At 47.3% G+C, this 143,656-nt stretch overlaps 3 protein-coding genes across 56 annotated transcripts in view; all 3 read left to right on the forward strand.

Moving 5' to 3' along the window:
- The first annotated feature begins 4,175 nt into the window (after positions 1-4,175).
- LOC147097969 (DNA nucleotidylexotransferase-like) lies at positions 4,176-26,163 on the forward strand. Of its 5 annotated transcripts, none has more exons than XM_085971078.1 (12): positions 4,176-4,257; positions 5,059-5,297; positions 10,130-10,310; positions 12,050-12,145; positions 13,101-13,271; positions 13,544-13,615; positions 14,635-14,755; positions 17,720-17,852; positions 18,902-19,004; positions 21,926-22,258; positions 23,752-23,835; positions 24,737-26,163. In XM_085971078.1, the coding sequence occupies exons 2-12, from the start codon at positions 5,086-5,088 to the stop codon at positions 24,842-24,844; spliced, it is 1,614 nt and encodes a 537-aa protein (XP_085827204.1). In that variant the 5' UTR covers positions 4,176-4,257; positions 5,059-5,085; the 3' UTR covers positions 24,845-26,163. The 5 variants fall into 5 exon arrangements, with proteins under 5 accessions (XP_085827204.1, XP_085827205.1, XP_085827207.1 ...); XM_085971079.1 differs by lacking the exon at positions 4,176-4,257 and adding an exon at positions 4,608-4,719 and having other exon boundaries at positions 13,101-13,262; XM_085971077.1 differs by lacking the exon at positions 4,176-4,257 and adding an exon at positions 4,611-4,719.
- A 6,643-nt stretch (positions 26,164-32,806) lies between these two features.
- On the forward strand, positions 32,807-72,315 carry nudcd3 (NudC domain containing 3). Its single transcript, XM_085971082.1, has 6 exons — positions 32,807-33,116; positions 41,286-41,608; positions 45,450-45,573; positions 49,208-49,351; positions 63,948-64,136; positions 71,778-72,315. The coding sequence occupies exons 1-6, from the start codon at positions 32,919-32,921 to the stop codon at positions 71,886-71,888; spliced, it is 1,089 nt and encodes a 362-aa protein (XP_085827208.1). The 5' UTR covers positions 32,807-32,918; the 3' UTR covers positions 71,889-72,315.
- Positions 72,316-137,847: 65,532 nt separating this feature from the next.
- LOC147097971 (calcium/calmodulin-dependent protein kinase type II subunit beta-like) overlaps positions 137,848-143,656 on the forward strand; it is a 298,097-nt gene continuing 292,288 nt past the window's right edge. For 35 of the 50 annotated variants that reach the window (XM_085971083.1, XM_085971090.1, XM_085971108.1 and 32 more), the window contains exons 1-2: positions 137,851-137,990; positions 138,213-138,307. In XM_085971083.1, the coding sequence (XP_085827209.1) occupies positions 137,926-137,990; positions 138,213-138,307 (160 nt within the window). In that variant the 5' untranslated portion in view covers positions 137,851-137,925. Of the gene's footprint in view, positions 137,991-138,212; positions 138,308-143,656 lie in introns of all 50 variants that reach the window. The other 15 variants (XM_085971128.1, XM_085971130.1, XM_085971132.1 and 12 more) reach the window with 4 other exon arrangements.

The following is a 143,656-nucleotide window of genomic DNA, read 5'->3' on the forward strand; positions in this document are numbered from 1 at the left end:
CTGCTGCGTTTCCTACATTACAACAGTGACCACACTTCAAAAAAAGTACTTCATTGGGTGTAAAGCGCTTTGGAACGCCCTGAGGTCGTGAAAGGCACTATAGAAATGTAAGTCTGTCTTTCTTTTACTTCACGTGTATATTTACTTAACAAACTTGTGCCACCACTAAGTAAGTTCAGATCTTCCCTTCCTAGCCACCAGCCCCCAACAACCCTCCAAAAACTCTGCGTTCCTCCAATTCTGGCCTCTTGGGCATCCCCGAATTCCTTTGCCCCACCATTGGTGACCGTGCCTTCAGCTGCCTAGGCCCTAAGCTCTGGAATTCCCTCCCTAAACCTCTCCGCCTCTCTCCTCCTTTAACATGCTCCTTAAAACCTACCTCTTTGGCCAAGCTTTTGGTCACTTGTCCTGGTGTCTCCTTTGGCTCAGTGTCAGTTTTTCTCTGATTACACTCCTGTAAAGTGCTTTGGGATGTTTTAGTACATTAAAGGCACGATATCAGTGAGTTGTTGTTGTTAACGTAAAGCACTCAACAATCAAAAAACATTCGTAAACTTTTATTTTTATTTTAGCAACAAATGCACAAAAAGGTTAAAGTACACATGCATACAACCTGCAAATATGAGTACTTTTTGAAGTGTAGTCACTGTTGTAATGCAGGAAATCTTGCTTGACTTTGATGCTGCCCATGGCAAGTAGGCTGCCAATATTGTTTGGGCTCATGCTTGAAAAATGGCCACTTGGGAAAGGCACAATGAGTGGCCAATGATCTATGCGACCCATGGAACTGTACCCCACAACAAGAATCAGTGCCTTTAGAAGAAGAAAATTGGACAAGGACAATTATAAAACAAAATGGTATTTTATTAGGAATTGTAAAACTTATCTTCATCTGCACCAAATCCAAAGTTCTTCCTTGCTTGAAAGTATTGCTTTGACCAATATTATATTGTGTGCTCCATTCATATTTCTCACATGCCAATCTATGAGTTGAAATGCAGGTTTTGTGGGTAGCACAATGCGGAAGTGCAATGGAACACCAACACATCACACCTGTCACTGCCTACACTATTGAGTCACCAATTTCAGTTGCATTTCTGTGGGAGGCATTGAGGACAGCCCCAGTTTACTTCTCCACAGAGGAGATGGAAAGTTGTAGCAGCAGTCACTCTCTGGCTTCTCCATTGCAGCCAGCTCAGGGTGAGACATGTCAAGCTCTGGGAGCTGTTTACCCACCCCTCCGGGTGGTCATTGCAAGGCCTGGAAAGACCAGGTTAAAAAAAGGGGAGGAAGGAAATACCATCACAATAAGAAAAATATTCTGAGTGTCTACTATTAATTAGAAATATCATAGAAGGAAATGGGCTCGACGGGCCGAATGGCCTTCTTCTGTGCTGTAACCATTCTATAATACATTGGAAATAGCAGCAAGAACCAGGTCAGAGCTAACCTGACTTCAAAATAAACGTTTTAAAGAAACATCCTGCCTGAACCTGAATAATTTATCTTTTAAGTAACTTGGACGTGAACATTTTTTTTTTTAAAGCTTCCCAATGGTTAATCAGGTCTCAGGATCAATTTCTGGTCTGTGCTGAGGAGTGTCCAGTGTAAGTCCATAATGCAATCTTGGACATTGAATGTTACTTTGTGAAACTGTTATATTTTAATTATTAAGCAAACCCCAACTAAAGGCGTGTGATTCTTACAATTAAGTTTACCGCTGTGCTTTTGCGGATTTCGGTTTTGTTGATTTGCATGTAAAAGTAGCAGTTTACTTTTACCATGATCATTATATTGAACTTCATGATGGTATATGATGCACCTCAATAACTTCAAGGCTCAAAGTTAACTGGATAAAACTAGGCTTTTATTAGCAAAGAAAGATGCCTGTGTCTTCACCTAGCATTCTGCTGTTCTGCTGCAAGACAAGCCTGGGCTTGTCTTAAGTAGGGCCAGGTATGGGCGGAGCCGACACACCCAATGGGGAGAAAGGGGGCGGTGCACTATATACAATACAAGGTAAAAACACAGGAGCAGGCAATACAACATATGTAGTTAAATACAGAGCCTGATGAATGACATATTTCATCACATTCACCCCTTCTACAGATTTAGTCTGTCCGGGGGTGTGATAGTCCTCTGTGACCGACGTAACGGTTGCGGTGCCGCGGGTGCCAGCTGGGTGTCCCAGGTGACCTCCTGGGTCTCTGCCGGGGGCGCCACCGGGGTTGTTGAAGGAGTAGGTGGTGGGGGTACCGTTGGCTGGTGTTCTTCTGGGGGTGATGAAAGAATAGTGGGTGGAGTGGGTGGGTAATAGTTGTTGTCGTTGTTGCTGTTGTTGTTGTAGTCATTGTTGCTGTTGTTCCCGGCTGGGGCGAGGTCTTTTATGGACACAGTGTCCTCCCGTCCGTCGGCGTGCCAGACATACGCATATTGTGGGTTGGCGTGGAGCAGGTGCACTGGCTCCACGAGAGGGTCCGTCTTGTGGCCCCTCACATGCTTCCGCAAAAGTACCGGACCTGGGGTGGAGAGCCATGACGGTATGGATACGCCCGAGGTGGATTTCCGGGGAAACACAAACATTAGCTCATGAGGCGTGGCATTAGTGGCGGTACACAATAGTGACCGTATTGAGTGGAGCACATCTGGGAGGACATCCTGCCAGCGGGAGATAGGGAGGCCCTTGGTCCTTAGAGTTAGAGTGACTGCCCTCCATACTGTCCCGTTCTCTCGCTCCACCTGACCGTTACCCCAGGGGTTGTAGCTGGTGGTACGGCTCGTGGCAATCCCCTTGGACAGCATGTACTGGTGTAGCTCTTCACTCATGAAGGACGCCCCCCTATCCGTGTGGATATAGCTTGGCATACCAAACAGGCAGAACAGGCTGTTGAGGCATTTAATGACCGTGGCGCTGGTCATGTCTTGGCAGGGGAAGGCGAATGGGAAACGGGAGTATTCGTCCACAATGTTCAGGAAGTAAACATTGCGGTCGACGGACGGGAGGGGGCCCTTGAAATCTAAGCTAAGCCGCTCAAAGGGCCGTGTAGCTTTGATTAGGTGGGCTCTATCAGGGCGGTAGAACCGAGGCTTGCACTCAGCGCAAGTGCGGCAGTTCCTGGTCAGAGACCGAACTTCCTCAATCGAGTAGGGTAAGTTGCTGGACTTTATGAAGTGGAACAGCCGTGTGACCCCTGGGTGGCAGAGGTCGTTGTGGAGGGTCTGTAGCCGATCCCCCGTGGCGTTGGCACACATCCAGCGATCGCGCTGTGTCCACAGCCTGTGTCAGATCTAGGCCCGTTTTCTCTAGCAGTCTCTGCCGGATGTAATTAGAGCTAAGGCCTGCGATAAAGGCATCCCGGATAAGCTCGTCTGTGTATACCGTGGCTTTCACGTCTTTGCATTTGCAGTCTTTGCCAAGCACTTTTAGGGTGACTAGAAAGTCCTCTAGCGACTCTCCGGGTCGCTGTGTGCAGGTAGCAAGCAGATGCCTGGCGTATACCTCGTTGGTAGGCCGCTGATAGTGGGCCTTTAGAATGTTGCAGGCATCCAGGTAGGTGGCGGCGTCTTGGATGAGTGGAAAAACCCGGTGGCTTACCCGATTCTGCAGGATCCCGAGTTTCACATCTCCGGTGGCTCTAGAGGCTGTGACGGCTTCGGAGTTGGCCATAAAAAATTCCAAGCACTGGAACCAGTGTCCAAACCGTGCCGATGCATCCGAAGCATGCGGGTCCAAATCCAAGCGTTACGGTTTCAAAAGTTGATCCATCGTTGAAAGTTTGCTAATAAAATTGATGCGCCTCAATAACTTCAAGGCTCAAAATTAACTGGATAAAACTAGGCTTTTATTAGCAAAGAAAGATGCCTGTGTCTTCACCTAGCGTTCTGCTGCAAGACAAGCCTGGGCTTGTCTTAAGTAGGGCCAGGTATGGGCGGAGCCGACACACCCAATGGGGAGAAAGGGGGCGGTGCACTATATACAATATACAAGGTAAAAACACAGGAGCAGGCAATACAATATATGTAGTTAAATACAGAGTCTGATGAATGACATATTTCATCACAGTATAAATTGTAGTGTAGTTGTTGTTCATTAAGAGTAGTGCCAGTTAAATGCAGCTTAGTGTCTGACTCAGTCTTTGGTGCCACTTGCAAGAAGGAAAAACTTGCACCTTTCAGGACACCCAGACGTCCCAAAGCGCATTACAGCCAACGAAGTACTTTTTGACGTGCAGTCTCGGTGTTGCAATGTAGGAAAAGGTGAGTTGTACTGGATGCAATACTGTCGCGGTCAAACTGTTTTGACAGACCTGGCCAAGCACCGTCTTTCGGACTGGGTTCTGTCGGATCTTTGCAGCAAGCAAATTTAAGCATCCTTGCAGCAAAACCGTGTGCTGCGCTGCGCTAGTGCACTGAGTCCCCACCACCCCGGGGGTGATTGACAGGCGCTGCCGCTTGGCCCGGGGGTGATTGACAGGCGCTGCCACCTGGCCCGGGGGTGATTGACAGGCGCTGCCGCCTGGCCCGGGGGTGATTGACAGGCGCTGCCGCCTGGCCCCTGATACCCGGCCAGGCGCGTGCCGGAAGGTTGGTGCTGCGTGTGTACGTGCGCGTGCACCGCCGCGCGTTCAGGCCGTGGAGAGCGCGCGTGGCGGGCCCGCGCCGAACTCCGCATTATTGCGCTGTCACGCTGCGGCCTAGCAGAATTTGAGCCTGTTTATCGTGAGTCCTCCCCCCGGTTCTCAGTTTTAAGCTCTCAGGCTGGGTATAAAATGTCTGAAGAAGGGTTTCGACCTGAAACGTTGACTCTGTTTCTCTCTCCACGGATGTTGCCTGGCCTGCTGAGTTTTTCCAGCGTTTTCTGTAGTTATTTATTAAATGTCCCCATACTGGCTGGGTATATATCAGTCCCATGGACCAGTAACTTTCAGCTCAGTGCCTTTAAGTGGATTTGTGTTGGAATTTCACTCTTGACATTGACTTCATGTTGGCAGCCCTGCTTCTCTGGGATTTGACCTTATGTCTCTTTTCTCTCCACCCACCCACCGCCCCCCCCTTCAGGTTGACTGAGCTCTCTCTCATCCCACCATGCCCTTGCTGCCTCGTAAGAAGAGGCGGAAAGATCCTGCTCCTTCTCCCTCGTCCCGAGACCGTTTGGGTGGAAGTAGCCCAGGCGGCACTGCGGTGAGGTTCGGTGAAGTTGGCATATTTTTGGTGGAGAGGAGGATGGGGTCGAGCAGGAGAGGCTTCCTCGCAGAGCTTGCTCGGAAAAAGGGGTTTCGAGTGGAAGAGCAGATGAGGTGAGTGAGCTGGAGATGTGCGTCCCGCCAGAGTCTGACCACTTCATCTCCTTTTAAAGCAGGCTAACAGCAAATTCAACACAACTTGGACTAAGATAGTGAAACGTTGTCAAGTGCTTCATGGGGTGGGAAATGCACAACAAGCAAGAACAGGGAAAATTCTTCAGTTACAGGAGGTCAGACATATGTTTTAAGGATTTTGAAATTGGGGAGAGAAGAAGCAAAACAGAAGGATTTAGAATGAGAATCGCAGAATAATAGTGCAAAGCTGTGCCACTGATCTGGGTCAGGAGGTGGGTTAAGTGGCGCCAATCCTCGGGATAAGAGCAGAGCTGAAGGAAGTTTCAGAGTTAAAATGGAGCAAAGCCCAGGAGAGATTTTGAAATCGGTGCACTGAGGAAATGGAGCACTATTGGAGGTTGGTGAGGACATAGGATAGTGAAGTGTGAGTTAGTACGGGATAGATTGCAGGCAGCAGAACACATTACCTAAGGACAACAGAGTGAGTTTTTATGGTACAAAACTGGTTCTGTACATTCACATTCTCTTGTTAAAATCATCCTGTTTATAGTACAATAATGGAGGAAAGGGCACCCTATCCGGGCACTGACAAGATTTTGGCATCATTCACTGAACTTCCTCAGTAATTAGGGAAGGTGTTGGGTGCAACAAAAATAGTTTGAACTGTTGTGAAATCAGAAGCAGTCTACATACTGCAGTAAGTTATTCAATTTGTCACAACATGTGGTGCAACGTGCATTCTTGCGACTTGTTCAATGCATGTGATGCAACGTGACTTGTTCAATGAAATAAAGTTGAAAAATGCCTCCCTACGATATACTTTTGCTGTATTGCTCTCAAAGGTAGATGGGGTGGATACGCTGTGTACTGTACTTCAGTGGGTCTCATTGCATGAATTACCAATTGATTGGACCGCGACTTATAGTTGTAATACTGATGTTATAGGATTGAGTATCCTGTATTGGTATGTGACAGAATATTGGTGGCGTAACTTGAGTGAGAAGGAGGCATTTCCCTGTTATATTTGTGTGAAATAAAACTAAAGCACCTACACAGGTTATTGTATTCCCTTTCTTCTGTTAAAACTATTGTAATTCATTAGCTCCCTCAATAACTGCACAAGTTAAACTAGTGAGTAGCTGAGCCACACAGAACAGGAAGACCTCTGGCGAACCCTTGGTTTGTGTTCAGTTGGTTGATCGCAGCGGCAGTAGGAATTTTACAGACGTGCGCAAAGCATGCCTGATTGAGATAGGGAAAAATTGGACAGATTACTGCTTCTGATCGACATCCAGTGACCTTGCTGGAAATGCGTTTGTGTAGACATTGGGTGAGGATAGGATTGGGGTCAGATGCAATGGAGTTGAATAGTTTGCCCGCACTTGTTAATAATAGTCACTTGGGCAAGCTACCAGAGGTATCACAGCAGTGAGTCATTACCTTTTTAGGAGGGGAGCGAAATAAAGAAATGAAATGGATAATCTAATCTTTATTTTTTGAGATTTTAAGCAGTATTATGTTTTATGCGCGTGCTGACTTCAGTAATGCAGCAGAACTGCCGCTACGCCTAGTTTGCATGGTGTTCCCAGTTACATAGTTACTGCCGCAGCAAGAGGAATGAAATAGCACAAACATTTCGGCAATTTTAAAACTATTTATGCCATCTTCAACTCTTCATTAGCAAATTAGACAAACTACTTTTCATGTGTTCGGGCTGTTGACCTTTAGTTGTATCTGTTAATAATCATTGGAATCAGTGGTGGTTGGAGGTCAATCATCACCGCCCCAGGACATCGCTGCAGGAGTTCCTCAGGGCAGTGTCCTAGGCCCAACCATCTTCAGCTGCTTCATCAATGACCTTCCCTCCAACATAAGGTCAGAAATGGGGATGTTCGCTGATGACTGCACAGTGTTCAGCGCCATTCACAACTCCACAGATAATGAAGCAGTCCATGCCCGCATGCAACAAGACCTGGACGACATTCAGGCTTGGGCTGATAAGTGGCAGGTAACGTTCACGCCACAGAAGTGCCAGGCAATGACTATCTTCAACAAGCGAGAGTCTAACCATCTCCCCTTGACATTCAATGGCATTACCATCGCCAGATCCCCCACTATCAACATCCTGGGGGTCACCTTTAACCAGAAACTTAACTGGACCAGCCACATAAATACTGTGGCAACAAGAGCAGGTCAGAGGCTAGGTATTCTGCGGCGAGTGTCTCACCTCCTGACTCCCCAAAGCCTTTCCACCATCTACAAGACACAAGTAAGGAGTGTGATGGAATACTCTCCATTTGCCTGGATGAGTGCAGCTCCAACAACACTCAAGAAACTCGACACTATCCAGGACAAATCAGCCCGCTTGATTGACACCCAATCCACCACCTTTTAAAAATCCACTCCCTCCACCACCGGCGTACCGTGGCTGCAGTGTGTACCATCTACAAGCTGCACTGCAGCAACTTGCCAAGGCTTCTTTGGCAGCACCTCCCAAACCCGCGACCTCTTCCACCTAGAAGGACAAGGGCAGCAGGCGCATGGGAACACCACCACCTCCAAGTTCCCCTCCAAGTCGCACACCATCCTGACTTAATGGTATATCGCCGATCCTTCATCGTCGCTGGGTCAAAATCCTGGAACTCCCTACCTAACAGCACTGTGGAAGTACCATCACCACACGGACTGCAGCGGTTCAAGAAAGTGGCTCACCATCGCCTTCTCAAGGGCAACTAGGGATGGGCAATAAATGCTGGCATTGCCAGCGACGCCCTGATCCCATAAACGAATTTTTAAAAATTCAGGATTAATCACTGGCACAAATAAGTGCTTTACTTCACAGCTTTTGCAAATGGAAGTTTGAGACTATGTGAAAGAAATAACTGATGGTCATGAATTACCGCTGCACGTTCTACTGTTGTCCCTTTAACACACCCAATAGGAGATTACAGTTAGCCTTGGCACACCTGGCTTAGGAAGGTAAAACTCAGCCAAGGTTCCAGCTCCCAATAGCTCTCCAGAACTCTGCTACTGGAAAGTGGATGTCGGGGTGGGGATGTGATTGGCCTTGGTTGTGATTCGTCCATTGCCCCTGTCCCCGCGGACTTGCATTGACTCCCAGTCCCCGAACGCCTCAAACTTAAAATTCTCATTCTTGTGTATAAACCTTCATGGTCTCATCTTTCCCCGTCTCTGTAACCTTTTTCAGCCCCGTCCCTCCAATTCTCCATTCCTATGGTTCTGGTCTCTTGTGTTTCCTTTACCCCACCATTACCAGCTGTGCCTTTAGCTCCCTGGGCATCATGCTCTGGAATTCCCTCCCTAAACATATCTGCCTCTCTACAGGAAACTTTGTGCTATCCGGCACCGACGGGACCGAGCTGCTGCCGTTCCCTCAAAACTGCCGGACACTCCAGAGTTAATGTTGAAAGATACGGAGATTCTTATCTCCGTATCTGACAACAAACACTGTTGCTTAGCAACAGCTTCTAAACACTCGGGTGTGGCTGCAAGCCTGTAGCTAAAGCTGTTGCTATAGCTACAGACCTTGCACTGCTTGACTGTGGGGGGGAAAAAAAAGCAAAGAAAACAAACAAAAAGAATAAAAAATGGCTCCTGATTTTTGCCGGTGGCTCCAGCTTGCCGGATGGTTCACCTCCGGATAGCACAAAGTTTCCTGTACCTTCCTTTAAAACTCTGCTTAAAACCTAGCTCTTGGGCCAAGTTTTTTGTCACCATTCCTACGATCTCCTCCTTTGTCTGTTCAGTCCGTAAGGGGGACCCCGAGCTCCCGATGTTCTGTCACTTTAATTCTCCACTCCATTCCCACTCAGACCTCATCGTCCTCGGCCTCTCGATCTGAAATGTTAACTCTGTTTCTCTCTCCATGGATGTTGCCTGGCCTGCTGAGTTTTTCCAGCGTTTTCTGTTGTTATTTCGGATTTCCAGCATCCGCAGTATTTTGCTATCGTAAGTTCCGTTTACCTCTGATGCTAACTCCTGATCCTCCTAAGTCCTGTTTCCCACCTTCGACTTTGGTGTGTTTAATCAGTAACGTTGCTTGTTTAATGTTTTACTCTCTAACTTAAAAAAAAATTCATTCATAAACATAAACATGCTTGATCTCCATATGTATAAATCTGTTGAAACATAAACTGAGAAACCCCGCAGATAATCCTCTTTTTACAAGTACTCCTCTCTGTCCTTTTGTGCCAATACACTCTCCTACCCTGACCATTCCACCGGCCCAGTGTCCCCGAACTCCCCATTCTTCCACTATCGCTCTCCCTGACCTGCCGACTGCAGAAGCAAAAACAATGGATACACAGACCAAAGCAGCAAAGGACAGAGAAAAACCCAACCACAAAAAAACACATTTGTGTATATTTGTACTCCTCTTCCAACTTATTGTGAGCAATGCCATGGGAGATCTAATTAGGGGGCGCAGATCAAAGAACAAAATATGGAATTGGGTATCACAATGATTTTAGAAAACTCCTAATTTCACCCACGGAAACTGCATCTGGTTCCTGCCCAGACTAGTGAGCCAATTTGTTTTATTGACTGTCTTTAGTGAAGAGAGTTTAAGCAGTTCATCTTTTTCCTTAAAAGTAAAGCAGAAAAAAACTGTAAATTTGCCAATATTTATAAAGAAAAAAATTAGTTAATGTTTCAGACGTAGACACTTGAATTCAGTTCTTGCTTCATGTTCTGAATTATACATGGGGCAATTTTTGTACTATGCCCAATCTTCAGGAACTAATAGTTATTTGAAATAAAATTTGTGACGTTTACTGTTTCTCTTTTTTCAGTGAATCCGTTACTCATGTTGTGTCTGAGAGTAACACCGGTGATGAGGTGTTGGAATTGCTGGAAAAACAGAATGGAATTTGCGGAACTGGATTCACAGCGGCCTTGGTAGATATCACGTGGTTCACGGAGTGTATGGGAGCAGGCAGACCCTTGGAGCTGGAAACTCGCCATCGGCTTCAGGTATTTTGATGCCAGTCTTGTTAGAGAACACTGTTGATAAATGAGTGCAGTTTTTGCACTTTTTGAAAAAATATATTAGAATTCCTCTGACGTTTCATTGATTTGTGCACCGTGTGGTACTGTGTCAAACAGACCAGGAAGGCACTAGGTTTGATTCCTGGTCTATGGTGTACGTTGACTAACAGCTGGGGCAGTAGTTGATGCTGCAATTGCTTTCTGTCCCTGGGCAAAATCAACTAGGGTTCCTGCTCCTGATTGCTTTTCAGTGACTCCTGCTGGAAAGTGCCTATGAATGAATGGCAGGATTTCCCCCCTTCCGTGTTAAAATAGTCTGCTGACACTCACTGTGGATCCAAAGCCAGCACCTTTTTAGGAGAGGAGGAAAGTGGAGAAAAAATTGTGTGGCTGAAGGAAGAGTCACATGTATTCAAGAGTAGGATACATCCAATTGGTCAGAATAAGGAAAGTCATAGGTCTTCGAATAGTGAAAAACGTACAAGCATTTGAAATGCTAAACACACATTCTGAAGAGTCCCAGGAAATAGCTGCTGATGTGAAGTTAGTCTCCATCAATGACGGTACACTACATGGAATTTTCTGAAATTCTAATTTTATCCCTTTTCCTTTTAGTTTTGGGCAGGTATGTGTTGATATGAGGAAACCCATTGCAATATTTGGAGTCTCCAAATCAAGTGACTGAGAAATGCAGATAGGTAGTTTCTGTTTGTCTTGCATGGAGCGCACACTCTCCTTACAAGGGACATGCTCCACTCGTCTAAATCCAGAAAGCTTAGATGCAGATTGACAAGTGTTGGGACGCTGAAAACCACCCTATTCATAGGGGCATTGGGCTTGCAGTTCTCTGGAGTAGAGTGGGACGAATTCCATGTTCCTCAGTGACCGGTCTGCCCTTCCTGGTTCTAATTTGATCCAGGCTGGCTGGCCAGGCATCAACAATGCCCTGAAGTATTGTGGATGTGCCTTGCTTAAGAATAGGATTACTGAGTTTGCAACAAAGTGTTCCAATCTGTCATCGCAGGTGTGTCATCTTAAAGCTACCTCCATCACTGAGAGACTCCACTTAATTGCTCTCACACCCTTAGTTAATGGTTGGTCTGATTTTCATTTCTCGGAGAGGGTAGGGTCCTTTACCTAAGAAAGGATATACTTGCCATAGAGGGAGTGCAGCGAAGGTTCACCAGACTGATTCCTGGGATGGCAGGACTGTCGTATGAGGAGAGATTGGGTCGACTAGGCCTGTATTCACTAGAGTTTAGAAGAATGAGAGGGGATCTCATTGAAACGTATAAAATTCTGACCGGGCTAGACAGACTGGATGCAGGGAGGATGTTTCCACTGGCTGAGGGGTTTAGAACGAGGGGTCACAGTCTCCGGATACGGGGTAGGACATTTAGGACTGAGATGAGGAAAAATTTCTTCACTGAGGGTGGTGAACCTGTGGAAATCTCTAGCACAGAAGGCTGTGGAGGCCAAGTCACTGAATATATTTAAGAAGGAGATAGATAGATTTCTAGACACAAAAAGGCATTAAGGGGTATGGGGAGAGAGCGGGAATATGGTATTGAGATAGAGGATCAGCCATGATATCGAATGGCAGAGCAGGCTCGAAGGGCCGAATGGCCGACTCCTGCTCCTATTTTTATATGTTTCTATGTTCTATGTTCTTGTGTGTGTGGTCGGAGTTAGTAAAATACTAATCAATTTTGTTTGATTTTTAGGTGAAGAGAGTTGCAGCTGCTGTCGTTGGAGCTCCTATTTCACCGTACGCCTGTCAAAGAAGGACCACACTGAACAATAAAAACAGATTATTTACAGTAATAATCAATAGACAAACCCCCCGCCCCCAATCCCTGTCCCCAAACCTCTAGAATAAATTGCAGTGATTATAATGAAAGATGTCGGGTTACTTGGGACCCTTAGTCACGCCCAGACTGATGGCGCCCGTGCCTCTGGCCTAGGGAGAAGAAATATCAGCTGAGGTTTGCTACTCATGTTCACTACCCGGTGACGCAGTCAGAAAATGCACGTGTATCAAAGTCAGTTGAGAACAGGGTGACATAAGAAAACTACTAGGCACTTGGTCTGAGTATTAAACAAGGCTTTAATCAACTGTTTCACAACATGGAGGTCTAGTTGTCCTTCACAAGTTCCTGTTTACAAAATGTCCTGAGCAAGCTGGGCCCTTGTCCGAGTATTTATACTCTCCCTGGACAGCGCCACCAGCAGGCTGCCCAGTATTATTTCATAAGTCATTTCCACATGAATGACAAGATTCATGTCACGGGGTTAGGGCTTGACTGTGAGGACTCACACCATGCCATACTCTGTTGACACTCACTGTCTGGGTTCACGTGTGAGGCTACTTTGGAAGGGGTGAAGAACATAAAAGAAATAGGAGCGGGAGTAGGCCATTTGGCCCCTCGAGCCTGCTCCGCCATTCAATAAGATCATGGCTGATCTTCGACCTCAACTCCACCTTCCCACCCAATCCCCATATCCCTTAATTCCCTTCGTTCCCAAAAATTTATCGACCTCTGTCTTGAATATACTCAATGACTGAGCATCCACAGCTCTCTGGGGTAGAGAATTAATAGAAAGATGAAAATTCCTGGCTCAAAATGTATGTAATGTAAAATATGAATAATTATTTTTAAAATCCAGGGATGCATTTGGAGTCCTGAGAGAGTTCATGGAAATTGGCTATGTTGAAATGTGTACACTTTCACAAATGGATTTAGATGAGATGACTTTTGTCTTGATTCTGCCTAGGATGCATTGAAGATACTGGCTGAAAATGCAGAGTTACGTGAAAGTGAGGGACGGTACCTGGCATTCACTAGAGCATCTTCTATTCTAAAGTCTTTGCCATATAATGTGACCAGAATGGATGACCTCCAAGGGATTCCCAGTCTTGGGGAGCACTCCAGAAAGGTGATTAAGGTAATGGCATGGCACATTGTTTCTGTAGTCTGAGGCTTTCTTTGGGTAACCAGGAGAGCAGCTGTTTATTACGTGGTGCTGCATTTGTATTCTAATGCTGCCGCCTTGATGCAGCACTGTTAGATGGTGCAGATGCCACAAACTGGTTGAGAAAGGTTCAAGTTTGGTCTCTGCTGTTGTAACAATTTACAACTTAGTGGATGTTTATGAACAGTAAAGCAGTTAGTTGTGCAAGAAATGAAAATAACGGGTCTCCTTACTCTTTGCTGCAGGAAATCCTTGAAGATGGAATCTGCAGAGAAGTTGAGAATGTAATGCAGAACGAGAGATATCAAACCCTAAAGGTAGGTCTTGGTCTTAAGAGATGTTTTGCTACATGTGTGAAATGGACTGAAAAGTTCACGTGATAGATTTCAAACACTTGAATGAGGGACTTGTCAGAAAATGAATGCTGAGGAAATCTGCTAAACCGTGATTGGCTAATGGCAGCTGCAAAATGATGGCAACAAACCATTTCCAGTTTATGTAATCTCAACAGTTATCTGGACGAGCAAGAGACGTTAGCATTTCAAGTTCCGACGAAGGTTTCCAGCCAAAACAGTAATCTTTGTTTCTCATTCAGATCCTGATCAGTCTACTGTGTGTCTTTGCAGTCTCTTTTTAAAAAAAAAAAAAAAAATTGGTTGCAAATTGTTTTGGTAGACAGTTAAAGGTATATATTTGTTCTTTTAAAGTACAAGAAAGACTGAAACTAAGTTCTGGAATACTAGTGTGGTTTTAGTATATGAGTTAGAGAGGTACCAGCAACAGATGCAAGTGCAGGCCAAAGTTACTGCAGCCTGACCAAGAATTTGTAATTCACTCTTACTTCGACTTGAGCACAAATATCTAGGCTGACACCCCAGTGCAGTACTCGGGGATCGCTGCACTGTCGGAGGTGCCGTCTTTCGGATGAGATGTTAAACCAAGGCCCCGTCTGCTCTCTCAGGAGGATGTAAAAGATCCCGTGGCACTATTCGAAGAAGCGCAGGGGAGTTATCCCCGGTGTCCTGGCCAATATTTATCCCTCAATCAACATTAAAAAAAACAGATTATCCGATCATTATCACATTGCTGTTTGTGGGAGCATGCTGTGTGCAAATTGGCTGCCGCGTTTCCCACATTACAACAGAGACTACACTTCAAAAAAAAAAAGTACTTCCTTGTCCTGAGGTCATGAATGGTGCTGTGTAAATGCAAGTCTTTTTATTTGAAAATAACGATAGGTTGCACTGGCGCTGTCTCTCTGCTCGTGACTCTGAATGTAAAGAGCAGGTCAGTAACTGGTTGTGGTCGTTAGTAAGCCTTGTTTTTGGTCCTGTAGCTGTTCACCAGTATATTTGGCGTTGGTGTGAAGACAGCTGAGAAGTGGTACAGAGAGGGGCTGCGCACGCTGGATGAACTGAGAGCATCAAAAATAAAACTTACAAAAGAACAGGAAGCAGGTAATAAAGTGTAGACAAAATATTAAAGTATTTTAACATGCTGCTTTTTAAATGGCTCACTTTTCTCAAGGTCATTTATTCAATGATTCTGGTCGATGTTGGGAACCGGCATTATTTTCCTGTGTTTATATAGTGGACTGCAATCTTCACAGATGTGCAAACAAAGGAAGATTTCCACTTTACTGCAGGGGCAATTGTACTTGATGGGTATTCAGTGTAAAAAAAAAACTCTGTCTGTTTCATATCTCTCAGCTGGCGAATCATCAGAAATTCCAGTAGAGATGTAGATGATATTTAATACTGTTACCGATTGTTTTTTGGGGGGTGGTGTGGCGGGGGGGAGTTGGGAAGTGGTAGTTGGTCGGGATAGGATGATGGAAGATACTACAGCTTGGTCAGATTGCCAGCCAACAGTTTATCCATTCGGTTGCACAATGGTACCACATTGAGCTTGTTTGTCCCTTTCTACTCGTAGACATAAATGTCTCTGCTTTGCATCATTTTAAAGACAGAAAAAGCCTGCAGTCCCTGTTGTAGTTGGTGTGAGATTTTTCTCCAGAGGGAGTGGGAACAGGGATGGGGATCTGCACATTTCCTCTGGTGTGGCTCCTGAAGCAGCAGCAACTTTCAAGTGTTTAAGTGGTGTTGGGCCGTGACCTCGTGCCTCAATAACACCATCTATGTTACCTGTCATTGAAATAGTACATAGAAACATTACAAATCCTTTCCAATGGTTAAATGTACTGCTCGGCGTAGTATTGAGACAAATGGACTAGGAAGGTTCCAGGTTCTGTATGTGGAGAATTGGCTGATTTCCACTGGGGCGTCTGGGGTCTAGGGAAGGGGAAAATCAGCTAATGTTCCCGTCCCTGATCACTGTGTAGTAATTCCTGCTGAAAGGTGTGCGGGTGTTATTTGGATGTTAGGTGATGACAGGATCAGTCTCGGCCGTGATGTGCCCCATGATTATATAGCCTGCTGACACACTGCGGGGTGCTCCCACTTGTCGGCAGAAGAGCTGCGGAAAATCCCAGGTAAACGGCATTTACGTAATTCTTCCAGGATTTCCATAGTTCTTCCGCCGAAGGTACAATGGACGAGCAGGTGAACCCCTGTAGTGAATCCCAGAGTCAGGTTGAAACCTCTGTCACCAAAGGTGGAATGGAGGAGTGGGGAGGGATGCGTGCCAAGGCCCTAAGCTCTGGAATTCCCTCCCTAAACCTCTCTGCCTCTCTACCTCCTTCTTTAAGACCTTCCTTTAAAAGCTTGGTCAAAGAAGTAGTTTTTGTCAGCTGCCCTAATATCTCCTTATGTGGCTCGGTGTCAAATTTTCTTTGATAACGCTCCTGTGATGCACCTTGGGACATTTTACAACGTTAAAGGCGCCATATAAATGCAAGTTGATGTTGTTGATGCACAATAGTCCAGATTCAGAGGATTGGCGGGGGAAAATATGAAGTGAGCTAAGGAGGGATTTGTAGTCAAATTTTGAAATGAAAGCATTGGGAAATGGGGAGCTATTGAAGGTCATCAAGGACAGTGGTGATAGTTGAGGGGCACTTGTTGTAGTGCCCCAACAGTTGCCACAATTGAGATTGGCTAGCTGAGCACATTTGGTAATTGAAATGTGCAATCTTTTGGTCTAGTATGGCTTTTAGAACATAAGAAACAGGAGCAGGAGTAGGCCAATCGGCCCCTCGAGTCTGCTCCGCCATTCAGTAAGATCATGGCTGATCCAATCTTGGCCTCAATTCCACTTTCCCGCTCTCTCCCCATACCCCTCGACTCCCTTGTAGTTCAAATATCTGTCTATCTCCGCCTTGAATATATTCACTGACTCCGCCTCCACAGCTCCCTGGGGTAAAGAATTCCAAAGATTCACGACCCTCTGAGAGAAGAAATTCCTCCTCATCTCCGTCTTAAATGGACGACCCCTTATTCTGAAACTATGCCCCCGAGTTCTAGATACCCCCACGAGGGGAAACATCCTCTCAGGATCCACCCTGCCGATCCCCCTCAGAATCTTATGTTTCAATAAGATCACCTCTCATTCTTCTAAACTTTTGTGCTGCACCAGCTGGACCCTTTACTCTCTGAACTACTAGGAGCCTAACTACATTTCCCAGAGTCACAGCATAGAGAGGTCTGAATGTCACGTACCCATTCTGCATTCCGAGGCTGTCTAGAAGAAGCAGCAGCAACAACTTGTATTTATACAGAGCTTTTAACATGGAAAACGTCCCAAGCCAGGAATCCTGACCAGGATCTGATTCACGTGGATCACTTAACGTTCTGGAACAGAGAGTTTTTCATCAGTTGTCAAGATTTCCCAATATTTCTAGTGGGGCTTCACAGACGCATCATCAGGGGAAAAATTGACACCGAGCTAAAGAAGGAGACATTAGGAGGGGTACCTAAAATCTTGGTCAAGGATTTGGGTTTTAAGAAGGGTCTAAAGAGGACGGGGAGGTGGAGAGGCAGAGAGGTTTCCAAACCATAGGGCCCAGACGGCTGAAGTCACAGCTGCCAGTGGGGGAATGCATAAGAGCCCAGAATTGAAGGAACACAGAGTTCTCAGAAGGTTGTAGGGCTGGATGCAGATAGAGAGGGACGAGGCTATGAGAGATTTAAACACAAATTTTAAATTTGAGGTGGTGGGGGAATGTGTAATATGTAAGTAGAGGTGGAAAAAAGCAGATGAAAAAATTCCCAGTAAAAAGGGTCGTCTTCTGCAGTCTTAACCCAGAGTCTTGCTCCGCTGCAATAATGAGGATGCCCTGCAGTGGAGCTGTATTTTTGGTGCTGACAAACACCAATGTAGGTCAGCAGAAGCTGGAAAAAGACCTTGTAGCAAAAAGTCCTTCAGGCATTGTTTAAACTTGAACTGGATAACATTTCAAAATACTTTGAGCAGCTGCCAAGCCTGTCCCTGTTTTAAAACTGATAATCTCTTTTGTTTTACAGGCCTGCTGTATTATGAAGACCTCATTGTCCCAGTTACAAGGGCAGAGGCAGATTTGATCGGGCAAATTGTGGAAGGAGTTGTACACAGATTTCTGCCGACTGCAATTATAACATTAACTGGTGGCTTTCGAAGGTTAGAACACTGTAGCTTCCCCCTTACACAATGTAGTTCCGTGAACTTCTGCTAATATTTGTAAAAGCCTGAAACTTTTCTAGAGAAGAAAAGAGGAACCATGGCCACTTTGTTTTTTATTATTGTGAAACCTAAGCAAGAGGCCAAGGCCCTTCAACTAAGATTGTAAAGAGTAGAAAGGACTACGTAAATTAAGAATTGTTATCAGCCGTGGCTCAGTGGGCAGCACTCTCTCGCCTCTGACTCAGAAGGTTGTGGGTTCAAGTCCCACTCCAGAGATTTGAGCACAAAAATCCAGGCTGACACTTCACTTCAAGTACCTACTTCTGCGCCATCCTCCACCTCACAAATGCAGACTGGCTGTTGCACAATGATCAGCTGGTACTCTGAGTATTGTGGCGTAGAGAAGGATTGACAGACTAGTTGAGAACTGGGGTGAGTCATAAAATACACAAAACATTTCCTTGCATCGTTTTAGATACATCTAGTTAACCTGGGTTGGCATGAATTGGAAACTAAAGTAAAACTGAGCCGTGTAGAAAATGAGGTTCGGAAAATTGGAGCGTTTGGAATCATCGCGAGGAGTGCTCTTTGTCACCAGCTCTTCAACAGCCTTTGGAGTGGGAACCAAGCACTCCACTGCATTGACCCAATCCTAAAGAAATGCATTTGAAAACACTGACGTAAGAAATCTACTTGGCACTTGGTCTAAGCGTTAAACAAAGCTTTAATCAACTGTTTTACAACATGGCGGTCTAGTTGTGTCCTTCACTAGTTCCTGTTAAGAATGTCCTGCGCAAGCTGGGCCCGTGCACGAATATTTATACTCTCCCTGGACAGCGCCACCCGCAGGCCGCTCAGTATTATTTCATAAGTCTTTCTTTCATGAATGACTGATTCATGTCAAACACCACCATTTTTGGTTATTTTTTTCACTGTAATGATGTATTCCTCCAGTACCTCCATAGAAAGGGATTTGCCCATTGCTTTTGAAGTATCTTTTTTTTTAAGTGGTTTGTGTTCACTCATCAGAATGTTCTGTTCTTCAGAGAGAAGGAGTCTGGCCATGATGTTGACTTTCTTATAACTCACCCAGAGGAAGGCAAAGAAGAGGGTCTTATTTACCAAGTGATTACTTGGATGGCCACCCAGGTATGCCTCAGACATTTTATTAACTTTGGCAATGCCCAAGAGATAATTTAGACCCTTAACCCTCTTCAACTTGGAAGTAGATCAAACTGATGAGATGCGTTAGCCACACTTACAGGGAGTGAGTTTCAGAACTTTGCTGCTTATAGGCTAGTAGTCCCAAAACATTTAATATCTCTAGTATCTAGAACTTTTTTGATTTTAAGAGTAAAAGAAAACCAAGGGCAGTCCCACACTGATGGACAACGAAGGAGTGACGTTGGAAGAGGATGGTTTGGTTAACCGTGACACAGGCTGCAGAGGTCGAGAAGGTTGAGGCGTGTACTGAGTTATCGCAGTCACACGATGTCATTGTGACTTTCATTAGAACCGTTTCAGTGCTGTGGCAGAGGCGGAAACCTGACTGGGAACCATTTACAATACCAGCTAGAATGCGGGCCAGAAAGGGAAGTTGGATGATCAGCAGTTTAATGGGAATGGGGGTCAGCGCAGCAGGAGCTGGGTCTCTTGGACAAGATGAGCTCGGAGAAGGCACGAGGGATGATGGGAGAAAAGCCAGAGACTGACGCGGTTCAAGGTTAAGCCTGGGGAAGTTATACTGGGGAAATTCTGTCTTAGGTTACTGTCCCTCTGACTTTCCCTGAAGTAAGAGATTTCTATTTGTCATCTCCCCATGGCAGCATGTTTTAGATTGGGAAACTAATCTAAATTTTGGGGAAATTAGGTGAACCCACACCCTTTTAAGATTTGCCATGGACTACTGACCCTCTTTTTTTCCCCTATTCCTGCCCATGCTATGAGGCTGTGCTGCATAATATTGCTGTGCTTTTATTATCTAGAGTTCTAGATGGGTGGGAGTGTAGTTAGCTTTCTCTCTACATCTTGATTATTGATTCTATTTTGTCTCTTTCTATTCCACTGGCCTATAATGAGTTACTCAACAAACCGCAAAAGAACTGACTGGCGCTGGGGAACTCATCAGGGACCATCATTTTTGGCCTCCTGCATAAACTCTGTTCCCTTCACACTGTCTCCACCCACTCCCGAGCCCCCTGCTCAAGTTGAACCAGCGTATGTGAAACCTTGGCATCCTGTTCAACCTCGAGCTCAGCTTCAAATCTGCCATCCTAAATGTCGCTTATTTCCACTTCCATAACATTGCCGGCCACCACACCTGTCTCGCTGCCGCTGGAACCCTTACCCATACTTCTGTTAGCTCCAGACTTGATTTTTTCAGTGTCGCCCTTACTGGCCTAGCACCCTCCATAAACTCCAACCTGTTCAAAACTCAGCTGTCAGAATCCCGACCCTCTTGCACGTCACTCCTCTCCTTGCTGTCCTACAATTTCTCCCTGTTCCCCCAAAACGTTAAGATTAAATCCTATCTTCTATTAACCTCCATCGCCTCACCCTTCCCTACCCTATCTCTGCAACCTCCTCCAGCTTTACATTCCCTCCGGCACCTTTTGGTCTTCCGACTCCTACACATCTCCCCTCCCTGTGTCCCACCATTGGAGGCAGAGTGAGATAAGCTAACTCAGCACAAACTGGGGATAGGCCCTGAGATCTAGACCATATGGGGGAAAAATTCAGTTGCTTGCGCCTCCCATTAGCGCCTTAAGAGGGCGCCAATTGGGGCGCAAAGCAACTAGCGCCCGGGCGCGGCGATGTTTGCGCCGCTCACAAAATTAACTAGACATTTTGCGGCGGCGCTAAACACTACCGCCACAATCTCCTGCGGCAGCAGATTGTGACGTCAGTCGAGTGCGCAACGCCCCGTTAGCGCCCCGGACCGGATATTGAGTGACGCCTCCTGCCTTACCGCCTGCCGCTAGCAACGACAGGTTGAGGGAAGCGTTATGCTGTCAGAAAGGGACCGCTTCCTGCCGTTTTTTGTCGGTGACATTTTTGCACCACGCATTCTGAGAGAGAGATTCAACGCTGTGTGAAGGAGTTTTGGGTACTGAGTAGCACTTTGCGGGTTTATTTTGATTTGCCCTTCCTTGCTTCGCCAGCGCTCTGAGGTCGCGCCTCGCTCCTCGGCCTTTGCACCTTAAGACAGGTGTGAAGCGCCTGATTTAGCGCTCCAATCACCTCCAGGGGCGATAAAAGACAAGTTTGCTGTCGGAGGCGATAATTAGCGCCAGGCGCTAAACTCTGCGCACGGCCGATAATGGCGCCCCAAATGGGGCGATACTGAATTTTTCCCCCTATATCTTCGCACCACACTGGAAGTAGACCTTGGTTTTAGTCGAGAAGCTGCATTCCGATGGAGTCAGGCATGGAGATACCCACAGAACACAATAGTCTTGTTATCATTTTAATGTTTTTCATTTGCTTTGTCCATAGCTATTTTTATATTAAAAATTGTTTTAAAAGATTTTGAGAAGGAACTGTTTGCAAAACAAGTTAATAGGAAAAGTGTTCTTTTAATATTGTTGACACAGGTTTTGTAATTAATGTTGTAATTAATCTAGTTCTCTGTAACTACAACAACTTGCATTTATATAGAGACTTTAACGTAGTAAAACGTCCCAAGGAGCGTTATCAGACAAAATTTGACACCGAGCCACATAAAGAGATATTAGGGCAGATGACTAAAAGCTTGGTCAAAGAGGCAGGTTTTAAGGAGCGTCTTGAAGGAGGAAAAAGAGGTAGCGAGGCGGAGAGGTTTAGGGAGGGAATTCCAGAGCTTAGGGCCTTGGCAGCTGAAGGCACGGCCACCAATGGTGGAGCGATTAAATTCGGGGATGCTCAAGAGGGCAGAATTAGAGGAGCGCAGAGATCTCGGATAACCGCAAGATCCTTGCATAATGAATGTTTTCAACAACCTAGACATTTTTCATGCAGCCAGCCTTTGAGAGGAGAGTAGAACTGTGGAAAAGTAAATGTTAAGTTACAAGTCTGTTTTACAATTATTTCAGGGACTGATATTGTACGATGACATCATAGACAACAGTTACCAAAAGCAGAAAAACAAGGAGCCTGAGATATTTGATCACTTTACAAAATGTTTTTCTATCTTCAAACTGAAGAAGGAGGCGGTAAATAATCTGGAACCTAACAGCCCAGGCAATCGTGACTCTTTGGCTGTGAATGAGACTCAGGGAATTGGACTTGCTGGTCATGCAGGGACTACTCGGCCGGTAACTGCTGCTGCAGCAAGGGGTAAGGACTGGAAGGCTGTGAGAGTGGACCTGGTCATTGCCCCCTTTGGCCAGTATGCCTATGCCTTATTGGGATGGACAGGTTCACGGGTAAGTATAATTGAATATAGTAAGACACAACTATTGTGTAATAGAGAAATAAAAAGCAAAACTCTGCTGAGAATCTGAATTACACAGCTGATTGGTTAGCAACTGAGAAAGACATTTGTATCAATCTCCTTTGTCAGAATTGACAGGCTCTTGATTCAAAACAGTCTGTCTTCTTTTCAGACACTGATAGACATGCTCTATATTTCCAGTATTTTCAGTTCTATTGTCTGTGGAAGGTGTCGTGTTAAGTGACCAAGTATGTATGATTGTGTTTGTACAGTGACTTATGGATATTATTAATATTGAACCTGTTTAAATATTGTCAGCTTGGATCAGATGAGAGTACTCTTGCTTCTGACTCGCAAGCTTGTTGGAGCTTTAGAGATGGACTGAGGCATAGCTTAAAAATAAAATACATCATACAGGAAACTTTCTTTTATCCGGCACGGACGGGACCGACGTGGTGCCGGTTCATCAAAAATTCCGGATAACCGAACGCTATAGTAAAAGATACGGAGCTGAGAGCTCCGTATAAAGCAACAAACCCTGTTGCAACAGCTTCAGAACAATCGGCACAAGTTGCAAGCGTCTCTGTAGCTTAGCAACAGCTGCAGCCACACCCTTGCACAGCAACAAATGAAGTAAAAAAGGTAATAAAAGTTACCTGAACCTACTCCTGAATTTTGCCGGTTAACCGACATTTCCGGTTATTTAGGGGCCGGTTAATCGAAAGTTTCCTGTACTTCATTTTCATAAGAATCTGAGTTTAGTTTGAAAGCTAGTTAACAAACTAGGTTTAATATTACATAGTATTTACAGCACAGAAACAGGCCTTCAGCCCAACAGGTCCATGCCGGTGTTTATGCTCCACACGAGCCTCCACCCACCTTACTTCAGCTCACCATATCCACATATCCTTCTATTCCTTTCTCCCTCATGCACTTATCTAGCTTTCCCTTAAATGCAGCTATGCTATTTCCCTCAACCACACCACGTAGCGAGTTCCATAGCGTTTTGCATCTAAAAATTTCTGCACACCATTAGGGTCCCAACTTGTAATGCGTTACCTGATCGCAGCTGGGATAACAGGACATTACAGTTGGTGTCAGCACCCCTGGAGTAGGGAACAGCAAAACAGCCAGGGGTTTCCACTCCTGAATAATATGCACGACTCCTGTAAGAAGCATGTCCATATGAATGTGCGGGCTTTGCTGTTCTGTCCCTGCAGTTGACACACTCAGTCTAGGCTCACAATTGAATGAAGTATGGGAAAGCAACTGACACCCAAGGAACCTTACACCAGCAAGAGTCAAAGGCTTTAGATGAGGAAGAGGAGAAAACTGGTTGGGAGTGGGGGGAAAGAGGGTAACACATCATCTGGAAATGCAGAAAATCAGAGATAGAAATCCATTCACTTCAGAAGAGGAAAGCTCTCTTCATTTTGACTTGGTTTCAATGACGGTTTCTTGTTTCCTCCTCTTTGCGTCCTGTAGCTCTTTGAACGAGACCTACGCAGATATGCTAAGCACTTCAAGCACATGAGTCTGAACAGCCATTCTTTGTTTGATAATGAACAGGTAAGAAGAAATCCAAATCTTTGGCTCTCAACCTACCAAACAATTTTGAAGAAGTGGAATCCACTCAGCTATCCATGAAATGTGGTATGTGACTGTTGTATCAGCACAGGCATGGCGGGCTGAATGGCCTCCTCCTGTGCTAAGTCATGTTGTATCATGGCTTTCCCTGTGGCGTCCTCACTTTCATCGCAGCACGGGGTGATGTGATCCACAGCAGTTGAAAGGTGGGCCGTCTGCTCCCTCGTGCTTCCCACGCTGCTCTTGGAGAGGAGTTCAGAATGATTCAATCTCCAATTCAGGAAAAACAATTCGCTCCATCCCTACGTAAAGCATTAACCCACAAAATAATCCAAGTAAGATAGAACTCCAGATGTGGGAAACTGTAAGCATTGGTCCATGCCTTAGCATTCCACTATAGTGCAGTAATCTGCCAACCCACTGCACTTCTAATGCACTGAATTCTGAATGGATTCCCCTTACCTTAAGAGTACAGCATCTTAAAACCAAAGTACAGGAAACTTTCTGGTATCCGGCACTGACGGGACCGAGCTGGTGCCGTTAGATCAAAACTGCCGTATAAACCAGCGCTAATGTTAAAACATAGAGAGCTTTTCAGCTCCGTGTGAATCAACAAACCCTGTTGCTTAGCAACAGCTTCAAAACAGTCGGCTGCAGCTGCAAGTGTCTCTAGCTGAAGCTGTTGCTTAGCTACAGACCTTGCAGAGCCTGACTGGGAAAAAAAAAGCAACGAGAAGTAAAAAAACTTATAGGAAACGGCTCCTGAATTTTGCCGGTAGATCGAGCTTTCCGGACTTTTAACCTCTGGTTAAATGAAAGTTTCCTGTAACATTATTTGTGCTAATTGTATGATGGTTTAATAAATTTATTTATAAATAAATAGTTATTTTCTTCCGCATTTCAGAATACATTTTTGCCAGCTGCTACAGAAGAGGAAATCTTTGCGCATCTCGGATTGGACTACATACCACCTCAGGAAAGGAATGCTTGATCTGCTGAATTCAAGCTGCAGGAGTACAGAGACTAAATCGTGAGGACGCCTCCGGGGATACCCTCTCGCAAAATGCACGTTGCACATTTGTCACTTGATCCAGTACACCTGGGTAAAAGCTGGCTGTTCACCCGTGTCTGGTTCTGTATGGCTTACACATGTCTCCTGTACGGTGTGCTGTAGAATTGGTAAGTTGTATGTTGATGAAACAGCTATTCATCTGCTAAGCATCTTGGGAAGTCGTCTCTATATGATGCATGCATGTGGACATGTGTATCATATTGGCTCAGTGGCCACACTCTCACCTCTGAGTCAGAAAGTTGTGGGTTCAAGTCCCACTCCAGAGACTTGAGCACAAAAATCTAGGCTGATACTGAGGGAGTGCTTCACTGTTGGCGGTGCCGTCTTTCAGATGAGACGTTAAGCCGAGGCCCCGTCTTGTCCTTTTTTCTCTGCACTTTCTCTCCTCCCCTCGATGTCATCTGGGAACCTAGACAGTGAGTGGTGGCAGGCTATTCATCCAAAGGGGCATTACTTTGGAGCCTTATAATTACCCACAGCCTACACAAGTGCATGTCCAGCAGGGTTTGCAGGATAGTGATAGAAACCCTGACTGAATTTTTCTTCCCTCTCCCCCAACTATCCCAAGGGCGCTGACCCCAATTGTTGTATCTCAACTGAAATCAAATAAATCCACTGAGGTTCAAACGTGGATCCTTCCTCATCTTTATGGCTAAGTTACTCTGTGCCTGAACTAGCTAAGCTATTGGGAAAGCTGGTAAAGGTTTTAATAAAACACACACCATTTTAAAATACTGCTTTGGTTAAAGATTTAGCGGAGTGCGCAAGATTTAAAAGATCACACTTCAAATCTGCTCTGCAGTAAAACGGTAAAGATACTGGCTCCGGAAGCATAGGAGTAAAAAGTGATGATGCAAGGATTACTTGGGTTCGGTCATGCTGATGTTTTAAGCTTGTATGCAGTTGTAATTTTGATGCATCAGTGGATTATCGAAAACCATTAAGGCTACATAATGTTTGGCCAAAGGTCCGGTACTTATGACACTGAACCCAGTAAGTGACTCGTGCTGAATTCAAGCTGCTTATTCCGAGATTCAGTGAATTGACTTTGTTTTAATTTTATATATATAAACTATTTATCAAACACCATAGTGTGAACAAAAATTGCTGGCAATCATGTTTCGATGTTAACATAGAAAAGATTCCATCAGTCCAGATTTTTTAAAGAAAAAATTATCCAAGATGATTTAATTTTGGAATCAGCTGAACAAATTAAAGTATTTATATACCTTCAATAATCTGTCGATTCGGTTTTTTGATGCTGTAAACTTTAGCGGTTTACTTTTCATCACTGTGCTAAGAGGATGAAAGTTACAGAACATACAAATGCAACGGTATGTAGATGAATAATGTAAATCCTACTTGGTTTTAAGTGGTTAATGGATTATTGCGCACTGATTATCAGTGTGTTGCTGGGTTTATTTTTAGACTGTGAAAGTTGTATCCAGTAACTCTCACCCCAGGTTCAATCCCCGTACTCTTCCGAGTTGATGGATCTCAGCAGGAGCAGTACAATTAGTGTCGGTGCTACTGGGGTAAGAAGGGGAAAAATCAGCCCGACTTCACTGGACAGCGATCACTGTCCAGTGACCCTTGCTGCAAAGTGTAAGCGTGTAAATGTGCTGTGCAAGGACAGGATCAGACCTGGCTGTGATGCCCTCCAAAGCCAGAGAGACTAACTGTTGCTTTTCGGCTCTCGTGTGAAGAATCAACAGTGGTTTACTGAGGCCTTTGGAACTGTTCCCCAGCAAGAGTCTGCCTTCAGGAGGAGAGGGAAGAAATTGCGAATGAAGAACAAAAACGACGCTCATGAAACATGGTCTTTCTCGCAAGTGGCATAAGTTCAATAACACCACTGTTGTAAATATTCTGAATTATTGCACAGATTTTAATATTTTTATTGTTTGGAGGAAAGGCAACTTTCCACTTTAATTTTTAAAGCTACTTTGACAATATTTGGATGTATGTAAAAGTCAGCATGAAATGATGATGGGGCTGGATGTTTGTGTCAGGAAACATTTGATGCTCGCTGTCAGTCACCTTGGGGTCTGCCTGGCTGGCGCAGAAGATGTTGCTCCTTGTAGATACTGTCACAAAATTTGTGTTTACGGAATGTGTTATATACAGTATCAGAGTACAGCTGTCTTAACTGTACACCATTATATCTGACTGACAGCCATCTTGGCGACCCCCTTTTATGACTTCACTGAGTGTCTGCAAATATTTCAACCCCTCAATTTTGAACACTATTAAATCTTCCCTTAATTTTCTCTGCTCTAAGGAGAACAATCCCAGCTTCTCTAGTCTTTCCACAGAACGAAGGTTCCTTGTCCCTGGTATCATTCTCATAAATCTTTGCACCCTCTCTAAGGCCTTCATGTCCTTCCTAAAGAGTGAAGCCCAGAATTGGACACAGTACTCCAGCAGAGGTCTAACCAGTGCTTTATAAAGGTGTAGCATAAATATTCCCCTTCTTCCTTAAACATGAGGTCTCCCTACAATAAATGTAAAATAAACTATTGTGATCTAGACTCTGGAGTGCTTTTCCCCAGGACCTCAGTACAATTGAGTGCTGACTTCCTTTCTTCCCGACAATCTTTAGACCTTTAGAAGTGGCGACTGGTGTTACGCACTTCCTCTATCCCAGTTTCTCACCTTTTTCTCCTCGGCTGTTTTGAAGGCTAGGCTTTTGTGCTGAAACTTAATTGAAGTTTAGTACTGAGTATTGGATTGGGCATTCAACCAGGGGGAGGGCAGCTCAGTTGAGCCCAATCCAGTATCACGCGGCACTCTCCGTCACAAGCACAGCATAGCAGTCGGGAGCAGGCTTCCCCATTCTCCGTTCCCCTCATGGTCACAGGCCAACTGTGGTCAACTCAAAGACCAGGCATCTTGTGTACAGTTCAGGGCCACACCATGGATTAAAGACCCGGCATCTTGTGTACAGTTCAGGGCCACACCATGGATTAAAGACCAGGGACCTTGTGTACAGTTCAGGGCCACACCATGGATTAAAGACCAGGGACCTTGTGTACAGTTCAGGGCCACACCATGGATTAAAGACCCGGCATCTTGTGTACAGTTAAGGGCCACACCATGGATTAAAGACCAGGGACCTTGTGTACAGTTCAGGGCCACACCATGGATTAAAGACCAGGGACCTTGTGTACAGTTCAGGGCCACACCATGGATTAAAGACCAGGCATCTTGTGTACAGTTCAGGGCCACACCATGGATTAAAGACCAGGGACCTTGTGTACAGTTCAGGGCCACACCATGGATTAAAGACCCGGCATCTTGTGTACAGTTCAGGGCCACACCATGGATTAAAGACCAGGGACCTTGTGTACAGTTCAGGGCCACACCATGGATTAAAGACCAGGGACCTTGTGTACAGTTCAGGGCCACACCATGGATTAAAGACCAGGGACCTTGTGTACAGTTCAGGGCCACACCATGGATTAAAGACCAGGCATCTTGTGTACAGTTCAGGGCCACACCATGGATTAAAGACCAGGGACCTTGTGTACAGTTCAGGGCCACACCATGGATTAAAGACCAGGGACCTTGTGTACAGTTCAGGGCCACACCATGGATTAAAGACCCGGCATCTTGTGTACAGTTCAGGGCCACACCATGGATTAAAGACCAGGCATCTTGTGTACAGTTCAGGGCCACACCATGGATTAACAATGTGGAGGTTAGTAAATCCACAGTATGGTACTGAAAGCACTGACTTGGTCTCCGCAAACATTTGTAATTGTGAAATTACATTCCACTCCCCTTACTGGAGTTCACAATACTATTTTATAAATGTGTTTGTGATTTTATTAACACTTCTGTCCATTGCTGAATGATCATTTAGAACATTCCACTCATTATTTCTTGTCTCCTCTCGATACAGCTTGTCCCCCTCCCCTTGTTCTGTTTGTATTAATATGACCATCTACCTCTTCAGCTTTGGATTGGTCTGATCTGTTCTCACCACAGATGCTGACTGACCTCCTTTCAGCATTTTCTGTCCCTTTTGTAGACTTCCAGCATCTGCAGTATTTACCTTTTTAACATGATCCGGATTGGCTGTTTTGGGAAATTGACGGTAAGTGGTTTTAAAATGGTTAAGTAGAACATCAGCTTTATGTGAATCACACTGCTGTACCATGATTGCCCACTTGAGGGCAGCTGTGAGCACAGACCGCAGTAGCAGCTGATAACAAGGTCCAGATGAATGGAGTCATCCTTGTGGAAGACAAATTAAATCGGATTAGAAACTTCATTACATTGAAATTAGCAACAACATAAACTCTGTGCCAATCTGAGTAATTATATAAATGTAGTCGAAATAAGTAGAGACGAGGGAATTAATTTGACACATCAGGCTCATCTCTCTAAATGTAAACCTTTTGTATTTAATGCAACCTCCTATTTACTTGGATCCACCTTTGTCGCAGAGTCCTGCAGATCTATTGTAACTTGATAGTGCTCAGGATTAAGCGTTTCCATTTCCCTTTCTATCCTGTATCAACCTTTTGGCATACATTGAGAGTGCAAGGGTAGAGTCAGTGTGAAATGCTTTCGCTTCACTAAGTCTCCAATTGTAGTAAATATGAACACAGTACCAGGGCTTGAAGGAAGCAGAGGCAGACGCCTTCGGGCAGGGCTGCGGTCTAACTGCAAATTCCTTCTTTGCCGGTTCTAAAGTGATTTCCCCGCTGAGTTTCAGGCTGTGTACAAGCTCTTTGACTTTTCTGATCGGACAAATGGGGCCACTCATTATTGAGTTAAGATCAGCAGGGCCACCACATCCCCAACCGTGCCAGATTTTCCACGCCCTAACACCCCCCGGCACCCTCCCCATTAAAAAGGGGAAGCCATTATCTCCCTCTCCTGTGACCTCTGCTATGGAAAAAGAGAAGAGCAGCAATCTCATGGGAACACCATCAACAACAACTTTGATGTAGGAAAACGTTCCAAGACGCTTCACAGGACCGCAATTAGACACAAATTAACACCGAGCCAAAGAAGGAGATATTCGGATGGGTGACTGAAAGCTTGGTTAAAGAGGTAGGTTTTAAGAGAGGGTCTGAAAGGAAGAGTGGGAGTAAGAACAGAGTTTTTACCAAACCTTGAGACCTACGAAATTTAAACGGGCCAAACTAGTGAGTAAAGTAATAAGCGGCCAATAGAATCTAGTTGCCTGGGGGTTTGTAGGCTGGATTGCTTGGGCCCACGGGCAGCAATTTGGACAGCAATGCCCTAGAATAATGTGATGCACCAAATGTTCTGGAACAGAAATCGTACAAAAAATATCAGTAAGGTGTAGGAGAAAAGTACAGAAAGTAGCAGGGGTGTAAATTGATCATAATTATCACCTTAGCCCAGTGGTAGTGCTCTTGCCTTGTAGTCAGGTGATTGGGGGGTTCTCAGTCACTGTCCATCACTGGAGCAGATAATCTAAGCTGGCACTTCAGTGTGGTACTGAGGGAGTGCTGGATTGTTCAGGTTGCGGTCTTTCAGATGACCTCTGTTTAGGCAGATGTAAAAGACCCCATCGTATGATCTGAAGACGAGCAGGGTACGCCCTCTGGTGTCCTGGCCAAACAACAGCAGATTATTTGGTCATTAATCTCATTGCTGTTTGTGGAACCTTGTGCGCAATTTAGCTGCTTCAATTGCCTGGAAAACAACAGTGACTGCTTCATAAGAGTCATATGGCACAGAAGGAGACCATTAGGCCCATCGAGTCCGTGCCAGCTCTCTGTAGAGCAATCCAGTCAGTCCCATTCCCCCGCTCCATCCCCGTAGCCCTGCAAGTCTATTTCCCTCAAGTGCCTATCCAGTCTCCCCTTGAAAACATTGAGGGAGTGCAACGGAGGTTCGCGAGATTGATTCCTGGGATGGCGGGTGTCATAAATCGCAACTTCTACAAGAAGTACTACTGAACGGCCAGCTGAGGGCGCCACCCGGGGAGTATAAATACTCGGGCGTGGGCCCACCTTGGCCAGAGGCAGTCTGGAAACAGGAAGCTAGTGACTACTAACTAGACCTCCATGTTTTGTTACAAGTCGATTAAAGCCTTGCTTTATGTACAACCAAGTGCGTAGTGAGTCTTTATTATGTCAACGGGACTGCCATATAAGAGATTGAGTAAACTAGGTCTGTATTCTCTTGAATTCAGAAGAATGAGAGGGGATCTCATTGAAGCATACAAAATTATTACAGGACTTGATAGGGTGGATGCTGGGAGTATGTTTCCCTTGGCTGGGGAGTCCAGAACCAGGGGCCACAGCCTCAGGATAAAGGGTAGGCCATTCAGGACTGAGATGAGAAGAAATTTCTTCACACAGAGGGTGGTGAATCTTTGAAATTCTCTACCCCAGAGGGCTGTGGAGGCTCAGTCATTGGGTATATTCAAAACAGAAGTCAATAGATTTCTGACTAGTAAGAGCATCAAGGGATATGGCGATAAGGCCGGTGAATGGAGTTGAGGCAGAAGATCAGCCATTATCTCATTGAATGGCAGAGCAGGCTTGAATGGCCTACTCCTGCTCCTATTTCTTACGTCTCCACTTCCGTCGGCAGCGAATTCCAGCTCCTCGCCACTTGCTGTGTAAAAAAGTTTTTCCTCACATTCCCCTATATCTCTTGCTCAAAATCTTAAATCTGTGTCCCCTAGTCCTTGTAACATCAACTAGTGGGAACAGCCTTTCCCCGTCTAGCCTATCCAAACCTGTCATAATCTTGTACACCACTATCAAATCATCCCTCAACCTCCTTTGCTCTAATGAAAACAAATCCAGCTTCTCCAACCTGTCCTTGTAGCTAAGATCCCCCATCCCCGGAACCATTCTGGTAAATCTCCTCTGCACCCTCTCAAGGTCCTTCACATCCTTCCTAAAGTGTGGTGACCAGAACTGGACACAATACTCCAGTTGTGGCCTAACCACCGCTTTATAAAGGTTCAGCATAACTTCTCTACTTTTGTACTCAATAAGTAATTCATTCATTATGAAGTGTCTTGGGACATCTTAAGGATGTGATATGTGCTATGTAAGTGCAAGCTCTTTCTAATTGTCGCTGGCTTTAAGTAGCACTGAAAATAACCATTTTTGTTACAAGCGAGGAGCTCAAGTGGAACACACTTAATCTTGCAGAGGGGATTCCCCAAATAATTGGGGGCTTTGCATTTTAAAATTTAGGCTGATATTATTTGTACTTCCAACCTCCAGGCTTTTGATACATAGTACTAAATTGACAAAGGGAAAAATAAACCAGATACAATTATAACTAGACTGCAATACAAAGATAAATGAGGCACTCTTATAATGACTGTTTTGCAATAAAAATATAAATAGGTATATAATTATAACTGGACTGTTTTGCAATAAAAATATAAATAGGTATAATTATAACTGGACTGTTTCGCAATAAAAAAAAATAAAACTAGGTATAATTATAACTGGACTGTTTGCAATATAGTGGTGAACCTGTGGAACTCTCTACCACAGAAGGCAGTGGAGGCCAATTCATTAAATATATTCAAGGAGGAGTTTTATATTTCTTAAGGCTAAAGGGATCAAGGGATATGGGGAGAAGGCAGGGACAGGGTACTGAATTTGGATGATCAGCCATGATCTCATTAAATGGTGGAGCAGGCTCGAGGGGCCGAATGGCCTACTCCTGCTTCTATGTTTCTATGTAACTGGACTATTTGCAATATAAAAAAATTAGGTACAATTATAACTGGATTGTTAGCAACATAAAAAAAGTCCAAATTTGAAATGCGTTGTGCTGCAAGATTGCCAACATCTTCCCAGCAGCAGGCGTGGGTCTGTTGTCCAGGAACGTTTATTTCGGGGCGAAGCCGGGAGGGAGTAAGAGGGAAGGTCGTTGTGGTGGACTTCTTCCGGCGGAAGTGGTTGTGGGGGAAGAGAGAGAGCGGAGAGCTGGTGAAGGAAGAGGTGAGAGTGGAGCAGGACGGACTCCGGCGGCAATGGACGGTCCTCCCGAGAGCAGCGAGCTGTACGACCAGGCGCTGCTCGGCATTCTGCAGCACGCCGGCCAGATCGAGAACTTCCTGCAAGTCTTCTTCGGCTTCTTGTACAGGAAGACCGACTTCTTCCGCCTGATGGTGCTCAAGGAGGATAGGCTGGGCTTCCCGCCCGGGGTGGCCGAGAAACTGATGCTGAGGGTGAGTGCGGGCCCCCCGGGGAGAGGGAGGGGGCTTCTCTCTCTCTCTCTCTCTCTGTCTGTCTGTCTGTGTCAGATGTGGCTCAGTGGGCAGCACCCTGCCTCTGAGTCAGTAGGTTGTGGGTTCAAGCCCCACTCCAGAGACTCGAGCACATAAAGCTAGGCTGACACTCCCAGTGCAGTGCTGAGGGAGTGCTGCACTGTTGGAGGTGCCGTCTTTCGGATGAGACGTTAAATGGAGCCCCCGTCTGCTCTCTTGGGTGGATGTGAAAGATCCTGCGGCCGCTATTTCGAAGAAGAGCAGGGGAGTTATCCCCGGTGTCCTGGGGCCAATATTTATCCCTCAACCAACATAACAAAAACAGATTATCTGGTCATTTATCACGTTGCTGTTTTGTGGGAGCTTGCTGTGCGCAAATTGGCTGCCGTGTGTTCCACATTACAACAGTGACTCTACTATTTAAAAAGTACCTCATTGGCTGTAAAGCGCTTTGAGACGTCCAGTGTTTGTGAAAGGCGCTATAGAAATCCAAGTCTTTTCTCCCTATAAACCCCTCACCCCCCTCCCACCAAAAAAACCCAAAGACTCTCATTTATACAGCGTCTTTCACCACCTCAGGACGTCCCAAAGCACTTCGCAGCCAAAGAAGTATTTTTTGGAGTGTAGTCACTGTTGTGATGTAGGTGGTGGTGGGGCAAGGCTTGGGTTGATGGTACACTTAGGCTGCACCATATCTGCTGGGACAGGCTTGATGGAGCAGATGGCCCTTTTCGTGATCATATTACAACAAATATTTCATGAAAAAGTCACCAATAAAACAGCTCTCGCAAAGGCAGCGATTCTAAAACTGACCTAGCATCGATATTATGGCATTACATTGAACCAATGGGGCTACAATGTAACAGAAGCCTCCAATCCTGACTTGTTGCCTGACGTTTAAAAATAAAGACTTTCAATTATACAGCGCCTTTCACAACCAAAGGTTGTCCCAAAGCGCTTTACAGCCAATGAAGTACTTTTTGAAGTGTAGTCACTGTTGTAATGTAGGAAACACGGCAGCCAATTTGCGCACAGCAAGCTCCCACAAACAGCGATGTGATAATGAGCAGCTCATCTGTTTTTTAGTGATGTTGATTGAGGGATAAATATTGGCCAGGACACCGGGGATAACAGTTTGAAATAGTGCCGTGGGATCTTTTACGTCGACGTGAGAGCAGACGGGGTCTTGGTTTAACATCTCGTCTGAAAGACGGCACCTCCGACAGTGTAGCGCTCCCTCGGAGTGTCAGCCTAGATTTTCGTGCTCAAGGCTCTGCAGTGGGACTTGAACCCACAACCTTTTGACTCGGAGGAGAATTTTTTTTTTATTTATACGTTCACAGTGGGAGTCGCTGGCAAGGCTAGCATTTATTGCCCATCCCTAATTCCCCTTGAGAAGGTGGTGGTGAGCCGCCTTCTTGAACTGCTGCAGTCCGTGTGGTGAAGGTACTCCCACAGTGCTGACTAGGTCGTAGTGGCTTGCTAGAGGGCAATTAAGAGTCAACCACATTGTTGTTGGTCTGGAGTCACATATAGGCCAGACCAGGTAAGGACGGTAGATTACGTTCCCTAAAGGGGCATTCGTGAACCAGATGGGTTTTTACAACAATCTGGTAGTTTCATGTCATCATTACTGACACTAGCTTTTTATTCCAGATTTTTAATTTAATTAATTGAATTTAAATTCCCCAGCTGCCGTGGTGGGATTTGAACTGGCATCTCCAGATTATTTGTCTAGGCCTCTGGATTACTAGTCCAGTAACGTAACCACTATGCTACCCACTGAGCCACGGTTGGCACTCCTGTTGAAATCAGATCACGGTCTCGCCCCCAACACCCCATCTCCAAATCCGTCCTCCGTCCCCTCGCCCGCCCTACAATCCGGCAGTCCGCGCCCCTGCTCGCCCTATAAACAGCCCCTCGCCCGGCCTTATCTCCACCGTGTCTGAATCCCTCCACTCAGGTTTCCGCCCGGCACAGCACTGAAACGGCCAATATCAAGTCACAAATGACATCCTATGTGGCTGTGCTAAACTATCCTCCATCCTTCTTGAACTGTCTGCAGCTTTTAACACAGTTGACCACATCACCTTCTTCCAGCGCCTCTCCGCTGTCGTCAGGCTGGGTGGGACTACACTCGCCTGGTTCTAATCCGATTCAATTTTTATTTGCCATATGTAACCAGTACAAGTACAATGGAATGCTTACTCCCCGTCGGGACGCGTCAGCTATTCATACAGCGCCGTGTTCAGAAAGTCAATACAATGGCATCCAGTGGCAGTAGGAGCACGATGTCCCTCAGCCGCTCCATCCTCCTCGTCACAGCGGCCTCCTCCGCACTGTTGCCAGCTCCACGTGTGGTGGCCTGCTTCTCCCGCTCACGATCCGACCTCTGGCCGCCATGCCCGGCTCCCCCCCCCTCCCAGTCAGACTGCGAGCTTCCTGCCATGGAGCTGCCGGCCGACGTGCTGCAGCGGGTCGTCGTGGCTGCTGCTGCTGCTCGTTGCGCTGCGCTGCCTCCGCCCGACTCGCCGAACACATCGTCGGGATGTGAATGCTCCGGTCGCCGCGGCCTCCTACAGTTGTATTCAGTGAATCACCTGCAAGGGTTTCTCTTCCCGCTCCCACATCTGGGGTCCCCCCAAGGAACTATACTTGGCCCCCCAAGGAACTATACTTGGCCCCCCAAGGAACTATACTTGGCCCCCCAAGGAACTATACTTGGCCCCCCAAGGAACTATACTTGGCCCCCTCCTATTTCTTATCTACACGATGACCCTCAGCGACATCGTCCAAAAACACTCATCAGGTTCCACAAATACGCTGACGAAGACCTCACCACCACCACCTCTCTCGACCAATCCACTGTCTCTCATTTTTCAGACTGCTTGCCCGACATCCAGTACGAGATGAGCAGAAATTTCCTCCAACTAAATATTGGGACGACTGAATCCATTATCTTCAGTCCTCGCCACAAACTCCGCTCCCTAGCCACCCACTCCATCCGTCTCCCTGGTAACTGTCTGAGACTGAACCAGACCGCTAGCAATCTTGGTGTCCTACTTGACCCTGAGATGAACCACACATCCGCTCCGTCGCCAAGGCTGCCTATTTCCACCTCCGTAACATCGTCTGACTCCGATCCTGTCTCAGCTCATCTGCTGCTGTCGCCCTCATCCATGCCTTTGTTACCTCTAGACTTGACTATTCCAACACACTCCTGGCCGGCCTCCCAAATTCCACCCTCCGTAAGCTTGAGCTCATCCAAAGCTCTGCTGCCCGTATCCTAACTCGCACCAAGTCCCGATCATCCATCACCCCTGTGCTCGCTGACCTATATTGGCTCCCAGTCCAACAATGCCTCGATTTTAAAACTCTCATTCGTATTCTCAAATCCCTCCATTACCTCGCCCCTCCCTATCGCTGTAACCGCCTCCAGCTCTACAACCCTCCGAGATCTTTTCACTCCTCCAATTCTGGCCTCTAGCGCATCCCCGATTTTAATCGTTCCACCATAGAAACATAGAAGATAGGAGCAGGAGTAGGCCATTCAGCCCCTCGAGCCTGTTCCGCCATTTAATGAGATCATGGCTGATCATCCAAACTCAGTACCCTGTCCCTGCCTTCGCCCCATATCCCTTGATCCCTTTAGCCTTAAGAAATATATCTAACTCCTTCTTGAATATATTTAATGAATTGGCCTCAACTGCCTTCCGTGGTAGAGAATTCCACAGGTTCACCACTCTGGGTGAAGAAATTCCTCCTCATCTCAGTCCTAAATGGCTTACCCCTTATCCTTAGACTGTCACCCCTGGTTCTGGACTCCCCCGCCATCGAAAACATCCTTCCTGCATCTAGTCTGTCTAGTCCTGTTAGAATTTTATAAGTTTCAATGAGATCCCGTCATTCTTCTAAGCTCTAGCAAATATAAGCCTAATCGACCCAATCTCTCCTCATACGTCATTCCTGCCATCCCAGGTATCAGTCTGGTGAATCTTCGCTGCACTCCCTCCATGGCAAGAACATCCTTCCTCAGATAAGGCGACCAAAACTGCACACAATACTCAAGGTGTGGTCTCACCAAGACCCTGTACGACTGCAGCAAGACATCCTTGCTCCTGTACTCAAACCCTCTCGCTATGAAGGCCAACATGCCATTTGCCGCCTTAACCGCCTGCTGCACCTGCATGCTTACCTTCAGCGACTGGTGCACAAGGACACCCAGGTCTCATTGCACTTCCCCTTTTCCCAATCTAGTGCCGTTCAGATAATAATCTGTCTTCCTGTTTTTGCCACCGAGGTGGATAACCTCACATTTATCCACATTGGGCAGATGCAGTATAATCACCCAACCTGTCCAAATCATACTGGAGTTTCTCTGCATCCTCCTCACAGCACACACATTGGCGGCCATTCAGCTGCCTAGTCCCTAAGCTCTGGAATTCCCTCCCGAAACCTCTCTGTCTCTCTACCAATGTTCTGTCTCATTTTTCTTTCATGCGCAGTCCCTTTAAATTTGCTGCCCGCATGCATGGTCTCTTCCAGTGGCAACTGCTTGTGAGCAACCTGCGCGGGACCTCCATCTTGATGCACGCCTTAGGGGAGACATTGCTCTCGAACTCTCTCCTTCTATAAGATGTGCCTTAAAACCGACCGCACCTGTCCTAATATCTGCATAAATGCAAAATCTCTCCAGTGCAGTGCTGAGGGAGCGCTGCACCGTTAGAGGTGCCGTCTTTCGGATGAGACGTTAAACCGAGGCTCCGTCTGCTCTATTAGGGTGAACATAAAAGATCCCATGGCGCTATTTTGAAGAAGCGCTGGGGAGTTATCCCTGGTGTCCTGGCCAATATTTATCCCTCAATCACCATAACTAAAAACAGATTATCTGGTCATTATCACATTGCTGTTTGTGGGAGCTTGCTGTGTGCAAATTGGCTGCCACGTTTCCAACATTACAACAGCGACTACACTTCAAAAAAAAAAGGTACTTCATTGGCTGTAAAGCGCTTTGGGATGTCCGGTGGTGGTGAAAGGCGCTATATAAATGCAAGTCTTTTTGTGTGATCAGGTAAAAAAAAATCATTTCAGCATAAATACATGGAGAATCGAAGCAGTCGTATTATGCAGGCTTCCTAGGTGAGGAGCACGGAAATGCGCGCACACACGCACTACAATTGGAGTAGATTTAACAGCATGGTCAAGAGCAGCAGCGTTCACTTATACAGCTGTCAAGCATCTCATTGTAAAGAGAGACCAGAAAAAAAATGACTGCTAGGGCAATGGGAATAACACTGACCTCAAACTGCAAGCTATGTAAATGGTTTATGGTCAGAATTGTGTATCATTGGGGTCAAAGGTGCAGGTCTCTTGGATCTGTTCCGTGCAACTTTCTTTCACGTTTGCTCCAGTGAGTGCCCAACGGAGCTATTCAAGCTGAGAGGCTGGAGCCTTGCACCCATTTACTGAACCATGACGGGGATACAACACACTCGAGTATTTCCCTTCAACTAAGAGTCGTCATATACTCCGAGTCAACACCTCCTGAATCCAGAAGATTTGGACTCGAGGAATTAAGGGATATGGGGATAGTGCAGGAAAGTGGAGTTGAGGTCGAAGATCAGCCATGATCTTATTGGATGGCGGAGCAGGCTCGAGGGGCCGAATGGCCGACTTCTGCTCCGAATTCTCATGTTCTTAAGATTGTGTTGACTGCCTTGGCTTGTACTTGCCCAGGGTACACTCTCGGGCCTGAGCTGCTTCTCACCATGGGCCCTGAAAGCTAGAGAAGTGGATTTAATCCGTCGTAATTGACGTCCTTGAGCCATTTCAGAACTCGTCATCAACCTAAGGAGCAGGTCACTAAAAACTTCACTTTTGAAAACCAGTTCCCGCAAATCACGTCACTTTTATCATCTTTGAGGGTTTAGAAACGAGAGGTAACCAGTTTGCTTAATTTGCGAGGACTGTGTTGTCAAAAAAAAATCTTCAGAATAGTCATTATTCCGCGACATCACATTATTTTAGATCCTGTGCTAATCTCACTGTGGCACTTTGTGATTTCATTCAAGCACTTTGCTAAATTCTGCTCGCTGATGATTGTTCTTTTGCTCTCCAGCCCCTGACACAGTCACCAGTTTTTTGCAAATTTCATTTTGGATATTAGCTACTGGTAGAAAGCCATTATGTTGAGCACAATTGAGGTCAAGCATATCTAACATTTCAGATGCAGATGTTCCCACCTGCAGCTTCACAGAAGAGCACTAACTCGATAATATGACCTCGGTTACAGATAAGTGGTTTCAAACACAGAAGTAGGTGGTAATTTTATCGAGAGAAACGCTGGCACAGTTTAAACGAATGCTTCAACGTGCTTTACTAAAATTAAAGTGTATTGCTGATTCACCATGCACTTCAGGCAGCCGGTAAGCGGTGGGGGAAATCGGAGGGCCAGTCCTGGGGTGCTCGAGCGCCTTCAGGAAGTGGGCTGAAGCCATAAGACCAGAAGAACATCCATCCCCCCTGTTGCTCCAGTATGGCGGTTTCAATTCCCACAGCAATTGTCTTTGTGGAATAAGTACTGAACGACATTGGCTCCCGGTCCGGCAACGACTCAATTTTAAAAGACTGGTCCTTGTTTCCAAATCCCTCCTCGCCCCCCCGCCCTATCTCTGTAACCTCCTCCAGCTCCACAACCCTCTCGGATCTCTGCGCTCCTCTAATTCTGGCCCCTTGCCCGTCTTCGATTTTAATTGCTCCACCTTTGGCGGCCGTGCCTTCAGCTGACTTGGCCCGAAGCTCCGGAATTCCCTCCCTATACCATGCCGTCTCTCTACCTCTCTCTTCCCCCCTTTATAAACCTACCTCTTCAACCAAGCTTTTGGTCACCTGTCCTAATATCTCCTTATGTGGCTCGGTGTCAAATTTTGTCTGATAATCGCTCCTGTGAAGCGCGTTGGGACGTTTTACTACGTTAAAGGCGCTATATAAATACAAGTTGTTGTTGATATCTGGGCAGTCCGATATTGTAAACTGACACCCATGGATTTAGGTTCCCTGAACTCATTCTGTATTGGGCTCTAACAACTAGTAGAGGCTTTCATCTCCTCAGTCTTGGCAGTAGCTTACACAAGGGAAAGGGCAGTGTTCTTGCTAACTGCTTGAGCCAGACCCGCTGCATCAAAGTGATTTGATGCCCTGTTAACGGGATGCCCACTGTTTTAGGAATATAGGAACAGGAGTAGCCATTCAGCCCCTCCAGCCTTCTCCCCCATTCAATTAAAAAAGAAAGACTTGCATTTCTATAGCACCTTTCATGATCACCGGACGTCCCAAAGCGTTTTACAGCCAATGAAATACTTTTGGAGTGTAGTCACTGTTGTAATGTAGGAATCATGGCAGCCAAATTGCGCACAGCAAGTTCCCACAAACAGCAATGTGATAATGACCAGATAATCTATTTTTGTGATGTTTATTGAGGGATAAATATTGGCACCAGGATAACTCCCCTGCTCTTCTTCGAAATAGTGGCCGCGGGATCTTTTATGTCCACCTGAGAGAGCAGACGGGCCCTTGGTTTAATATCTCATCCGAAAGATGGCACCTCTGACAGTGCAGCACTCCCTCAGCACTGCACTGGAGTGTCAGCCTAGATTTTTGTGCTCAAGTCTCTGGAGTGGGACTTGAACCCACGACCTTCTGACTCAGAGGCGAGGGTGCCGCCCACTGAGCCACAGCTGACAATTGATCATGGCTGAGCTGTACTTCAACTCCATTTTCCCACTTTGGCTCCGTATTCCTTGACACCCTGACCTAACAAAAAAATCTATCGATCACAGTCTTGAATGCAAATGGGCCGAGTGCAGCCGATGTTACAACTCTTTGACGTAAGAAAACTACGAGGTACTTGGTCTGAGTATTAAACAAGACTTTAATCGACTGTTTCACAACATGGAGGTCTAGTTGTGTCCTTCACTAGTTCCTGTTAAAGAATGTCCTGAGCCAGCTGGGCCCACGCCTGAGTATTTATACTCTCCCTGTACAGCGCCACCAGCAGGCCGCCCAGTATTATTTCCTAAGTCGTTTCCCATGAATGACAAGATTCATGTCACTCTTCATTTTGTTTTCAAGGCTTTCAAGAAGTTTGAACATTATTCCGTTCAAGACAACGAGAGACGGTTGAAAGAGCTGGAGGAGAAACTGAAGAAGAGGAAAATGGAGGAAGACAAGTCTTGTATCCCACCTCCTGGTCAGGAGGTGGAGGTTGCTTCAGAGGAGCAAGCTGAAGCAGTAGCAGCAGAGGCGGCCGAACAGAACGGCGCGAGCGCAGGGAATGCCGACCGAAAGACACCAGCCGATCCGCAGCAGCCAGCCAGTGTTGGTGCTGCCTCTGAACCGCTAGAGGGCGCCGCTGCTGCACCGGACGCGAAACGGGAGGACTTTGAGCCTGCCAAGTATGTGTGTGCGTTTGTTCTTCGATTAAAATGGGGAATAAGAATCAATATCCAGCTCTGTGATGGTTCTGAGGAGCTGGGTTAACAGCGGTATTCCGTTTCCGGGGTTGGTGTCTCTGCTTCACTCTGTCTGCACTCAGGTTCCATCTCGCTGCACTTGGCAAATGTAGCAGATTCTCTGCTGCATTGCAGATATGTACATGTCACGGGGATTGCCTCGCTGTCTTGACTGCTCCCTCTTTAGTGTTTATACCTGACGGAATCTGTGTCCCTGGCCTCGCAGCTTGAGTAACTCTGAAAGGGATAGGAGAATAGAGGTTTAAAATAAAGAGTTAACCGGATGCATTTTGGAAGGAAGAAAGGGGAGAGGCAATATAAACTCACTGGCGCAATTTTAAAGGGGGTGCAGGAACAGGGAGACCCGGAGATCCATCTTTTGAAGGTGGCTGAACAAGTTGTTAAGACTGTTTTTATATTTAAAAAAAAAAAAAATGGGATCCTGGGCTTTATAACTGGGGGAATAAAAGCAATGAAGTTATGCAAAATCTTTATAAATCACTGGTTAGCCCTCAGCTGGAGTATTGTGTCCAATTCTGGGCACTGCATTTTAGGAAGGATGTCAAGGCCCTGGAGAGGGTGCAGAGGAGATTTACTAGAATGGAACCAGGAATGAGGGACCAGTGAAGGGGGGATTGTTCTTCGAGCAGAGAAGGTTAAGGGGAGATCTAATAGAGGTGTTCGAAATTATAAAAGGTGTTGATCGAGTAAATAAGGAGACACTGTTTGCAGTGGCAGGAGTGTCGGTAACCAGAGGACACAGATTTAAGGTCATTGGCAAAATAACCAGAAGAGAGATGAGCAATGATCCCTCTCATTTTCTTTTGGGCTGCGCGGCCCGTTCAAATTTCCGGCCATGCGCGGTTTTTCCATTTAAAAGCCGGTGAGTCGGCTGCACGGGACCTCCAGACCGCTGTGCGGCCCCGCAGCTTAACGGAAACGTTGGAGATGAGAATTTCCTTTACGCAGCGAGTTGTTTTGATTTGGAATGCACGGCCTGAACGGGTTGTGGAAGTAGATTCAATAGTAACTTTCAGTGGGTAATTGGATATATACTTGGAAAAGTTTTTAAAAAACTGCAGGTCTATAGGAAAAGAGCAGGGGAGTGGGACTAATTGGACAGCTCTTATAAAGAGCCAGCATAGGCACGGCGCGCTGAATAGCCACCTTCTGTGATGTATGATTCTATGGAGAGTGGGAAAGTAGTAACGGTACGTTGGTGCAGCAGTCTGCTGCTCCAGGAAGTGGCGGCACTTGTGCACCTGGTACGTTTCTGCTCTTGGTTGTGCAATCAGGTCTGGTACGGCACTAGGTAGATGCAGGGGTGAGGGGGGGCTTCCCCACACGGGGAAGGTGAAGAAACTAGACAGCAAGTCAACCCATGCTGCTCTTGCGCGCCTCTGATCAGCCAACTCCAGAGTGGCTTGTCGGAGGCCACTCGGCCCCCTTCTTGGACGGGAAATGGTGTGCTGTTGTCCGAACAGGTGTTGCAGAATGGACGATGCAACGGCGATCCTTTTCTCATCCCAAGAGAACTGGAGCTCCATTATCCATACTCGGATTACATGGCAGATTTTCCGCAGAAGAAAGTCATCTTGCAGGCAACCCACCAGCACCAGCACTCTCTCCGACGCAAATCAACCTCACAGCCCCAAGACAAGTCAAACTCAATTTGTTATTTGTAATGCAGATGTCTGCGTTCCTGTATCAAGCATGTTGCTCTACTGGAACGTTATGACTAAAAATTGCTTGACAATCCACCGGTTTACATTGTTCATTTTGATGGCGCTTCTAACGTAGTAGATTTTACGTGGAATGACTTTATAATTGCTTCGAAGTGTAATGAATTGGCATGTACTTGAAAAAGAAAAATTGCAGGGCTGTGGGGAAAGAGTGGGGTGAGTGGGACTAATTGGGTAGCTCTTTCAAAGAGCCAGTACAGGCATGATGGGCTGAATGGCCTCCCGTGCTGTAAGATACTACGATCAGTCTGTGCCTGGTTTGTCCACCTCTGTTCCTTAACAACAACTTGCATTTAAATAGCACCTTTTTAACGTAGTAAAACGTCCCAAGGTGCTTCACAGGAGCGTTATCAGACAAAGTATGCCACCAAGCCACATTAGGAGCTATTAGGACAAGCTTGGTCAAAGAGGTAGGTTTTAAGGAGGATCTTAAAGGAGGAGAGAGGGGCGAAGAGGTTTAGGGAGGGAATTCCAGAGCTTAAGGCCCTAGGCTGCTGAAGGCACGGCCGCCAATGGTGGAGCGTGGGTGGCTGCGAGGTGCTGATGGAGAGAATGTTGAGCAACAAGGCATCTTGTGGCTTCTGAGTGGGTATAGGGGGCTGGGAGCAAATCGGCTCCATATTCTGTCCATTGGGAATGATGGGGAGGGTCTCGGAGGAGGAAAAATGGATATGAAAGGAGGAAGCAAGAATTAGAAAATGGTTCGTATTTAAAGGACAAACGGAAACTTCTCGAAGTTGTTTCCATTTCTAAAATGAAAACCCAACAAAATAGAACATTGCTGCCGGGTTTAAATAATTGGGTACTTAGTGACTTATAGTGTGTTGGATGTCTGACTATTTGGCTGGTAAAGCCATTAAAAATACAGTATTGGAACAGACAAAACAATTAAGATGGTATAAATGTTTTATTTTGTATCGCACTCTGCTAAATGCCCACGGTAACCTGCATTATTCATGAATTGTAGGGGAGCATATTCTGAGTGTCTGAATTTTCTGGCCAGAAAAATACAAGTAAATGACTTAAGCTTTTTTGAGGAACATTCTTGTTATATCCTGAATAAACAAAAACAGACTCTGTCCCATTCGTAGAAATAACTGATGTAAGGAAACTACTAGGCACTTGGTCTAAGCGTTAAACAAAGCTTTAATCAACTGTTTTACAACATGGCGGTCTAGTTGTGTCCTTCACTAGTTCCTGTTAAGAATGTCCTGCGCAAGCTGGGCCCGTGCCCAAATATTTATACTCTCCCTGGACAGCGCCACCCGTAGGCCACTCAGTATTATTTCATAAGTCTTTCTTTCATGAATGACTGATTTATGTCAATAAGTATACATCATATCACAACGAATAAGCTTGCCTGTGCAACGGTTGAAATATCCATTGCCCTCCTCTTCACCACCACACACCCCGCCCAATTCCAAAGATTCACAATCCTCAGTGAAGAAATTCCTTCTCATCTCAGTCTTAAATGGCCAACTCGTTATCCTGAGACTATGCCCCCTAGTTCTAGACTCTCCAGCCAGGGGAACAACCTCTCGGCATCCACCCTGTCAATCCCCCTCAGAATCTTACATGTTTCAATGAGATCACTCTCCTTCTAAACTCCAGAGAGTATGGGCTCAATCTACTCAATCTCTCCTCATAGGACAACCCTCACATTCCAGGTTGACGAGTTGAAGCTTTCCTTTCTTTGCCAGGGTGATCTGTGAAAGGAGTTTGAGCAGCGCCAATATAGCTCTTGGTTGGTGTGTGTCCACAGCATAAAATTAGCTCTAATTTGGCACCATCTTGGGAATCACACTTTAAGGAGCCCCAAGGTAAGAAATGGAAACGTCACACTGGTGCAGCAGGGTTCCCCTTCAATGATTGGATTCCAATGGCCTTGCTCCTCAGCTGGTGGTATCCTGTGTAGAATGCTTGTTGCCACTCAGCACCTGAAGTGGGAAAATCAGAGTCTGCAGTGCTATTATCACCTTGCTAGACTTTTAGCAATGGTGTGTGTGTTACATGTGATCATTTCTCCATTGGTTTGTTTGCAGGAAATGTGAGGAAAATTCTGACAGCTACAATGGGGCCGTGAGGGAGAACTACACTTGGTCCCAGGATTACACCGACCTGGAAGTGAAAGTGCCAGTGCCCAAGGTGATCGTTAAAGGAAGACAGGTAATCACCAGTCCCGTGCAGTCCGCACCAGAATCTGACTTGTTCGAATGAGTGACCTATTCGTGCTACAGATGTTACTTTTGACTAGTTTAAAATTCAGTGCTGTGAGAATCCAAGGTTGACCGTGCCAAGCTCCCTGATGGCTGACTGGGTCAAGGCCCTGTCCAGTGTAGCACTCGGCCATCCCGCTGAAGGTCCCAGGTTTTTGGTACTGATCTCGGCTGCGGCAACAGTCGGGGGTTGCAACAGATGGCCTCTGCACTCCTGGGCCAAGAAGGAGGAAGGGGCAGCTAGGGGTTCCTGCTCCAGAACACTATCCAGTAATGTCGGTTGGAAATGGGCGCGAGGATGTTGGGTGTAATTGGAATCAAGCTCGGCTGTGCTATCCTCGGGTAGATTAGCCTGCTGTTACTCACTATCTGCGCCTGACGCAAGAATGGTCTCTTGGGCTGGGGTACTGATGGTCTACCAGCGCCTGAGCAACTATACCCACGAGAAGCTGATGGCTTCAGGAGGAGAGGGCAGAAAGTTGGGATGGCAGGAATGACGTATGAGGAGAGATTGGGTTGATTGGGCTTATATTTGCTGGAGTTTAGAAGAATGAGAGGGGATCTCACTGAAACTTATAAAATTCTGACAGGACTAGACAGACTAGATGCAGGAAGGCTGTTCCCGATGGCGGGGGAGTCCAGAACCAGGGGTCACAGTCTAAGGATCAGGGGTAAGCCATTTAGGACAGAAATGAGGAATTTCTTTACCCAGAGAGTGGTGAACCTGTGGAATTCTCTACCACAGAAGGCAGTTGAGGCCAATTCATTAAATATATTCAAGAAGGAGTTAGATATATTTCTTAAGGCTAAAGGGATCAAGGGATATGGGGAGAAGGCAGGGACAGGGTACTGAGTTTGTATGATCAGCCATGATCTCATTGAATGGCGGAGCAGGCTCGAGGGGCCGAATGGCCTACTCCTGCTCCTATCTTCTATGTTTGTGGTGGGAAAGTGAGACTGGAGCCGGTCGGTGCCAAAATCTAAAACCCGATTAGATCAGAGCTGTCCGAAGCCATTCCCCAAATACCTCCAGAGTAAGAACTTGATTGTGACGAGGCAAAGCAAGGTAAGATGGCGCAACAGGTTGCTGCTCGCAGACCCTGAGCTTCAGAGTGCGGGGAGCATCAGTGCACGAGGCTACCGTTCCACCTTAGCCAATGTCCTGTCAGCTCTAGTGTTCATTTTAACTGTTGAGTGACTGAAACCCTGATCTGGGCAATATCTGCTGAAAACATGCTGGTTTTTGGCAACCGGCTCATCGGGATTGTATTGTATTTGTGACCTCAGTAAACTTCTTTCAAATGGATATTTATGGTTTCACGGTTCAACATTCTCTGGATCACAGTGAAATTGGGCCACAAGCAAACGGGCCACAAGCAAACAGCCCACAGATTGTTGCAGTGCCGGAAGCTAAATGTTCACAGGTTGGTAAATGGTGGCCTAAGTTAATCCTGTCACAAAGGGCCTTTTGCTTTTATAAATTTCTTGCTACTATTTTGTTGGTTGGAGGGGACAGTGTCCATTGTGTACTTAACATAAAATGTGTAATCCCCAAATCCTTGTGCTTCCAGTGTTCCTGCGGACAGGACATGTGAAGACGGTGGGATGTTTTTTGGTTCTGCTCATTCAATAAGTATTTATGTTTGAGAGCCTGACGTATCAGAATTTCATCAACTACCAGCTCTGGTGTGTCGGCTTGGCTCAGTTGGTGCCACTCTTGCCTCTAGGTCATAGGTTTGAGCCTGAGTTTGCGCTCCTAATCTAAGCTGATGCAGTGCAGTCCTAGGGCGTGCTGCACTGTTGAAGGTGCTGCCCTTTGGATGAGACTCAGTCTGATGGTTCAGGCGGGTGTTCCTGACCCCTCGGGATGTTTTGAAGAAGAGCAGGCAGTTCTCTCTGTTCTGGCCAAATGCCAGCTCTGAATGCTATCATCAAAATGATGCAGTTCTCCCAGTCCCAAATGCCATGCTACATACCAGTCCCCAATACAGGGTGGGCGAAAGGCTGGTTCTCAGGCCTCTAGTAACATTTATAGAATCATAGACTCCTCCTCTTCTTAAGCAGTCCCTTGGAACCGAGGATGACTTGCTTCCACATTAAAAATGAGTTCGCAGGTGACTGATGAGTCCAATGTGGGACCTACAGTCTCTGTCACAGGTGGGGCAGACGGTGGTTGAAGGGGCGGGTGGATGGGGTGCTTGGGTTGACTTGCGCTGCCTGCGCTTGGCTTCCGCTTGCTCCCGACGAAGAGACTCGAGGTGTTCGGCGCCTTCCCGGATGCTTCTCCTCCACTTTGTGCGGTCTTGGGCCAGGGATTCCCAGGTGTCGGTGGGCATGTAACACTTTTTCAAGGAGGCTTTGAGGGTGTCCTTGAAGTGTTTCCTCTGCCCACCTGGGGCTCTCTTGCCGTGCCGGAGCTCCGAGTAGAGCGCTTGTTTTGGGAGTCTCGTATCGGGCATGCGGACAATGTGACCCGTCCATCGGAGCTGATCGAGCGTGGTCAAAGCTTCGATGCTGGGGATGTTGGCCTGAGCGAGAACACTGACGTTGGTGCGCCTATCCTGCCAATGGATTTGCAGGATCTTGCGGAGGCAGCGTTGGTGGTACCTCTCCAGTGCTTTGAGGTGCCTGCTGTACATGGTCCATGTCTCTGAGGCATACAGCAGGGCGGGTATCACTGCTGCTCTGTAGACCATGAGCTTAGTGCCGGGTTTGAGGTCCTGGTCTTCGAACACTCTCTTCCTCAGGCGACCGAAGGCTGCACTGGCACACTGAAGGTGGTGTAGGTCTTCGTCGTCGATGTCTGCCCTTGTTGATAACAGCACAGAAGGATCATAGAATCATAGAAAGTTACAACACGGAAGGAGGCCATTTCGGCCCATCGTGTCTGCGCCGACCAACAAAGAGCTATACAGCCTAATCCCACTTCCCAGCTCTTGGTCCGTAGCCCTGCAGGTTACAGCATCCCAAGTGCACATCCAAGTACTTTTTAAATGTGGTTCGGGTTTCTGTCTCTACCACCCTTTCAGGCAGTGAGTTCCAGACCCCCACCACCCATTCGGCCCACCGAGTCTGCACCGGTCTTTCGAAGAGCAATCTAGTTGGTCCTGCTCTTTCCCTACAGTTTTTTCTCCTTCAAGTATTTATCCAACTCCTTTTTGAAGGCTACTATTGAATCTGTACCCTATCAGGCAGTGCATTCCAAATCCTAACCATTTGTTGCGTAACATTGAGTGACGTTCTTCTGCCACTTGGCTGATTTTGTAAAGTAAAAATTAGACTTTCTTCCATTCCACTTGTCGGAGAAAGAGTTTCACTTCAGATTGCTGCCTTACTCTCATCCCCTTGGATCCCGAATAGAATGCGAATAACAGATTAAAAACATGGCATGGGTTGGGAATTATCAGAGCTCTGAAAACTGACGATTAATACGAACTTGCAGTACCGCATGTCAAGACAATCTAAGTCTTTTTTGACTCGTGTGAAATGTAATCGGGATGTGTCACTGCTGTGTAAAAATGGCAACTGGAGAGAAACTGGGAAAGGCTGCGGTTTTGTTTGATTTTGTTTGTGTTTGTACACAGGTGTCTGTAGACCTACAGAACAACCGGCTGCGTGTGGCTGTGCTTGAAGGAAGGAGCGAGCGAGTCATTGTAGATGGAAAGCTGACACACAAGATCAACACCGAAAACTCCATGTGGAGCTTAGAGCCGGGGTGCTGTATCTTGGTAAGACCGCTAAGACATGACATAGAATGTACAACATCGAAACAGGCCATTCGGCCCAACTGGTCAGTGCCGGTGTTTATGCTCCACACGAACCTCCTTCCACCCCTCTTCATCGCACCCTATCAGCATAATCTTCCATTCCTTTCTCCCTCATATGTTTACCTAGTTTCCGCTTAAATGCATCCATGAAATCAAGTGTGGGAAGTAATCGGCGTGTGACTTAAACTCAATGTAAATCCCCAGCCTAAATGCCTAACAGCAGAAGTTGTTTTAAATTTAGGATTTTGTACCCTGGTGTTTCTCCTGATGTCCCTGATTCTCACTGGTAGAGTTCCGCATCTGCAACCCTCCAGTACCTTGCCTAAGTGGTTACATTCATCTCAAAGCACTGAGTGTCCACAGAGTATTAGACAGTGGAGGAGTAGCACAACTGAACCAAGTACGTCCTCGACTGATCTCCACGCACGTACAGTTTCCACCAGGGTCACTGGCTAGCCATTGGGAGTGGCAGCCTGGGTTGGCGATGTTCCCGTTACTATCTCGGGTGGGCTGAAGCGAGCTGTAGCCCCTCTGTTTCAGCTAACTGAACACAAACTGGGACTGGAACACAAGCCAATGACTCTCTCTTTGTATGGCCCACTGCTACTGACTGGTGCATGTACCCACTGAAGCAGCAAGGCAGCTTTGATTTTATTAAGGCGTGCAGTAAATTTCTTACTTAAACAACACCATTCAGGGTTTTGAAACCTTACAAACATGGCTTTTGTTTGTATCAGTTAACATAGTGCTCCCTTTGTTCACAGCGGGGTGCTGGGCAGATGAGATGAATTGGATATAACAACAGAAAATGCTGGAAAAACTCAGCAGGCCAGGCAACATCCGTGAAGAGTGTGGTAAACCACTGTTATACCTGTCTGTATGTGTATGTGTATTCCACTAGGTACAGGTCTGGACGTGCCTCGGCTGACTCCTCCCACTATTCCAGGTATATAAGTGACTACCTCCCAGTCCCTTAGTATTCTGGATGGGTCGACCACTCGAGACAAGACCTTCATTCTTTAGTTAATAAAAGTCTGGTTGTTACTCGCTTAACCTCAGTCTTTTGAGTAATTGATGGCGCATCAATTTTATTAACTAAATTTTTTATAATGGAGAAGATCCTCACACCAGCATGCCTGGACCTGGACAGTCGGGAAGCGGACGCTTCCACCAAGTTTGCTCACGTGCTTCGAGACTTCCCTGACTGCCTCCACTGCGGTCGTAACGGATGCGGACAAACTGTCTGTCCTGATCTCCAAGGTGAACCACCGAGTGTACTCAGTCATCCGGGACGCGACCTTGTACACAGCCGCCCTCCAGCTCCTCAAGACCCAGTACACGCGCCCTGTGAACGAAGTATACGCCAGGCACCTTCTGGGGAGTCGCAAACAACAACCTGGGGAATCGACTGAGGAATACCTCCAAGCACTGTCCGTGCTTGGCCGGGCCTGTGGGTGTAAGGCGGTAACGCCCGCTAAGTACACAGAGGAACTGATCCGGGATGCCTTCGTAGCGGGCCACAGGTCCAACTACACCCGACAGCGACTGCTGGAGCAGAGTGACCTCACCCTCGACAAAGCCTCCGAAATCGCACTAACGCTGGATGCAGCCTACCGGGGCATGGAAGCCTACTCCTCTGCACCGTGGACGCCGCGGGGAACGACAACCTGGGACACGGTAGGACAGCCCCATAGCACCGTGCCACAGCCCAACAACGGCCCAACTACCGCAGCAGTGTCCCAAAGCCAGACAGCAGTATCCCAAGGCCAGAAATGCTACTTCTGTGGCCAGGCCAAACACCCCAGAGCGCGCTGCCCGGCGAAGAATGCGACCTGCTCGGGCTGTGGGAAAAAGGGACACTACGCCAGCGTCTGCAAGGCCAAAGCCACCCCGAACGCCAGCAGCGCCGCGTGTGGGCCGTGCGAGCCGCCATCTTGGGCCCCCAACAGTGCTGCGTGTGGGCCGTGCGGGCCGCCATCTTGGGCCTCCCCAGCCATGTGCGAACCACCGCAGCAGCAGCCATCTTGGACGACTCCAGCCACATGGGAATCATGGACGCCGCCATCTTGGACACCAGCCGGGACGCAGCAGACCGCTAACCTCCCCCCTTCTGATACCCGCAGCGACACACCGACCCCTACGCTGGCCTCTGTTACGCTGGACCAAACGAGACCGCACCAACTAGCTCGGTCCAAAATGGACGTTAAGGTAAACGGCCATGCAATAAACTGCCTTTTTGACTCCGGGAGCACAGAGAGCTTCATCCACCCCGACACGGTGCGGCGTTGCTCTCTCCCAGTCCTGCCTGCGCACCAGCGGATTTCTATGGCCTCCGAGTCCCAGTCAGCAGACATTGGCGGCTACTGCGTGGTGACACTAGTAGTAGACGGGACTGTGTTCAATAATTTTAAACTCCTGGTCCTGCCCGACCTCTGCGCTGCCGTCCTACTGGGGTTGGATTTCCAGTGCCACCTCAAAAGCGTTACACTGGCGTACGGTGGCCCCCTCCCCCCACTCACAGTCCGCAGCCAGCAGCCTCCAAATTGCCCGCCGCGCACCAGATGCAACCTCTCCACACTCAGAGTCACCCCCCCCCCCCCCCCACTGTTTGCTAACCTCACCCCCAACTGTAAGCCCATCGCCACAAAGAGCAGGCGATACAGTGCCGAGGACAGGGTTTTCATCAAAACGGAAGTGGAGCGGCTCCTGAAGGAGGGGATTATTGAGGGCAGCTCCAGCCCCTGGCGAGCCCAGGTTGTGGTCGTTAAGACCGGCGAGAAACAACGCCTGGTCATCGACTACAGCCAAACAATAAACCGCTACACTCTGCTGGACGCCTACCCACTCACCCGCATAGCTGACATGGTCAACCAGATCGCGCAGTACCGCGTCTTTTCGACCATTGACCTGAAATCAGCGTACCACCAGCTCCCCATCCGCCCTGAAGACCGCCAGTATACTGCTTTTGAGGCAAACGGCCGCCTCTATCACTCCCTTAGGGTTCCCTTCGGCGTTACCAACGGGGTCTCCGTCTTCCAAAGGGAGATGGACCGGATGGTCGATCAAAACGCGCTGCAGGCCACTTTCCCTTACCTAGACAATGTGACCATCTGCGGCCATGACTTGCAGGACCATGACGCAAACCTCGAGAAATTCCTCCGCACCGCCCAACTCCTGAACCTGACATATAACAAGGAGAAGTGCATATTCCGCACAGACCGCCTCGCCATCCTTGGCTGTGTTGTGGAACACAGGGTCATCGGTCCCGACCCGGACCGGATGCGTCCCCTTATGGAACCCCCACTGCCTAAAAGCTCTGAAGAGGTGCCTAGGGTTTTTTTCCTACTACGCTCAGTGGGTCCCCTACTATGCAGACAAAGCCCGTCCGCTGATCAAAACCACCTCTTTTCCCCTGATGGCAGAGGCCCGCTTGGCCTTCCACCGTATCAAGGAGGACATTGCCAAAGCCACCATGCACGCAGTGGACGAATCCATCCCCTTCCAGGTGGAAAGCGATGCGTCCGACTTCGCTCTGGCCGCCACCCTTAATCAGGCGGGGAGACCTGTGGCATTCTTCTCACGAACCCTCCAGGGCCCGGAGACCAGACACTCCGCGGTCGAGAAGGAGGCCCAGGCTATTGTGGAGGCTGTGCGTCATTGGAGGCACTACCTGGCCGGAAAACGATTTACCCTGCTCACTGACCAGCGTTCAGTTGCTTTTATGTTCAACAACAAGCAGAGGGGCAAAATCAAAAATGACAAGATCTTGAGGTGGAGAATCGAACTTTCCACCTACAATTACGAGATCTTGTACTGGCCTGGGAAGCTCAATGAACCCCCAGATGCCCTATCGCGTGGCACCTGCGCCAGCATGCAGATCGATAGGCTGAGGGCCCTCCACAATGACCTCTGCCACCCGGGGGTCACCAGGTTCTTCCACTTCATCAAGGCCCGCAACCTGCCTTACTCCATCGAGGAGGTCAGGACCATGACCAAGAACTGCCAAGTCTGCGCTGAGTGCAAACCGCACTTTTATAGACCAGACACAGCCCACCTGATAAAAGCCACTCGCCCTTTCGAACGCCTGAGCGTCGATTTTAAAGGGCCTCTCCCCTCCTCCGACCGCAATGTGTACTTCCTCAACATCATTGACGAGTACTCCCGTTTCCCGTTCGCTATCCCCTGCCCGGACATGACCAGTGCCACGGTCATTAAATGTCTGAACAGCCTCTTCACCCTGTTCGGTTTCCCCAGCTATATCCATAGCGACCAGGGCTCATCGTTTATGAGCGACGAACTCCGCCAGTACCTGCTGGCTAGGGGCATAGCCACAAGCAGGACCACCAGTTACAACCCCCGGGGGAACGGACAGGTGGAAAGAGAGAATGCAACAGTTTGGAAGGCCGCCCTACTAGCCTTAAAGTCTAGGGGCCTTCCGACCTCCCGCTGGCAGGAGGTGCTCCCCGATGCGCTCCACTCGATTCGGTCACTGCTCTGCACTGCCACCAATGCCACCCCTCACGAGAAAATGTTTGTCTTCCCAAGGAAGTCCACATCGGGGACATCGTTACCGCCATGGCTGACGTCCCCAGGGCCGGTACTACTGAGAAGACACGTGAGGGCCAATAAAACGGACCCCCTGGTCGAGAGGGTCGACCTCCTCCACGCCAACCCCCAGTACGCTTACATTGCGTACCCGGACGGGTGGGAGGACACAGTCTCCATACGAGACCTCGCACCCTCGGGGACCGCTGTAACCCACTACCCATTACCACCGCCCCCCCCCCCCCCCAAACGACCCGATATCCAACCCCAGCAGCCGGCTCGCCTTGGACTGTCACCCACGAGAACTACACTCCAGGGCCCCAGCCTACACGGGACGCGACGCTGGAAGCTCCACCACCCCTGCCGTCGCCACGTCGATCACAGCGGCAGACAAGACCTCCGGAGAGACTCCAATACACGAACTTTTAAATACGCTTCGCCCCGCCGGACTCATTTTTAAACAAGGGGTGAATGTGGTAAACCACTGTTATACCTGTCTGTATGTGTATTCCACTAGGTACAGGTCTGGACATGCCTCGGCTGACTCCTCCCACTATTCCAGGTATATAAGTGACTACCTCCCAGTCCCTTAGTATTCTGGACGGGTCGACCACTCGAGACAAGACCTTCATTCTTTAGTTAATAAAAGCCTGGTTGTTACTCGCTTAACCTCAGTCTTTTGAGTAATTGATGGCGCATCAAAGAGAAATTAGAGTCGACGTTTCGGGTCTAACCCTTTTTCAAAACTGGAAAGGAAATGAAATAGATCGAAGGCAGGGCTGGGAGAGAACAAAAGAAGTAAAAGAGACATTAAAAGGCACTCGAGGAACAGCACCTCATCTTCCGATTAGGCACTTTGCAGCCTTCCGGACTCAATATCGAGTTCAACAATTTCAGATCATAACCTTGGCCCCTATTACATTTTTACTTAGTTTTTTTCCACCCTTTTGTTTTGGGTCTTCCCTCCCCCCCCCCCCCCCCCTTTTTTTTCCTCTCTCCCACATGGCAGCTGTCTCTCATCCTGCCTGTACACTTCACACCTAATCTCAGCCGTCTTTTGTCTCCACTTGTCCTATTACCATCTCGTCTGGTTTTGAATACCTCTTAATGTCTCTTTACTTCTTTTGTTCGATCGCAGCCCTGCCTTCGATCTATTTCATTTCCTTTCCAGTTTTGAAAAAGGGTTTCGACCCGAAACGTCGACTCTAATTTCTCTCCGCGGATGTTGCCTGGCCTGCTGAGTTTTTCCAGCATTTTCTGTTGTTATTTCGGATTTCCAGCATCTGCAGTATTTTGCTATCGTACGAGATGAATTGGATCTCCGCTTTGCTGTGGGTTCTCTTTTTGGAGCATGACATCCTGCACTGGAACAGTTAAAGTGAAGATGTGGTGTGGGGTGTGGGTGCGGTGGGGGGGGGTAGAGGTTATAATTCTGGGAATAATTATGGTTTTCAAGTTATGGCCACTATGGAATTTCTTAATATAATAAATCTTAATGTCAGCTGTGCCTCAGTGGGTAGCACTCCTGCCTCTGAGTCAGAAGGTCGTGGGTTCAAGTCCCACTCCAGAGACTTGAGCACAAAAATCTAGGCTGAGACTCCAGTACAGTGCTGAGGGAGTCTTTCGGATGAGACGTTAAACCGAGGCCCCGTCTGCTCTCTCAGGTGGATATAAAAGATCCCACGGCACTATTTCGAAGAAGAGCAGGGGAGTTATCCCCGGTGTCCTGGGCCAATATTTATCCCTCAATCAACATCACTAAAACAGATTTACAGCCAATGAAATACTTTTGAAGTGGAGTCACTGTTGTAATGTGGGAAACGCGGCAGCCAATTTGCACACAGCAAGCTCCCACAAACAGGTCATTATCACATTGCTGTTTGTGGGATCTTGCTGTGAGCAGATTGTCTGGCGCATTTCCTACATTACAACAGTGACTACACTTCAAAAAAAACATCCTTCATTGGCTGTAAAGCACTTTGGGATGTCTGGTGATCGTGAAAGGCGCTATAGAAATGCAAAACTTTTTATGCTGGGCTCCCAATGTTTCCGTGAGTTTATCCAGTGGTGAGACCAGGAAAGTCTAGGTTGCGATTTCTGGTCTGTGCTGGGTTAGCTGATCTCAGCCATGCTGGTGGTCGGGACATTATAACTGGCCTATTCTATCGGTTCAGCTGGAATTTACCCTCTGCTGAATCGCCAGTGAAGTGTCTGCATCCATCATGTTAACCTATCTTTGCCTTGTCGTGAACGGGTCTTTGTATTTCTAGCATTTTTTAATGTGGTTTTTACCTCCCAGATTTCTAATTGTTTACTTCTCACTGGTGGTTCTTTATAATCTGAGCCTTGCTGGTTCTTCTAATCACTGAAAAGAACTCAGTTGCAGAACTTGCAAAAAAAAAAGCACCTTGGCAGTCTGATATTGATCCATTGATGCAGCTTCTTTGTTTTGGCGGCGTTGTAAAGGATTCAGCAGCTCGGCACAAACATTAGATTGCATTTTAACTCTGTGTACGCACGCGCGCCCATCTTTTTGGCAGCTTCCACTCTACCCCATTCCCTTTGATGAGTTTGGTGACTCGTTGGGTTCTGTAACTGTTGAGGAAATAAAGAGAAATGTGCCGCTGTGTCAGCGGGAACGTTTAAGGAAAACCCAGGTGAGGCCACAATTTGTTTCCCTCGCTAGTTGAGACCTGGGTCCAAATCGTGACCTCGGACTGTTTTAGTGTCCTGATATGTACAAGCCTTTGTTGACTTGACAGCCCCAATTACACAAGAATGCTCTGAATTGTTTCAAAAATAGATTGATATTGAATTGGCATTTTTATTGTGTTTTAAGTCATTGTTTTGATGCCGTGGCAACGGCGGATGCAGGCCTGACTTCCACGCTCCCAGCCCCAGCTGCACAGCCGTGTGGAGTTCCCAATAAGAAATCAGGAGCCCCCCTGTGAGGAGCTAGGAATATCGAGGAGAGATGCTGCAGGTTGTTTGGCAATTAGTGCTTGGCGCAGGGAAAGCAGAGGCTCTTGGGGAGGGGAGGGGGGGAAGAGAGAGAGACACACGCACATGGAGTTATGCCATTTCACAAAAGGAAAACCGAAGTTAATAGATTGTAACACTAATCAGAAAGGGACGTGCATCTCGGATATATTCCCTTGTGGAGAAATGTGTCCCATAATTCATGTTATTTTCTCCTCCTTTTGGTCTCCCCAGACGGAGTCTGGTGGTTGGACCCACTGAATAAAAGTAATACTTTTGTTGCCAGGACATTCACGTTGAGCAACTTTCAGTATGATACCAAACCTATTTAAAACCTCAACACCTGAGGTAATGATCACACATGTGAAGATACACAGTCAAAAAAACGCTTTGTTTCTCGGTACAGTCCCCTTACAAGTGAAACCCTGTTCACATATAAATGATAACTATGTCAATTTATTCCCCGAGACAAGAGTTTCAGCCATAACCGAAAGGGAGATGCTTGGAAATTTCACTTTCCGCTGCTTGTCACGTCTTTTGCTGGGTTTGTTGCCTCCTGCTAAAAACACCGAGAGGTTTCTTGAAATGACTGATGCACTACATGCAGTTAGGAGCACTCCGCGGTGCACCCTTTGAATTGTGTTTGTAAGTTGCAAAATACAGGCATAACCGAGCTCCAAAAATATCACTGAAGCCACTCGCCCAATATATGGCACTGGTTTATAGTGCATGGCTGCTTCTCCATAAGGAGGAAAAGTTGGTCGGGAAATCCCATCTCCGCCTCCCCCCGCCCATCTCCCAGTGTCCTCCGTTTCCTCCAAGCAACTGAAGGCTATTGGCGTCGGCTTGGTTGCCACGTGCTTGTTCAAATTGGAAAAGGGTCTGGAAAGGCTGAGGGGAGGGCCATTCACTTTTAAAAAGACCTCTACCACCTAGAAGGACAAGGGCAGCAAACGCATGCAAACACCACCACCTGCACATTCCCTTCCAAGTCACACACCATCCTGACTTGAAAATATATCGCCGTTCCTTCGTCGTTGGTGGCTCAAAATCCTGGAATTCCCTCCCTAACAGTACTAGGGGAGTACCTTCACCACACGGACTGCAGCATCTTCTCGAGGGCAATTAGGGATGGGCAATAAATGCTGGCGTTGCCAGCGACGCTCCCATCCCATGAATGAATTTAAAAAAATAAAGGCTAGATAAGCGTATGAGGGAGAATGGAATAGAGAGTTATGCTGATGGAGTTGGATGAGGAAGGATGGGAGGAGGCTCGAGTGGAGCATAAATGCCGGCATGGACTGCTTGGGCCGAATGGCCTGTTTCTGTGCTGTATATTCTATGTAAGATGGGAGTAGAAATATGAGGGAGTGGTCTACTACAATTTAAAAAGGTTATCTAGCTCTTTCCCTTTCTTTGATCTTGCTGCACCGTACAGTTTTCCCAGGTGAGCAGCAGCTTGCTCCGAGCCTTCTGCCTTTCCCTTGGAGAAACATTTCTGGCTTGAAATTTTGAATGGCCTGTATTTTATTTTAAACTGGCTGTGTGAAAATAGCGCAAACAAGGAGACACTAAAAATACCACAGACAGAGAATTAAACCTGCTGGCTTGCACTTCATGTCTCAGTCGACAGGATGGTTACGATTGGCAATTAAGCATGTTCGGCATCTCTCTTGCAGCCTGTCCTCCCACACTGCTGGTTGCATGACTGTGACTTTAGAGAATTGGATTCATATTTTTGAAAATTTGCTCAATTCACTTTTCAGTTGCCAGAAATGATTACTTGAGTTTCAAATATTCTAAATGCAGGAAGCACTTTTAAGCAAGTGAATAGAGAAGGAGCTGACTGCACAAATGCAGCGTGCAAGCTGGTAAGTTGTTCTATTGCTTGGTCGTAGCAGAGCAGGTAGTGAATCGCTCGCTCTCTCTGGCTGCTTGGCGGCTGGAATTTTGTAACCCAGCATACAGGCATCTGAATGAGGAAGTGCAGCGAAGGTTCACCAGACTGGGGGGATTGTCCTATGAGGAGACTAGGCCTATATTCCCTAGAGTTTAGAAGAATGAGCGGTGATCTCATTGAAACGTACAAAATTCTTAGAGCTTGACAGAGTAGATGCAGGGAGGATGTTTCCCCTGGCTGGAGAGTCAAGAACCCGGGGCCATAGTCTCAGAATAAGGGGTCGGCCATTTAGGACTGAGATGAGGAGAAATTTCTTCACTCAGAGGGTGGTGAATCCTTGGAATTCCCTACCCCAGAGGGCTGTGGAGGCTCAGTCGTTGAGTATATTCAAGACAGAGATTTTTGGATATTAAGGGAATCAAGGGATTTAGGGATAGTGTGGGAAGGTGGAGTTGAGGTCGAAGATCAGTCGTTATCTTGAATGGCGGACCGGGGTCGAGGGGCCGAATGACCTACTCCTGCTCCTAATTTTTTATGTTCTTATGAATTTGAACATGGCAGCGTCACTGAGGTGTCCCTTCTCTGTTCACCTCTTCACCGTATTTTTACTGTTTAGTACCAGCTGTGATTGTTACTATTTAGCAGCATTGTTTTTGCCTTTCGGTCAGTTTTCCACCATATACTATGCCCAGTGATGAAATGAGATTTGTGAGTTGCCGTGAGGCACTGTTGTTACACATAGCAGTCTGTTCTAAAAGCCACCTGCATGGAAAATATATCGACTTACGAAAGCCACAAAACCCCAAACATAACAGGTTTCCCACTCACTGATATTTAGTGATATCAAGACGTGTCTGGCTGCCGCATACATCAGTTGTATCTGTCTGAGGAAACCTTAATATCGGTTCTTTTAAATCAGTTAGAGAATTATCTTTAATTGTAACGTCTTTTTCCTTTCCTGTCTTAAATTTTCCTTTCTGTTGCTGAGACCTTGAGTTCTGACGGCAACCTCATTGAATGAGACGGAGTCTGGTGGAGGAAGGGCTGAACTAACATGCCCAGTTGAAACTGCACCATCCCAGGTTAATGATTAGATCACTCCAGTCAACCCTCCTAGGCAGCAGTGTCCAAATGTGTACAACAAGAAAATGTAAAAAAAGAAACGTATTTTATTTCATCAGTTCGTATTTTTTTTTAAATTCTGGTTGTTATTGTCACCGAGTTTTTCAAAATGAGAAAAAAAATGCCCCTTCCTGTGTCACCTTGTTGCGAGTATCGTTCTTCAGTCAGGGGTGGGGGGGAGGAGCAGGAGCTGCTCCGAGATCACGTTATAAACCACCAGTCAAGATTTGTGCAAGAGAGATTTGGGGTTTCAATTGCGTCTCATCACTTCACACTAATGCTAAATGTATGTCATGTAAATCCAGAGTTGGGTTTGCATTTTCACAAGGAGGGGTTATTTTCCAATTACGGGCCAGCGCTAAGGACTCCCAAGCACCACCAGCGCATCTCTCAAAATCACAGGCCAACTTCTGCAATTTTCCATCCGTGATTTCAGTGGACTAAAAAAACCCGACTGGGCTGTGCATGGGTAATGGGCAAGGTCCCTCGCTTATAACGAGGGGGATGCAATGCAAAACCACTTTGACGTAATAAAACTCACTACGCACTTGGTTTGAGTATAAAGCAAGGCTTTAATCAACTTGTTTCAGAACATGGAGGTCTAGTTGTACTTCACTAGTTCCTGTCTTACAAAATGTCCCTGGACAAGCTGGGCCCACGCCCGAGTATTTATACTCCTTGGACGGCGCCACCAGCTGGCCGTCCAGTGTTATTTCATGAGTAGTTTCTTTATAATGGATGAGATTTATAACACACTTCATCTGACTCCGGAGGTGTAGGGCAAATGCACCAGAAGAGGCACTGTGATCGAGACTTACTCTCATGTTAAATTTGTCAAGAATGGCTAGCAGTGAGCAGAATGGTCTAACCTGCCTACAAGCAGTCTTCAGAATTTGGAACAGCTCTACTCAAACCCAGCTTAATAATGTGAAGCTGAAGATCTCCATCACTTGCTGCAGCCTTTCCACTGTATTTTCCAATCCCACACAAGTTGCATAATGTAAGAGAGGACTGGATGACTTGCACCCAGCTCTCTGGTTGATTGATTTTATTTTTCTAAGAGCATAAGAAATAGGAGCAGGAGTCGGCCAATACGGCCCCTTGAGCCTGCTCCGCCATTCAATAAGATCATGTCTGATCTTCGACCTCATCTCCACTTTCCCGCCTGACCCCTTGATTCCCTTGGTGTCCAAAAATCTAACAATCTCAGCCTTGAATATACTCGGCGACTCCGCATCCACAGCCCTTCGGGCAGAGAATTTTAACGATTCATAACTCTTGAGTGAAGAAATTTCTAATTTCCATCTTAAATGGCCGACCCCTTATCCTGAGACTATGCCCCCTAGTTCTAGACTCTCCAGCCAGGGGAAACAATCTCTCAGCATCTACCCTGTCAATCCCCCTCAGAATCTTATGTTTCAGTGAGATTTATTTGGGAGTTTTCTGAGAAAAGAAATGATTTCATTTTAGACTTTTATTTTGAGTTTTTTTTACCTCTCTAATCCTACCTCCCGAGATATATTGCATTAATTTTGGTTACAGAAAGAAGCTCTAAGACAGAAGACCCAATTAAATATTTATGGATATAAATGCAGTCGCTCCCAGCAAGAAATGTACCACAATTTTATACAAACTCTTGGGCTGGCAGAGAATATCTTCAGAAGGACTGAGCTGAAAAGCTGTGAGTGAAGAAAAATATTTCTGGGCCAATTTCAGGCTCGAGGGGCTGAATGGCCTTCTGTTCCTATTTTCCATTGAACGTGGCTGCAAAAGAGCTCAAACAGGGCGGCTTTGGCCGATGTCAAAGGGTAGAGAAGTGGAGTCAAATCCCCATGGCATTTCACTCTTTAGAGTCACTTGATGCTTAATTGTTGGGGTTTATGTTGGCCTTTATTGCAAAGGGAATGGAATATAAAAGTAGGGAAGTCCTGTTACATCGATACAGGGCGTTGGTGAGACCACACCTGGTCACAAAGAAATCATTGTGGACTTCAGGAAGTCCAACGGCGGAAGTCACACCCCCATCCACATCAATGGGGCTGTGGTGGAAAGGGTGGACAGCTTTAAGTTCCTCGGAGTCCACATCACGGAAGACCTCTCCTGGTCCCTCAACACCACCTCTCTGGTGAAGAAGGCCCAGCAGCGCCTATATTTCCTAAGGAGGCTGAAGGGATGTAACCTGTCACCCCTGATTCTCTCTAACTTTTACCGCTGCACTATAGAGAGCATCCTGACAAACTGTATCACAGTATGGTATGGCAGCTGTAGCTACTATGACCGGAAAGCCCTGCAGCGGGTAGTCAAAACTGCCCAACGCATTACCGGCACCCGGCTACCGACCATAGAGCACATATACCAGAAACGCTGTCTACGGAGGTCACGGTCCATCATCAAAGACCCTACCCACCCCAGCCACAGTCTGTTCGCCCTCCTGCCATCTGGGAGATGCTACAGATGCATTCGCACCCGTACGACCAGATTTAGGAACAGCTTCTTTCCCAGGGCTGTCATCCTACTGAACTCCACAAATAAACTCTAAAGCTTGCACATCTGCCAATGCACTTTATTATGGTTATGTTTATGTTAATATACTACAAGCCAAATGTATGTCGAATGTTTAAATGTCTTAATCCAAATGTACACTCTCGGGAGCCGCAAGCCTACATTTCGTTGTACTGCACTTGTGCACTAACAATGACAAAAGTTGATTTGATTTGAGTACTGCGTACAGTTTTGGTCTCCTTTATTTAAGGAGGGATATACTTGCATTGGAGGCAGTTCAGAGAAGGTTCACGAGGTTGATTCCCGAGATGAAGAGGTTGTCTTATGAGGAAAGATTGAGCAGGTTGGGCCTATACTCATTGGAGTTTAGAAGAATGAGAGGGGATCTTATTGAAACATGTAAGATTCTGAAGGGGCTTGACAGGGTAGATGCAGAGAGGATGTTTCCCCTCGTGGGGGAATCTAGAACTAGGGGGAATAATTTCAGAATAAGGGGGCACCCTTTTAAATCGGAAATGAGGAAGAATTTCTTCTCTCAGAGAGTGGTGAATCTTTGGGATTCTCTTCCCCAGAGAGCTGTGGAGGCTGGGTCATTGAATATATTTAAGGTGGAGATAGACAGATTTTTGAACGATAAGGGAGTCGAGGGTTATGGGGAGCGGGCAGGGAAGTGGAGTTGAGACCAAGATCAGATCAGCCATGATCTTATTGAATGGCGGAGCAGGCTCGAGGGGCCAAATGGCCGACTCCTGCTCCTAATTCTTATGTTCTTATTAATGTTGTGACTTTATTTATGACATTTACATTTATTCCACTAAACAGCATTAAACTCCTCCACCACCCCCCCCCCCCCACCCCGCCCCAGACTTACAAAAATGTAGAAGAATTTGCTGCAAATAACAGGAGTCCATCACTGTAACTGTCAATAATCATTTTTTTGTCCGTTATTTTAAACATGTGGGTAAGAAGACATATTGCACTGCTCGAGAGTTAAGCCTGGATATATTGATCTTGCCTGTGGAGAACTTTTCAAGCTTGTCCACCCCATCATCCTTGCAATACGGATTGGGAAAGGAGGACCTGAAGCCAACAATGCTCGTGTTGTAGATTTCCCAGTCGTGCAAACTATTTAAGTCACTGCACTCCGAGCTGTTGTTAATTTTGTCTGACGGAGAAGATGTGCACGTTGGAAAGAAAGGACTGTTTTGTGCTTTGAATTGTATTTTTTTTTAACAAGCCAGTGTTTTCATATTGATATGGAATTCCCAAGAGATACTGTGACGTTTTGTGTAAATGACCCTTAATAATAAATATATTCCAAGTGGAGGAAGTGCACGGAAGCACTCCAATGTTAAATTCCATCGAACGCCGTTTTGCTTGTTTGTCCCTGCCTACTCGGGTGGATCATTCCAACCACGTCGGGCATTTGCACCCTCTACTCCCAGGCGCCTTGAAGTGTTCCGTTTTGCAAAGGCAATAACAACTTTTAATTATTCGTTTTGTTAACAGATTAACCTGAGTAAAAACGGGGAATACTGGTGGAACGCAATTCTCGAAGGCGAAGAGACTATAGACATAGACAAGATAAACAAAGAACGCTCGATGGCAACGGTGGATGAGGAGGAGCATGCGGTGCTGGACAGACTAACCTTTGATTATCATCAGAAAATGCAGGGCAAGCCACAGAGCCATGAAACGGTAAGAAAGTGATCAGGAGTGGGGCGAAAGTTGCTAATCCCTGACCACCTATCTATTTATGTATTATTAATAATCTTCAATATTACCCATGCTTCCTGTCCACAGCCCTTAATTCCAATGACACATTGAATATCAAAATTTGTAAATGGAAACCCCCATAGGAACATGTCAACATTTCGGAGTCATGGCTTGTTGAGGAACCAGTGGAATCGCTCCAAATTTTGCCGAGAAAATCTTTGTCTCCCATTTTTTTTCTTAGTGACTGAAAGAAGTTTTTAAAACAACTTTAAAAAAAGTTATTTTACAGAAATATTATGAATTTTATTGTGCCTTTTAACACCTTCATTAAAAAAAATTCCCTTGAAGGTGTTGCTTGTCCCACATGCCTAGACTTGGACGTTATATTTTTGCTCAGAACTGTGACACTGCTACCCAAAGGCAGGCCCTCCAGTCTGAGCATCTGCAGTGTGTGTCAGTGGCATTTAAGCTGGCCAAATGATCGAGTCCTTCTATCTCTGTCTCTGACAAAATCTACGTGACTCTTTGTCAAAATTATTTGAAGCAAAGCCAGAGGACAAAGTTCAAAAGCTTTATTCAGATGAAATGTATTGTGTGTTCTGACACAGAGGGGGCTGTGTGTATGTGAAAGAGAGACAGACAGACAAGAGCTAAAATAATACCTGTTGTAGTTTTAGTTGGTGCTCAATAAAGCTGCTAAAACCTTCAGAAAGCTTTTTTCGCTGAGAGACACACACAGTGACTTTCTGCATCCTAATTTGAGTTTTTTTTTATAAACACCTAAAAGTAATAATTTGAAAGCAAACAGCCTCCAATTACAACTGTTTGGTTCATAGTTTAAAAAAAGTAACTTATTATTATTGACGTTAGTGAGGCCAAGAAAGACAGACCGACACAGGTATGTTCTTTCAGGGACTAATTGCAACATAACAAATTTCATGTTTGCAACATGCCTGCAGAGAACAATCGCTAACCGTGACTTAAACAGAGGCCAGCCCATACACTCCCCTGAAAATGGAATTTGGTATGGATAAAAGATGAGGGGACGGGGGGGAAACGGGGTGAGGAAGATATATATTAAAGCACCAGTTAGGAAAACTGACAGTGAAGAGTTAACTATTGTGACAGAAGTTAACTCGAATAATTATTTGCAGTTGGTGACTGAGGCATCCTTTAAGTATATCATGGACCTAAATAAAAGACAGTATATTACAGTAGAATCCAACCTGTTAAATGAAACTTAGTAAATTACTTCATTGTTTCAGCGTTGATGCAAAAAAAGGGACCAAGCTGATAGAATGCCTTCATTTCCTCCTAAGATTTCCCTGGCTTGGCGTGCGGGTTGCGAGAATTACAATTGTGTGTTATCAGTAACTGGGAAATGCAGGCATCACTGCATCAGGTTTCAATGTTAGATAATCAAATGGCCCATTGTAAAAGAGTCATTGACGTGATTGTAACTCGAGCTCCACATTATAATAACCTTGAGAGTGCTTTTTGAAGATAAAAATTTGAACATTTTTGTTTAAATAGACCATTTCCCCGTTAGAACTTACTTCTGTGTCAGGTGTCCCATCATATCTCTAGGCCATTGTCCGATTAGGATATGCTAATATTGGAGATTCGCTGGAACAATGGAAGTAGCAACTAGCAGACATGTTGGCTACATCCCATGTGAGGTGCGAGTATCGGGTATTGGCCAAAACAATGGAAGCACCCAAGGACCATCACATTAACTATCTGGGATTGTCTAGGTCATCCTGTTCCTTTTGTAATATTAAGGCCGCATGTCAGGTTAAACTGATTAACAGTTAAACCATCAAGATGGCTGTTGTGTCAAGTCTGGTGGTTTGACGAGAAGGAACCTCGCTTCAATATACATTCTGGGCATCATGTGACGTGACTCTCCAAAAAAAAGGGGATACAAAGAGCAGGTCTTGAGTTAGAACTCACGGGACGGTCGGAAGTCCAACACCTACGGAGGCCAAGTTTGATCACCTCGGGTCTGCAGAAAACCAGGTTGTAGGAGTCTGTTGTATAACCGCAATAGTTATTATACTATTGGTGTCTGAGCAATAAACTTGCATTTGGACAAGACACTCGAGCCTGAATCACGAGGAATCATTTAATTTGAGTTTAAGAGATTTCCTTACACCCCCAACTTGTGATTTTTGTCCTCTTTAGGGCCTCCCCATTTCATGCACCATTATCTGGAGAAATAACCTGTGTTTCGGGCTGTTTCTGTGTCGGCTTTCAGTCTATGTGGGGAATCCTGTATTTTATAATATAGCAAGCAGGGGAAACCTGTGGACTCTGCTGATCGTTGAGGTCAAGTTCTCTGGGGACCGAGCCCGCGCTGGCACAGGGTAACTGCAGAAGGAAAATACAATTTAAAATCTTTTCTTCTCGTGGCCGTCCCTGCCCTGTTGACGTCAATAGCCCGGCACAGACCAATTACCTGGTGACCACTTGGTGACTGTGATGTGCTTTGTCCGCGTGTTGAAATGGTAAAGCCATTTTCCAAAATGACTGGGCTGCCGCAATGCTGAGAGAGGAGATCCAGAATGAGCAAAGAAATTGGGAGGGAAGAGGGCAAAAAAAGGAGATATATAGTCAGAAAAGGAGCAGTGAACATAAGAAATAGGAGTAGGCCATTTGGCCCCTTGAGCCTGCTCTGCCATTCAATAAGATCATGGCTGATCTTCGACCTCATCGCCACTTTCCTGCACTATCCCCATATCCCTTGATTCCCTTAAAATCCCCAAAAATCTATCGATCTCTGCCTTGAATATACTCAATGAAACAAAAGGGTAGCAGGAATAAATGAGGAAAATGCAGTCCAGGGCAGAGTGAGACATTTATATAAAAATAAAAAATAAAAAAAAAATCCTGCTGGCAAACATCAGGATTTTTATGGAATAAATAAGAATTTTCTATATTTTGTTGGTGATTTTTCAATACACTCGAATGGACCAGAATATAGGTACAGGAAACTCGATTTACCGGCACCTAAATAACCGGAAATCTCGGTTAACCGGCAAAATTCAGGAGTAGTTTCAGGTAAGTTTTACTTCATATTGTACTTGCCTTCCTCGATCTGTTGCTGTGCAATCGGGTGTGGCTGCAGCTGTTGCTAAGCTACAGAGACGCTTGGAATTTGTGGCCATTGTTCTGCACCTGTTGCTAAGCAACAGGGTTTGTTGCTTTATACGGAGCTCTCAGCTCTCCGTATCTTTTACTATAGCTCTCGGTTATCCGGAATTTTTGATGAACCGGCACCACGTCGGTCCCGTCGGTGCCGGATAAAAGAGTTTCCTGTACCACTACTTGTCCAGTTTGATTGTGAACTAGTGCCTCTAGGGAGATGGTCTTGAACTGCTTGGAGGTGTGCAGACATGGTGCCTGGTGAATTTCCCCTCCCTCCAACTCCCACAATGGTATATGAGAAGTTACATCCCTTGATCAGGAATTTAGGACTCTTCAGTGAAAACTGGGATAAGAATTGGGTTGTGTCCCTCCCATACACATGCTGCTGGTATTCTGAAGAAGATGCTCCTTAAAACCAGCTCGGTCATCTATCCTATTGTCTCCTCCTTGGGCTCGGTGTCAATTTTTGTCTGATAACGCTCCTGTGAACGTCTTCGGACATTTTACTACGCTAAAGGTGCAAGTTGTTGTTCATTCCGATGTTCGCTTGCCTCATTTGGTCATGCACTTGCTTCTCAATCAAGAGGTTGTAGGTTCAAGCCTCACTCCGAGAATTGAATCCAAACTCTAGGCTGGCGTTCCAGTGCAGTACCGAAGGAGTGCTGCACGGTCAGCAACATTGAGCAAGACCCACTTGCTGCTTTTTGTGGTTCAGGTACATGTTAAATATTCCATGGCACTATTTAAAGACAAGCAGGTTGTTCTCTTAGTGTCTTGACCAACACCACCAATAGCAGATAAAACTGCTGTTTGTGGTATTTTGCTTTGGGCAAAATGATTGCTACATTTGCCTATGTAGCAGTCGTTACTGCACTTTATAATTCATTCGTGGGATGTGGACACTGCTGACAAGGCCAGCATTTATTGCCCTTGAGAAGCTGGTGGTGAGCCACCTTCTTGAACCGCTGCAGTCCATTTGGTGATGGTACTGTGTATGAAGTACTTTAAGACGTTTAAGTGACCTACCCTCTGCTGAAAGGTTGTTCCCCCTGGCTGGAGAGTCTAGAACTAGGGGGCGTAGCCTCCGGATAAGGGGTAGGCCATCTAAGATTGAGATGAGAAATTTCTTCATTCAGAGGGTTGTGAATCTTTGGAATTCTCTACCCCAAAGGGCTGTGGATGCTGAATCGTGGAGTATATTCAAGGCTGAGATCGATCGATAGATTGTTGGAATCAAGGGATATGGGGGTCAGACGGGAAAGTGAAGTTGAGTTCGAAGATCAGCCATGATCTTCTTGAATGGCGGAGCAGGCTCGAGGGGGAGTATGGCCGACTCCTGCTCCTAATTCTTATGTTCTTATGATGAGGATTTCTGTTATCAACCAGTGATTCCAAATTTTTCTTGTCTTTCATAATTTTGATCACAAGTCTAGGTTCCTCTTGTGTGACCCCCTCCAATGCTGTGTCATTCAGTTCGTTTCCCAACAGCAGTGGGAGGAGGTTCGGGAGGGGCATAAACACTGACACAGGCCAGTTGGGCCGAATGGCCTGTTTCTGTGCTGTAACTTCTACGCAAGCTTCATACCCGTGTCCTTAAGTCACTTGGCCTGCAAATTCTATTTGTTTTTTTCATAATTATGCGATTGACGTTGCTCGTTGGCATGTGTTTTGCTGCACCATGAGTGGCTGGAATCCTGAAGTGAAATGTTGTTGTTCCCACACAAATATGATGCTATTGGCAAAGCACTTAACTGTAGGTAAATGTTCTGCAGGAGACCTGTCTTAATTACATCTAAATATAGATTTGTGCTGATGGCAGAGTGAAATGACAGCCAAACCAGTTGGATCATTAGAGACCATTTTAAGGAATGCTTATGTGACACTTTTTTTTGCTGTAGGCTCCAGACAAAATCAAACAAGTTTGGCTGCTTTCCCTTCAGTGTCTTTAAATAGTGGGCCAAAAATGCTGGGGAGCTTTTTTGTCTCGCTTTCCGTTTCCCTCCCTGTCCCCCGTCCCCATCCAATTCACAGAACAACCTTTATCGTAGCTGGTCTGAAGTTCAGATGTAACTTTTACGCAGTTGAGTGTCGGTGACGAAAGACAGCTACCGATGGAGGGTAACGCCAGCCTGGTGGAATCATTCTCAAAGGAGTGGGCAGAGCACTAATTCACCAGGGAGTGGAGGGCCATGGATGTGATTCAGTAGATTCTGTGTGTGGATGTAAATGACAGGGACATGGATGTTGTTAAATAACAACAGAAAACGCTGGAAAAACTCAGCAGGCCAGGCAACATCCGTGGAAAGATAAACAGAGGGTAGCGTTTCAGGTCGAAGACCCTTCGTCAGAACTGGGGGGAAAAACAGGAAAAGGGGATAGATTTGAAAGAGGGAGGGGAAGACAGAACAAAAGGGAAGGTCAGTGATAGGATAGAAAGTAGGAGAGATTAAGAGACATTGACCGCCAGAGGAGGTGGTGATGGGACAGGTAAAGGAACAAAGGATGGCTCTAGATGGGGTGTGAATGGCGCTGGCAGAATGAAGGACAGCTGCCGTGCGGGAGGGAAGAAAAAAGGCCAGACGACAGTGTGGATTAAAAAAATAATAATTATATGTATATGTGATAGGGGCCGAGGTTATGATCTGAAATTGTTGAACTCCATGTTGAGTCCAGAGGGCTGTAGAGTGCCTAATCGAAAGATGAGGTGCTGTTCCTCGAGTTTATGCTGAGCTTCCGTGGAACAATGCAAGAGCCCGAGGACGGTGAGGTCTGAGTGGGAATGGAGCGGTGAATTAAAGTGACAGGCCACCGGGAGCTCAGGGTCCCCCTTGCGGACTGAACGGAGGTTACGCGAAGCTTACACTGAGCTTCCGTGGAACAATGCAAGAGGTCGAGGACGGTGAGGTCCGAGTGGGAATGGGGCGGTGGATTAAAGTGACAGGCCACCGGGAGCACGGGGTCCCCCTTACAGACTGAACGGAGGTTACGCGAAGCTTACACTGAGCTTCCGTGGAACAATGCAAGAGGTCGAGGACGGTGAGGTCCGAGTGGGAATGGGGCGGTGGATTAAAGTGACAGGCCACCGGAAGCACGGGGTCCCCCTTACAGACTGAACGGAGGTTACGCGAAGCTTACACTGAGTTTCCCTGGAACAATCCAAGAGGTCGAGGTCCCATCACCACCTCCTCTGGCGTTCAATATCTCTCAATGTCTCTTAATCTCTCCTGCTTTCTATCCTATCGCTGACCTTCCCTTTTGTTCTTTCATCCCCTCCCCCTTTCCCCAGCCCCCAACTTGCTTTAAAATCTATCCCATTTCCTGCTTTTTTCTAGTTCTGGCGAAAGGTCATCGACCTGAAACGTTGACTCTGTTTCTCTCAAAACGCTCCATTTCCCACACCACCTGAACTTGAGGCCTCTCGGAATGAGATTGACAATTTAGCAACAGCAGCAACTTGTATCGTGCCTTTAGCGTAGTAAAACGTCCCAAGGTGCTTCACAGCAGTATTATAAGACAGAAAAAAATGGTCAAAGAGGTAGGTTTAAGGAGTGTCTTAAAGGAGGAAAGAGGTTTAGGCAGGGAATTCCAGAGCTTAGGGCCCAGGCAACAGAAGACACGGCCACCAAAGGTTGAGCGATTATAATCAGGGATGCTCAAGAGGGCAGAATTAGAGGAGCGCCGATATCTCTGGAGGGGTTGTGGGGCTGGAGGAGATTACAGAGATAGGGAGGGGCGAGGCTGTGGAGGGATTTGAAACCAAGGATAAGAATTCTGAAATTGAGGCATTGCTTAATCAGGAGCCAATGTAGGTCAGCGAGCACAGGGGGTGATGGGTGAACGGGACTTGGTGCGAGTCAGGACACGGGCAGCCGAGTTTTGGATGACCTCAAGTTTACATAGGGTGGAATGTGGGAGGCCAGCCAGGAGTGTGTTGGCATAGTCAAGTCTAGAGGTAACAAAGGCATGGCTGAGGCTTTCAGCAGTGGATGAGCTGAGGCAAGGGCAGAAATGGGTGATGTTCCGGAGGTGGAAATAGGCAGTCTTAGTTATGCCGCGGATATGTGGTCGGAAGCTAATTTCCGGGTCAAATCGGTGATGTTGGAAATTTTTGGTGGTTTCTTATTGTGAACTTGCACCCACAAGGAACTGGATTGATACTGACTCATGCTCAATGGACCCTGATAGAAAGAGCAGCCTTAGATTAATTTGAACTCTGAACTCTGGTAGTGAAAAAAATCATTTTCCAATCCACTGTTCTATCTTCTCCCAATCATTCCTGCTATCTTTGGCTCTTTTGTTACTTAACTGTAAGTGTACGGATGGTTGTTTCAGCTGGCAGTATTTACCTTGCCTTCCTGAACACACACCCATGCAGGAACTTGTGTATGTGGCTTATGTTGTTACAAACTGCGACAAATGGCAGATACCCCCCACCACTTTTCTCAAACTCTTTTATCATTTGTTGACGGTTTCTAGAAAGTGCACGAGATGCTGAAGAAAGGCTGGGACGCTGAAGGCTCACCATTTAAAGGACAGACGTTTGACCCGTCTCTGTTTAACATTTCTCCCGGAGCAGTGCAGTTCTAATTTCTCCTGCCAGCGCCACCAGTATGCAGAAGGCGCACACCTGACCCCTCCCGCCCCCCCAGCCAACGCCACCGGAGATCAGCACAAATCATGGATTGCACTCTGTTCTCGAGTAACAAAGAGACTTTCTCTGAGCTTCAAGTGAGGTCGTTGCAAAGCATCGGTTGCCAGGTCTTTGTAGCAGACAAATGTATTTATTTCTTCATTCATATTAATTTTTGCATATATTACATTTTCCCGAGACTTTATTTGCTGCCTCAAGCTAAGGTGAGCGACTTCTCCAAGTTTGTGGTTTCGAGTGCTTTCCTGTGAATAGTGAAAATAAAGTGTTTGATACTGTCCGTATCCTTTGCCTGAAAGAACTGATATTTATATTCTACTCATGGTTTTGAAATTAAACAATAAAAACATTTGTGGGTGAACATTACAGCTATCTAGTCTATCTTAATTTGGATGTGGTGAGAGTTGGAAGTGTTATTTTATTTGGAAGGGGGTTGTGACAGAAATGAAGTATTTTTTTGTTTAGTTTTGGCTCAGTGGAAGTCTATTATTAATCCAGTCACATTACATAAGGACTTTAAATCCAGCTGCAGTCAAAACCCGGCCCCCAGCCTAACGCGATACGAATGTTGTTGAGTTTTGTTCTGTTGTCTCCGAGCAAATGTGCTTGAGGGAGGAAGCAGGCCACATATTTCACATGTAAATATGTTGTGCGATTTGGTTTACATGATGGACGAGCAGCTCCTTTTGATTGAAGCTGACAATTATTTAAATCTAACAAATCCCAACATCTAGTAAGTTTTTTTAAGAACCTTTCATATGAAGCAGTCAGTTTGGAATAGATCAAGACATTTAGCTCTGCAGTTGGAAAGTATAAAATAATATAACTATGTACAACAAAATAATAGTTTAGTATAGATACTACATTCATTTTTGGGAGGGGGGAGGTGGTTCGGCATAATATCTATTGCGGATATATATATATGTGTGTGTGTGTGTTATATTTGTTCACTGCTCATTAAAATTCTCTTGTGAGTTAAAGTCTAAAGGAGGTCTGAAGTTGCAATGCTTCAATGCTTTTCAAAGACAGAAGGAAGTTCCAGGGGAGACACAGGATCGATCCAGCAGCTAATGCAATTTACAGAAATTTAAAGAGGTTTCCTACCTCTTATCCAAGGCTTGTTATCAGAAAGTTAACTTGATTTCAGGACCAGTGAAAACACTCTTGGACACTGTAGTAAGGTAAGACTTACTTAAGAGAGCACAGGAAACTCTTTTTTTATCCGGCACCAACAGCACCGGCGTGGTGCCTGTTGATCAAAAAGTCCGGATTACAGAGAGGTATACTTACCAAGGTACGAGAGCCCCGTACATGGCCACAGGTGCAGGAGTCCCTGTTGCACGGCCACAGATCCAGGAGTCCCTGTTGCACAGCCACAGATCCAGGAGTCCCTGTTGCACGGCCACAGATCCAGGAACCCCAGTTACACGGCCACAGATCCAGGAACCCTGGTTACACGGCCACTAATAATATATAGTAAAACTTACCTGAACCTACTCCTGAATTTTGCCGGTTAAGAGAGATTTTCTGTAATTTGAAGTATCTAGACGAAGAGAGTTAAAAAGGACAGAAAACACAGAGGTAGTATATGGGAAGATGATCTGGGTAATATCATAGAATCATAGAAAATTACAGCACGGAACGAGGCCATTCTGGCCCATCGTGTCCGTGCCGGCCAACAAAGAGCTATTTAGCCTAATCCCACTTCCCAGCTCTTGGCCTGTAGCCCTGCAGGTTACAATATAAATTTGTGCAGAAGAGCCTGCAGAAACCCAAGGCCACCAGGAATTCAATGGGTGACGATTAGGAACAGGAACTGTGGCTGTTTTCTTTTCCCCTTGGTTCCCCCCGCCCCCCCCCCCACCCTTTCCTATACCAGATATTTTTGAGGCTGGGTGTCGCATCCAAACAGCCCTCCCAGGCTGAGATGAACTAAGTCAGGATGAACTGGGAGTTGGAATTTGGGACTGTCGGAATTAAATTGCTTGAGAGTGCATGCTGGTCAGGATCTGAAAGATTGGGCCTTACTAGTTGCAGTTTTAGTTTCCCCTGCCAAAGCAGGGTATGTATGGGGTATATGACGAGAACGTAACTGCATTGTATCAGCAAAGGCTGCCTGGTTCCCTAATGGACTTGCACAATGTCCTTTATTCAGCTATTGAATGGTTCGAACACAGGCTAACACGATTGCCTGGCTATGTAAATGCAATCACAACTTAAATATTAACACAGTCTTTTTTTATCAGATACGGTACTGAGAGAGAGATGTAATTACAAAGAGTACTATTGAACAATGCACTCAGTAGCTGTGTGCTTAGTGGTCTGGGAAATTGGCAGCCTCAGGGTCACACCTGGATCTGGCTGTCGTACAATGTTCTGGATGAAGCATTCGGTAAACTTCGTGTGAGTTCAGTGTCCATTCAACTGCAGATTCTACCCTGATGTGGAATCATTAAAGTACGTGATATTGTGACTGGTAATTATGTGGTGAAAATCCAATTAAACTGTTGCAGGACATAATGCACCTTGTGTTTACTTTCACCCAAATTCTTCTCTCTCTCTTTCCTTCCCCTCTATCAGGTTCTCTCCAGGCTGTGAATTGTTGCCACGCATTTAAGTGGACTTCCTGCTATTGGGGGTTTGCCAGTGGGGGCACTGCTATCAGCTGTGAGGAGGTGCCCCACTGGTGCTCTGGTAACGCTGCATCTTGTAGGACCACCACCTGATTCCATGGGTTTGCACTCTCACGCCACCACCTCAGCGGGTTCCCGGCTCACTTGAGTTTTACCAAATGGCGTCAGTGAGCTTTGCCACGGAGAGGAGGGGGTGGGGGAGGGGTGGGGGACGGCTGGCGGGAGACTAACCGCCAAGCTGCTATTTTGTGGCCGTTTCCGAACGCTTTCGGTTGCCGACTCGGACGCTGGTGATGCATCAGCAGCAGTCGACTTGTGGTTCAGGGAAGCTGTGGATGGGAGAGAAGAAAACACTTGGTGTATGTATCTGTGCAAAAAAACAAAGCGTTAATGAGCAACTGAGCGAATTCCCCTCAGTGTGGTCACCTCTGTGGGAGTCCCGACCATAAAATGGATGCAGGAGAGATTTCCCATTAACGCCGATTTCTATGGGCCGACCAATCAATTTGGAAACAGCGCAAATGGATACCAAGGTTCGAGGAGCAACAGCAAACTAGTTCTGAGTTTCTCAGTACATGCTGGAAATCTGAAATAAAAACAGAAAATGCTGGAAATGGTCAGCCGATCAGGCAGCATCTGTGGGGAGAGAAACCGAGTTAACATTTCAGCTTGATGACCTTTTCGTCAGAAGATTGACTTGAAACGTTAACTCTGTTTCTCTCTCCACAGATGCTGCCTGACCTGCTGAGTGTTTCCAGCATTTTCAGTTATTATTTCTGAGTTTCTCAGTGCCCATTTCTTTGGTGGTGCATGCTGGATATTACGTCGGGTGCTCGGTGGCTGGGACTTCAGAGTACGTGACAGAAAATGTAACACTTGAGCCACTGGCATGGACTGGTCAGGCCGAATAGCCGGAGCCTGTGCTGTATATTCTATATAGTGCGGGTGAAGAAATGGAAATACTGAGATATTGAGAAGCACAGAAATCACAAGATTTAGCGAAGCTCATTTGTTTCATTTTGGTTTCTGAGAGTGTCAACCTGAACCAGATTAAAACCCAAAAAAGGATCGAGCTTAAGCTAATGCACCAGCCAATTCCCCGTTTGGCTGTTAGCCGTGCTGTAAATTCTATGGTATATCAAATCGAAGGTGAATCTTTGAACTGCAAGAACTGCAGGCGGCTCAAGCATGTACTGAAAGGGTATCGATTTCTGGGATAGGACATTCACAAATTTCATCCTAAAAATTGACCCAAATAGCTCAGCCAGATTGTCACCAGCTTTAGTTATCACTGTGATGTTTTTACATTAATGTTTTTATTAGTTTTATAGAACCTGTTCTCTTGTCAAAGTGATCATCGGGCAGTTCCCCAAACCAGCTAGAGAACAAGCTGGCAGCAGTTTGGCTGTTTTTATTTCTAATATATCTATTATAACCAATAATGGAGCAATTTCAACCTTGCCTAACTGAAGTGCAGTGCAGATTTCCAGCATCCGCAGTATCTTGGTTTTGTACTGCAAAGTGCAGCTTTGTTCTTGGTTGTTGAGGCCACGCGTGATCCTCAAGGCCTTTTGGGATGTTGTCCTTTGTGTTAGAAATGGATGGTATTGTTTCCAGAACTCTGACGCACTTTTTTTGACATTGCACAGAGTGCTGCGAGGTCAGGGCACACGTGACGCCTGAAATATTGCCGTTTGGATCCGTTTGCAAACCGGAGCTCTCTTGCTGAAGGTAGCGGAAAAGGAACTTGTATTGCTTGAGGGGTTTGTATTTGTTTATTTCAAGTTGAAAGCAGCCTGAAATTTATTTTGATGCCCTGATGGCTCAGAAATAAAGTCTCCTTGACCAGGAAGGACTCGCGTTTGATCCCAAGTCTGTAGTGACCTTTGCTGACCTCACCTGGATGGCATTAGGGTTGCTGCAGTATCCTTGGGTTAGCGACGTTTAAATGGGCCAGGGTTTCCTCTCCCAATCGCTATAAGGGGATGCCCTACTGGACGTGCACGTGGGCTGAGGACAGGATATAGGGGTCCGTTATGGTGTCCTCCATAGTTGGGTAGCTTGCCGCCACTCAATATCAAGCCCCCAATGATGGAACACTGACACGGGGTGTTTTGTGCCGTGAAACTGTACCCCAGTGAGGAAAACCAACACCTTCCGGAGAGGAAGAGCAGTGGGCGAAAAGATTGGTACGTCATCAAAATGCTTTATGGGTGAAGAGGCAAACTGAGCAAGGTGAACTGCAATGTGATGCGTCATTGAGTGATCAGATACAGCTTTGTCCCTGCACAGCAAGATCCCAAACTCAGTTCTGACGAAGGGTCATGGACCTGAAACGTTAAATCTGTTTCTCTCTCCACAGATGCTGCCTGACCTGCTGAGTATTTCCAGCATTTTCTGTTTCTATTTCAGATTTCCAGCATCCGCAGTATTTTGCTTTTGTATAAGATCCCAAACTCATTGGGGAAGGCGCAGGGTGAGTTTCCCAGAAGGTAGTGTTTTCCGGCCTTGCGGCTGGTTTAGCAGTTGAGGATTGGGCGTAGTTTGCTTGTCTGCCTTCTCAATCGGGCGTAGGAGGCCCTAAAATGGGATGGGGGAACTTTGATGTTTTTGAGAATTCTTGTTTACTTGATATCAGCTATCTGTTGTGCAGAGGTCATTCTCGGCATTAACTGAATGTGCTTTGGGAACTGGAGAATGGATGGTGAAGATTTTTTTTTTAAATGGTTGCACTAAAAAGCATGTCCCCCAATGATGAGGTGCGGGGGGGGGGCAGTTAAATTGAAGGACAGCGCTGGTGAAATTCAGTGAGCTGTGGGCTGTGCTCTTCCATCCTCCCTCCACATGGAATAACGTGGAGGCTGCATGACGTGAATCAGCTAGAAAGGGGAAAAGAAGGAAGAACGTTACATAACATTTCAAGAGCAATACATGCAGGCATCTTCAAAAATTAAGGACAATGTTTTACCGTAAGCCAAACACAGCAGTGTCAAGGATACCCTTCAACAGAAGGGGAACCCGGCTGGAAGTATTAAACTAGCACATTTAATGAAAAAATGGAATCCTTGTGGTTAATTGCATTAATTTCTCTTGGGCGGGAAATACTATGAAGCTGCAAAACCCACGGAAGTCCGCTGGAACAATTAAAAGTTTTCATTCGATACTTAGCCTGCTGAATAAACAGGAGCTGCATGTGGCTGGAACAAGAAATAATGAGAGAGAGCAGCTTCCTCAATCCCCTGGAGCATTATAATGATGATGTATGCTGCAGTCAGGATATTTTTATGATTCCAGTTGGCTGTTGAATGCGCACCACAACATTGCTCACACAATAAAGCCTCTCTGTGACGTCCCCTGTAACACCGTCTGTTGGAGCCAGAAGAAAATGAGGAGTGTGGTTAGAGGGTGCTTTATGGTTTCTCTTAAGAATGATGGAGCTATATGCAATCTCTCTTGTATCTCACAAAAGATGACGTTGCCGTGAGGGGAGCTGTTGGTTTGAAAGTTACTCTGTTTCCACAGTTGGTAAAGGACCATCCTTAACCGTTGTAGTAGGTCAGCTGCTGTGTATTAACATTTTTGTTCAATCTGGAGAAGTCTGAAATTGCAGGAACCTGTAAGCCAGCGACTCGGCGTATTGAGAAGCCAACATTTATACTGCACTTGATACTCGGTTGCATTTCCAGCAGTGGTCATAAATTTAGTGAGCAGGAGCAGGAACCCGAGCCGATTTTCCCCCTCCCTAACCCAGGGCCCATTTAGAGTTTATCTGCTTCAGCGTCGTTGCTTGCACTGTTAATCTGGACAGTTAGAAAGCTCTTCACAACATCCCACACAACAGACTCCTAATTAAACCAAACGCCACAGGAATACAGTTACATAGAACATACGGCACCGAAACCAGCCCAACTGGCCGGTGCTGGTGTTTATGCTCCAGTTTAAAACACCACAGTGGCTCAGTTGGTACCACCCTCGCCTCTGAGTCAGAAGGTTGTGGGTTCAAGTCCCACTCCAGAGACTTGAGCACAAAAATCCAGGCTGACACTCCATGCAGTGCTGAGGGAGTGCTGCACTATCTGAAGTGCTGTCTTTCGGATAAGACGTTAAATTGAGGCCCTGTCTGCTCTCAGGTGAACATAAAAGATCCCATGGCACTATTTTGAAGAAGAGCAGGGGAGTTATCCCCAGTGTCCTAACCAATATTTATCCCTCAATCAACATCACTAAAACAGATTTTCTGATCATTATCACATTGCTGTTTGTGGGAGCTTGCTGTGTGCAAATTGGCTCCTGCTTTTCCTACATTACAACAGTGACTACACTTCCAAAAAGTACTTCATTGGCTGTAAAGCGCCTTGGGAAATCCAGTGAAAGGCGCTATATAAATGTAAGTCTTTCTTTAGCTACCCAGATAGGTTTAAAGACCTGGGCCTCTATACTTAAGAGAAGCGTAGACTCGGGCAATTTGATTGAGATCTATAAAGTAATGAAGGGACTAGATTGCGCGCGCACATGACAAATTATTTCAATTAGATAGTTTGGGGAGGACCAGGGTTCATGCCTAGAAATTACGCAAGGGAAGAAATAGGTTAGATGTTAGGCAGTTCTGCTTTTCCGAGAGAATAGGAGACCTATGGAACAAGTTGCTGGCCTGTGCGGGTCTGCTGATTCACTGTGTACAGTGGAGAGAGCTGAACCAGTTCCTGTCTGGGACGAAGATCACATCTTAAAAGAGGTAGGTATCAACTAATATAAGTCATGGTCGATGTGGGGTCTTGAACTAGTTTTGGTCATCTAGAGGGATTGGAGAGGAATTTTCCAGATTTTTGTTTACCCTAATTGGCTGTGGCTTTTTGAATTTCTTTTTTGCCTCTCCCAAGACACTATATGGTACCTAGGGGATAGGGAGTCTCTTGATGTGATGCATAAGGCATCACTACTGTATGGGATAGGCTAGTTGGGCAAGCTGGTCATTTCCTGTCTGACGTTTTATATGTTCATGTAATAGTACAGCACAGGAGGAGGCCATTCGGCCTATCGAGTCTGTGCCGGCTCTCTATTTCATAGCAATCCAGTTAGTCCCGCTCTTTCCCCATATCCCTGCAATTTTTTCTCCTTCAAGTATTTATCCAATTCCCTTTTGACGGTTATTATTGAATCTGTATCCACCGCCCTATCAGGCAGTGCATTCAAAATGGTGTGTCAGAGTGGGAGGAGGTCCTGAAGTGGTCAATTTGTGGACTCTGGTGATTCTAATCTATGTCCTATTAATGACACGGACATCAAAACCGATGGGACGGTTGTCATATTTGCTCCTGACGCTACAATAGAGACAGAGGAAGCAGCAATAAAATTACAGTGGGGAAAACACGAGTATCTTGCGGCTGAACTAGTGCTCTTGATTTTTCCCTCACTCCCACAGAAGAAGCACCTAACCTCTGTGCTGTCCATTAATGGTGTGACCAAAATCAGGAACTTTCAATGTGACAATTCAGGGGCATGGAACCACCATTCAACATCCTGTGGAACAGCACCGTTAAGGATGTCATACAGCTGGACTCTAAAACACTATAGAATCTAGTGCAGGAGTTAATACCTCTGCCAAGGTATTTTGACTGACAATGTTGGGGGAGTGACTTGTATATTTGTGCAGGCCGGGAATAATGGTAAAAAAATGTAATTTAAATTGAAGGCTCTTTATCTGAATGCACGAAGCATTCGTAACAAGATAGACGAACTAGTGGCACAAATAGAGATAAATGGGTTTGATCTAATAGCCATTACAGAGACATGGTTGCAAGGTTGGGAACTAAATGTTCCAGGGTACTTGACGTTTCGAAAAGACAGGCAGAATGGAAAAGGAGGGGGAATAGCCCTGATAAAGGATGACAGACGGACAGTAGCGAGAAAGGATCTCGGCTTGGAAGATCAGGAAGTAGAATCAGTATGGGTGGAGATAAGGAATAACTAGGGGCAGAAAACACTGGTAGAAGTAGTATATAGATCTCCTAACAGCTATACCATTGGACAGAATATTAATCAAGAAACAGTAGGAGCTTGCAACAAAGGTAATGCAATAATCTTGGGGGACTTTAATCTTCATATAGACTGGAGAAATCAAATTGGCAAAGGTAGTCTGGAGGACGAGTTCATGGAATGCATTCGGGACAGTTTCCTAGAACAATATGTCATGGAACCAATCAGGGAATAGGCTATTTTAGATCTTGTACAATGAGACAGGGTTAATTAGCAATCTCATAGTAAAAGATCCTCTGGGGCAGCGTGATCATATGATAGAATTTCACATTAATTTTGAGAGTGACTTGCCTGTCCGAAACTAGAGTCTTAAACTTAAATAAAGCCAATTACATAGGTATGAGGGGCGAGTTGGCTAAGGTAGATTGGAAAAATAGATTAAAAGGTATGGCGGTAGATAAGCAGTGGCTAGCATTTAAAGAAATATTTCATAATTCTCAACAAAAATACATTCCATTGAGAAACAAAAACTCCACGGGAAAAGTGATCCAACCGTGGCTAACTAAAGAAGTTAAAGATAGTATTAGATTAAAAGAAGAAGCTTATAATGTTGCAAAGAATAATAGTAAGTCTGAGGATTGGGAGTTTCAGAAACCAGCAAAGGTTGATCAAAAAATTGATAAAAAGGGGAAAAAATAGAATGAGAGAAAGCTAGCAAGAAATATAAAAGCAGATTTTCTGAGTTTCTACAAGTATGTAAAAAGGAAAAGAGTAGCAAAAGTAAACGTTGGTCCCTTAGAGGCCGAGACAGGAAAAATTATTATGGGGAATAAGGAAATGGCAGAAACATTAAACAAATATTTTGTATCTACACCGTAGAAGACACAAAAAGCATACCAAAAATGGTGGGGAACCAAGGGTCTAATGAGGGTGAGGAACTTAACGTAATTAATATAAGTAGAGAAAAAGTACTAGAGAAACTAATGGGACTGAAAGCTGACAAATCCCCTGGACCTGACGGCCTACATCCTAGGGTTCTAAAGGAGGTGGCTGCAGAGATAGTGGATGCATTGGTTTTGATCTTCCAAAATTCCCTAGATTCTAGAATGGTCCCAGCGGATTGGAAGGTCGCAAATGTAGCACCGCTATTCAAGAAAGGAGGGAGAGAAAACACGGACCTACAGGCCAGTTAACCTGATATCAGTCGTCAGGAAAATGCTGGAATCCATTTTTAAGGAAGTGGTATCAGAGCACTTAGAAAATCATAACATGATTAGGCAGAGTCAACATGGTTTTATGAAAGGGAAATCATGTTTGACAAATTTATTAGAGTTTTCTTAGGATGTAACTAGCAGGGTAGATAAAGAGGAACCAGTGGATGTAGTATATTTGAATTTCCAAAAGGCATGCGATAAGGTGCCACATAAAAAATTATTACACATGATTAGAGCTCATGGGGTTGGGGGTAATATAGTAGCATGGATAGAGGATTGTTTTCTGTCCGTTAACCAGAGAGTAGGGATAAACGGGTCTTTTTCAGGTTGGCAGACTGTAACTAATGGAGTGCCGCAAGGATCAATGTTGGGGCCTCAGCTATTTACAATCTATATTAATGACCTAGATGAGGGGACCGAGTGTAATGTATCCAAGTTTGCTGATGATACAAAGCTAGGTGGGACAGTAAGCTGTGAGGAGAACACAGAGTCTGCAAAGGGATACAGATAGACTGAGTGAGTGGGCAGTAAGGTGGCAGATGGAGTATAATGTAGGGAAATGTGAGGTTATTCACTTTGGTAGGAAGAATAGAAAAACAATATTTTTTAAATGATGAGAAACTTTCAAATGTTGGTGTTCAGCGAGATTTGGGTGTCCTCGTGCAAGAAACACAGAGTTAGCATGCAGGTACAGCAAGCAATAAGGAAGGCAAATGGCATGTTGGCCTTTATTGCAAGGGGGTTGGAGTATAAGAGTAAGGAAGTCTTGCTGCAATTGTACAGGGCCTTGGTGAGACCACACCTGGAGTACTGGGCACAGTTTTGGTCTCCTTATCTAAGGAAGGATATACTTGCCTTGGAGGCGGTGCAACGAAGGTTCACTAGATTGATTCCTGGGATGAGAGGGTTGTCCTATGATGAGAGATTGTGTAGAATGGGCCGATACTCTCTGGAGTTTAGAAGAATGAGAGGTGACCTCATTGAAACATACAAGATTCTGAAGGGGATTGACAGGGTAGATGCCGAGAGGTTGGGTCCCCTGGCTGGAGTGTCTAGAACTAGGGGGCATAGTCTCAGGATAAGGGGTCGGCCATTTAAGACCGAGATGAGGAGGAATTTCTTCACTGAGGGTTGTGAATCTTTGGAATTCTCTGCCCCAGAGGGCTGTGAATGCTGAGTCTTTGAGTATATTCAAGGCTGAGATAGATAGATTTTTGGACTCTAGGGGAATCAAGGGATATGGAGATCGAGCGGGAAAGTGGAGTTGAGGTCGATGATCAGCCATGAACTTATTGAATGATGGAGCAGGCTCGATTGGCCGTATGCCCTACTCCTGCTCTTATTTCTTAGGTTCTTATGTCTCTTGATGCTGGTGTGCTCAGCCACCTGGCATCCACCTGAGAGGGCAGACGGGGCCTCGGTTTAACATCTCATCTGAAAGACGGTACCTCCGACAGTGCAGCACACCCTCAGAGTATCCGCCTAGATTTTGTGCTTCGGTCTCTGGAGTGGGACTTGAACCCACAACCTTCTGACTCAGAGCGGAGAGTGCTGCCCACTGAGTCACGGCTGACAATGATTTTAGAAAGAGGAGGAGTGAGCGAGAAGAGTGGAGGTAGAAAGAAAATGGCCCAAAGAATTGTTGATCAACAATGGGATATTAAAAAAAAAAGAAATTGTAAAGTTGCAGAATAAATCTATTTTGTATTTTTCTTAAATGGAGGCTTCTTGAAGTTTCAGAATTCTGTGGATAAAGAGAGGTTGGCCTTGTCCTTCCAGGTGGTTGAGGTTGCAGGTTTGGGAGGTGCTACCGAAGAAGCCTTGGCGAGTTGCTGTAATGCATCTTTTAGATGGTAAACACTGCAGCCACGGTATGCCGGTGGTGGAGGGAGTGAATGTTTAAGGTGGTGGATGTGGTGCCACTCAAGTGGGCTGCTTTGTCCTGGATGGTGTTGAGCTTCTTGTGTTTTAGCTGCACTCATCCAGGCAAGTGGAGAGTATTCCATCACACTCCTGACTTGTGCCTTGTTGATAGTGGAAAGGCTTTGGGGAGTCAGGAGGTGAGACACTCGCTGCAGAAAATACCCAGCCTCTGACCTGCTCTTGTTGCCACAGTATTTATGTGGCTGGTCCAGTTAAGTTTCTGGTCAACGGTGACCCCCAGGATGTTGATGGTGGGGGATTCGGCGATGGTAATGATTTTGAATGTCAAGGGGCAGTGGTTAAACTCTCGCTTGTTGGAGATGGTCATTGCCTGGCACTTTTGTGGCACGAATGTTACTTTGCACTTATCAACCCAATCCTGAATGTCATCCAGGTCTTGCTGCATGCGGGCATGGATTGCTTCATTATCAGAGGAGTTGCGAATGGAACTGAACACTGTGCAATCATCAGCGAACATCCCCACTTCTGACCTTGTGATGGAGGGAAGGTCATTGATGAAGCAGCTGAAGATGGTTGGGCCTAGGACACTGCCCTGAGAAACTCCTGCAGCGATGTCCTGTGGCTGAGATGGAACTTGCTACCACAGGAAGTAGTTGAGGTGAATAATATAAATGCATTTAAGGGGAAGCTAGATAAGCGCATGAGGGAGAAAGGAATAGAAGGTTATTCTGATGGTTAGTGGAGGAAGGATGGGAGGCAGCTCGAGTGGAGCATAAACGCCGGTATGGACTGGTTGGGCCAAATGCCTGTTTCTGTTAAGTTAAAGAATGGAAAAATTGCTGGGACCTGAGGTTATACATCCAAGATACCTGAGGAAATAAATAGCGGAGGCAGAAATTATAATTCAGGATTCTATTGAGTGGGCTGGAGGGTGGCCAATGTACGACCCATTGTCAAAACGAGAGACAGAGCCAACCCGGGTAATTACAGGCCAGTTGGCTTAACACCTGTGGTAGGGAAATCTTGGAACCTTTCATTTAAAGATGAAATTATTAAATATCGAGACAAAGAGAAAATAATTAGAAGCAGCCAACATCGGATTTCAGAAAGCAAGCTTGCGCTTGGCAAATCTAATAGAGATGAGGATGGGAAATGCAGTTGATGTGGTCAACATGGACTTTCAGAAAGCCTTTGGCATGGTACCACACAGGAGATTATTAGAGAAGATTAAGGGACTACGGAATTAGTGGGAGGGTATCAAACTGGTTACAAGGAAGGGAAAAAGTATGAGTTAAGGGCAGTTTCTCAGAGTGGTTGGCAGTGAGGAACAGTGTCCAACAGGGGTTCGGTTCTGGGACCGCTTCTGTTCACTTGTGTTACATTCATGGTTTGGATATAGATCTAGAGGGAGTAGCGCAATGTTCCCGCTGAGCTGCGTGGCCGCGCAGTCACCTCGAAGGTCCCGCGCAGGCCGCTCACTGGCTTTTCCATTGTAACTACCGGATTGTCTTAAAAACCCATCTGGTTCACTGATGTCCTTCAGGGAAGGAAATCTGCTGCCTTTACCCGGTCTGGCCTATATGTGACTCCAGACCCACAGCAATGTGGTTGACTCTTAACTGCCCTCTGAAATGGCCTAGCAAGCCACCACCCTCTCAAGGGCAATTAGGAATGGGCAATAAATGCTGGCTTTGCCAGCGACACCCACATCCCGTGAATCAATAACCTGGGGGTTCAGGATCCACAGGTCGTTAAAAGCAGCACCTCAAGTAGATAGGCCATAACGAAAGCTAAAGGAATGCTGGGCTTTATGGCAAGAGGTGTGAAATGTAAAAGTGAAGATAGATTGGTGAGGCGAATTCATATAAAGCCTCTAAGACCAGAGTTGAAGTACTACAAACAGAGTGGATTCAGGGAGGGTGTTTCCCCTGGCTGGGGGGGTCTAGAACGAAGGGTCTCAGGATACGGGATAGGACATTTAGGACTGAGATAAGGAGAAATTTCTTCACTCAGAGGGTGGTGCACTTGTGCAATTCTCTAGCATTGGATCCTTCACACCACTTCTGAATTCTGTGGAGGCCAAGTCACTGAATATATTTAAGAAGGAGATAGATAGATTTCTAGACACAAAAGGCATCAAGGGGTATGGGGAGAATGAGAATATGGTATTGAGATAGAGAATCAGCCATGATCATATTGAATGGTGGAGCAGGCTCGAAGGGCCGAATGGCCTACTCCTATTTTTCTATGTTTTGGGCTTCAGACTAAAGGAAGGATGTTGCGTTTAAGGGGAAGCTAGGTAAGTATATGAGGGAGAAAGGAATAGAAGGATATGTTAATCGGGTGAGTTGAAGTAAGGTTCGTGTGGAGAATAAACACCGAATGACTTGTTTCTGTATTGTAAATTTTATGAGATAATAAAGAGGGGACAGCACTGATCCACTTGGTTGCTGCGTGGCATGAGGAAATACAAATGTAAAAAAATTGGGACTGTTAATATTTGAACCGAGCAGATTAAGAGGTGATTTGATTGAGGTGTTTAAAACTATGAAGGGATGGGACAGAGTAGATGATATTAATGACCAGAGAATCTGTTTTTGTGATGTTGATTGAGGGATAAATATTGGCCAGGACAACTCCACTGCTCTCCTTCAAATAGTGCCATGGGATCTTTTACATCCACCTGAGCGGGCAGATAGAGCCTTGGGCCGCGATTTTTCCCCTCGCTGCAGCTTGGGGGTGGGACAGCTGCCTTCCGGGTTCCAATGCTGCCCCCAACGAAGTCCAACGCACAGATGTGATTTTGCGACAATTGGCCCTGCGGGCTTGCCGGCTAATTAAGAAAAAGCCGATGTCAGATGACGTCAGTTGGTGATGCGTCATCTGCCAGTTTTCTTAAAGGGGCCACGCACAATTTTTTTTGACAGCTTATTTTTCAGTGTTTGACAGCATTGAGGTGTTGCAAACACTGACAATCACTGTACAAAGGTGAGCCCTTGCACCCAGGCGCTCCAGTGACTTCCTCTTTAGGCTGGAACAGATGGCAGCTGCAGGTGAGGTTACAGAAGTGATGTCACTGGTGAGAGAGGTTCTCCCAATGAGGTGGGACTACACAAACAATTCAAAACTTTCACCTACAGAAAAGTCTAAATACATTAAAATTGATTTTCCCAACATTTTCTTACCCCTGAAACTCACCAGTGTACCATTGGATCCTTCACACCACTTCTGAAGCTGTCATCAATGCACAAACATTACAGTAGACCCACAGCACGCCACACTTACCTGGTGTGGTGTCTGGATGTTGGGAAGCCTGCAGTAGACCTGTCAAAATTGCAAAAAGCCTCTTAACAACCTGTTAACAAGCAGTTAAGTGCCTATAATCATCTTCCCGCCGCTAGGTGTCTGGTCCATGCGCATTATCGGGGACCTGACACCTGGGAAGATTGATTGGAGGTGGGTTGACAGCGGGTTTCTGACCCGCTGTCAATCTTTGCAATTTTGCCGGATGTCCCGCCTCCAGACCCGCCCCCTGAGTGCCGGCAAAATTCCCCCCTTGGTGTCTCATCTGAAAGTCGGCATCTCCGACAGTGCAGCACTCCCTCAGTACTGCACTGCAGTGCCACGCTAGATTATATGCTCAAGTCTCTGGAGCTACCACTGAGTCAAATCTGACACAGAGGCCACGCAACCAGGGTTCCTGCTCCCACTCATTATCCAGTGACTCCTGCTCCGACGTGTATGTCCAAATATCAGGTGAGGAGCGGGGTTCAGTTGTGATGCTCTCCATGGCCGCATTTTCCTTGAGGCATTAGATAGAGATCAGGAGCAATCTCTTTTTTAAAGATATCTTAAAGATTGAGATCAGGAGAAAAAATTTTTTTACACAATGTGTTGTAAGGCAGTTTAATTACATACTGGAGTTGGTGATTGAAACAGAGAGCATGCTAACATTTAATAATCATACAGTTAGGTGGTTGAAGGAAAGGGAATAATGGGATATGGGAACAGGGTAGGCACTTGGGATTAGGACTACTGCTCGTGTGGAGGATAAACACCAACAGGGACTGGATGGGCCAAATGGCCAGGTCATGTGGTGTGATTTCTCTGTAATTCTGTCTGGAACATATTCAATGCGATTAATTTAAAGTAGAAGGTCAGTATTACTGTTGATAATACTGTGTAATATTTCTCACATAGGCAGCCAGTGCCATAATTTAATTATTGAATGAGTGCTTTGCATCACAGAACTAGTTTCACCAGAACCAAAACCTTGACCTCTACCCTATAGTGGTTATGTTGTTGACTCTTGACTACTCTCTGAAGTGGCCTAGCTTCTTCCTCCTTCTTCTTCTTCAAGCCACTCAGTGGTATCAAGAAGGAGGTCCACGACCACTGTCACAGGACAACTAGAGATGTGCAATAAATATCAGCCTTGCTAGCGACGCCCACATCCCGAGAATGAATTTAATTAAACACCGGCCTAGCACTGAGTCACTGTGCCATCTCTCTTTCCAACAGGCGGCTGAACCCAAACAAAAATGGAAATTCAAAGGTGAGCAAGTGTGGATCCAGTAACCGACTTGATTTCTGGAGATCTGAATGGGTCATGCATGGATCCACCTTACTGAAATGTTGCTCGCTTTCTGAAGAAGAAATCGAGTACAACATAGAAAAATGTTCCAAGGCGCTTCACAGAGGTGTAATCAGACAACAATCGACACCAAGCCATTAGGTGAGGGCGACAAAATGTTTGCTCAGAAGAGGTGAGTTTTAAGGAAGGTCTTAAAGGAGGTGGAGAGATGAAGAGAATGCCAGAGGGTAAGGCCTAGCTTGTTGAAGGCACGGCTACCAGTGGTGGTGTGAAGGGAAGGAGAGATGCGCAAGAGGTCAGGGTTGGAGTAACAGAGTTCAGGAGAGCTAGTAGGGCTGGAGGAGGTTGCAGAGAGATAGGGAGAGGCGAGGTCACAAGGGGATTTGAACACAAGGATGGGAATTTTAAATTTGAGGCGTTGCTGGACCGGGAGCCAGTCAGCGAAGAAAGGGCTGACGAGTGAGAAGGACTTGGTTCGATGACAGACTGCAGAACTTTAGAGGCGCTGAAGGTCGTAAAAGATGGAAAGTACTGGGTGAATTACAACGGTCATTTTAAGCTACGAAAAGGGATTAGCAAGTTAAAAGGTTACCTCCCCAATGGCTCAACAAGGGTATCCAGTGCTAGCCAGTGACTGACTGACTGAGTCATGCAAAAATCAGTGCGATCCCAGGTTCATAGACCAATCTGTGCTGAATTCGCTGATCCTAACTGGAGGGGGTGTTACAATTGGCCTCTCTGCCCCCTGAGGTAGGGAGGAGATAAATCAGCCGGGGGTTTCTGGCCCTGATTACTTTCCTGTAGCCCCTTGCTGGAAATGCAGACGTGTGGTCCTCCGTTGTGGACGGGACCGGGCTTCACGCGGTCGAAATGCCCGCTGACCCTCCAGGCTCACACGCACGAAGAACGCCCACTTGGCTCGGGTATTGTTCCCCCAGCAACGAGCCATCGGTTTCGGGAGAGAAGGGTCAAAGGGTTCGTTAAAAGAAAATGGCGAGAGAGAAAAAAAAAAATAGCAAAAAAGAGACCAAAATGAGTAAAATGGCTCCATAATGGAGTAGAACGTGAATGGAGAAACGGGCAGGAAAATGGAGAGAGGTTGCCGAGATCCGAAGATGTTAAAGCCGTCGGGCAAAGGTAGAAGGCCCTGAGCCACAAGTGAGGCAATGAATAATTAAATACTTGTAAAAGCACAAAAAGATTGTCCAAAAGGAAATGGATCACTGATTCATTGGGGATGACTGATGTGATAAAATCCCCTCTGTTTTATGGCATCCATTTTCTAGCACTGTGTTAATGTCTCCAAAGGGGTTCAGTGGTTTGTGTATTGGCAATAGGATATCAGAGAACACTGACGCTTGCTTTGAAAACTGGAGAACAAAATGAAGCATCTGCTCAAAATGCAGCCAGCGACGATGGACGGATTAAACAAACTAGAATTTTTAAACCCTACTAGAATTTTACCAATGTCGTTTATTCAACGCCAGAGTTAAATTGCAGAATTTTTAACTTTCTTTCCCCTTTTCCCAGTAACATATAACTACTTGGCTCTCATTTTCATCTGACTGATCAAATCATAGAACGATACCGTTCAGAAGGAGGCCATTTGGCCCAACGCACTGGTGCTGGCTCTTTGCTAGAGCAATCCAGTTAGTCCCACTCCCCTGCCCTTTCCCCATAGCCCTGCAATTTTTTTTTCCTTCCAAGTATATATCCTATTCCCTTTTGAAAGTTATTGTTGAATCTGCTTCCACCGCCCTTTCAGGCAGTGAATTCCAGATCATCATAACTCACTGTAAAAATATATCTCCTCATCTCACCTCTGGTTCTTTTACCAATTATCTTAAATCTTGTCCTCTGTTTATCGACCCTTCTGCCACTGGAAACAGTTTCTCCTCAGTTACTCTGTCAAAACCCTTCATGATTTTGAACACCTCTATCAAATCTACTCTTAACCATCTCTGCTTTAAGGAGAACAGCTTCTCTTGCCTACCATGTAACGGAAGTCCCGCATCCCTGGTACCATTCTAGTAAATCTCCTCTGCACCCTTTCCAAGGTCTTGACACCCTTCCTAAGGTGTGGCGCCCTGATTGTACACGATACTCCAGCTGGGGCCTAACCAGTGTTTTATAAAAGTTTACCATAACGTTTTGTTTTTGTACTCTATTCCTATATTTATAAAGCCATGTGCTTTTTTAACAGCCTTCTCAACTTGCTCAGCCACCATTGGTGTACATACACCTCCCCCGCCGCCCCCCCACCCCCTCCGGTCGCTCTGTTCCTGCACCCCCTTTAAAATTGTACCATTTACTTTATTTTGCCTCTCCTCATTCTTCTTTCCAAAATGCATCACTTTGTGGCGGATCGCCACCTAAACGGGCGCAATCCACTTTTCCGTCCGTGGACAATAAATCGGGCACCTTGCCTTTAAGAAGCATGCTGCCTTTAAGGCATGACAAAGGAGCGGGCGTCGCCCTCAGTGTGTACTCAAAAGCGCGGGTGTCGCCCTCAGTCTGTTTTCGGGTTTAGCAGAGAGAGGAGCTGGGGCAGCCATCTCTCAAGAGAATGTAATAAAAGCCATGTGTTCCTCAGATCGGTTCAGCCTCCATTCGTGTTCCGCGGCAGCCGCAACATTGGTGACCCCAACGCTCAGAACATATTCCGAGCACTGCAATGGCGGACACGAACGCAGTATCCGTGAAACTGCCGGAGTTTTGGGAAAACCAGCCCGAAGCCTGGTTCCTCCAAGCTGAGTCCCGATTCCGGCTGCGACACATCACCACAGATGGGACAAAGTATGACTACCTCGTCGCATCACTCGGTAGCTCCACAGTCACGAAGGTCTGGATATAGCGCTGCAGAACTCACCAGAGGAGGGCAAGTATGCATATCTTAAGGCCGTGCTCCTTAAAAAATTTACGACCTCGACATACCAGCGAAACTGCCGCCTCCTCGACCTTCCAGGCCTCGGTGACGCCTCACCGTCAGACCTCCTCTCCCACATGCTCTCACTCACCGACGAGAGCCCACCCGGGTCCCTCTTCCACACGCTGTTCATCCGCCAGCTACCTCCCAGCACCCGCCCAGCGATCGTGGCGTCCGGCCTCACGGACCTAGAAGCCCTGGCCAACGAGGCCGACAAGCTGCTGTCTGCTCACTCCAGCCGCGACGTCGCTCCGGACCTGGCAGCCACAGCCTGGGCGCGCCCCTCACCGGCCACCACGCGGCCACAAGGCCCAGCCACGGGGCCTTCGCGCCCCACAAACCCGGGCTACTGTTACTACCACGCACGGTTCGGCGCCAGGGCACAACGGTGCACCCCTCCCTGCTCCTTCAAGTCCGCCCCCATACCAGCCCCCACGATGGCCGTGGGCCACGCGGGCTCCCTGCTGTACGTCACGGATGACAAAACCGACCGCCGGTTCCTGTGCGACACTGGAGCTCAGCACAGCATCATCCCGGCCTCCGCCCTCGACATCCAAAAGGGCGAACGAGGACACAAGGGATACAGAGGGGAGCTGAAATAGGGGGGGGGGATGTGCTGCCAATTATAGAGAAAAAAACAAGTCAGCTTGGTAGACAGGGCAAATATATAAGGGCAAGGCTGGATGGCATCTATTTTAATGCAAGGAGTCTTGCAAATAAGGTGGATGAACTGAAGGTGTTGATAAACACATGGGAGTATGACATTGTTGCTATCACGGAGACATGGTTGAGGGAGGGGCAAGACTGGCAGCTCAATATTCCGGGGTACAGAATCTTCAGGCGAGACAGAGGGGGAGGTATAAGAGGAGGGGGTGTCACAATATTAATTAAGGAGTCAATTACTGCAGTAAGGAGGGATGATATATTAGCAGGGTCCTCTAATGAGGCCATATGGGTGGAGCTTAAAAACAAAAAGGGGGCAAGCACTTTGCTGGGAGTGTACTATAGGCCTCCAAACAGTCAGGGGGAGATAGAGGAACAGATATGTAGGCAAATCTCAGAGAAATGTGCAAATAATAGGGTAATAATAATGGGGGATTTCAACTTCCCCAATATTAACTGGGATAGTCAGAGTGTGAAAGGCTCAGAGGGTGTAGAATTCTTAAAGTGCATCCAGGAGAGCTTTTTGAGCCAGCATGTCGAAAGTCCTACAAGAGAGGGGGCGGTACTGGACCTAATTCTAGGGAATGTGGCCGGCCAAGTGGAAAAAGTGCTAGTAGGTGAGCACTTTGGTGATAGTGACCATAATATGGTAAGATTTAAGGTGGTCATGGAAAAGGACAGGGATGGGCCGGAAATAAAGGTTCTAAATTGGGGGAAGGCCGCTTTTAATAGGATAAGGCAGGATCTGGCCAAAATGGACTGGGATCAGCTACTTGTAGGAAAATCCGCATCGGAGCAATGGGAGGCTTTCAGAAGGGAGATTGAGATCATACAATGGCAACATGTTCCCGTAAAGGTCAAGAGTGGTTCCAAAAACCACAGGGAACCGTGGATGTCAGGGGATATACGAGAATGGATTAGGAAAAAAAGGGAGGGCTTTTGGTAGATACAAAAGGCTAAAGACGGAGGAAGCCCTAGAGGAGTACAAAAAGTGCAGGGGGATACTTAAAAAAGAAATTAGGAGATCAAGGAGGGGCCATGAAATAACACTGGCGAGCAAAATAAAGGAAAATCCGAAGATGTTTTATAAGTATATTAAGGGTAAGAGGATAACTAGGGAAAAAATAGGGCCCATTAGGGACAAAAGTGGCAATCTGTGTGTGGAGCCGGAAGATGTAGGAGGGGTTCTAAATGAATTTTTTGCATCTGTTTTCACTATGGAGAAGGACGATGTAGACATAGAAATAGGGCGGGGGGACTGTGATATGCTCGAACATATTAACATCGAGAGGGAGGAGGTATTGGCGGTTTTAGCTGGCCTAAAAATGGATAAATCCCCAGGCCCGGATGAAATGTATCCCAGGCTGCTGTGTGAGGCAAAGGAGGAGATTGCGGGGGCTCTAACACATATATTCAGGACCTCTCTGGCCACAGGGGATGTGCCAGAGGACTGGAGAACCGCTAATGTAGTACCATTATTCAAGAAGGGTAGTAGGGAAAAACCGGGGAACTACAGGCCAGTGAGCCTAACATCAGTGGTAGGAAAATTATTGGAAAAAATCCTGAGGGACAAAATTTGTCTCCACTTGGAGAGGCAAGGATTAATCAGGGATAGTCAACATGGCTTTGTCAAGGGAAGATCATGTCTGACTAATTTGATTGAATTTTTTGAGGGGGTGACTAGGTGTGTGGACGAGGGTAACGCAGTGGATGTGGTATACATGGATTTCAGTAAGGCCTTCGATAAAGTCCCGCACAGGAGACTGGTCAAGAAGGTAAGAGCCCATGGAACCCAGGGTGCCTTGGCACATTGGATACAAAACTGGCTTAGTGGCAGAAGGCAGAGGGTGATGGTCGAAGGTTGTTTTTGTGACTGGAAGCCTGTGGCCAGTGGGGTACCACAGGGATCGGTGCTGGGTCCCTTGCTGTTTGTGGTCTACATTAATGACTTGGATATGAATGTAAAGGGTATGATCAGTAAGTTCGCGGATGATACAAAAATTGGTAGGGTGGTAAATAGCGAGGAGGGTAGCCTCAGTCTGCAGGACGATATAGATGGGTTGGTCAGATGGGCGGAACAGTGGCAAATGGAATTTAACCCGGAAAAGTGCGAGGTGATGCACTATGGGGGGACTAACAAGGCAAGGGAATACACAATGAATGGAAAGACCCTAGGCAAGACGGAGGGTCAGAGGGATCTGGGTGTGCAAGTACACAGATCCCTGAAGGCGGCGGAACAGGTGGATAAGGTGGTAAAAAAGGCATATGGGATACTTGCCTTCATTAGCCGAGGCATTGAATATAAGAGCAAGGAGGTTATGATGGAGCTGTATAAAACACTGGTTAGGCCACAGCTGGAATACTGTGTGCAGTTCTGGTCGCCACACTACAGGAAGGATGTGATCGCGTTAGAGAGGGTGCAGAGGAGGTTCACCAGGATGTTACCAGGGCTGGAGCGCTTCAGCTATGAAGAGAGACTGGGCAGATTGGGTTTGTTTTCCTTGGAGCAGAGGAGGCTGAGGGGGGACATGATTGAGGTGTACAAAATTATGAGGGGCATAGATAGGATTGATGCTAAGGAGCTTTTTCCCTTAGTAGAGGGGTCAATAACTAGGGGGCATAGATTCAAGGTAAAGGGCGGGAGGTTTAGAGGGGATTTGAGAAAGAACTTTTTCACCCAGAGGGTGGTTGGAGTCTGTAACTCACTGCCTGAAAGGGTTGTGGAGGCAGAAACCCTCACAACATTTAAGAAGCATTTGGATGAGCACTTGAAATGCCATAGCATACAAGGCTACGGGCCAAATGCTGGAATATGGGATTAGATTAGACAGGGCTTGATGGCCGGCGCGGACACGATGGGCCGAAGGGCCTCTATCCGGGCTGTATTACTCTATGACTCTATGACAGGCGCTGGCTGCCGCTAACGGCTCGGACATCCGGATGTACGGCACCCGCACAGTCACCCTCGACCTCGCTGGTTGCCGCTACCGATGGGAGTTCATCACTGCCAAGGTACTCTCCCCTCTCATCGGCGCAGACTTCCTGTGCACCCACGGCCTACTGGTAGACATCCCTCGACACCGCCTCATGGACATGAACACCATGTCCCCCATCCTGGGCGCCATGGCCCCCCGTCAACCCGCCGACATGGCGTCACAGTGCCACGCCCGGGCCACGGATGACTACTCGGCACTCCTGGCCGAATTCCCGGCCCTCACCAACCCGACCTTCTCCGCGGAGGTCGCCAAACACGGGGTGGAACACTTCATCCCCACCACAGGCCCCCCAGTGTACGCCCACGCCCGCAGGCTGGACCCGGCCAAACTGGAGATCGCGCGGACCGAGTTTGCCACTATGGACAGCTCGGCATCATCCGCCGCTCCAACAGTCCCTGGGCCTCCCCACTCCACATCGCCCCCAAACCAGGCGGGGTTTGGCACCCCTGCGGGGATTACCGCCGCCTCAACGATGCCACCACCCCTGATCGGTACCCCGTGCCGCACATTCAGGACTTCTCGGCTAGACTGGCCGGCCGCTCAGTCGACCTGGTGCGCGGCTACCACCAAGTCCCCGTCCACCCCGCGGACGTCCCCAAGACGGCTGTAATCACCCCCTTCGGGCTTTTCGAGATCCTGCGGATGCCCTTCGGCCTCAAAAATGCGGCCCAGGCATTCCAACGGCTCATGGACTCGGTCCTTCGGGACCTGAAGTTCCTGTTCGTCTACCTGGACGACATCCTGGTAGCCAGTTCCTCCAAGCAGGAACACCTCGAACACCTTCGCATCCTGTTCGGGCGCCTCAGCGACCACGGGCTCATCCTCAGCCCAGCCAAGTGCCAGTTCGGCCTGGACAAGATCGACTTCCTCGGCCACCACATCACCCATGCTGGGGCCATTCCCCTGCCCACCAAGGTGCAGGCCGTCCAGCAATTTCCCCACCCCACCACCATCAAAGGACTCCAGGAGTTCCTCGGGATGGTGAATTTCTACAACCGCTTCATCCCCAAAGCGGCGTCCCTCATGAGGCCCCTGTATGAAGCCCTCCGGGGCAGGAGCGGCAAGATGGCGGTCGAATGGACGGCAGACGTATCAGCCGCCTTCAACTCCACCAAGACCGCGCTCGCCGATGCCACCCTGCTCGCGCACCCACGGCCCAATGCCAGAGTAGCGCTCACCACGGACGCCTCCGACCACGCGGTCGGCGCCGTGTACGAGCAGTGGGTCGACGGCGCCTGGCAACCACTTGCCTTCTTCAGCCGCCAACTACGCCCCCAGGAGGTCAAGCACAGCACCCTCGACCGCGAGCTCCTCGCGCTGTACCTGGCGGTCCGCCATTTTCGTTTTTTGCTGGCGGGCCACCCCTTCACTGCGTTTGTCAACCACAAACCCCTGACATTCGCAATGGCAAAGACAACCGACCCCTGGTCCGCCAGGCAGCAGCGCCAGCTCGCGGCAGTGTCCGAGTTCACCACGGACATCCAACACGTCTCCGGCCGAGACAACGTGGTAGCCGACTGCCTCTCCCGCCCCGCCATCCACGCCGCACACCTGGCAGTCGACTACGCTCAACTCGCAGCAGACCAACTCACGGACCCTGATCTGCTCTCCGCACCTACCAACCTACCAGGGCTACGCCTGGCCGACGTCGCCTGCGGCCCGACCGCAGTCACGGTCAAGTGCGACATATCCCTATCTCAACCTCGGCCCGTCGTCCCAGCGTCCTGGCGCCGCCGGGTATTCGAGATTCTCCACAACCTCTCCCACCCCGGCGCCCACGCATCCATCAAATTGGTAGCCAACCGCTTTGTCTGGCGCGGCCTTCGCAAGGATGTGCGTACTTGGGCCAACTCCTGCCTGGCCTGCCAACAGGCCAAGGTGCAGCAACACACGAAAGCACCCCTCGAGGAGTTCACCGTCCCTTCATGTAGATTCGACCACATCCACGTGGACATCGTCGGGCCCCTGCCGCCGTCGCAAGGCCACACGCACTTGCTGACGATCGTCGACCGCACCACGCGCTGGCCCGAGGCAATTCCACTGACCTCTACCACCACCGCCGACATCGCCAGAGCCTTCGTCAGCACCTGGGTCGCACGGTTCGGCGTCCCCTCCGACATGACGTCGGACAGAGGTCCGCAATTTACCTCTGAACTCTGGACCGCCATTGCATGCAATCTCGGGGTGACCATTCAACGCACCACAGCGTACCACCCCCAAGCCAACGGACTGTGTGAGCGGTTCCACAGATCCTTGAAGGCATCTCTTCGAGCCAGCCTCCAGGACGGCGCCTGGACCGACCGACTCCCGTGGGTCCTCCTCGGCCTGCGCTCCGCGGTTAAAGAAGACCTCCACGCATCGGCAGCAGAGCTCGTGTACGGCCAGCCGCTGCGCGTACCCAGCGAGTTCCTGCCCACCGCCACGACACCCTGGTCAGCCGACCAGCAACGCCACGACTTCGCCTCACCGGCGCTACAGTTCGCCCCGGTGCCCATTGCCCGGCACGGCGAATCCACCTCACACGTCCCGCTAAGCCTGCACCAGGCATGGTTCGTTTTCGTCCGGCACGATGCCCACCGCGGACCCCTTCAACCCCCGTACGACGGGCCCTACAAAGTGCTACAGGCTGGGGACAAATTTTTTGACCTACAAGTGGGCGACAGGACTGAAAAAGTGTCGGTTGACCGACTCAAGCCAGCACACTCGGAGCCCGGTGAGCAGGTCCCAGTAGCTCGTCCACCGCCACGCGGCCGACCTGCCCTCAAGCCAGTACACCCGGCTGCTCCACGCCCGGCTGTTCCACATCCACCGGCGTCCTACAAGAGCCACTCCGGCCGGCCCATCAGACCGCCGCACCGTCTCGTCCACACCTCCTAAGCGGATTCTGGGGGGAGCTGTGTGGCGGATCGCCACCTAAACGGGCACAATCCACTTTTCCGTCCGTGGACAATAAATCGGGCACCTTGCCTTTAAGAAGCATGCTGCCTTTAAGGCATGACAAAGGAGCGGGCGTCGCCCTCAGTGTGTACTCAAAAGCGCGGGTGTCGCCCTCAGTCTGTTTTCGGGTTTAGCAGAGAGAGGAGCTGGGGCAGCCATCTCTCAAGAGAATGTAATAAAAGCCATGTGTTCCTCAGATCGGTTCGGCCTCCATTTGTGTTCCGCGGCAGCCGCAACAACTTCACACTTCTCGGCATTAAATTGCATCTGCCCACATATCTGCCCAGTTCACCAGTCTGCCTGTGTCCTCCCGAAGCCTGTTACTACCCTCCTCACTGTTTACTACATTTCCGAGTTCCGTGCCATCTGCAGACTTTGAAATTATGCTCTGTATACCCATTTTATATATCAAAATTAATAATTTAATTCAGTTCAAAGTAAAGACAAAGAAAATGATCGATACATGATTTTAACAAGATATATTTTATTATAAATGAACTGATTTTTTTGATTGCCATGGTAGCTTCCCCCCTCTTCAATTTCCTCCCCCACCCCTTTAACCTTCCTGTGCCACACACGATTTCTCCAGTCAGATCCTGTGTTATCCTCATTCCCAAACTGACCACTGGGAGGCAAGTGAGTGCATTTCTGGGATGACTTTTCCCTCTTCCTGTGGGAATCTGTATCGCATCTGCTCGGCGCCTTTCCATGGTTGAGATTGTGAGACTCGCCGCCGGGCAAAGCATAAGAAGACACATATCTTACAAATTAGCTTTTTTTTTCATAGCGACCAGTCACCAGTCATTAGCTTTTACTAACCGTGAAGGGAGTGGACTGCTACGGTCTGTAATTGAGACCAACAAAAGCCTAAATCAGATAAATATCTTTAAAAATATGTAGCGGGTAGAAGGATAGGAATGCTTGAATGTTGCTGGAATTAGTTTGACAATGAATCTGAGGCTGCAGCAGCATCAAGAGCCTTGCAAGACATGTACAAGCATATGCCGTTGAAAGTAAATGATAGCAGGCCAAGATTGAGGGCAAAAAACCTCAAGAGCTGACCTTTTTCTTCAAAACAAAACCTAAACATTGAGGGAATTTCTGATTTAATCCTTTCATCCTTCTGATTTTAAAAAATTCTCAAAATGAGTAACATCACCCATCTCCGCCCCTGCCTCAGCCCATCTGCTGTTGAAACCCTCATCTGTGCTTTTGTCACCTCCAGACTCCACTATTCCAACGCTCTCCCGGCTGCCCGTATCCTGACGCGCGCCACCTCCCGTTCACCCATCACCCCTGTGCCCGCTGACCTACATTGGCTCCCAGTCCAGCAATACCTTCATATTTAAAATTCTCATCCTTGCGTTCAACTCCTTCCAAATTTAAAGGGACCGCGCACCAATAAAAAATCAGGGGGAACATTGCCTCCGAGATCTCCGCCTTCCTCCAGTTCTGGCCTCTTGCGCATCCCCCGATTTCCTTCAGCTCTCCATTGGCGGCCATGCCTTCAGCTGCCTAGGAACTAATCTCTGGAATACTCTCCATAAACCCCTCTGCCTCTCTGCTCTTTTAAGACGTTTCTTAAAATTTACCACTTCGACCAGGCTTTTGGTCACCTCTCCCAATATCTCTTTATGTGGCTTAACGCTTCTGTCGCTATATAAACGCAAGTTGTTGTTGAGTAGATGTCCCCTTTGGGTTGCTCATGGAAAGTGAGAGGGTACAGTGCTCTATATCAGGAGAGGAGCATCATGCCATGTGGTGCAGTTATATTCAGCCGCTAATGCAGATCCCTGTGATATCTTGCCTGCCCCCTCGAGGCCACGAGGTCTAATTGGTGCAAACGGACGCGCCTTAAGGTCAATTCGAGGCTAATTGCTGGGGCAGTCTCTCTGTAGGTTGGCAGTTGCTTGCAAATACCTGGCTGTTCCCAAAGGTCGGAAGAAGCCAGCAGAAAATTTGGGGAACTTAAGGGGGTATGCTCAGCTGGAGTGTTGGGAATGTCACAAATCATTGTAGGTCGCTGTCGGGTTTTGTTTTCAGTCGACCGGTCCAGGGATTTAGATGACTGAAAGGTTACGGAAAACGCAAGCTGAAATCATCCTTGGGCGCTGACTAGACCAAAAGGCGGGGGTCGAAGTGGCTGGGATAGGGTGCTGGGAAGGCATTCAAAGAAGCACCCACATGCAAAATACTATTACAAAATCTATAGCAAGCTGAGAAATCTCTCATAAAACAGTCTCGCTGTCAAGCCTTTGCTCGTCGCATGTCACCTGGTGGTGAAGGTGTGCATTTGTGTGAATACACAACATAGAAATTTATGGGGTGATGCGTTGACCTATAATGTTACGTGACTTCTACTGAAAATTCCAGTCTCATTGGTGTCAACTGTAGATAAAGAATTTCATAATCCACCCAGTGGTTTTAATATATATTGATTTCTAGCATAAAACAAATGCAGAATGATACACTCGTGGGCACATTCAGAGTATCAGTTACAAGCAATGTTCCCTCTAAATGTTCTTTGTACTGGGAGGGCTTCCAACTCCTCTGAGCGCTACTTTTTGTCCCTGGGCAGTTTACATTTTAAAACAACGATAACCACTTCAAGCATATATACAGCAATGCAAGTAAATACGGTTCATATTTATTGAACATGGCTTCCATTATGTTGGAAATTGCTCCCATCTGTCCAAAAGATAAATTACGCCTTTAACAGCGTCTGATTAGGTTAAATCGTGGCCTGAAAGACTGGCCTAATTGCCATTCAATTAACTAATCAACACAGGAGTGCTGCAGCTTGGTCCTGTATTCAATCTTTTGTTTGCCAAGTGTGCGTCAGTCTCCCTGAACACTGTTCATTCATTTAGGGTCGAAACTCAAAAAGAGTGTTCAGGGAGATTTTTTTTAGAGAAAGTAATTTTTTTTGAGATCTATATAATCTATATAATCATGTAGTTCCTATTCTTCCTCAGACTACAAAGCGACTGTTGCAAATAGGATAAACGATACAGTCTGTTAAGTACATCAGTGGTGGTGAAATCTGTCTCAATGTAATTTATAGCACTGGCATTGTAAAACTTTTAAAATAACAAAGTACTCTTACAGCACAAATTGCAATTTTATACAGGGAGTAAAATTATTCACAGTCTGAAAATCTGCTGTTATATATTTTCAAAAGAAACTGGAGATTCTACATGTTTTTCTCATATACTCTCTGACTGTCGGTTAAGGAAGTATATTAATATAGAAAGTTCGGTGGAGTCAGAATGTAAACTCAATGGAGGCAGGAAGATAAGTGAGGTATTTTAAGTGCACTAATTAGACATCAATTGGGGTGATTTCTGTATTTACTATAACCTGCTTTGACTTGATGTGACTTATTTTTATTTACCTTTTTATTATTTTAAGAATGTAAGAATTAGGAGCAGGAGTAGGCCATTCGGCCCCTCGAGCCTGCTCTGCCATTCAGTAAGATCATGACTGATCTTTGAATGATGATGCCCAAATGAGTATGTGGCATAAGTAGCAAACTTAATATATTATAGATGTACTTGCATTTATATTTGTGAAACATTGTTTTCTTTTGGAATTTGGCCAGTTAGCCTGAAGGTAGTAACAAGCACAAGAAGGTATGATAACAGGGAGGGAATTCCAGAGCTTGGGGCCTAGGCAGCTGAAGGCACGGCGTCCATGGTGGAGCGATTAAAATCGGAGATGCGTAACAGGCCAAGATTGGAGGAGCGCGGAGATCTCGGAGGGTTGCAGGAGAATTTTTAAATCGAGGCGCTGGCGGGGGAGCCAATGTAGTTCAGGGGTGAACGGGTCCTGGTGTGAGTTAGGATGCGGGCAGCAGAGTTTTGGATGAGCGCAAGTTTATGTAGGGTGGAAGATGGGAGGTCGGCCAGGGCAGCATTGGAATAGTCAAGTCTGGAGGTAACAAAGGCATGGATGAGGATTTCAGCAGCTGATGAGCTGAGGCAGGAGTGGGGTCGGGCGATGTTACGGAGCTGGAAGTAATAAGAACATAAGAAATAAGAGCAGGAGTAGGCCCCTCGAGCCTGCTCCTCCATTCAATAAGATCACGGCTGATCATCGACCTCAACTCCACTTTCCCGCCCGATCTCCATATCACTTGATTCCACTAGAGTCCAAAAATCTATCGATCTCAGCCTTGAATATACTCAAAGACTCAGCATCCACAGCCCTCTGGGGCAGAGAATTCCAAAGAGCCACAACCCTCTGAGTGAAGAAATTCCTCCTCATTTCAGTCTTAAATGGCCTACCCCTTATTCTGAGACTGTGCCCACTAGTTCTAAACACTCCAGCCAAAGGAAACAATCTCTCAGCATCTACCCTGTCAATCCCCCTCAGAATCTTGTATTTTTCAATGAGATCACCTCTCATTCTTCTAAACTCCAGAGAGTATAGGCCCACTCTACACAACCTCTCATCATAGGAGAGCCCTCTCATCCCAATCAATCTATGTGAATCTTCGTTGCACTGCCTCCAAGACAAGTGTATCCTTCCTTAGATAAGGAGACCAAAACTGTGCAGAGTACTCCAGGTGTGGTCTCACCAAGGCCCTGTACAATTGTAGCAAGACTTCTTTACTCTTATACTCCAACCCCCTTGCAATAAAGGCCAACATGCCATTTGCCTTCCTTATTGCTTTCTGTGTTTCTTGCACGAGGACACCCAAATCTCTCTGAACACCAAGTAGTCAATCTTGGCGATGGAACAGAAATGTGGTTAGAAGCTCATCTCGGGGTCAAGTATGACACCAAGGTTGCGAACAGTCTGGTAGAAGTGCCAGGGAGAGGGCTGGAGTCGGTGGCTGGGGAATGAAGTTTGCGGCGGGGACCGAAGACTTCGGTCTTCCCACTATTTAGTTGGAGGAAGTTTCTGCTCATCCAGTTCTGCATGTTGGACAAGCATTGTGACGAATCGCAGACAGTGGAGGGGTCGAGAGAGATGGTGGTGAGGTAGAGCTGGGTATCAGCGTACATGCGAACACGTGTTTTCGGATGATGTCGCCGAGGGGCAGCGTGGGGATGAGAACAACCAGCAAAGGTTGTGCAGGTGCCTGAGGTGACCTACTGCAATAAATATAATGACAGCAGCGCACAGCCGAGATAAACTGGTGGCTCAGTTGTTTTAGAAACATAGAAGATCGGAGCAGGAGTCGGCCATTTGGCCCCTCAAGCCTGCTCCGCCATTCAATGCGATCATAGCTGATCATCCAAGTTCAGTACCCTGTCCCTGCCTTCTCCCCATATCCATTGATCCCTTTAGCCTTAAGAAATATATCCAACTCCTTCTTGAATATATTTAACTAGCTGGGGGGGCCCGGCGTTGCCAGGGCAGTTCACAGGGCGGCGCGGTTCACGGCTGCCGCTCCCCCGCTCTGTGTCTCGGGCCGAGCGGTTGTGAGACCCGGCCCGAGTGACCCCAACTCACCTCCCGGGCCGACGCAGCTGCCCCGCTCGCTGTTGAGGAAAAGCAGGGGAAAAAATGGCGGCAAAGTTTCGGGAGGCTGCAGGATTAGGTCCCGCCCGTGACGCACCGATTGGTCAACCATCAGGTCACTGAACTGTAGGATTGGTCAACCATCATGTCACTCAGCGCTAATGAGCGGTAGGATTGGTCAACCGCTAATGAGCGGATTTTTGAACGTTTTTTGTATACTGTCCGAACTATTTTTGTCTGACCAAAAAGTAAATACGCCTATGACACTTCCATAATCATAAGCTTTCTTTTGATATAATAACATATGTGTAGGTACGCTCTATAACTTTTGAGTGTATAGAGGACAGACAGACAGATGAACCGCTTTATTATATAACTAGCTGGAGTGCCCGGTGGTGCCGAGGCTTTTTTGAGGGCATGTTGTTGTTGGAAGAGAGAGAGAGCGAGCGACTGGGGGGAAGAGAGCGAGCGACTGGGGGGAAGACAGCGAGCGACTGGGGGGAAAGAGAGCGAGCGCGACTGGGGGGAAAGAGAGCGAGCGCAACTGGGGGGAAAGAGAGCGAGCGCGACTGGGGGGAAGAGAGCGAGCGCGACTGGGGGGAAGAGAGCGAGCGCGACTGGGGGGAAGAGAGCGAGCGCGACTGGGGGGAAGAGAGCGAGCGCGACTGGGGGGAAGAGAGCGAGCGCGACTGGGGGGAAGAGAGTGAGCGCGACTGGAAATACGCTTATGACCATTCCGGAATCGTAAGCTTTCTTTTGGTGTAACACGTGTAGGTACGCTCTATAACTTTTGAGTGTATAGACAGACAGACAGATCAACCGCTTTTATATATAGATAGATAGAAGATAGATATAGATAGATAGATGAATTGGCCTCTACTGCCTTCTGTGGTAGAGAATTCCACAGGTTCACCACTCTCTGGGTGAAGAAATTCTTCCTCTTTTCTGTCCTAAAAGGCCTACCCCTTATCCTTAGACTGTGACCCCTAGTTCTGGATTCCCCGACCATCGGGAACATCCTCCCTGCATCTAGTCTGTCCAGTCCTGCCAGAATTTTATAAGTTTCAATGAGATCCCCTCTCATTCTTCTAAACTCCAGCGAGTACAAGCCCAATCGACCCTATCTCTCCTCATACATGTTATGTATTGTGTGTTCTATTGTGTGTTCTCCTCCCACCTGTGGTGGCGCTGTCACAGGAGATAAATGGTTGGGTGTTCTCTGTTAAGTATAGCTCTCTTTGTTCGGAACTTGCCAGAACTTCCTTTCCTTCCAATAAAACACTTCATGTTTGAATTTCTGAGTCCTAAATTGTGTCTAGGTAGAAAGGTACCGACACAACAAGTGGCAACGAGGAGTGGATGAATCTGCGTACGTTACGGGTGCAGTGAGTAAACAGAAAATTTAATTTGAAACGTGAGATGGCTACTATATTAGGAAACATCGGTGATTTTGATGAAAATGTGGAGCAATGGAGCGCTTATACAGAACGTTTTGACTATTTTGTATTGGCGAATGCGGTGGCAAATGAAAAGGTCGTGCCCACCTTTTTGAGTGTAATCAGGCCGAAGACATTCAATTTACTTCGCAGCCTCGTGCAACCAGATAAGCCAGGAACTAAAACATATAAGCAACTAGTGGAAATTCTTGGAGCACATTTTTCACCAAAACCTCTGGTTATTGCTGCGAGATTTAGATTTCATAAACGGAATCAAGAGGAGGGGGAATCAGTGACGATGTTTATTGCTGCTTTAAAAAGGTTGTCGGAACACTGCCAGTTCAAGGAGGTGCTGAATGACACCATTAGAGACAGACTTGTGTGTGGTCTGCAAAATGCAGCCACACAAAAGCACCTTCTTACTAAGGACAACCTTACTCTTGAAAAGGCCATTGAAGTTAGTGTCTCCATGGAGATGGCGGAAAAGGAGGCTCACCAGTTGAGTTCAACAGGGAGAGTTCACAAGGTGTCGTCTGAGCCTAAAGGTGCGCGGAACGGCACATGTTACCGTTGTGGGAAAACGGGCCATCACGCTAATGACTGCTGGTGTACGGAGCTGGAATGCGAAATTGTGGCAAAAAGGGTCACATTGAACACGCCTGTAGAGGTAAAAAAAGAACAGACAGAGCTGGGAAGCATGGAAGCAAAATGTCTATTTGGACAAGAGAGGAAAAAGAGTGTTCATTCAGTGCAGTATGATGGAACAAGCAAAAGAGAGGGGAGCGACACCTCTGAGGAGGAAGAGGTGCACATACTGACGGTTGCAGGTGATTTAAATGGCTATTGGGTGTCACCACTGGTGGAGGGACAATCAGTGCGGATGGAGGTGGACACAGGCGCGGCTGTGTCCCTTGTTTCAGACACTGTCTACAACAAAATGCTAAAGCATCTTACCCTTCAGCCAACAAACAATGTGCTAAAGACGTATACCGGCGAACCTGTGGTCATGAGAGGCGTCATTGAGGTGACAGTTAAATTGAACGGACAGACTGCAAAACTGCCACGATATGTGGTAAAGGGAAATTACCCATCGCTACTGGGACGTGCGTGGCTGGAGAAAATCACACTGGACTGGCCTGCAGTCCGCGTGATGTCAAAAGGGGAGTCAGGTCTGACTGCAGTGTTAAACAAACATGCAGAACTCTTCAATGGGGAACTTGGGAGCATGAAAAAGATCAGCGTGAGACTGGACATTAAACCTGACAGCAAGCCAAAGTTTCACAAAGCCCGACCTGTACCCTATGCAATTAGGCCAAAAGTTGAGGCTAACTTGGAGGCCTTATTCAAGAATGGAGTCCTGGAGCCTGTGAGCGTGAGCAAATGGGCCACATCCATTGTTCCTGTCCTGAAAAAGGATGGATCCGTTCGAATCTGCGGGGATTTTAAAGTGACTATTAACCCGGTGCTGTCTGCGGAACAACAGTACCCTCTTCCTATAAAGTATGTGTCTATACTTAATGCAATAATGACGAGACAGCTTGGAAGATTCAACGTAGGTCTTTACTTAATACCAACAGGTGGGAAACTGAGGGGAGATCAGTACCCACAGTACTATTTATACCCCTATGGCCAGGAGTGGTACTACGGTATCACTACGCCCTACAAAGTAGTGCTGCCCTGGCCATAGGTTTAAAGTAACATACCTATTACATACACAACATTCCTCCCCTTTTAATTAAAATGTACCCGTGCAATTAAGTCAATAGATGCTCCATAACTAGGGCTAATAACATTTGGTAACACAATATACATAACATATTTACATCAAGAGTTGTCTACTTATATATATAAACAGAAACATGTTATAGATTCAGTCTCTGAGGAGGCCTCCTGTCTCGACTAGGATAACGTCTTTCTCTAGTCGGTCTCGGTGTAGGCGGCGGTACTTCCGTCACCCCTTCATCGCTGGACTCGTCGGTGTCTGATGGCACATCCTGTGCCGTGGAGATCACTGGAGTGCTGAACTCCTCGCAATCCTGAGACCTCTGTAACGACGAGCTGGGCCGTGATTCCGCTGTAACAATCTGCTGAGACGTTTGAGGTAGTGAATCAGTTGGGTTTCTGGACTCCGCAAGTTGATCAGCATGTCGTCTGATTATGCCTTCCCCTGTCTCAACTGTGTACATCAAGGGTCCCTGGCGGGCCTTTATCGTACCAGACCGCCACTTTTCATTCCTATAATCACGGGCCAACACTTGCTGCCCCACCTCGAAGCTCCGTGTCTGTCTGTCAGGAGCCCTACGAAATACTCGGTTTTCCACATCTCTCCGAATGTTTGGTCTGAGCAATTCAAGGCGAGACCTTAACCTTCTATTAAAGAACATGACGGCGGGGGCCTGGTTGGTCACCGTATGTGCAGCATTACGGTATGCGAATAGGAAGTTGTCCACCTTGTGTTGTAGTGGCAACCTTTCCTCCCCCATCGCCTTGATGGCCTTTTTAAAAGTCTGTACAAATCGCTCTGCCAGCCCATTTGTAGCCGGATGATATGGTGCGGACGTATAATGTCGCACTCCATTCCTTTTTAGGAATGCTTGAAATTCTTCTGCCACAAATTGTGGCCCATTGTCCGAACAGACTTGCTCGGGCACCCCGTTTCGGGCAAAAATGGTCCTTAAGACTGCGACCGTCTTTTCGGCTGTCGTTGATGACATCTTTATGACCTCTGGCCATTTTGAATGGGCGTCCACTACAATAAGGAACATCGCATCCAGGAAGGGGCCAGCGAAGTCCACGTGGATCCTTTGCCACGGCGTTGAGGGCCACTCCCACGGATGTAGTGGGGCTTGTGGTACGTTCTGTACCATCTGGCACCCTTGGCACGCTTTTGCTACTTCCTCAATGTCCCTGTCAATGCCGGGCCACCAGACGTAGGCTCTGGCGAGGCATTTCATTTTGACACCCCCCAGATGACCTTCGTGTAAGTCCTGCAACACTTTATGTTGTAATTTTTGAGGGACCACCACCCTGGCTCCGCACATCAATGTGCCCCGGCAGACGGACAACTGGTCCTTCCTTGCCAAAAACGCCGGCAATGATGCGTCACCCTGCGCCAGCCAGCCTTTCACGGTTAATTCGTAAACCCTTGCCAATGTCGGGTCGTTCCGTGTTTCCCGCTCGATACATTGGCTGGTGATGGGCAAGTGTTCCATAACAGCCGTATGATATATTTCCACGGGGTCCTGTACTATCTCTTCGATCTCGGCAGGCAAGGGTAGCCGCGACAGGCCATCCGCATTGCCATGCTGTTTGGTACCCTTATATTCGATAAGGTACTGGTGTGCTCCTAAGAACAGTGACCATCTCTGTAGCCTTTGGGCCGTCATCAGGGGCACCCCTTTTGTTGGATTAAATATCGACACCAACGGTTGATGATCCGTCAGTAGTGTGAAACGTTGCCCATGCAGGTAGTGGTGGAATTTTTTTACACCCCACACCAGACTGAGGGCCTCCCTGTCGATTTGCGCATAGTTTCTTTCGGCTGTAGTTAACGACCTTGAGGCAAATGCTATTGGCCTCTCCGTCCCGTTGGGAAATTTGTGTGACAACACTGCCCCTATACCGTACGGGGAGGCGTCACATGCCAACTTCATTGGCATTTTTGGGTCAAAGTGTGCGAGCACTTCCTTTGATGTAATGAGTTGTTTACCCTTTTTAAAAGCAGCCTCACACGCTTCGTCCCAATTCCAGGAGACTCCCTTTTGCAGCAATGAATTTAGTGGATGTAAAATGGACGATAAGTTCGGGAGGAACTTATGGTAATAGTTTATAAGGCCTAAGAATGATCGTAACTGAGATACATTCTCCGGGGGCGGGGCTTTCACTACTGCCTCGATCTTTTCCGGGGACTTATGCAGGCCTTCCTTATCTATAATGTGACCACAGTATGAGAAACGTTCCTGGAAAAACTCACATTTCTGCTTGTTCGCCCTGAGTCCGTATTGTTGTAACCGCAGAAGTACTCGCTCCAGGTTAGCGAGGTGGTCGTTATCCGTTTGTCCTGTCACCAGGATGTCATCCAGGTAGCATTGCGTTCCTGGAATGCCCTGTAGGACCTGTTCCATGGTCCTCTGCCATATTGCCGGGGCGGACGCCACACCAAATACCAGGCGATTGTACTGGTACAATCCCTTGTGTGTGTTAATCGTTAGGAGCTTTTTCGAGTCCTGCTCCACCTCCATCTGTAAATAAGCTTGACAAAGGTCAATCTTCGTAAAGTGTCTACCCCCAGCTAACGATGCGAATATGTCCTCTATCCGCGGCAGCGGATACTGTACCGTGTGCAGGGCTGGGTTAATAGTTATCTTAAAATCCCCGCAAATGTGAACCTTCTTTGGTTCCCCCGGTGTGTTATTTGCAGATTTCTTTATAACTGGGACAATGGGCGTGGCCCACTCGCTCCACTCAATCTTTGTAAGGACACCTGCACTCTCTAAGGCATCCAGTTCTGCTTCCACCACTGGCCGAATGGCATAAGGCACCGGTCTGGCCTTACAAAACTTGGGGTTTGCGTCTTGAGCAATAGTTATTTTTGCTCTAATGTCCTTTAAGGTCCCCAGCCCTTGTTGGAACACCTCTGGCGTTTTTGCCAATAGTTTCAACAGCCTGCTTGTAATGGTTGTATCATCCGTGGTGGTCTCTACTTTTAACTCGTGTATCGACTTCCAGTCGAAATGGATTTTTCTTATCCATTCCCTACCCAAAAGTGGTGGTCCACCGTTTGGTAGGACGTATAAATAAAGACTTGGCACTTTTCTGCCGTTGTATTTAACTGTTACTTGCATTTTTCCCTTCGGGTAAACTTTTTGTCCCGTATATGTTTCTAATTTAATTTCCGTATCCTTTAAGGGAATGCGTTTGAACAGCCTGTTTGATATACCTATCAATTCATCCAATGAAAAGCGACGAGTTAAGAAAGTAACTATAGGTTTTTATTGGCTAAATAACAGAGCCCACCCTCGTGGGTGATCGGATCCAACAAGGAGGACTACCAGCCAGTCGACCACCTTTATACCTGGGCAAGTAGGTGGAGCCATGGGCGGAGTCAGCAGTGGTCAGCCCAGGTATAACAGCGTGACAAGAGGCGACCTCGTATAGTGATACAAGTGTGAACAGTGATAACCATAGAGTAACGATATAACAGTGATAACTATAGTGTAACGATAGTGAACGACAAAAGTGGTTTACCACATTCACCCCTTATTTAGATTTGAGTCCAATGGGGTGATGTGTACTACCAGTTCTGGTATGTCAGTCTGTCCGGAGGCCTCGTAAGCCTTTCCGATCGTCGCAGCGGCGGTGTTGCATTCTCCGGTGGTGATGCTGGTGTCTGCGTGGTCGGCGAGGGCTCGTGGGGTTCCGGCATGCCGTCTACCTGAGCTGGAATCGGGGGGGGGGGGTGAAGGTGGTGTCTCCGGAATGCCCGAGGGTGCGAGGTCTCGCAAGGAGACTGTGTCCTCCCGCCCGTCTGGGTATGCCACATAGGCGTACTGAGGGTTGGCGTGCAGGAGGTTCACCCTCTCGACCAGGGGGTCCGTTTTATGGGCCCTCACGTGCTTTCGCAGCAGGACGGGCCCCGGAGAGGTCAGCCAGGTTGGTAGTGTGGTTCCCATAGTCGACTTCCTGGGGAAAACAAACATTCATTCATGGGGGGTGGCGTTAATGGCAGTGCAAAGTAGTGACCGGATGGAATGCAGTGCTGCCGGGAGGACTTCCTGCCAGCGGGAGGTTGGGAGGCCCTTAGACTTTAAGGCTAAGAGGACGGCCTTCCATACCGTCGCGTTCTCTCTTTCCACCTGGCCGTTCCCTCGAGGGTTGTAGCTGGTGGTCCTGCTTGCAGCAATACCTCTTGCTAGTAGGAACTGGCGGAGTTCCTCGCTCATGAAGGAGGAGCCCCGGTCACTATGTATATAGTTTGGGAACCCGAACAAGGCGAAGAGGTCGTTCAGGCATTTAATGACCGTGGTACTGGTCATGTCTGGGCAGGGGAAGGCGAAGGGGAAACGGGAGTACTCATCAACAATGTTGAGGAAGTACACATTACGGTCAGAGGACGGGAGGGGCCCCTTAAAATCGATGCTCAAGCGCTCGAAGGGGCGGGTGGCCTTGATCAGGCTTGCTCTGTCCGGCCTAAAGAAATGCGGTTTGCACTCGGCACAGGTCTGGCAGTTCCTGGTCATGGTCCTGACCTCCTCGATGGAGTAGGGCAGGTTGCGGGCCTTAATGAAGTGGTAAAGTCTGGTGACTCCGGGGTGGCAGAGGTCGTTGTGGAGGGTCTGAAGTCTATCAATTTGCGCGTTGGCGCATGTAATTCGTGATAGAGCATCAGGGGGTTCGTTCAGCTTACCTGGCCGGTACAAGATATCATAATCATAGGTGGAGAGTTCGATTCTCCACCTCAAGATCTTGTCGTTCTTGATTTTACCCCTCAGCTTGTTATTAAACATAAAAGCGACCGAACGCTGGTCGGTGAGGAGGGTAAATCGTTTGCCTGCCAGGTAGTGCCTCCAGCGTCGTACAGCCTCCACAATCGCCTGGGCCTCCTTCTCGACCGACGAGTGTCGGATCTCAGGGCCCTGTAGGGTCCTTGAGAAGAAGGCCACCGGTCTCCCCTCCTGGTCAAGGGTAGCGGCTAGGGCGAAGTCGGATGCATCGCTCTCCACTTGGAAGGGGATGGACTCATCCACCGCGTGCATTGTGGCCTTAGCAATGTCTCCCTTAATGAGGGAGAAGGCAGCGCACGCTTCCTCCGTAAGGGGGAAGGATGTGGACTTCATGAGGGGTCTGGCTTTGTCCGCATAATTGGGCACCCATTGGGCATAGTAGGCGAAGAGCCCCAGGGTTCTCTTCAGCGCCTTTGGACAGTGGGGGAGGGGTAACTCCATGAGGGGGCGCATTCTTTCGGGATCGGGGCCGATGACTCCGTTCTCTACTACGCAGCCGAGGATGGCAAGGCGCGAGGTGTTAAACACACATATTTCTCCTTATTGTAGGTGAGGTTCAGCCGTTGGGCCGTACGGAGGAATCTTTCCAGATTAACATCGTGGTCCTGCCGGTCGCGGCCGCAGATGGTGACGTTATCTAGATAGGGGAACGTGGCGTGCAGCCCGTTCTGGTCAACCATCCGGTCCATCTCCCTTTGGAAGACCGAAACCCCGTTGGTGACGCCGAAGGGAACCCTAAGGAAGTGGTAGAGGCGGCCATTCACCTCGAAGGCGGTATACTGGCGGTCCTCAGGGCGGATAGGGAGTTGGTGGTAGGCCGACTTAAGGTCAATGGTAGAGAATACTCGGTATTGTGCAATCTGATTGACCATATCAGATATGCGGGGAAGGGGGTATGCGTCCAGCTGGGTGTATCGGTTTATGGTCTGGCTGTAGTCGATGACCAGGCGGTTTTTATTGCCGGTCTTAACGACCACGACCTGGGCACGCCAGGGGCTGCTGCTCCCCTCGATGATGCCCTCCTTCAGGAGACGCTGCACCTCAGAGCTAATGAAGGCTCTGTCCCCGGCGCTGTACCGCCTGCTCTTGGTAGCGACGGGTTTGCAGTCGGGGGTGAGATTAGCGAACAGGGAAGGTGGCGGGACCTTGAGGGTGGATAGGCCGCAGGTGTTACACGGTGGGCGGTTTAAAGGCTGCTGGTTGTCGACTGTGAGTGGGGGGAGGGGTCCGCCGTATGCTAGAGTGACGCTTTGGAGGTGGGATTGGAAGTCCAGCCCTAGTAGGACGGCAGCGCAGAGCTGGGGGAGGACGAGGAGTTTAAAATTTTTATACTCCGTGCCCTTAACCGACAGGGTCACGACACAGTAGCCGCTGATGTCTGTGGCGTGGGACCTCGATGCCATCGAGATCCGGTTGCGCGTTGGCCGGACAGTGAGGGAGTAGTGGCTCACCGTGTCTGGGTGGATGAAACTCTCCGTGCTTCCGCTGTCGAACAGGCAGGTCGTGGCGCGGCCGTTTACTTTGATGTCCATCATGGACTTGGACAGGTGGTGCGGGCGGGCTTGGTCCAGTGTGACGGAGGCTAGTGTGTGGCTCAGCGAGCTGCCGTAGTCTGCGGGTGAGGCGGTGGTCGAGTCCGGAGGCGAGGTGGCGGTCGAGCGTGGAGGGTAAAATGGCGGCGCCCACGAGGTTGGACAAAATGGCGGAGAAGATGGCTGCCCCCACAACTCACATGAGGCACTGCTGGTGTCGGTTGCCTGGATCAAAGATGGCCGCCCCATGACTCACACGTGGGGATGCTGGCATCTGTGGCCTTGATGGAAGATGGCCGCCCCCACAACTCGCATGAGGCACTGCTGGCCTCTGCAGGCCTTAGCAAAGTGGTCTTTCTTCAGGCAGCTTGAGCACGTCGCGTTTCTCGCTGGGCAGCGCGCCCTAGGATGTTTCGCCTGGCCGCAGAAGAAGCAGCCGGCGGCCCGATCGCAGGGGTCCGAAGTCGCAGCTGGTACCGGGGGTGGCGGTCCCGATCGGGTCCGGGACGCCGACGCAGAGGTAGGTCCCAGGGGCGGCGCTGCGAGGGGTATCGCGGTCGGGGTCGGTCCCGAGTCCCAGGGTCGCAAATTACTGTACCTGGAGTACGCCTCGAGGTCCCGATGGGCCACTTCTAGGGAGCGAGTGAGGGCTGCAGCTGTGTTCAGGTCAAGGTCCTTTGCTTCAAGAAGTCTTTGCCGTGCGTAGTCGGACCGCAGGCCTTTCACGAAGGCATCGCGGACATTATCTTCAGTATTTTCTGCCGCTGATACCGCTTTAAAGTTACAGTCCCTGCCGAGTGCTTGTAGCGCCCGTAAAAATTCACCTACCGACTCTCCTGGCTGTTGCGGGCGGGATCTTAGGAGGTGTGTGGCATACATGGAGTTTACCGGGCTCCGGTACTGTTGTTTCAGCAGGTTGATGGCGGCTTCATATGTTTTAAGGTCCCGGATGAGTGCGAATACTTTAGGGCTCACTTGGGCGGTCAGAACTCTTAGCATGGATTTCTGAGGCACGCCGGATTCTCCCAGGTAGGATTCGAAACAGCTCAGCCAGTGTTCGAAGTCGAGGGCTGAGTTTGCTGCCTGTGGGTTTAGATCCAGGTACGGTGGTCGGAGGGCTCGCAGCCAGGCTGGCTGCTGTGGCTGTTGTAGCTGGGCGTCTGGCTGGTCGCTTGGCTGGTCGTTTGACTGCTCAAGTGTCGACATTTTAAAATTTAGCCAATAAAATTGATATACCTATCAATTCATCCAATGAAAAGCGACGAGTTAAGAAAGTAACTATAGGTTTTTATTTGCTAAATAACAGAGCCCACCCTCGTGGGTGATCGGATCCAACAAGGAGGAATACCAGCCAGTCGACCACCTTTATACCCGGGCAGGTAGGTGGAGCCATGGGCAGAGTCAGCAGTGGTCAGCCCAGGTATAACAGCGTGACAAGAGGCGACCTCGTATAGTGATACAACAGTGTGAACAGTGATAACCATAGAGTAACGATATAACAGTGATAACTATAGTGTAACGATAGTGAACGACAAAAGTGGTTTACCACACTGTTATAATCTTGTTCATTAATTACTGATAGGGCTGAACCCGTGTCCAGCTCCATATTAACTTCGACGCCTGCTACCTTCATTTTAACCCACATTGTGCTGTGGTCCTCCGTTTTGTCTACACCATATAACTTGAGACATCCCAGACCTTTAGGCTCTGCTTTTGTGCCTTCCTGTGACTCGTCTGAGCTACTGTCAGACATCTTATGTATTTTTGTCCTTGCCTTGGTACTGCTCGGATTGCCCCCACGATTGGGTTTCGTACCAGACCGACAAACTTTCGCTATATGCCCCTTTTTCCCACACTGCCGGCATATTTTATCATGAAACCAACAATTACTTTGGTCGTGGGTGGTTTTGCCACAACGGTAGCATTTACCTTTGTGAAATGTCACCTCATGGGTGTCATAGCCGGTTGTGTTTTGTCGTATTTGAGCAGCACCCTGTGCTGCTGCTTCGTGGTCCGATGCTATTTCAATCGCCTGGTCTAGGCTGAGCTGTTTCTTGGCTAGCAACCGTTTACGTGTATTCTCATTTAACATGCCACAGACAAATCTGCCTCTGATCGCGTCCGCCAATATGGCTCCAAACTGGCAATGTTTGGACAACCTTCTGAGCTCAGCTAAATAGGCTGCCTGCGACTCATCATTCCTTTGGTCGCGTCTGTAGAAACGGTACCTTTCCGCTATAAATGGTGGCTTAGGGTTTAAATGTTCCCTTAACGTATCAACAATTTGGGCGTACGTTTTGTCTGCTGGCTTTTCTGGAATAAGAAGATTCCTCAGCAGACCGTATGTTTTTGCCCCCATAAAATTTAATAAGGTTGCTACCTTTTGGTCATCTTCCACCTTGTTTACTATGCAATAAAGTTCATGCCTTTCGATATAGGCATCCCACTCTTCTGTGTCCTCAACAAATGCTGACAAACAACCTTCTTTAGCCATTTGAAACTTTTGAAGAGAAAAAAAACTTTTCCCGCTTTCTCCACTAGATGGCGTTTTTCCCGCCTTTTCTCCCTGTGCTGTCAACGACCTCTCTCCAGCGTCGTTATTTTTGGCCCTTGCAGCTCCCGTTCCCCGGGAAGGATTTCAGTTTACCTGGCCCTGGGTGGACTTTTGCCCCGTGGCTGGAGCGCCCGTTCAGCCTCTTCTCTCAGCTGCCGCAGCCTCCGCTGGAAACCTCTCTCTCTCGCTCCGTTGCTGCCGCTCCTCCCGAACCCGGAGTGCTGGGCGGCCTCCTTCAGTCGACGCTGGACTCTGCAGGCTGGCTGGTAAGAAGCCTCTCTCCTTCTCTCTCCGTACTGCTACCGTTCCTTTGTTGCACCGTGTACTGGTGAGTTCGAACCTCACTCGTCGCTAGTATAAAGTATGTGTCTATACTTAATGCAATAATGACGAGACAGCTTGGAAGATTCAACGTAGGTCTTTACTTAATACCAACAGGCAGGAAACTGAGGGGAGATCAGTACCCACAGTACTATTTATACCCCTATGGCCAGGAGTGGTACTACGGTATCACTACGCCCTACAAAGTAGTGCTGCCCTGGCCATAGGTTTAAAGTAACATACCTATTACATACACAACACTTCCCCTCATTGATGATCTTTTTATGGGCCTGGCCGGAGGGCAAAAGTTCAGCAAAATAGACTTATGCCAGGCTTATCTACAAATGCATGTCGATGACAAATCAAAGGAGCTGCTGACAATTGTGACACACAAGGGGCTATACAGGTACTGCCGCCTTCCGTTTGGAATTACGTCGGCCCCTGCTCTATTCCAAAGGGCAATGGATCAGATTTTGAGTGGACTGCCAGGAGTCCAGTGCTACCTGGACGGCATCCTTGTCACTGGGACAAATGAGGAGGATCATCTTCTGAACTTGGATGCGACACTACAACGACTGAAAGAGTACAGACTCAGAGTTCGTAAAGACAAATGTGAATTCTTTCAGTCTTCAGTTGAGTACCTGGGGCATGTGATTGACGCTACTGGCCTGCATAAGGCGCCATCAAAGGTCAAGGCGATCGTGGAGGCCCCAGCACCCCAGAATGTGAGCCAGTTACGTTCATTTCTGGGGCTACCTAACTACTATGGGAAGTTTATTCCAGACTTGGCAACATTGCTGAAGCCGTTACATCAGTTGCTATGTCAAGGCAAAACATGGAAATGGACTGAACTGTGCAACGAAGCTTTCGCCCAAGCAAAGAAAGCATTGCTGAAATCGGAGGTCCTGACGCACTTCGACCCAAAGCTACCCGTGCAGCTAGCATGTGATGCATCACCATATGGTGTGGGAGCAGTCATATCCCACATCATGCCTTCGGGTGAAGAGAAACCTATCGCCTTCGCATCACGCACCTTGAACAAGGCCGAGAGTAACTATGCGCAGATCGAGCGTGAGGCCTTGGGAATCGTTTTTGGAATTCGAAAATTTCATCAGTACCTGTTTGGGAGAAGGTTCACACTCCTGACGGACCACCGTCCATTGACTTCAATCTTCGGGCCCCACACCGGAATTCCATCTCTCGCTGCAAGCAGGATGTAAAGGTGGGCTTTACTGTTGTCAGGACACACACACGACATCAAATATCGCAAATCAGACTTGCACGGCAACGCAGACGGTCTCTCGAGGCTACCCTTGCCTGTTACTCCCCCAGAGCCTCGTCAGATAGACATCTTCTACTTTAGACAAGTGGAGGGAGCACCTGTCACGGCAGTTCAGGTGCGAAGGTACACCCGCAACGATCCAGTCCTGTCTGAGGTAATGGACGATGTCATTCGAGGGAGAGCTATAGGAGATTCTCCTAGTTTGAAACCTTACGTTTCAAAAAGAAATGAGCTCTCCGTCGAGGCAGGTTGTCTTCTTTGGGGACGCCGTGTCATCATTCCGCCACCTCTGAGGGAACCTATACTGCAACAACTTCATACAGGCCACAGTGGGATGGTTTGGATGAAGGAAATGGCAAGAAGCTACTTCTGGTGGCCAGGTCTCGATGGGAATATTGAGGAGAAAGCCAAAACATGTTCCCCGTGTCAAAGGGTCCGGAATGTTCCACAGCTGGCAACCCTACACCCCTGGGATTGGCCTGCAGGAGTGTGGCAGCGAGTACATGTGGACTTTGCCGGTCCTTTCGAAGAGAAGATGTTTATGGTGGTTGTGGACGCTCGTAGCAAGTGGCTGGAGGTCGCTGTGATGAGGTCTACCATGGCAGAGAAAACAATTGAGAAACTTGGTGAGATGTTCAGCCGTTATGGCTCACCGGAACAACTCGTAAGTGACAACGGTCCACAATTTGTATCACAGGAGTTTGCAACCTTCCTGCATGTGAATGGTGTCCAACACATCAGGTCTGCGCCCTATCATCCCTCTACTAACGGCCAGGCAGAAAGGTTTGTGCAAACTTTGAAGTATGCCTTGAAGGCATCGCAAGGTCAGGGCTCAATCCACCAACGTCTGAACAGCTTCCTGTTGTCCTACAGGAACGAGCCGCATGCCACAACCAAAACTTCGCTCATGATGAAGAGGCAGTTGCGGACTAGTTTTGACTTACTCAAACCTCCAAGGGCAGAACAGGTTGTCCATTGTCAACAACAAGCTCAAGTTGATAAGAGAGAGAAAAGAGCCAAGGAGAGACGGTTTCACCCTGGAGAGCACGTCCTAGCTCGAAACTACAACACTGGACCGAAATGGGTTCCTGCTACGGTGATCGCGCAGACGGGCCCTGTGTCTTACACGGTTGAGACTGCTGAGGACGTCGTCTGGAGAAGACACACAGATCAACTGTTGCTAGGAGCAGAGACAGCCACAGAGGCTCCAACGGCTGGTTGGCCTGAACTGTTTCCGGATGATACCGCAAACCAGCATCCTTTGCCACAGTGCTCTTCTCCAACACAGGAAGTCAAAGAGACTGTTCCACCTGTGCAAACTCCTGACTTTCGACTGACACAGGCATCTTCTCCATCCAGGCCTGTGTCAATGCCTACTGCTGTGGAAGCCAGCGATGACCGCCGATATCCTGTCAGAGAGCGGCGGCCTCCAAGACGCTTGGATCTGTAGGCTTAGTGACTTACCCACAAGACTGGGGCAGAATAAACCCCAGGGTAAAGTCAGGGTTTGAGGCAGTCTACCTCTACCCTAGGTTCGTTGAGTGCATTGAAAGTAACTTACCTGTGGAGGAATAATGTGGACCTTCCACTTAAGAGGGGAGGAAATGTTATGTATTGTGTTCTCTATTGTGTGTTCTCCTCCCACCTGTGGTGGCGCTGTCACAGGAGATAAATGGTTGGGTGTTCTCTGTTAAGTTTAGCTCTCTTTGTTCGGAACTTTCCAGAACTTTCTTTCCTTCCAATAAAGCACTTCATGTTTGAATCTCTGAGTCCTAAATTGTGTCTAGGTAGAAAGGTACCGACACAACAATACATCATTCCTGCCATCCCAGGTATCAGCCTGGTGAATCTTCGCTGAACTCCTTCCATGGCAAGAACATCCTTCCTCAGATAAGGCGACCAAAACTGCACACAATACTCGAGATGTGGTCTCACCAAGGCCCTGTACAACTGCAGCAAGACATCCTTGTTCCTGTACTCAAACCCTCTCGCTATGAAGGCCAACATCCCATTTGCCTTCTTAACCGCCTGCTGCACCTGCATGCTTACCTTTGAGTACTGTCCAGTGTGGAACTAAGCCACAGAGACCAGGCAGGCTCTCAATATGATCCCTGGTCTCTGCTGAGGTTGCTGCTCGCAGCTGGGGTGTAGGAGGTGGGGGTTGGGGTGCTACAATTAACCTCCGCACCACGGTAAAATTTCGGCCGAGGTTCCTGCACCTGATTGCTGTCCAGCGGCCTTTCCTTGGAAAGCGCCCGGGCGCGTGTGCGGAGATTGGGTGTCTGCTGGATCGGGCTGGACGGTGACCGAGATGAGGAATTTCTTCTCTCTGAGGGTCGTAAATCTGTGGAATTCTCTGCCCCAGAGAGCTGTGGGGGCTGGGTCATTAAGGTGGATATAGACAGATTTTTGCAAGATAAGGGAGTGAAGGGTTATGGGGAGCGGGCGGGGAAGTGGCTTTGAGCCCAAGATCAGCCATGATCTTATTGAATGGCGGAGCAGGCTCGAGGGGCCAAGTGGCCTATACCTGCTCCTATTTCTTATGTGACATCCCCCATGCGCTCACACTCACTGTTGAGACTCGCACATGAAGGCTGGTCACTTGGGTAATAACGCTCCAGCAGGTAACACTTTTGTGGAGCTGTACCCCAGCAAGGAGTCAGCGACTTCAGGAGAGGAGGGGGGAGAACCGTGCAGCCGGGGAGAAGATTTTTTTTGAGAAAATGTCCCAGCTTGAACAATCGAGATGTTGCAGTCCATGCAACCCGAGAGAGATTAGCAGGAAAAAAAATTGTTTTCCAACTTGTTTAAAAAAAACACCTTTTTACTTAGGCTGTGTCTATTATCTCAGCATTGTGTGTAATTAATCACCATTACACAGTTTAATATGGAAACAAAGTATATCTGACGATACTACACTGCCCCTGAAACTCATTCATTTGTACCTTTGCGATGAAGCAGCAGCGTAAACATGAGTTACGACCGCAAACTCCTCGCGTTCGTAGTTTCTCATTTTTGGGTTTTTTTGGACTATTTTCCATGTCAAAACTTTGAATTACCAGGGATTTGGAGGTAAGGTTTTACCAAGTTTGGATAGCAACCTCAAAAAACAAATGAGCAGGTTTTTAGCTCCGTTTTGTGCATTTTGATGCCAAGAGCGAACTAAAATATCTGGAGTCACATGAATATTCCAGCTGAATCCTGTGAATTTAATTGGTAAGTTTCACTAAAATTGATTTTTTTTGTTAATTATTATTTCTGATTTTTCTCCTTTCCTGCTGACTGATATATTCTGTATAGTTTCAAGGTGCTGATCAGCCTTATCCAAGTGGCCATGAGTCTTGGGCAATGAATATTGGTTCAACCTCACGGAAGCCTCGCCACCAGGCTCGGCGCTGTTCTCACAAGGCAGCCACATCGCTCTCACTTTCGAGCAGAGGTCAGTGGCGAGTGATCCAAAGCGGTAATGCCTTTGCCGAGTTTCCACCTGTGCGCTCGGTGGCAGCGCCAGAGCCAACCTGCTGGATCCGTCAAGGCCAGTCACCGGGAATACACACCAACAAAAAAAATTCCCACCTGGTCTCCCCACAGCTCAGCCCTGGCAAGCCCACTCTGGAACGACTGCTGGTCATGAGAGATCTCCATGCCGATAATAGAAGCACCTTTTACATGTACCCTTCCCGTGTCTTCACACTGCCTTACTAGGCTATTTTTTTGTTCTTTTAATGGCTTTTCATTGCCTCACTGAAATTATATTTATGTATCATCCACCCACTTTTACCTCTTTCCAGCTTTTCAAACAATTTCAGCTGGGCTTTTAATCCATTATCTCCTCTCTGTCACAGGTGTTATTGGTCCCTATCAGTGACTCCTAACTCTCACCTCCCAGCCCCACTTTTTGTTAAAGAGCTGACTTATCTTCCAGTTTCTTTTTCTGTTGAAGTGCCTGCACCCGAGACTTTAACCTGCCTTTTCTCTTTGTTGATGGACTAGCGACGTGTTTCTACTTAAAATTGCATCCTCTTCTGTACCGCTGCTGTAATCCTTGGAGTACTGATTGGAATAGCCTCAATCGATTATCTTGTCGGTTAGCTCCACAGTACAGATTAGACCACAAGACTGGCTGCTGTGGGAAATGGCCTGCATTTATATAGCACCTTTCACATTGGAGCAGGAGTCGGCCATTCAGCCACTCAAGCCTGTGCCGCCATTGAATTAGATCAGGACATCCCAAAGCACTTCAATCCAATGCATCACTTTTTTTTGAAGTGTAGTCACTGTTGTCATTTTTAGGGAAATACAGCAGCCAATATGCGCACAGCAAACTCCCACAAACAGCAATGTGATAATGGCCGCATAATCTGTTTTTCAGTGATAAAAACAGAAAATGCTGGAAATACTCAGCATCTGTGGAGAGAGAAACAGAGTTAAGGTTTCAGGTTGATGACCCTTCGCCAGAACTGTATTTTGCTTTTGTATTACTGTTTTTCAGTGATGTTGTTTGAGGGATGAATATTAGCCAGGACGGCGGGGGGGGCGGGGTGAGCATTCTCCAGCATTGCTTCGAAATAGTGTCATGGGATCTTTTACGTCCGCCTGAGAGAGCAGACAGGGCCTCGGTTTAACGTCTCATCCGAAAGGCGGCACCTCCGACAGTGCAGCACTCCCTCAGCACTGCACTGGGAGCGTCAGCCTGGATCTTGTGCTCAAGTCTCTGGAGTGGGACTTGGACATAAGAAGTAAGAGCAGGAGTAGGCCATACGGCCCCTCGAGCCTGCTCCGCCATTCAGTAACCTCATGGTTCTTTCATTTCCCACAGCAGCCAGTCTTGTGGTCTATTCTATACCGTGGAGCTAACCTACAAGACAATCGATTGAACCCATAAGGTTTTGACTCTGAGGCAAGGGTGCTACCCACTGAGCCACGGCTGACACCTAGGATACATCAGCTGTGCTTGCAGTGTCTGGCGTGCCCCAGCTCCTAACTCTGTCGACTTGCACAGCGGCTCGTGTGATGCTGTCCCACAGCATTTAAACCAGCAAGGTAAACCTAATGTATCAAACCAGATGGGATACTCTTTCCATCTGCTGTGCACCTTAATGATGAATATATTACCACAGCCGAATTAATTTTTTCAAACGCTACCTCTGTCTCTTCCACCTGGAAAAATCCCAAATAAATCAATATCTCATTTCACTTGGAAAGGTCACATGCCTTACGTCCATTTATAAATCTTTCAGTCATCGCAAAACACCGCCGCTTTCCAAATGTATTATTGGGCAGCATGGGTCAGTGGGCTGATGGCGTGGTCGCTCTACCTGGCTGGGTATTGAACAACAGACCTGTACCCCTCCCAATACCTCCGACCCTGGATTCTGATTCCCGGGATGAGGGGATTGTCCCACGAGGAGAGATTGAGTAGACTAGGCCTATATTCCCTCGAGTTTAGAAGAATGAGAGGTGATCTCATTGAAACATATAAAATTCTTAAAGGGGATTGACATTGGTAGATGCTGAGAGGCTGTTTCCCCTATCTGGAGAGTCTAGAACTAGGGGTCTCAGGATAAGGGGTCGGCCATTTAGGACTGAGAAGGGAGAAATTTCTTCACTCAAAGGGTTGTAAATCTTTGGAATTCTCTATCTGAGGGCCATGGATGCTCAGTCTTTGAGTATATTCAAGGCAGAGATCGATAGTTTTTGGACTCTAAGGGAATCGAGGGATATTGGGATAGTGCAGGAAAGTGGAGTTGAGGTAGAAGATCAGACATGATCTTATTGAATGGCGGAGCAGGCTCGAGGGGCCGAATCTCCTGCTCCTATTTCTTATGTTCTTATGACCCGGCTTTCCTTACAATGTTCTAACAGATGCACAATCTCTGGTAAAACATACCATAGATATGTGAAAAGAATAAGACCAAAAAGGAACCTCAGCCTCACTCGGGCATTGTCCAGATTTCCAAGTTTGACGAAACTAGAATCTTGGAGAAATTTTGTTTTTAAAAAAAATAACAATTAATTAGAACAGAGTCAGTTGTTCTCAACTGGGCCAGCAATGGGGTGACAATAAATGGCCTTGGTGTCCTCTGGCTGGGAAGGGTGAAAAGCTTGGCCAGGGATCCCGCTTCCAACTGCTGTCCAGTAACTCCTGGTTGATGTGTGTGGATATCGGGAGCGTGGTTTGCCAACACTCCCTGCCTGGGCTCACACGTGAGGAATAGGTGCTTGGGTGTAAACACAAGATCGCAGCTGGTACCGTTGGAAGTGTGGGCCAGCAAGAGTCCCCACACTCGGGGGAGGAGGAATTAATCAGTCTGTCTCATTCAGCAGGACAAGCTTGATTGACCAGGTCAATATTTCCAAGTGGGGTATATCATAGAATAGAACCATAGAATGGTTACAGCACGGAAGAAGGCCATTCGGCCCGTCAAGCCCGTGCCAGCTCTCTGCAAGAGCACTTCAGCTAGTCCCACTCCCCCGCCCTTTCCCCGTAGCCCTGCAAATTTTTTTCCTTCAGGTCGCCTTTGGTTCTTCTGTCAATCACCTTAAAAGGTCCAAGATAATATATAGAATCAATTACTTGCACTCAATCCTTCACACAACAGAAGTTTAGAACAGATTATTTCCACAGAAAGTGATATGTGAAACAGAGCAATTGCCAAACAGTTCAAATTGCACAAAACCATTAGTGACAAGACTTACAGAGACAGATTTCTTCCAAGTGGTAGTACAAGATTCGGACTGAGGTACATCTTTGCACAGCTGAAGACACTCCATCCACCTTATTGTACTCCAGTAAACTAAAATAAATGACCACACAAGCTGTTTTAGTGATGTCAGTTGAGGATAAATATTGACCAGGACACATTGGAGCACTCCCCTGCTCTTCTTCAAAATAGTGCCGTGGGATCGTTTACGTCCACCTCAGTGGGTAGAGAAGGCTTCGGTTTAATGTCTCATCTGAAAGATGGCACCTCCGACAGTGCAGCAGTCCCTCAGTACTGCAACTAAAATAAGATAAATGATTAACTCTCCCCAGTAGGATTACATAGGATATACGGCACAGAAACAGGCCATTCGGCCCAACCAGTCCATGCCGGAGTTTATGCTTCACTCGAGCCTCCTCCCGTCTTTCCTCATCTAAATCTATCAGCGTAACCCTCTATTCCCTTCTCCCTCATATACTTATCTAGCCTCCCCTTAAATGCATCTATACTATTTGCTTCAACCACTCCCTGTGGTAGCGAGTTCCACATTCTCACCACTCTCTGGGTAAAGAAGTTTCTTCTGAATTCCCTTTTGGATTTCTTGGTGACTATCTTATATTGATGGCCTCTAGTTTTCCTCTTCCGTACAAGTGGAAACTCTCTGCATTCACTCTATCAAAACACCTCATAATTTTAAAGACCTCTATTAGGTCACCCCTCAGCCTTATTTTTTCAAGAGAAAAGAGACCCAGCCTGTTCATCCTTTCCTGATATGTGTACCCTCGCCTTTCTGGTATCATCCTTTTAAATTTTCTCTGCACCCTCTCCAGTGTCTCTATATCCTTTTTATTATATGGTGACCAGAACTGTATGCAGCAAGTGTGGTCTAACCAAGATTCGATACAGGTTTAGCATAGCTTCCCTGCTTTTCAATTCTATCCCTCGAGAAATAATCCCGAGTGCTTGGTTTGCTTTTTTTTATGGCCTTGCTAACTTGTGGTGCAACTGGTGTATTTGTACTCCGAGATCCCTTTGTTCCTCCACCCCACCTGGACGCGCACCCTCCAAGGATGTGGTGATACACAATCCTTTTACCATATGTATTTTAGAGCTGTTCAAAAATCAGACTATTTTGGTAAAATGCACTTAAATCCGTGTTAATAATAGTAAAAGCATCCTTGGACTGCCCAGTACTGGTAAATATCACTGACAAGATGATTTTTAAAAAAAAGTCAAATATTGTCACTAGTTGCCAGCAACAAGAGCGATCCTCCGTATTAGAAGGATGACCTATGAAGATGATCAGATAAACTAGGGCCCTTCGGGCTGGGAAAGAGACATCTTAGAGGAGGCCTTATAGAGGCTTAGAAGATACATGGAGAATGGAAACCCAGAGTGAGACTTTCAGATACACTGAAAGCAGTAGGAGCAGAGAGCACAGGCTCAGTTACTTTTTTACACTGAAGATGATCTACAGCTGGATTGATTTGGTGATCGAGGCCAGGACTTTTAGGAAACAGTCAGGTGATGTAATAGGAAGACAGTAGGCTGAGAGGATGAGGTCATGGGGACGGATGGGCATTCTTCAAACCTGCCGTGTGACCTTGATCTTGCGAGAAGACCTGGTATTGGTTCGGAACCAAATCCTCTGACGGCAAAAGTGGATAAAGTCATGAATACGTATTTCAACAGGACAAAAGAATTAATCCCATATTCACTGTAAGATGTATTTGTAAAATATGACCTCTTCTGACTGGCAACCTGAAATCATCCAATTATTGGGTCACAAAGGCAGCAGTAAATATCTGAATCAGAATCTCTTTAGACTTTTTGCAAAATTGATTTATTAAAAACATTTTTTTAATTGCCTTTGTGGGGAGAGAGGCTTTTCAGCTCAATAATAAAATACTCTGATTCAAAATCAAGATCAAGAAATTAATCTCTCCCTGAGCAAGAAAAGACTGAAACAACTAATACAAATACTGTATTTTAAAAAATCTTTCTCTAACATACAGGATTCTAAAACAATTCGCTAAATATCCTCACATCTGATCAACCATTGCGGAGACGCTGGGGAAACAGAAAAATGTTCTCCATGTGATTTTACGAACTTTAGCATGCCTTGTCCGAATGCCAAATTGTGAGTCGACAAATTTATTTATTGTTTTCATTGCCAATGTTCTCTACCACATTCCTGTTTCTCCCCTTCCCATCTCCCCCTCGCCCCCCCCGGTGCCTCCCTCCCCCACCCCAACGCCCTGGATTGCATCGGCTTCATCGGCGCTCGTCACCTCTCTATACTCTCCTATATGGCCATTCATCGTGTGTGAGCCTTGACAGTTAGTGGCTAAAGCTACTCCACTGCCGAAAGCGTCACAGCCGAGCCCTGCCCTGCCCTCTGCTGACCAGTAGCAAGGGGTTATGAGATACTGACCAGGAGTTTGAACCCTGGAGAACCTTTCCCTTCTCCTTTCTGGGGTTCTGGAGGTCAATTACAGATTGCTGTCTGGTGCTTGTAAGTTTCTAACTCTAGGTTGGAAAAAGCAGCATGAAATGACTCATTCTCATCCTTGTTTTCAAATCCCTCCATGGCCTCACCCCTCCCTCTCTCTGTAATCTCCTTCAGCCCCACAACCCCTCCTCTGAGATATCTGCGCTTCTCTAATTCTGCCCTCTTGAGTATCCCTGATTATAATCGCTCAACCATTGGTGGCCGTGCCTTCTGTTGCCTAGGCCCTAAGCTCTGGAATTCCCTGCCTAAACCTCGCCGCCTCGCTACCTCTCTTTCCTCCTTTAAGACGCTCCTTAAAACCTACCTCTTTGACCAAGGTTTTGGTCACCTGCCCTAATTTATCCTTATGTGGATCGGTGTCAAATTTGTTGTCTTAAAATACTCCTGTGCAGCGCCTTGGGACGTTTTACTATGTTAAAGGCGCTATATAAATACATGTTGTTGTTGACTGGCTTTTTTTAAAAATATACTTTGGGAACTGCAGAACCTGAAAGTGTGACCGGCACTCCCAATACTTTCAGATGGCTGAATGGATGGATAGGTAGCTGATAGATTGATCTTACAGAAATGTACAGCATCACAGGACCTCTGTGAACTCTCAGCTCCAGATGCTGGAAGACTGCACAGCTCAGACTAACCAGCCATCCCAGCCAGAGGAGAATGTGTGATGGCGAGAGGCAGGAAACAGGCAAGTTGAAACCCGGGTGGAGAAATCAGTCTCACTTGTTGCACCTAATCGTTGCATATGCCAAATTTGGACAGGAGCGCGTGCTGTACTTTCCACCCCTGCCACTGCACTGAAACGGTCATGGTCATGGTGCATGGTGCATTGTCATGGTCATGGCCGTGGTGCATTGTTCCATCTCGGCCTCCCTGCAGCCTCTGACATGCTCGACCACACCATCCTCTTCCCAGCGCCTCTCCTCCATTGCCCAGCTCGGTGGGACTGTCCTCGCTTGGTTCCACTCTTACCAATCTGACCGTAGCCAGAGCATCTCCAGCTATGACTTCTCTTCCTTCCACCAACCCCCCTCATGCTCTGGAGACCCCCAAGGATCTGTTCCTGGGCTGATCCTCTTCCTCATCGACATTGGTGACATTATCCGAAGACATGTCAGCAACTGAACCCGAGGCCGCCCTGATCTGCAGGATTCACAAGTGCACCTGGGAATATGTAAATACATTCAGTCGTCACTTTAAAAAAAATACTTTTAAGAGAAGCAGGTAGTTGCTTTGGTGGTAGGTCAGTGTGAGAATAGCGTTATCTGTGTTATATCATCTGTGTTAATGCAAGAAATCAATAAGGAAGCGGACACAATTCGTTGTCATTGTGCTTTTGTTATTCATAGAACAGCAGCAGATTTATTCAGTATCCTATTGCCAAATGTGTCATTGACTCAAGTACAATCCACTGACTTTACCTCACCGTCCTCGGCCTCTTGCATTGTTCCACGGAAGCTCAGCGTAAGCTCGAGGAACAGCACCTCATCTTCCGATTAGGCACTTTACAGCCTTCCGGACTCAATATCGAGTTCAACAATTTCAGATTATAACCTCGGCCCCTATTATATTTTTATATATTTTATCCACACTTTTGGTTTGTGCCTTTTCCTTTTTTCTCTCTCCCACATGGCAGCTGTCTCTCACTCTGCCAGCGCATTTCACACTTCATCTAGAGCCATCCTTTGTCTCTTTACCTGTCCTATTACTATCTCGTCTCACCTTGATTATCTCTTAATGTCTCTTCACCTCTCCCAGACCTTCCCTTTTGTTCTTTCATCCCCTCCCCCATTTCCCAGCTCCCAAACTTGCTTTTTCATCCGTTTGATTTCCTGCTTTTTTTCTCAGTTCTGACAAAGGGTCTTCGACCTGAAACGTTAACTCTGTTTCTCTCTCCACGGATGCTGCCTGGCCTGCTGAGTTTTTCCAGCGTTTTCTGTTGTTATTTCGGATTTCCAGCATCCGCAGTATTTTGCTATCGACTTCAATGAGTCATTTGTAAAGCAACAGGATTTGAATGAATATGTAACCACATCTTAACTTGTGGAGGTGTTAACAGCGGCTTACCTGTTTGATAAACATGAGATTATTGTCTTGCGTGTTTGTATTAAGGTGACCTACCCAAGTGAACAGGGTAGTTTGGTGATGTAGCCTATGAAAGCTCCAAAGCATAGAAACATAGAAAAATAGGAGCAGGAGTAGGCCATTCGGCCCTTCGAGCCTGCTCCGCCATTCAATATGATCATGGCTGATCCTCTATTGCAAAACCATATTCCCGCTCTCTCCCCATACCCCCTGATGCCTTTTGCATCTAGAAATCTATCTATCTCCTTATTAAATATATTCAGTGACTTGGCCTCCACAGCCTTCTGTGGTAGAGAATTCCACAGGTTCACCACCCTCTGAGTGAAGAAATTTCTCCTCATCTCAGTCCTAAATGTCCTACCCCGTGTCCTGAGACTGTGACCCCTCGTTCGAGACCCCCCAGCCAGGGGAAACATCCTCCCTGCATCCAGTCTGTCTAGCCCTGTCAGAATTTTATACGTTTCGATGAGATCCCCTCTCATTCTTCTAAACTCTAGTGAATACAGGCCTAGTCGACCCAATCTCTCCTCATACAACAGTCCTGCCATCCCAGGAATCAGTCTGGTGAACCTTTTCTGCACTCCCTCTATGGAAAGTATATTCTTTCTTGGGTAAGGAGACCAAAACTGCACACAGTACTCCAGGTGTGGTATAACTAGCAATTCTCCATAGGTGCTGTTCCTCGAGGTGACATCCCAATCTCAGATGGGCCATTCGGGGATCTATTGAGCAGAACCATATTATAAAAAGGATATAGAGGCACTGGAGAGGGTGCAGAGAAGATTTACAAGGATGATACCAGAAATGCGAGGGTTTACATATCAGGAAAGGATGAATAGGTTGGGTCTCTTTTCTCTTGAAAAAAGAAGGCTGAGGGGTAACCTAATAGAGGTCTTTAAAATTCTGAGAGGTTTTCATAGAGTGGATACAGAGAGAATGTTTCCACTTGTGGGGAAGAGCAAAACTAGAGGCCATCAATATAAGATAGTCACCAAGAAATCCAATAGGGAATTCAGAAGAGACTTCTTTACCCAGAGAGTGGTGAGAATGTGGAACTCGCTACCACAGGGAGTAGTTGAGGCGAGGAGTATAGATGCATTTAAGGGGAGGCTAGACAAGCATATGAGGGAGAAGGGAATAGAGGGTTATGCTGATAGAGCTAGATAAGGAAAGACGGGAGGAGGCTCGAGTGGAGCATAAACACTGGCATGGACTGGTTGGGCCGAATGGCCTGTTTCTGTGCCGTATATCCAATGTAATCCAATGTAACCCAGACATTTCTTACCTGCTCTTCTGTCTCCCTACATCCTCAGCATGTTCAAATCAAGAGCCATCGCACCATCTCCTACTCCCAAGTCATTCTTTCTCGGGTTCTCAAATCTGCGGTACACCTTACCAACCCTCTGTCTTTCCTTCCCCGTTTGCTTCTGAAACCCAAGCTTGACGTCCCCCCTTAACCACTCTTTCTTGGTTTCCCTCCTAGTGTTTCCAAACTTTGTGGCCCCTGATCCTTCACCCGGGTTTCTCAATCCAAAAAATGCTCTTCACGGGGAAGGAAGAACGCTGGGGGGAAAGAAAACCCCAGCCACTTTTGGTTGTGCCGAAGAAGCCATTTATGGAATTGCACTCACAGAGGACTGGAAGCAGGTTGCTTGGCTGCCCCGCCCCCCTTGACAAGGCGCTGGTGCGATGAGACCTCAGGAAGGTAGAGCTGGGGACAAGATATAAAATATCGCTCAAAAAAAAAGTTATAAATCAATGCAATCACGTTAGGATTAATTGCAGTATTTTATTTTTCTGTATTAAGAGTGAAAGCTTCTGCAATGACTCTTGATTTGAACGGACTGAAGATGTAGGGAGAAGGAAGAGCGGGTCAGTTGCAGTGACCCTCCTGCCACCACAGCTGAGACTGGCGAAGTCTTCACACACTGGGGATTACATCTGGGAAGTTCTCCTTCTGCCCAGGTCGACTACTTGTTGACCCAGCACCGATCTTTGTCTCCTAATTTCTAAAATGCAGTTTTCTTTCCTTTTTGGCCTTGATGCCACACAAACGATCCCCCAATCAAACGGCCGAGTGGGCATTGTGCTCGCCAGCCTGTGCCGTTGTTGTTCCGCCTCTAGGACAGAGTGAACCTTTACCTTCGTGGACGCTCTCCCACCTCTGAGTCTGAAGGTGCGGCGATCAAACCCTGCTTCCAGACTTCCAGTCTCGGTGAGTGGAGACCGGAGCTCCGACTCTCGAATTTTGGGTTGACATCCAGTGGGGATACTCGTGTCTGGCGGGTGTGGGTGGACCCCCTCCCCGTATGGGCTGTGGGAGCCCATAAGACCCTCCCACCACATAGGACTAACCGCCCTATTGGCTGGTATAAAGATGGTTATAATCTGGAAGGAGCGTTCCCGTTGCGGTTAATCAGCTTTTGAATATTTCTCACTATTCTCCAAGGGAAGAGTGTGAAGATACGAAAGCAATAACTAAGCAGTAGGTAGTAGACGAGAGCAGTCCGTGGATAACCTCTGTCGTTTTATCTTTGACATGAATCTTGTCATTCATGTGGAAATGACTGATGAAATAATACTGGGCGGCCTGCTGGTGGCGCTGTCCAGGGAGAGTATAAATACTCAGGCATGGGCCCAGCTTGCTCAGGACATTCTTTAACAGGAACTAGTGAAGGACACAACTAGATCTCCATGTGGAAAAACAGTCGATTAAAGCCTTGTTTAATACTCAGACCAAGTGCCTCGTAGTTTTCTTATGTCAATCTTCCGGGGAAACTGGTTAGTGCCCCTTCCCTGTTTCCCGGACAAAAGCAAAACACAAAAAGATCTTAACGTGAATAATTATTTGTGTTAATTTGATCTTTCTAAGGGATCCTGGTGTCAAACTCACTCTAACACTTGGGGTAATGCTCTGTGGCCATTCACTCAAAAAGACTTCAATACAGAACTTCGTACTTTCAGAGTAAAAGATTTAACCTGGGAGAGGAGCGCGGATTTATATAAAAATCTAATAAAGTGATAAAGTCAGTATGAATGGGATTTGTCTGCAAGTATTGACGGGAGGAATCTCGGCTGTTAAGGGAGACTGGTATGATGATATGACGTCCGGTCTGCTGGGTATATAATGCCATCCACATTGCTGTGGAGGAGCAGCCAAATAGAGGCCAGTCACTTGCCCACAGGCAGGGCCGGCCTTAGGGAAAATGGTGCCCTGGCAAACTTGTATTTTGGCGCCTTTTCTTTGAGTTTAAGTATGTAGTAGTGTTAGCGAAAGTTTCAGAAATAAAGCTGTAACCTCAAATGTTTTTTATAATTTAAATAAAAAACAATACAAGTCATAAAAAATAACATTATAGCTAAGTGACAAATAAACTAAACATTAAATTAAACACTAAACTAATAAATAACGATAACAAATAAAAAAACTTTGTTCGCCAAGGTATTTTGAGCCACATCATTCTCGATGGACAGGACGGCCAGTGAAGATAGCCTGTTGTCTTCCATGGTCGATCGCAAATATGTTTTTATGAGCTTCAACTTCGAGAAGCTCTGTTCGCTGCTTGCCACCGATAAGGGCATAGTTAACAGGATCCTGAGTGCTATCCATCGCCACCGATACGGGCAGGGTTAACAGGATCCTGAGTGCTATCCATTGCCAGTGATACGGGCATAGTTAACAGGATCCTGAGTGCTCTCCATCGCCCTCGATACGGGCAGGGTTAACAGGATCCTGAGTGCTATCCATCGCCACCGATAGGGGCAGCACGGTGGCATAGTGGTTAGCACTGTTGCCTCACAGCGCCAGGGACCCGGGTTCAAATCCGGCCTCGGGTGACTGTCGGTGTGGAGTTTGCACATTCTCCCCGTGTTTGCGTGGGTTTTCTCCGGGTGCTCCGGTTTCCTCCCACAGTCCAAAGATGTGCGGGTTAGGTTGATTGGCCATGATAAAAATTGATCCTTAGTGTTAGGGGGGATTAAATACGTGGGGTTACGGGGATAGGGCTTGGGTGGGATGGCTGTCGGTGTAGGGACCGGGTGCTAGGGTTTGGATGATCAGCCATGATCTCGTTGAATGGCGGAGCAGGCTCGAAGGGCCGAATGGCCTACTCCTGCTCCTATCTTCTATGTTTCTATGATACGGGCCTGGTTAACAGGATCCTGAGTGCTCTCCATTGCCACCGATACGGGCATTAGTTAACAGGATCCTGAGTGCTATCCATGTGTTTGGGAACTTGCTCTTGAAACTTGAAGTTTGCCCTTCTTGAGGAGCACTGCAGTGGAAGCAGGCTTTGGAGAGAGCCAAGCTCTTCGCAGAGGTCAATGCCGTTAATGTCAGACCCTCTTGACCACGGCGCCCCCCTGACCACAGTGCTCTGGGCGGTCGCCCACCCGTAAGGCCGGCCCTGCCCACAGGGAAGGAGAGGCACGTCGGTGAGAGCAGTGTCTGCCTGCTCATGTGCTGCTCCTAGTGGCCAGTTCAGGGGACACTGATGGAGGAATAGGCGATGTGTGACCTGGGAAGGCTGAGGGAGAAAAATAGGTTAAAAAAAAAGTTTACTTTAAAATAAAATTATGATAGTGAAAGGGTAATGAAGGGAAACTGAAAAGCAGAAGAAAAAAAAAATTAATGAATTATTAAGAAAGACTTAAATTTCTATAGCGCCTATCACAACCACCAGACATCTCAAAGCGCTCTACAGCCAATGATGTACTTTTGAAGTGTAGTCACTGTTGTAATGTGGGAAATGCGGCAGCCAATTTGTGCACAGCAAGCTCCCACAAACAGCGATTTGATAATAACCAGATCATCTGTTTTTGTTATGCTGATTGAGGGATTAATATTGGGCCAAGACACTGGGGAGAACTGCCCTGCTTTTCTTCGAAATAGTGTCATGGGATCTTTTACGTCCACCTGAGAGAGCAAACGGGGCCTCAGTTTAGCATCTCATCCAAAAGACAGCACTTCTGATAGTGCAGCACTCCCTCAGCATTGCACTGGGAGTGTCAGCCTAGCTTAATGTGCTCAAGTCCCTGGAGTGGGGCTTGAACCCACGACTTTCTGACTCCGAGGCGAGGGTGCTGCCCACTGAGCCACAGGCTGACACTGTGGAAGTTCAGCGAGGGAGAGACAAGTGTACGGAGGCTGCTGGAACACACTTACATTACTGGTGTGAGACAAAGAATGAGAGTGTTTGATTTGTGTTGTAATGAGTTCACTGCTTTATGCAGACCAATAATTGGGCAAAGTGTTTAGTTCAATGTTTTGAACATGGCCAAGCCATTGGAGATGCATGTCTGCCAATACTACACATCCTGGACTTGTGAATGGCTGATCTAGTCAATCCCAAAAGACGACCCGGCAGGAGAGCCTCCGAGCTGCTCATCTGGTTCTCTTGGTTGGTGCAGGTGAGTATAGTTGAAAGTACTTGCGTGTAGATGTTGCGGGAGCACCGGATCAGGCTCAGCTGTGATAAGCCTACAGTCCAACAGCCTGTTGACATGCAATGGGCACTTGGATGGGATACCAGAGCATGCCCAGTGCTTGTAGGACCAAGCCCGCAAAGGAGTTGCCTTTGTGGGAAAAGGAAAGGGGAGAAAATTGGCCGCGATTTTGCAAATGGATGCCACTTGGGAACGGGTCAGCTGGTTTCCGGGTTCCAGTCCCACCCCCAACTGCATCAGGCCAACGGACGTGATTTTAAAGGCACTATATAAATACAAGTGGTTGTTCTTGTTATTGTAGTGCTTCAGCTGAGAGAACAGGGAGAGGAGAGAGTGCTAGACCTGGTTGGAAGAAGGGAAGGGAGACCCTTGGGGTCAAACCCCAGTCCAGAGGCTTGAACCTATAACCTGAGCTGACGCTTCAGTGCAGTACTCTGGGAAAGCTACACTGTCAGAGGTGCTGCTCTTCAGATGCGATGTTGAACCCAGGCCCTGTATGCCCTCTCGGGTGGATGTAATGGATCCCATGGCACTATCTGAAAGTAGGGCTGGGGAGTTTTACCGACACCTTGGTCAACATTTATCCATTAAGCAAAATCACTAAAATAGATTGTTGTCATTTATCTCATTGCTGTTTGTGGGTTCTTCCTGTGTACAAATTAGCTGTCGCATTACAACAGTGACTACACTTCAAAAGTACTTCGTTAGTTGTGAAGCGTCAGAAACCTCAGGAGGATGTGAAAGGTGCTTGCTTTACATTTATCCATTGAATTGTCCTTTAATGCCTTAAGAACATAAGAAATAGGAGCAGGAGTCGGCCATTCGGCCCCTCGAGCCTGCTCCGCCATTCAATAAGATCATGGCTGATCTTCAACCTCAGCTCCACCTTCCCGCACTATTCCCTTGATTCCCTTAATAGCCAAAAATCTATCGCTCTCTGTCTTGAATATACTCAACAACTGAGCCTCCACAGCCCCCTGGGGTTGAGAATTCCAAAGATTCACCACCCTCTGGGTGAAGAAATTCCTCCTCATCTCAGTCCTAAATAGCCGGTCCCTTATTCTGAGACTGTGACCACTGGTTCTAGACTCACCAGCCAGGGGGAAACATCCTCCCTACTTCTGCCCTGTCAAGCCCTGTAAGAATTTTGTATGTTTCAATGAGATCACCTCTCATTCTTCTAAACTCCAGAGAATATAGGCCTAGTCTACCCAAACTCTCCTGATTGGACAATCCCCCCATCCCAGGAATCGGTTCCTAGCCAGGGGAAACATCCTCCCAGCATCTACCCTGTCAAGTATTTGCTTGAAGACCTCAGCTTCTCGCAGAAGTCTGGGTTGGGCTGGATTTCTTTGCCTCAAGCAGTAACATTGGCCGAGCTGAGTTTGTGCAGTCCGAGCAGAATATCCAATTTCCCAGGTGCACCAGGGCCATTCGGCAGCAAAACTGAGCGAATATTTTTCTTAAGCTTCTAGCAGCTTCTGCTCAGTTTTTTTACAATTATTCTGAGGAAAAGATGGGACAAATTTCAAAAGCTCTATTCAGGTAAAGTTGAATAATGAGTGTATTAAAAAAGAGAGGCTGTGTGTGTGTAAATGTGAGCATAAATGAGAAAAAAAGATTGTAAACTGTGTCAGCTGTGGCTCAGTGGGTTGCACTCTCACCTCTGAGTCAGAAGGTCGTGGGTTCAAGTCCCACTCCAGAGACTTGAGCACAAAAATCCAGGCTGACACTCCAGTGCAGTGCTGAGGGAGTGCTGCACTGTCGGAGGTGCCGTCTTTCGGATGAGACGTTAAACCGAGGCCCTGATACCCTCGCAGGTGGATGTAAAAGATCCCGCGGCATTATTTCGAAGAAGAGTAGGGGAGGTGTCCTGCCCAATATTTATCCCTCAACCACCATCACAGAAACAGATTGTCTGGTCATTATTACATTTCTGTTTTGTGGGAGCTTGCTGTGTGCAAATTGGCTGCCACGTTTCCCACATTACAACGGTGACTACACTTCAATAAAAGTACTTCATTGGCTGTAAAGCACTTTGGGACGTCCGGTAGTTGTGAAAGTTGCTATATAAATACAAGTCTTTCTTTTGTTTTGAGTTTGATAAACTTCAGAAAGTGTCTTTCTTTTTGAAATCATTTTTCAAGGAAAGGTTGAATTTTGAAGCAAACTGCCTCAAATTACCACAGCGAAATGTGGCGAGAACAGTCTGCATTTTGGGTGTGGGCCGCCACAGATGCCGAGTGCCCTGCTGTGTGTTTGCAGCCTTTACTGTTTCTTGCTTCAGGTTTGCAGGGATTTTTTTTGCCATTGGTGCTTGTTACTGACCTCTAATTATAAAAAGAAAGACTTGCATTTCTATAGCGCCTATCACGACTACCGGACATCCCAAAGCAATTTACAGCCAATGAAGTACTTTTTGAAGTGCAGTCACTGTTGTAATGTGGGAAAACGCGGCAGCCAATTTGTGCACAGCAAGCTCCCACAAACAGCAGTGTGACAATGGCCAGACAATCTTTTTTTAGTGAAATAACAACAGCAATTGCTGGAAAAACTCAGCAGGTCAGGCAAAATCCGTGGAGAGAAATTTGAGTTGACGTTTCGGGTCGAAACCTTTCTTCAAAACTGGAAAGAAAAGAAAATAGATCGAAGGCAGGGCTGCAATCGAACAAAAGAAGTAAAGGAGACAATAAAAGGTATTCGAAACCAGACGAGATGGTAATAGGCCGGTGGAGACAAAAGACAGCTGAGATTAGGTGTGAAGTGTACTGGCAGGATAGGAGACAGCTGCCAGGTGGGAGAGAGAAACAAAAGGAAAGGGGGGGTGGGGGGGGAAAGGAAGACCCAAAACAAAGGGGTGGAAACAATTATAGGTAAAAAAGTAATAGGGGCCGAGGTTACGATCTGAAATTGTTGAATTCGATATTTAGTCCGGAAGGCTGCAAAGTGCCTAATCGGAAGATGAGGTGCTGTTCCTCGAGTTTACGTTGAGCTTCCGTGGAACAATACAAGAGGCCAAGGACGGTGAGGTCCGAGTGGGAATGGAGCGGTGAATTAAAATGATAAGCGACCGGAAGCTCGGGGTCACCCTTACGGACTGAACGGAGGTGTTCCGCAAAGCGGTCACCCAATCTGCGTTTGGTCTCCCCAATGTAGAGGAGACCGCATCGTGAGCAGCGAATACAGTATACTAGATTGCAAGAAGTACAAGTAAATCGCTGTTTCACCTGGAAGGGGTGTTTGGGGCCCTGGACAGTGGGAAGTGGGGAGGTATAGGGGCGGGTGTTACATCTCCTGCGCTTGCACAGGAAGGTGCCAGGCGAAGGGGAAGGGCTGTTTGGGGTGATAGAGGAGTGGACTAGGGTGTCTCGGAGGGAGTGGGCCCTACGGAATGCTGAAAGGGGAGGGGAGGGGAAGATGCGCCCGAAACATCAACTCAAATTTCTCTCCACGGATGTTGCCTGACCTGCTGAGTTTTCCCAGCAATTTCTGTTGTTATTTCGGATTTCCAGCATCTGCAGTATTTTGCTATCGTATTAGTGTTTTTTTTAGTGATATTGATTGAGGGATAAATATTGGTTAGGACACCGGGGATAAAACCCTCCCCCCGCTGCTCTTCCTGGAAATAGTGCGGCGGGATCTTTTGTGTCCCGCTGAGACAGGGGTCTCGGTTTTAACGCTTCATCCGAAAGACGGCGCCCCCCCCCCGGCAGTGCGGTGCTCCCCCTCGGCAGTCATTCCAGTTCACTGGCGAGGTTGCAATAAATCTTCCGAAACCTTTTAATAAAGGGAGGGGGTTTGGGGGGGGGGGGGAAAGGGGTTGGGGGGGTTTTGCGGGGGAGGGAGTTTTGGGGGGGTTTGGGGGGGGGAAGGGGTTGGGAGGGGGTTTTGGCGGGGGAGGGAGTTTGGGGGGGAAGGGGTTGGGAGGGGGTTTTGGGGGGAGGGAGTTTGGGGGGGAAAGGGGAAGGGGGGTTTTGGGGGGGTTGGATTGGGGGGTTGGGGTTGGGGGTTTTGGGTGGGAAAGGGGTTGGGGGAAGGGGTTGGGGGTTCTGGGTTGGGAGGGGGTTTTGGGGGGGGGGGGGAAAGGGGGGGGGGGGGGGGGGAAAGGGGGGGGGGGGGAAGGGAACCCCAAGAGCAATGCAATACAACAAATGCAACCACCTTCAGGTCCTGAGCCTGGCTCTGGCTGTCAGTCAGCGGGCCAGACCCGCCCTGCAGACCATCTCGCGAGAGGCGGCGGGCGGGCGGAGCTGTCAATCACCCGGCGGCCGGCAGCTCGCTCGCAATCTCCAGTTGCAATTTTTTCCAACATGGCCTCGACTGGAACGTGTACCCGATTCAGCGATGAATACCAGCTTTACGAGGAGCTCGGCAAGTAAGTGACACTTACCTTCCTCTTTCTCTCTCTCTTCCACCCCCTTCACCACCTCTGTTGCAAACCTTCTCTCTTTCCCGCCCCCCTTCCCTTTCCTTCTGAGCAGCCTCAGGGAAACCGCCTGGTTGTAAAGGAAAGATTGCAACATTTCTGATCCCTTTTTTAATTAAAATCCTGCTTTGCGCTGCATTGTGTCTAATCTCGGTCTTTCTCTCTATCCAGAGGCGCTTTCTCAATCGTCCGCAGATGTGTCAAACTGTCAACAGGACAGGAATATGCCGCGAAAATTATTAACACCAAAAAGCTCTCTGCTAGAGGTTGGTAGTTGAATTGTTGGAAATTATAATATATATATTTTTTCCCTTGAGGTGCATATATTGCTGTGTTTTTTTGTGTGTCTGTGAGCAATAGTAAGAAGCTGTCAATCTGCACCCACCCATCTCAGCAGGTAACAGCCACGCTGCAATTCAGCCTTATTTTTGATCTATCGGATTTAATTTTGTGGATAAAAATGCACGTCAGAAAATGCAGCCCCTTCTCTATCCTCCCTCCTTCCCCGGGTTTGCATTTTGCATACCCGTTCACCATTCAGTCTTGTGTGTGTGTTTTAAAAAAAAATATTTGAGTGAAATATTTGGTGGTTATTCTTTTGTGTATTTTTGCAACTTAATTTGTAGCAGTATCGCCCGTACGCAGGGCGTTGGAGAACGTGAAGGGGAGGGGGGGGGGGGAAAGACGGTGTCAATCTCTTGTGTGCAACTTGTTACAGTCTCACTTGGGCTGTAGCTGTTTTGACTGCAGCCTGGTCGCAGTATGTTTCTTATTTTGCTTTTTCTTTTCTCCTTATATGGCCAATGCAATTTCAACACCAGTTTGCATTAAAAAAAAAGCATTTTCAAATATTAAAAAAAAAACCGGGGTCGGGGGGTGGGCAAGCTTTGCTGAAACGTCTTTTTAAAAAAAATAAATATATAATTGAAAGTAGGTTGGTTGTTGGTGCAGGAAGACTTTACTGCTGCGGCGGTGCTGCTGGAAGATTAGGCTGTGCTCGCTGATCAAGAAGCATTAAAGCTGGGGGCTCAAATCTCCTGAATTGTGATGGGAGGGGGAAATTTGTTTTAAAGCCAGCATAACCCCAGCTCATTTACCTACCCCTTCTCGCCCCCCCTCCAGCACCCGGGAGATATAATTCCAGTGTGCGTTGGATTTCTCGTGTTAACCACGTCTGCGTGACAGTGCAGTCTTCTGGAACTAGCCCTGTGATTCGTTTCTCAATGTAATAAAAGAAAGTGGCTACAAAATACAATCTTCCAGGCTGGTTTCTTCTCTTCCTTGCAATCCCTTTCACGCTGTCGACGTTAGCAACTGCTAACTGAGCAGTGGTTTTTTTTGAAGAAGGCTTCTGTGTGTGTAAATTAAACCCCCCCCCCCCCCCCCCAAAAAAAAACTCATTCTTGTCTGAAGTTTATAAATAAATCATATGCTTGTTTCTTTCCGCTTTGCTTCCCTCACTTCTTGCCTGTTGCCGTTACCCAGAGTGCGTACATGTCCTGCTGTCGAGGCCTAAGCTGTGTGCTGAGGGGGTCTGTACAAGCAGCATTTGTTAATTGTGCTTTTTGCAATTTTTTTTTTGCTGGCTACGCCAGACATGTGAAAAAGGGTTACAGAGAGGGGAGGGAGGGGGGTAGAGAGAGCACCTCCATTCTGCCCCTCATAATGTTGGTCACACTGCAAGGAGCAGTGCAGAACTGGACCCCTGACATGACGAGAAAAACTGACTAGGGCAAACAGTTTTTTTAAAAAAATTACGTAGAAAGAGCCACCCCACAGCAGGTCGGTCCGGATCGGCGGAGAGTGCGGGGAATTTGGGCTTTCGGGCTCGTACTGTTCTTCAGGACGTTCTGAGTCCCACTCACAGCCTACCTCTTCTCTCCAAAGATGCTGACTGACCGGCTGTGTGTTTACAGCTATTTTCCCCCTGGTGTGGGTTGAGTAGTAAGACTTGCGTGTTGTTTTTTTGCATTTTATTTTTGTATATGAATGGTGAGAGCAGTTTCTAAGGGGAGGCGGTGGGAGGGGTGGAGTTAAAGGTGTGGTTGAACCGATGCTTCTTGGGGCTTTTTAAAGGCATGGAGAGGGATTTTAAAGTGATTTTGGGAGGAGGGTTCCAGACGGATGGGGCATCATGGATCAGGATGCAAGCAAGGGACACAGTCGTGGAACGGCAGGCCAGAAGATTTGGGCTGGCAGGTGTGGCTGCAGATGTCCCAAATTGGCTGGGCAAGAGGGTGAGATTGTCCCTCAACCCATGGGTGTGTACATGCGGGAGAGGGGGCCCCCCTTTTACCCGTGAGAAGGGGGAGGTCCCCCTCTACCCGTGGGCGAGTACATGCGTGTTATGCACACGCTGCTTCCTCATGATGTAGAGGCCTTCCACAAATACCGGCCCGCTTTCTGCAAGAGCGAGACACTATTTTTGTGCCGTTTCCGATTTGTTTTAAAGCACGAGGGAGCGATTGTGCTCTGCCCGCCTCGCACGCCAGATCTGTTCCAACCACAAAGGTCGGGGGTCGTGATCCTCCTGTTCTCGGAGTGTTGGCAGAGACTATCGTTACCCCCCCCTCATTGAAATTTACCGTAGTTTGGTACAGTTAACTTCAAACGTATCCAACTGTATTAAGGATCCACGTAAGTTCATTTTCTTAGCCACTGCTCAAAAACTCTTAACAGAACCAAAGGCAGGAATCCCTGGTCTCTTGTCGAATTAGCTAAACTCACCAGGGCACTGGCTTCAGTGTTCCCCCAGGGTAGGGAGGAGAAAGGTGTGCCCCTGATTTATGTCCACGATTGGGGTGGGGGTGGGGTCAGTTGAGGGCAGCATAGGGTTCAGCTGTAATGGCTGCCCCACTGGTCAAATAACCTGCTAGTAGTCTCGCTATCTGAGCCCCCAACATGAGAAGTGAGCACTTGGGCATAGTGCTGGAGGGAATGTGGAACCATGGAACCTTAATTCGGGACCTGGGATGGCAGGAATGACGTATGAGGAGAGATTGAGTCGATTGGGCTTGTATTCGCTAGAGTTTAGAAGAATGAGAGGGGATCTCATTGAAACTTATAAATTTCTAACAGGACTTGACAGACTAGATGCAGGAAGGATGTTTCTGATGGCGGGGGAGTCCAGAACCAGGGTTCACAGTCTAAGGATAAGGGGTAAGCCATTTAGGACAGAGATGAGGAGGAATTTCTTCACCCAGAGAGTGGTGAACCTGTGGAATTCTCTACCACAGAAGGCATTTGAGGCCAATTCATTAAATATATTCAAGAAGGAGTTAGATATATTTCTTAAGGCTAAAGGGATCAAGGGATATGGGGAGAAGGCAGGGACAGGGTACTGAATTTGGATGATCAGCCATGATCTCATTAAATGGTGGAGCAGGCTCGAGGGGCCGAATGGCCTACTCCTCCTATCTTCTATGTTTCTATCCCTGTGGGTGCAGGCTGAGGGGGGGACAGGGTTAAGGAATATTTCCTGCTAAACCGTTGGGCCTCAGCTGGAGTATTGTGTTCAGTTCTGACCACCTCACTTTAGGAAGGATGTCAAGGCCTTGGAGAGGGTGCAGAGGAGATTTATATCACTGGTACCAGGAATGAGGGGTTTCAGCTATGTGGAGAGACTGGAGAAGCTAGGGTTGTTCTCCTTATAGCAGTGAAGGTTAAAGTGAGATTTAATTGTGGTTAAAATTATGGGTTTTGATAGAGTAAATAGGGAGAAACTATTTCCACAGGCAGGAGGGTTGGTCAGAGGAGACCGATTTAAGATAAGTGGCAAAAGAACCAGGAGGAAGATGAGAATTTCTTTTTTATGCAGCGAGTGGGTTATTTTCAGGAATGCACTACCTGAAAGGGTATGGAAGCAGACGCAATTGTAACTTTCAAAAGGGAATTGGATATATACTTGAAAAGGAAAAATTTGCAGGGTTATGGTGAAAAAGCGGAGAAGTGGGACTTAACTGCATAGCTCGATCAAAGAGCAGGCACGATGGGCCGGACGGCCTCCTCCTGTGCTGTATGATTCTATTACTACATACTCGCCCTGTGAAATGTCACCTTGGCTCAGCACTCTTGCCTCTGAGTCAGAAGATTGTGGGTTTAATCTCCACTATGGGACTTGGAGCAAGCAATCTCGGCTGACATTTCAAGGCAGCACCGAGGGAATATGCTGTCTTTTGGATGAAACATTAACCCGAGGCCTTATCTGCCTATTCAGGTGGATGTAAAAGATCTCATGGAAGAAGAGCAGAGGAATTATCTCTATCCAGGCCATCATAATCGCCCTGTACGACGGCACTTTGCTTCGCAAGGCCCAGTGAGATGTCGGGTGAAGTAAAACCCAGACCTATCCCGGAACCGTTATGGTGTCGCTGCTTTACAAAAAATGTCCTACACGACGGAAGGTGGTGTTTTCTCACCTGTGGTGGTCCCACATACTGAGCTCTGACCTCGAGCGGGACGTGCCAGGGTGGGCAGGAGCTCGAGCTCCCCCCCCACCCAACCTTCCCCCTCTTTCCTCCCGCCCCCCACAACAAACTGCCACCTTTACCATCACTTGTTCCCTTTCAGAATAGGGGAGGGGGAAAACATCTGGTCAACAGTGGGCTGCTGTCTTGGTTGAATTTGGTGTCTACCCAGTCAATGGTGAAGGGGCGGGTCAGTGAACAGAGGGACCAGCGACTGAAAACACAAGTGGGTGTCTGCTATTTTTGGCAGTAGTTATTTTAAGGGTAATTCTGCCCATTGCACAATGTGAATAATTATTCTATTAACTGCACTAATGATTTGAATAAATTGAAGCTTTTGGAAAGTGGTACTACAATTACAGAAACTGTCGCTGGTGCTGAAAATTATTTTTAAAAAACCTGTTTGGCTCACAGGGCCGAGTAATGAGAACAGATGCAAAGCGGAAGTAGTTGGAAGCTTGTTTCTTTTGTACCGTCTCCTGAAGGTTTAACTCGCGTCAGAGTTGGCGCCTCCTCCCAGCTCTTCCCCATTGGCCATTCCTTCAGGTGCTCGTCTGACCAGTTGACGTTCCCGAGCCCAATCGTTCCCCTTTTCTCGACATACAGGAGTAGATTTTCCTGCTCCTGTGACTGGAGCTGTTGGATCGCCTGGCCAAGCGGTTACAGGAACATCAAACAGCTTGCGTCCCTGACAGAGCCAACCTGATTTAGTTACCATTTTCCGTGTGTTCCTTTTGAAATGGATGGAAAATCAGGCTGGTGTCCTCATGTGAATGAGCTCGTCTCTGTCTGATATTCCGAGATTCTCTGCTCCCGGGAGATGCTGTGGACCAGGAAAATCAGCCCACATTCTTGTTCTTTGCCTCCGCAGTACAGGTCACAAGATGGCACCGAAGAGCGGAAACCTTGCTCATTGCCCCCCTCCTCCTCCAGTCCACAGATGCTGGGCCCAATTGCTGAACCCCGACATCTGCGCTGGTTAAGCTCCTCTGATTCAGTACAGGCCAGGGATTTAAAAACCTTGAGAGCTGCCTTGTCCACCTGTGTGTGCGGTGTGCCATTTACCTACTGAACTATTGGGGGAGTCGGGTTTGTATTTTTTAAGTTGTGCATCATTGAAGTGCTTCTACGCAGAGCAGTGCTGAATCT

Source organism: Somniosus microcephalus, chromosome 30, assembly GCF_052327205.1.
Source record: "Somniosus microcephalus isolate GS21.2 chromosome 30, FLI_Smic_1.0, whole genome shotgun sequence".
NCBI lineage: Eukaryota > Metazoa > Chordata > Chondrichthyes > Squaliformes > Somniosidae > Somniosus > Somniosus microcephalus.

What these genes read in the sequence shown, in the direction of transcription:
- nudcd3 (XM_085971082.1), top strand. Translation starts at nt 32,919, where the DNA reads ATGGACGGTCCTCCCGAGAGCAGCGAGCTGTACGACCAGGCGCTGCTC. An exon ending in CCGAGAAACTGATGCTGAGG is followed by an intron (nt 33,117 to 41,285) that starts GTGAGTGCGGGC and finishes TTTGTTTTCAAG; the next exon opens with GCTTTCAAGAAGTTTGAACA. An exon ending in TGATCGTTAAAGGAAGACAG is followed by an intron (nt 45,574 to 49,207) that starts GTAATCACCAGT and finishes GTTTGTACACAG; the next exon opens with GTGTCTGTAGACCTACAGAA.
- LOC147097969 (XM_085971078.1), top strand. Translation starts at nt 5,086, where the DNA reads ATGCCCTTGCTGCCTCGTAAGAAGAGGCGGAAAGATCCTGCTCCTTCT. An exon ending in AGAGATATCAAACCCTAAAG is followed by an intron (nt 13,616 to 14,634) that starts GTAGGTCTTGGT and finishes TTGGTCCTGTAG; the next exon opens with CTGTTCACCAGTATATTTGG. An exon ending in CTTTGTTTGATAATGAACAG is followed by an intron (nt 23,836 to 24,736) that starts GTAAGAAGAAAT and finishes ATAAATAAATAG; the next exon opens with TTATTTTCTTCCGCATTTCA.